Here is a 111,880-nt window from a genome sequence, read left to right as displayed (position 1 = left end):
AGAGCCAAATATGTGGGCCCAACATGGGACCACTGTGTGTTGTTCTGGGCAATATCATGAGTCACTTAAAGAAGTCCTTAACAGATGCCTGTTCAAGTCAGTACAAAGTCTCTTTTCGTGATAATAAAAACTGCTATGATTTTTTGTTATTCCTATTTATATAATACAGGAGGCCTACATGAAATGCCAAAAAATTGATCTCACGCCCTGTGCTCGCAATATTGATGGAGATTTTATGATTACGTTTGTAGGAATAAAACTGAAATGTACTCAAAACTTAAGTCTTTAGTTTAGGAGTTATTAGGACTACCCCTGAAAAAAATTTAGCTTTAAGTTGAAGAGCGGGGAAAATGTGGATAAAATGTTTTTTTCCCTGCATACCCACCCCCATTTGCACCCGCCAATGCATAGTTTGCTTGGGGCCCAGATGGTTTACATTTGGGTTCCATATTCATTGATGTGGACTTCACTCGTGAATATTCATTACAACAATAAATGTCCAAAATCTTAGGTAATATAGCTATAATAATTAATATGTTTTATGTGTATGCAATTACTCCACCATGAAAGGTTTCATAAAAAATATGTACTTTATATATTATATTATTCATTATCAGGTCATTGAATTTTATAAGAATTTTTTAGGGTAAAGCAATACTGTTAACCATAATTTTTCAAGTTTTGTAAACTCGCTCATTATATAGTAGTCAATGACGAGACCTGTTGAATAGGTGTAGGATAGGATTAGGATTTAGGATAGGATAAGATGATATGGGTTAGTGTAATGAGTTGCCAAAATGTGCTTCAATGACCTAATGACACTAATTATTTTTAATTAACCCAAGTGGAGCCCACATGGGGCCCAGATGGGACCCAGAATGAAACGAGACCTCGAACCCATGCAGAACCCATTTTGGAACCCGGATGCAAACGTTACATAGATCCCATGTAGGAACCCACATGGGCTATGTGGGTTACTATCGGCCATACTTGAAACCCTCTGGGGTCTATCTGGGTACCATGTGGGCAAATTATCCCATACATGTATGATTCCCAGATAGGTCTTTATGGGGCCCAGATGGTTTATTTAGGATCTGTATGGGTTCTATGTTCTACGATCCACATGTAACCCGCATTAAACCCACATGCCCATATGGGGCCCGAATGGGGACCACGATGCAAACAGAACATGGGCCCCAGATGGGGCATCTCGGCCCAGATAGTTCCCAAATAGACCTTTGGACCTTTGGGGGTCCAGATGGTTTATCCGGGCTCTATCTGGGCCCTATGTCCCACAGCCCACATAAAGCCCACTTACCCATGTGGGGCCCAGACAAGGCCCAGATGAATTGATAAAATAAATGCCATCTGGGTCCCAGATGTTGCACCTGGTCCCAGATAGACTTTCTGGGGCCCAGATGGTTTATCTTGGCTACACATTGGCTCTGTGTTCCTACATGTATCCTGCATAAAACGCATATGCTCCGAACAGAATTGCGACCACAGGATAACCAGATGGCACCATATTTTTGCTACCTGGAAAGGGTTATGGCGTATCACTGAGTTTCAGGTCACAAAGAGATCAAAGGTTATTCAGGGTCAATTAACTTGGGGTCAATGTTAGGGTATGTTTTAAATTGCCGTCATAGAAGATTTATTAAGTATCACTATACATCCTGTGCAAGTTTCAGGTCACATGTATATCTCATAGTTCAATTAGGGTAAATTATATTTAGCCATGTTAGGGGTAAACTTTGAATTGCCGTCATAAATTTGAGAGTCTATGGATCTAGTACATGAAACTTGCACACAAGAGTAATGAAGTATAACTATGGTTAAATGTCATTTAAGTTCATTGAACTTTGTTTGTTTATTATCACACTGATGATGTTTTTGTGAATACATATTCAATTCTTGTTTTCAATTCAGCTGCTATATTTAGTTGCGTAATTCAGGCGATACATCAAGAGACATTTCACTTGTTTAAACGTTATTGTGTATTTGATACGTTTGTGAAACCTATGTTTACTATAGTTGCTTCTGCTTTGGTGTGTTGCTCAAAAGTTAGGATTTATTACAAAGTTTGATTTTCAAGAACATGTATACATTTATTTTCATAATAATATCACTTTGTTTAATGAAAGCACCAGTTAGAAGAGCCACCAATGACAATTTGAATACTTTGGGCAATCTCCACACAGCAAAAACTGTGGTGTTAACCGGTGTACATAGAGGACCACACCAGTTATTTTACACCGGTGTTAAATTGGTGGTGTTAGTTTTACACCTATAGGTGTTATTACAACACCTATGGTTGTTACATTTACACTCTTTGGTGTTATGTTCAATCTCTAGGGTGTTATTTTAACACCTCAGGGTGGGTCCTCTATTATCACTAATTGGTGTCAGTTTTAACACTACAGTATTTACAGTGCATCCATTACCTTCTCCTTAATTTAGTTTTAATCGTATTTTGAAACATGTGATGATTCCATTGGAGGCCTACCCTACGTTCTGTTTTTTTCCTTAAAATACTATAAGATAAATACTAAATGTAAACTTTTTTCTTATTCAGAAAGAAAATATTTGTGCATTGATTACTCGAACATTAAAACTCGAAACTGTGCAATTAAATGTTAAAGATGGGGACACGGTAGCTGTATGCCTATAATTACTAGTAGTTGATTTCCATGTTTAGTACAGGTTTCAAATCTGTTAATTTCCGTATCACGTATCTATTCAAGGTTTTCTCTCTCTCTCTCTTGTGCTTTACTCCAACTAAATAATGTCGCGAATATTACGCCATTTAATGTCTATTGACGCACATGAGTAACTTTATTCAGTGATGGGCTTCGCTGAATGCTAGGCTATCATTCACATTACTCTATTGTTATCCAAATATATTACGGTGGTTGAGTTCAGAAAATCAAACAAAACGATGAACAGAGGCACATAAATGCCTTGCCACAGTTGAGTTAGTTTAGTGTTATTATGTTCATTTCTATTGCATTAGGGAAATATTGATATCGTGACATCCCCTTCATTCAGCTTGAAAACTAAAGGTGTAGGGAGCTGACCTGGTAATATTACCTGCTGGTACTAACTGGGAACTATCGGTTTAAAGTGTAATGTAAAAAAAAAATCCTCTTTGATAATGTGAGTTAAAGTTAGCTAGTGATTTTTTCCCTTAAATTATAAATTAGTTCATAGTTGGCCAACCTGGACATGTGAATTTGTGTGGTGGGTGGGTTCGGGCACGTGCGTGCTTGGGCATTTATTATTATTATTATTTAATGTGCATAATATCGAGAAATCCCTCACCAATTCAAACAGAAATGTCCGTATTATCATTTAGTTTACTCCTTTTTTTTCATTAATTCAGTGATTTTTTTCAAATATTTCACCCTTTAATTTTTGCCCCTCTCAATTTCAAGATCTCATAAACTAAATTTTATGACTGGTTTCTCTTTTATTATATGAAGAGTTTAGTTGCAAAAGGGCTTAGGTCCACTTTGGACCATTCTGAGAAAAAAAGCGTGTTTTTCATTCTCACTTATTGCATTATTCTTATGAGAAACTAAATTTGTCATGATGTACTACCCTATCATGTGATAATAAAATTAGGTATAACAGAAATCTACCTGTCTTCATTTTTTCTATAAATTCTTTTAAAAATTATCATTATGGACCTAAGCCCTTTTGCAACTAAACTGAAATGAGTCCAATCTATTTTGATTAAAAAAATGATTTTGGTTTGCCACTTTTTTCACGTTTTCATGTAAATTTCAAATTTTCTTTGTTTTCATCAAAGCGACTAAAAATTTAAAGGTTTTGAGACAGAAAACAATTAAAAAAAAATTAATAAAACTTTTTGACAAATGAGCTCTTTAGAAGAGTTTGTTTGCAAAAGGGGTTAGGTCCACTCCAAGAAAATCATTTTTTTAAATCTCCTATATTGCGTATTCTTATGCGAAACTAAATTTTTGAGGGTTCCCTACCATGACAACATAAAATTGCGTATAAAAGAAATCAACCTTTATTCATATTTTTTGAAATATTATTTTCCAAAAAAAAAATCGGTGCGGACCTAATCCCTTTTGCAACTTAACTGAAATGGACCTAACCCCTTTTGAAAAAAAGTTATTTTTCATTGCCATTTTTATAACTTTTCTATAGCTATTTCAGCTTTTCTTTGGTATCATCTTATAGAGCTACTAAAAATCTATACATTGAGACCAAAAAATCAAATTTGATGAAAAATGGACCTAACCCCTTTTGCAAGGGAGCTCTTCATATGCATATTGAGTTCATGACATTTGCATAACCCCCTTACTTAGTGAAAGTTTGCCAATTATTAATAGCTGCCAAACACCTAGTAAGAAATATTACAATAAAACACAAATTAAGTATGTTATCCCGGCGTTAGGGGATGTGAGGGTAAGTCAACCGTTCAGGTAGAATATGATTAATCCCTTTACTACTGGAAAAAAGCGGACCCAGTGCAAACTACACATACTCTTTTAAACTCGTAATCAACAGGTTAAATTTTTGTGTGTTTGTCACCCACTTTGTGTGTTTGTCACCCACGTCCGCATATGTGGATGTCATGTGACTTATCCAGCCAATCAGAGACATGTACCCTGCGAGATACCGTGCATACGGCATTTCGACATAGTGTATAAGGCCTGCTTTTACAAACTTTGCTCATTCTCCTGAGGACGACAAGAACACACTTGTCGAAACGTCGAGTTTGGGTGGTCCTTTTCAGGACCAATATCTGCCCAAGAAAGATACATGGTGTACCATGAAACCTACTACACTATTCTTCTTCGCCATGGAAACCTTCAGAAGTTACAACAGGTTAAGTGTTTGTCTCATCTAACATCAACTCACTTCCTTCGCTGTCGTTACCCGTGCCCTCTCTGCAGCGTCATTTTCTCACGCATTTCCTCTCGTACTTGCTTTTAGGCTTACTCCTTGATGGCGCTCTGCTTTCTCTGTCTACACACTATAAGAAATAGAGATTTAAATTTGAACTACTGAGGTTGTATAGCAGCAAGCCAAAAGGTGCCAATGATTGCAATTACGCTTTATTCTGCATCTTTAAAGGTGCGGTTAGCCTAGATATAAGCAAACTATGATTCTTAGTTGAACCGTGTAAGAAAGATAAAAAGTTGAACTTTTTTAAGCTCAAGTACCATGCATCTGAAGGGTTAAAATTTGCACCTTTAAGGGTGCAGACGAAATTTTATTGTTGCAAATAAAAATAAAAAAGCATAATGTTCACCCTTTTCAACTTAAAGGAGAATGAAACCCTTGAAACCAGCTGAATCAATATCAAAGAGAAAAACCAAAGAAACATATTGTTGAAAGTTTGAGGAAGATTGAATGAATAATAAGAAAGTTATGAGCATTTGAATATTGAGATCACTAGTGCCATGTAGATCCTCCCATCGGCAATGCGACCAAGATCTGTGATGTCACACACGTACAACTCCCTCATTACTTTAGTACTTATTTCACTTATATTCTCACTTTTATAGAGTCTATCACAAGGTGAGGTGTTCTCTTTATGAGATGACAAGTACAGAGGTTTCACAACATTATATCATTGATGAATCATTTGTCATATGATTAGAATGAGCAAAAAGAGATGTTTTGGGGTATATTTTCAGTGTCCAAATGGGAGAGTTGTACGTGTGTGACATCACAGATCTTGGTCGCATTGCCAATGGGAGGATCTCCATAGCATTAGTGATATCGACATTCAAATGCTCATAACTCGTTTATTGCTAGTCCTATTTTACTCAACCTTTTGTTGATCTTATTCTTTGATTTTTCTGCTTTCACAAAAGCTAACTTGCTCCAAGAGTTTCATTCTCCTTTAATGAGCAAGATTACACTTCCAAAAAGTTGGTTAAGTGTTCCCTTAAAGGTGCACAAATTTCTTAGTGTTGCTTTCTACCCCACCCCCTCTTATCTCCCCTGATTTGTCTCTCTTGCTGTGTCTTTCATCCTCTATTTCTAGGACAACATGAACAAAAACACATTTATACCCCCACAATAAACACATACAAAACACATAAACAGTCATTCACGTTTATGGTGGGAGTCAAGGACTTTGTTTGAATAAAGATTTGTCACCCTACATTTCACACAGAGACCTACTTTTGTGCATTGTATACATGTCATATCAACAACCTTTAAGTCAGTAGGAATCTCAGATATTAAAGATCATTATGAAACTTAACTAATAAACCGATCACATTCTCGTGTTTATCTTTCGAATCGACCACAACTCTGCTCTTCTGCAAAAGAGCGTATAATTTTGGACGGTTAGAAATGGGATTGCGTGCAGGTGACGTACTGGTACGGTCTTCTTTGTTATTCCGTGTGTCCTCGTGTCAGTTGAGGAATTCATAAGGGTGTACTCGTTTTCACATGCTCACTCACACACACATTTACCCGCAGTATCATACACCCTCGCACACACCTGTTATACCCATTTTTATTACATTTTTCAATTTAATATTCACTCAACGTTCAATCTCTTTGTTTATTTCTATTGATGATAATAAAATTTGATAAATCAGCATCTTTACCATATAGATTATATTCAAATCATTGCCTTTTTAATAATCACCACGTTAGTAATGAGGTTGCTCAATGTAATTGTGCACTAGATGAAAATGGTAAAAGTATGTCTCTTAAAATATAAACGATAATTATTATTTGTTAAACAATGATTGTTTCTGGGGAAACCTTTTTTTTTCTTTATCTGCCATGTTGAGTTTAGTTCCGTACAATATCCAGATATAAATTTGAAGTCATATAGAGCCTGTTTCATTGGCCATAATAGACTCTTATCTGTTTATTAAAAAAAATCCACGTTTTGATAATGTGTTTAAGATAATCTAAGTTAGACAAGGGGTGTCTAGACCACAATCCATGCGAAGATATAAGCATGATAAGGTTTGTTATAATATATACACTCCGTCGTGCTGCATCGGCTACATGCATAACGCAAGCTACGAGAAAGCCTTACCAAAAACATGTAAATTTTTGCGATTGTGTGAAAAATAATGATTAATCATATAGACACATTTATCTTAAGACATTCATATATAATTCATTGACTCGAACATACATCATTAAGGATATTTACAATAAAAATATACAAATCTTAAATTCTGATTTATTAAAGTATTGACTCATGTTCACCTTACCATGTTATCACTCTGCGTTAGCAATACTCCCCATTTTCATTTTCTCATCCGTTAAAAGAGAGAACGATGATCATTTTAAGACCTGCATAATACAACCAATTGACTCGAACATACACCATTACGGACATCTACAACTTAATATACAGATCTTAGATTCTGGAATATTATCGTATTAAATTATATTTACCATGTAATTACTCCTTGTTTCTAATACTACTCATTTTCATATTTCAGTCTGTAAGAAAGAGAGAGCGCTACAGGATACATGCAGTTACACCAATACATATCAAAAATATGATTTTTCTATATAAAACATGTTATGATACACCAACTTTTTTTCACCATCAAATTCAATAGTTAATGATGCAAACAATTATAGGGTTAACTGGTACGAAAATCTTAATTTGAAGAATTTGATCCATTTGGGATTTACAAATGATATATAAAATATACACGCACTCTATTTAAGGCGTTATGGATCTAAGTTCAAGTTTGATTAATTGTCAGAATCAAGTTGCATAAACATATCTATATTATACAGATTAAAAAGTATGTACACAGATCGGATGTTAGATACAGGGGATTGATGGAATATACGTTTTGCATTATGCATTGTGCAATATCACGCTATCAAAGTACATTTTCTTTATTTCCATGGTTTTCATTGGTATGGAATGTGATATATCGTATTTACTGTACTCTTGAACAAGTAACTGTTTATGCAAGTGAATTGTTTGCAGATTTTATGAGAATCCACAAACACAATCTACCCTGGTCAAACAACAAATGGCATGAATGAATATTATCAAATGTCTTGCTCGGCACTAGTCATTTTACAATAAATAAACAAAACCAATCGTTTATCTTGTAATCATTTAAGCTACCCCCTATTCCGAAATAATTTCATGCCATGGAGAAGTTCTCAATACTTAGATGTTTGATGACATTAGAAGAAAGAAAAAATGAATTTCATTGTTAATCCCGAGGCGGAAACTGGAAGAATACACACTTGTTGTTAACGGTACGTATTAATCTAAATCGTATGGCCTATAAGGGTTATTTTATTTGTCAAGCAGTGAACTAAAATGTTGGTAACTAACACCACGGAAAGCTTGAACATGGAAAATACATAAGGTATGATTGGGTCGTCCTAGGGTGCGTTTATCCGCCACTTTTTCACCCTAGAATCATGATCTGAATCATGATTCAAATCATGATTCTGCAGAATCACGATTGCGTTTAGTCGAAATTGAATATAATCATGATTAGAATCACAAACATGAAACACGAAAAAAGGGGCGTTTGGAAAGACGTTTCTGCAGAATCACGTACGAAAATGTTCGAATAAACGATATCGTGATTTGAATCATGATTATATGACCTCACTGTGTCGGCCTACTTTCGGTGCTCATTGTATGTACATGGTTACTCTGCATGCATTTCTTGTCATGTTCAAGTTCTGTGTTGGTCATCGCATCGTCCACTACTTTTCATTTTTGGTCATGTCTTCAACTTCAAGTTCTAGTAAATGAATTAACTGGACAGACAATGATCTCAGTTGTTGTTGAGTATAGAGTGTCAATATTAAATTGGATCTACGCTGAAATTCACTTCCGAACACCATTTTGGATAAACTAACAAGATGAATAGAAGCATATGGACCCTATATGATAGAAGTAAACAAAATTAGGTATAGACTGAATTCTGGAAGCAAAAGATTTTTCGAAAGCCGAAACACGTGCGAAAAACTTCCTCTGTCAAACTGCGCACTAGTGATGCGCACTGGATAGGCCCAAATCTGAGGAGAATCAGCATTGGGATGAAGGTCGTCTAAACGCTGATTCTGTGATATCGTGATTCATGTTTGTGTTTTGAATCATGATTCAAATCATGATTCAAATCATGATTCTGGCTTGAGGTCGCATAAACGCAGCCCTAGTTATAATACACCTATTTCGCAACGGAGACATTCTTAAAATCTTCCCATTACCAACATCCACATAGTGGCGCCGATCACGGATGTTAATTTAATCGGCGTCTTTTGTGAGATGATATTCATGTATTACTTCAAGCGTGGCATTAATGTTTTTCCAAACACTTTATTTCAAGAGGCCCTCTACGTCATCCTTGGTGAGGTTGTAAAGGTGCAGCAAATTCGAAAGGTGACTAAAATGACCTTTGAACTCCTAAAGGGAACAATATTAAATGAAAGAAAAAAAATGGAAAAAATGAAATAGGAAAATTGTAGTAATCAACTCCAAATGCGACATGAATCTTAATCCAAACATGTAATGCCAGAAACTATTGATTTAATCCTACTTCTTCCATATTCATCCGTATTACATCACTCGCTTTTTGGATAAAATTTATCAAAAAGGTAATGTACCGAATGATCCATTGAAATTGTTGTATTCTCATATCATTTTCGGTAACCTTAAACAAAATAGTTACTTTTTAAACATTTTTACCCCATGATTAAACTATTTATTCATAATGAATAAGGTTGCAAATGTCACTACTTGCATGTGCAGTATAAACAAGGGCCTAATGTAGGCATGTTTATGGTTGACCAAATCGCCCTAAACATGTTTTTTTTTTCTCAATATAGAAATGTTTTACCGGTGATGCACTGTGTTGTCAATGAAGAGGTCATTTAAAAGATGGGATGGCAGAACGGACAAAATAATTTGAATTAAGACTAATTTTGAAAAGTGGTTCTAAAAACCTGAATATGCAGGTGACTGTGTGAAACAAATTTGTTGAGGCCCCACCCCCACCTGGCTCCTCCTTTTCTGGTTGGGCAAGTTAAAACAATCAGAGTATAAAGAGTAAAAAGGGAAGTATTCTTTAATCAACTTACCTTTGTGATGGAGGAAAAATCTCTTGTTAACTTGAGTCTTGACTTGACCTTTGATTGGCTTGATATCAGGGAGCAGTAGTCAGACATCACCTGTCGCTGTAGCGGATGTTCATTGTAGTAGGGAAGATGGTTTGATTCACTCTGATGATAGCCCACCATACATAAAAAATAATGAACGTATAAGATATTGGTTTGAGTTCAGACCTTTTCTAATTAACCCCTTTGCTGACATTTGAAGTGTTTCTTTCGATCGTTTCCAGTGATCACATCTTTGATAGCCACACCTTAATAGTCATCAAGGAGAAATCCCAACGCAAGAGCAAGTGGATTTTTGATAACTACTCAGAGGTAACACAAGTTCAACGCTGAACGTTTCGTCAAAAGCGGATGTTGAGTACAGAAAAAAGTTGTAACATCATAAAGATTCGTTTATTCTTACATGAACAGTGCAGATCACTTGGAATTAACTGAGAGTGCAGATATTGATTTTTTTCTCTCTAGATTGATTGAATAAAGGAGAAAACGAAATGAATGGACAACTTGTTATCAAACATACTTTCTGGAAGATAAATAGCGTGATGGGTATATTACCTGTGACAGCGTGGTGGTCCTAGCTGCATCTGTAATGGCTTCAGCAACAGCGATGACACATCGATCAGCCGTTTCTGATTTTGGCATATCAAACAAAGATGGTAGGTTGGTGAGTACTTGACACCAGAAGCGAGACAAACTACGCAAGAGAGTAGATGAGGGATACGACGAGATGTAAAACAAAAATATATTTTGGCACTTTTGGGGAAAAGCTGCCTCCGTATAACAAAATGCACAGTATGTTACCTTTTGACAGGGTTTTCGCGTCAAGGTATACTTCATATTTTTCTCCAACGTTGGAAAATGATCAGGAGAAAACACTCTTACAAATCTGATGTAAAGGATGTAAATGAACACAAATAATTGTTAGTGACGTAGATCCTGGATAGACAACCGACAAAACGCTTGGACTTGATGGACTAAACAAGACCAAAAAAATGCCATTTAAGCTCATCAAGTCCAACTCTAGTGCACAATGAGTCCTTTTGATTACGGATGGGCCTGCATTACAAGTGCGTTTAAAGCACAATTCGTGGTTAGATTTAAAACCCTTAACTTCAATAATATGGTGGTATGATAAGTGTGTCTGAAATCCCTGATACTGATGCATTTTGATGTTATGTTTTATTTCAAAATTATACCTAACTTAATAAAAAATAATAATACTAGAACTTGGCTCACCAATTCATCTTCCAATTTTGCGCGCATTCCTCAGACGATTCCCCATCGGTGTACTTGACGGCAAGGTCATCAAACGTGTCAAAGAGATGCTTTACAGGTAGAGGGATCCGGGATGGTTTCTTAAACATAACCTCAAAGACTCCATCTACGTATGGACCTATTGATGCCTACAAATCAACGATATTGATCCGACATCACAACATTCAAACGCGATTTTATGATGATCAAAAATGATTATCATAGTTAAAAAATAATGAGGATCGTTATGAAAATGGTGATACTGATGAGAATGCAAATGATACAATGTTCATAAATACAATAATAGTAATGCTTTAGAATCCTAAAGATAATGAGGGCATCTGATGGTAATAATTAAACCAGAGTCATAAATGCTTCTTTGAACCGGTGCCCACATAAGAAATTTAATGTCTCCAAAGACTGTGGGCATTTCATTATCACACATAATCATACTGAGCAACTACTTATTCGAATTTGAAAATTAATGTGAATATTAGCAATAGGCAATTCTATCATTTTAAGAATTACTCCCTTCATGGCCTCAATTACTACTGGAAAGAACAGTGTCGTACAGATCACAGTACGCTCACATAGTGGACTATGTAAAATTATTATTCCCACTGTTAAAACACCCAAATTTAACAATGCAGGAACATTTATGTTCACACTGTGGACATTTCGACAGGGTGACTGTGTTCACAGCGTGCTCACATGGTCGACTATGTGAATATGTGATTCACACTGTTTCAGAAATCAAGTTTAGCAGTGTGAAGATGATTTCTCATTGTGTTCCACACTGTGAACACACTGTGTTCTTTCCAGTAGGAGATGCTGACTCCACTACCATTACATCGGAGATACAATAACTTACTTTCATTTTAAGCATGTGTAGGATAGCAAGATTCCGATCAAGCTCTGCTCTCTTTCTTTTAATGTTATCAGGCAGGTTGACTGCTTTCCTTGTTTGCTCTTCAGCATCAATCTGGGTAATTTAAACAGTAAATTGAAAACATACTTTATCTACGCATTCAATAAATTGTAGTCTATATACACATTTTGTAGAAAAGGGGGGAATGTCGATTTGCCCTTCCCCAAAAGAAAATTGTTTACAGCTTGAAAATTATAGTAAGCAATGCAAAATACATTATAGCCTTGGAATCATTGGAAAACATGATCAGGCAATTATACTTGGAAAAATATGCCTTCTAACAAACTTTTCATTTTTTGTGGCAAGCTTTATCCGTAAAATGTGGTAATTTTTTTAATTTCTGATCTACTTTTGCCCACCCTCCCACCTCCCATCCCAAGCGTGGACTGACGCTCGTGTGATCAAACATGATATAACTCTTGATATACGTACGATGTAAAAAAAAAAGACGAATTTTATCAACCACACGATAAAACAACGCAAAACCATACGAATGTCACAATTCTAGCTAAAAACCTTCAAATGGACAGCATTCAAAGTCAGTTGAGATGGTCCTGATGTAAGATTCGTCTCATCTGATACAGGTATCAAGGATTCATCTGAGGGAGGGGAAGGAAACATTTATTAAAATTTATATGAATTCAAAGGGTTTTTTTCAGCAGATGACGATAACATACAAGGCAAGGATAAAAACAAGTCAAACTCTCTGTACTTGAAATTATTCATACTGAGTTCGTCATTTACAGACAATGAGTACTGTCATTTGTCATGTTTTACAATCTTTTCGATATATTGATAAAGATATCATTCTAGAATAGAAACTTGAAGGTCTGTTTCTTCACTGTGGGAAGATTTACAGGTGATTAACGAAGGCATTTCCTTTTTTGAGCACATGATGGCTACATTTTGAAATATTCAGATGAATTTACTTACATGTGTTCGAAGATAATTCTTTGACATCAAGAGCTTGGTAGCCATTGACAGGTGCTTTCGGTAGCTGGTTCTTACCTACCAGTGCAACACGAGATCCGTTCCTAATCTAAGAAATGAAATGCACAGTTGAAATTCGATGTATCAATATTCAACCTATCTTTCATTAGATCGTACTTACCCCCAACGGATATCAATCTAATGCATCCAAACTGAAAGCAAAATAGCAACATTACGCATCTTCCTCTGGACACTGAAGTTGTATTACAGGAATACAGCAGAAACCAGTAGGGGGTAAAGTAAAAGTAAAACAAGACTAGTAACTGGAACATGTTGGTAAACAAGTACACGTCGTGAGGAGATGTGGCTTCGAAAAAGAATCTACAAACTGTTGCCCCTATTGGCTTTGGAAATTAATTAGCGGATCCTTATCAAGCCAATGTGAATTATTTTAAATTGACAACCATGTACCACGTCAAAATATTTACATGTACATAACGCTTTTGCGTGTGAGGGTGTGTGTGTGATTATAACACCCCTGCGTCGGTAGATGTGGATAATCCAATTATTCCGTCAGAATGCCTCATAATCACAGTTTACTTACCATTTCTTACTCCATACTTACTTTATTGCCTAATTAAAATGATTATAGTCTTATAATTGATTAAATGAGTGAGCGTATCTATTATGATGTGAGTATAAACATCTGGCAATCTGAATTTATAATAATTGACACAAAATAAGGTAAAATAAACCATTACGAACCCCATAGCTCTTCAGTGTATTGAACATGACCTTGCTCTGTGTCTCAGACATGTCGTCAACATCCTGAAGCAACGTGTAGCTTTCAGGGGATTCGATCCAAACTGTAAAAAAAAATGTAAACGAGCAAAAATGCACTTTGGATAATTGAATATGAAACGTGAAGTATCGATAATCCATTTCGTCGTGTACCGGGCATTTTAGTTAAAGTGATTATACTAGTGTCATTTAAATACTGACAGTCAAAACGCCTACATGAAATACCCAACATCCCTATCAAAGTTAATTTAATGAACATTACGGCCCTACAGGTACCATGAAATTTGTGTCATGAGACCCAACACCTCTCCCATTAAACACATCAAGAATAGAGTACCGAAGCGATGGCGTCAGTTGCCATGGTGTCATGGCGGCCTGGTTCTAAACAAATGAACCCGCCCAATGAAAGCGTGTGTTACTCATAGGAGAAAATGGCTGCTATCGGAATTTAATCACTTGCAACAATATTTTTCAGACGAGCCAAAGTCATGTACAGACGATCGTCAGCTGCGACTCTGATTAGAACCAGCCCGTCATGACACCATGGCAACTGGCGTCACACTTTCGCACTCTATTGCTTCAGCTGCGCCTGACCCATTGTTATGGTAGTCCGTTCATTGCGCCTTTTTTCGAGTTGATCAATCCAGTCCTCTAAAGCTAGGCTCCACCACATACATGACATACTTTGCTGATCTTTCAAGCTATCGTGTATCACCATTGTGAGCTTTCTTCTCTTCTGTAAATGGTACATACATATTCATTTTCGGCGTCACGGAAGAATTTACCTAAGCGTCAGAATTACATTAGTATCAGAAGAAGTCTTTCTAGAATTTATGGAGCTTTAATTCAACACCTATTCTGATTGCCCTACATTATAACTGCTCTCACCGAGGTCAACTGCATCAATGTCCCTCGGTAGAAGGCAGAAACTCTTCATCCAAAGGCAATCTAGGATCTTCTGTTTGGCTTGCTTCACGGTATCAACATTTAAAACGTTTACTCGAACATAGGCATGGCCGTCTTCATCAACAACATCGATGTTCTACATCAAGAGGAATGCAAAACGAAAGTATAAGAGATGTTTTAGAAGTACTGCATTTTCATTGCAAAGGTATAACCTGAGTATTTCGGAGTTTCCTGTATTTGTATGCAAAATAATTCTCTTTTTGACTCTCTAGAAAGAAACGCCCCCTCCCCCCCCCCAAAAAAAAAAAACGAAAAAAAAAATGATATTACTGTTCGCTCATAGAGTTTATGATTTATTTTAAATTACATGTACGTATAGACTTTGTTAACCTACGATGAGATCAAAGTTTTATTTCAGACGAGGACCTCCATCAAAAAAAAAGTCCATACTATAAAATGACACCCTTCATGATCTACAAATACGGTCCGAAGTGTATTATATGATTAAATTGGTTTCATTTTAGCGGGAACTTTGCGACCAGTCCTATCTTCTAGTATCATAATTTCCGTGAACGTACAAGAGAATGAAAGTCGATCTCTTCATCAATTAGTTTACCAGCCTCCAGCGTGTAGTACGCAGCCCCTGTCACGGCATCTATAGGACCTTTCTCTGCTTGGGTCTTTATTGCTTGGTACAGCATGAATAATGAATAGAGTCCATATACCTGAAGTAGTAAATGAAACGAGAAAGTAAATAGAAAGAACTGTGCGCGAGCGAGTTCAGTATTAAAAATGTAATGGTGTACAATATACACTACCTTCTAATTACGTTCTAAGCTATTGATTAATTCCATTTTATAGCCATGACACGTATTTTCCAACGATATTTTTAGTTTCAAGTTCTCTTAAAGGAATTTAATAAAAACCCAAACATTACATAATGCTACATTTAATATACCACGAGCGAAATTCGACAGTGACCTATGTACGTAGAGCATGTTTACCTAAATGGAAAAAAAATATCTAATCCATGATCATTTAATACGAAAACTAGTGCATTTTGGGTGCAGGAGCATATACAAGTTGCATGCTAAATTGGTAACTACAAAAATCTGGTTTTCTCCATTAACTATGATTTTCAGTTAAACTGAAAGTTAATACTACAATTTGATACTGAAGAAGTTGGGTATATACCTTTATATATTTTTTTTTCTTTTTGAGTTGGGAATAACAGGCCTCACCTTTAGGTACTCGAACATGCAGATTGAAAACCAATTGCTGATCAGTTTCTCGGTGACCGATTCAGTTCTTAAATGAGAGGATATACAATCGTAATGATGCAGAGTTTAGATGTATGTCCAAGATAATTGCATAACAACGATATGCTAGACTTTACTAATGGAATTGGTTTAGTATCCGAAGTTGACGTCTCTTCCTAAAGCTTAATATAAGACTTTATGATTCTGGCATAATGACGTTCGATTTATTGTTTTCTCTAAACGTTAATTAATAATCACTGTACATTACGTTCATGCATGACAATGATAACCCCAACCCAACCCAAGGATTGATTTATTACTTTGTGAATAGTTTGTCCAGAGGTCTTCTGGATTCAGATGCCCCCATGATTTCATCTTCAACAAGAGCGGTCATCACTCTGAAAATTGAATAAAGGGGATAAATGAAACATGAAGATAAGAATCAATAGACATTAAGTTAATTATGCCAAGAGCCCTAGCCCACGCTTCTAGATTGGTGATTGGTGGGGATTTTTTACCTGATTGCTAAGAAAGCATGAATGCTTGTAAGCAAACAACCAGAGGACCTACGGCTTAAGGTCCTCTCCGAAGGACCTGGTAATGAGGATTAATGCCTTACCAAAGGGCACTTGCGCACCAAGTGGGAATCGAACCCGGGTCACCGGAATACGAATCCCCCGCTCTACCGACTGAGCTATCGCGCTTCTAGATCATCACACTGGCAATGCAACCAAGCTGTGTGTTGTCACATATGTACAACTTCCCCAGTACTGTATGTATTTAACTTATTTTTTCTCGTTCATCTAGTCCATCGCAATATCAGGTGCTCTTTCAATATCAGCACATATAATACAGGTTTTCAAATATTGTCATGATTATATCATGGATAAGATATTTGTCCTATGAGACCTCAAAAGAGATGTTATGTTGGATTTCAGTGTCGAATGGGCAGGAAAAAGGGGGTGTTGTACAATATTTGGGGGTCATATCAAATTTTGTTCGCAGTAGACAGTCAAATACTCTCAGCTTTCTTATTGTTCGTCCAACTTTTCTCAAAATTTCATTGATCATATTCTTTCAGTTCAATTCTTCGACGCAAGCGTGCCAGTTTTATAGATTTCATTTTCTTTAAAATGTGCTGCACAAGAATATTGAACATTTTGGTTGTAATGCTGAATTTGGTTTGTCAGTATCCTTTTGATTCTGGAGATTACAGATCTTCATCAATGACTGTACATGTAGTCGTAGATGTGGACACAACGGAATGGGTATAAACGTATATGAATTATTTTGATTTGTTAATTACTTTCGATTTAGAATACACTTTATATAACTCTGTAATTCTTTACAAAATTACTTTTTAGGGGCGTTTTTCAAATGCAGCTTGCTTCAATTTTTGTCTCGCCTTCGTAGCGGAGCGAGACATAGGTATCACTATTTCCGGCGTCGGCGTCGTCGTCAACAATTGTGTTGTACACCCAATTACTTTATATAGCTTCGAGGTGGGATCACCAAATTCATACCAGAGGTCCATCTCCTGAAGGCACAGGTCAAGTTCGAATATGAGTCGAATTTGAATAAGGTCAAAGGTCAAAGGTCAATGAACTTTCCATGACTGGCACTGTGCTGTGTTGTACACACAATAACTTTCTATAGCTTCGAGGTGAGATCGCCATATTCATATCAGAGGTCCATCTCTTGAAGGTGCAGGTCAAGTTCAAATGTGAGCCGAATTTGAATAAGGTCAGAGGTCAATGAACTTTCCATGACTGACACTGTGCTGTGTTGTACACATAATAACTTTTTATATCTTCGAGGTAGGATTGTCAAATTCATACAAGAGGTCCATCTCTTGAAGGTGCAGGTCAAGTTCAAATGTGAGTTGAATTTGATTAAGGTCAAAGGTCAATGAAATTTCCATGACTGGCACTGTGTTATTTTGTACACACAATAACTTTCTATAGCTTCGAGGTGGGATCGCCAGACTCGTAACAGAGGTCCATCTCTTGAAGATGCAGGTCAGGTTCGAATGTGAGTTGAATTTGATTAAGGTCAAAGGTCAATGAACTTTCACACTACTTTGTTCCTCTAGTGACATGAACTTTATAATTTTATACTTTTTAACACTAACATTTTACTTTAGAACTCAGTACTCTCTATACCTGAACCAGATTTTGTATTTTACTTGTTTATTCTTTAAAAACTGTTGTTATTTATTTAATAAGCTATAGTTCTTGGCACCATTTATAATATTCACACAAATTTGCCAATGGTACAATAGAAAAGCTGTCAAAGTTGTTTAAATGTTACCCTTCAGATTTGACATGCAGTCTCTTCATGACTGCAATATGCAGGCGAGACAACGCTTGGCGTTTGCCTTGTTTTTCTGGTATTTCTGTAAAATTTAAATTGTATGTGGTGTTTTTGTTATTTGTCTCACCACTTATCTAATGAGGGACACATCTTGTTAAAAAGTGTACATAGCCCGAGTTGAAATTTATGTCAAACTTTGACAACATTAATTGTTCCTTTATTTATAACTAGGATGGTTCAAATGACCATGGAATATAGAACGAGGGCAAAATATGTTGTGGCACTGTAGTCTGTAACAGTGCAACCACGGAAGAAAATTATATAGTACATGCTTAAATGTAAAGAAAGGTGAGAAAAAATGAACTTACTCTGTAAAGACAATTGAATTCCATTCACTGACGAACGTGACTGCTAACAGGGATGCAATTAATTCCCTACAAAAAGAAAGTAAAAAAAAAACCGTAGGTCTTAATGTTAGTAATTGTTGTGCGCTCTACCCGATTAATGGTGAACATTATTTGAGCATGCAGTACTTTTTATTGAGCTATTTAAAATAATCTTTCATACAAGTGAAAAATTGCACATCCGGAAACTACAGTGTAGGTAGTGACAGAAAAACGTTTTTTTTATTTTATTTCTTCTGATTTATTTATTCATATTTTTTTTATTTACTTATTTATTAATTTATTCATTTCATTTTTTTTTTTTTTTTTTTTTTGGGGGGGGGGTCATGCAGCACCACAAACGCACACTCCAGAAAACAAAACATGCATGCTTTCACTTATAATTATCCGAGACATTCTGGTTTCTAGACTGAAGTACAGAACTGGGAGACTGGGGCGTGCCTCAATGATCAGTAATCGGTCCGAATCTCTTTATCTGCTAAACTACGCCAGTTCAGGACATTATTCGAGCACATGCTTTATCTACACAAGGCTTAGCCTCTCCTTAAAGTCTTCAGAAAGGGAGAATGTTGTACAGGGAGTCTTGGAATCTGCCTCCAGGAAGTACGGAACTGGATGGTAAGCAATTATCTGAAACTTAATGACAGCAAATTGAGGTGCTTTATGTCTCATCGTCTTCAGACGAGTTCAGGAGGCTCTGACTTTGATGTCAATAGTCAGGATCTGCCATCCCCTTCAGTATGTCATCTAGTGTCATTTTTTACAAGAATATAAACATGCGCCAACACGTCAACATGGTTTTGTCGCAAGGCCTCAGTTGCTCTGAGACGTATTGGAATTATTCGGTCATACCTTAGTAAGAATGTGACTGAGACCCTCATTCATGCCTTCGTGTCTTCCCTTCTCGATAACCGTAAAAGTCTATTGTCTAGAATCCCGGACAAAGATATAGCAAAGCTCCAAAGAATCCAATATTCAGCCGCAAGACTTGTCACCAGATCAAAAAAACACAACCACATCATACCAATACTCAAAGAACTTCACTGGCTACCCATTTAATCACGAATTCGTTTCAAAGTCCTTGTAATAACATTTAATGCTGTCCACGGTCTTGCCTCGAAATATCTCTGAACTCATTTCTCCATACACGCCCTCAAGGACACTATGATCATCAACCCAACAGCTCCTTTAAGTACATAGACAAAGAAATAAGACGCAGGGTGAAAGGTCCTTCTCCTATAGCGCCCTTTGGAATTCCCTACCCAGTGATCTCCGATCACAAAATCCTGGACTTTTCAAATCCCAACTTAAAACATTTATCTTCAATGAAGCATTCAATTAGATAATTCCTTATACTTGTGCCATATATGTATTTGATTAATGTTGATGTTCAGTTTAAGTGTAATTTTAAGTAATTTATTATATTGTATAATATTATTTATGTAAAGTCCTGCAGGTCTGAAATGCGCTATAGACCTACAGTATTACTATTATTAGTTTAAAAGTAAACGTTATAATCGCGGAGTTCACGAATGGGGTCTGACTACCGCGTTGCTTTTGTTTTCTCTTCTTTTTTTCTTCTTATTTTTCATGACAAATTACTGAAAAACATAAACATGATAAACAACCTCTTAATTCAACGGGACATCATACTGCTGTCAATTCATTAATTATGGTTATTAATTTTCATAACGTACTTTCAGAAAAAAAAATCCGTCGTACCTTTCTTGACCTTGTCCAGTCTTCTTCGTTTCCAATTGCCTGACGAACTCTATCATTCTCTCCTTCTTTTTTAGCATTCGGTAGAATACGATAACTGAATGCTCCATAAAGTCTTCCATGTACTGGGACATAAAGTGAGCATATTGAATATATCAATTTTTGTAGGATTCAAAGGGATTTTAAACCAGTTGGTTTCATAGGAAAGAGAGAAAAAATCTCTTAAAAAACTAGACCAATGAATGGAGGAAGAATGAGTGAATAATAATGAGTGAAAGTCAGGAGCATTTGGATATCCAGATCACTAAAGCTATTACGATCCTATCATTGGCAATGAGACCTACATCGGTGATTTCATATTTGAATAAACATATTTCACATAAATTATATTGTTTTGCTATGGAGTATGCCGCAAGATCATGTACTTGTATTCGATGAATGGGCAATACGGTTTACACTGTATTATATTGGATGAATTGTTTGATTTATAATTGTTATTATTATTTTTATTATTATTAATGATATTATTATTGTTGTACTATTAATTTGAATCCCTTTAAACAAACAAAACAAAAAAGAGAGACAAGATAACCAGAATTTAAAGAAAATAATAGATTGATACCTCTGGATCTGATGTTTCTGGGTGAACACCTAGCCCGGCAAACATCATCAGTGTCACATACTGGACATTCCCCACAAAACGAACTCCTTGATACTGAACTCTGTTATCAGCATCCGTCATATCTAAACTTGTACTAGAGACTGATCATAAGACAAAGGAATTAGTCGATCGAAGGTGAACATATATTTCAAACGAGTCTCATTATATTGCTGTCAATTTGAACTGTAAGACATGCCCGATTCTATAAATGAAATAAGCGTATTCCATTCGAATTGTTGTTCTAAATAAATTTTATATTGGTCAAAAAGTAAAGTATTATATAAACTTGATGGATCGAAATACTTCAAGAGAGATAAGAATGTATATCAATGAATATCATAATAAAATGAATTTACCTCCCCTATTTTTCTTACATCCCATGCATCAGGTACTTATTTTTGTTTTAAATTCATATGCAATACATTGTTCCCTCCGTGGACTAGTCAAACGGGAAAATGCAACATATTGACTGAAAGTGAAAACGCCCTAAATACCTTCGCGAACTCTTTTCAGGATGTTCATTCGAACCATGGCTACTTCTTCCTTGGCACGTTTCACTTCAAGCCGTTTCTTCCTATACCAACAGGCTAGAATAATTGTAGGTATGGTGATGAAGATGAGCAATACAATAACAGTGGGTATTACGGTAGCTATCAACGGGTTTCCTTCCGTAGGCCACGCTGAAACAAATCCCGGATAGAACTTCAGGTTTCCGTGTAATACCTATAGAACATAATTGAAATAATTGACCATGCCAAGTAAGCCACAAGTTTCGTGCGATAAAACCGATTCAAAGCTTCCAAACTTTGTCTATCCAGAGTAAGTACTCTGACGGTGTTTTGCCCACTAGCACACACCTACAAACGCAACGACACATCAGCACACATAACACCCACAGCCACAAACACACGCAAAACCATATTACTCACACGTATATACCCAGCCCAAACAACACACAAACACTCACACCTACACCCTATTGCTGATGCGCGTAAGCTCACGCATTCTAATTTTCACCTTTACCCATATAGCCTTTACACTTTCTCGTGCGCGTCATACACCGTACACACCCTTGTACATAACAATCGAGACACTCAAATGTTAATATAACATTCGGGATGGTTTCGTTCATATTGTGACTAAAGAAATTGAAATCTAAATGCATATACATGTAATCAGCCACCCCTAGACCATGAAGTCGCCTGAAGTGATGTACAAATGGTTTTTTATCTTGAAAAGGTAGTAGATCCAAGCTCGAACAAGGTGCATAACTTGTCAAGCTTTATCAGGAATAACCATCACAATAACGAGTTGAAAAAAATATAAGAGAAAACAAGGTCTGAAGTTTGTAATCACTCAAGCATGAGATTTGCTTACTGTGCAATTTAGTAAAAAAAAAATCGAGCAGTCTGCAAAGACTGGTGTCAAATGAAACCTTTTTTTTTCATTCAACTTTACAACTTATATAGAATGATGACAGTCTGAAGGAAGATCAATTATTCTTTCTGATAAAGATATTTTTGTAGCTAAAAAAGGGAAAATTAGTATTTTGGTTATTTACCCAGAAATCTCTCCTTGGTGAATTATTGTTGGTTTGGGAGTGACTGGTCACAAATGGATGAAGATCCACCATGTGCTCGTTTTGTGTAGAGCACTGTCCCCAAACAAACAAATGTTAAGACTTGAATTACCGTCACTGCTGGTAAGTTCCTCGTGGTTCCTTCACTGCGTGTTCCATTCTCATCACCTGCGAGGGGTCTCTCTTCGGGTAGCTGGCATCCAACAACATCGGTTTAAAGATAATCCACATCACATACACTGCTTGGTCCAAGTAGAATCTGAATATCATCCTTTCTACTTCCCAGATCTAAATTAAATCCCTGGATAAAGAGAAAAAACTGCATATTCGTCAATATTCATGCAATTATGATAAAAAATTTAATTCCTTTTTTTACATTGAAGATACAGTAGCTGTAAAAATACATTCAGTTGTATTCAGATCGGCACAATGTACCGTGCTGACCGGCATGATTGCATCTTTGAAAGGGCAGGGCAAGCACAACTAGTTGGAACTAAGCTGAAGATAGCGGTTTGTTTTTGGTGAAGATTTGTTTATATGCCATTTTGACAAGAGTTACGGCAAACTTTTGTACATACCATAATTATCCTTTTTCATATTAAAAGGATACACAAGAAAAATATTTCATATATGTATACATCATATTGGTAATAATATCATTATGTGAGAAGTGAGATTTTTTATTAATAGAGTCAATGGCGACAATAGTCAAATATGACTAATCGCCACTCAAACCAACATAAGAAGAAGAAGAAGTTAATCTCATCATGGACCTACTACTCAGAGTAGTCCATGGTCTTATCAAGGCATGTCATGGAAAGGATGATGTACAAAACAATAAACGGGTTTCGAAATTTCAGAGAGAGAACTATTCGCTCAGTTGTCAGTCATGAGCATCATTTCATATTAAAGATGATTTTTTTTTTCAAATAAAAGTTATAAGAAATAAATGCATGAATAATTTGATAAATATAATGAATAAATAATTAAAACTGAAAGTTAAAGATGCTTTTTAATTCAATTATTCTTTAGTTTTTCGGTTCAATTATTGAGGTATCACTGGTACAGACCATTCACTCATGACAATTAACAAAGTACTCATATGCATTTAAATCGAAAACTGAAATGTAAAACTGGTAAAAGGACAAGGTTTTTGATAATTATTCTTTGTATGCATTTATTCTTATCCAGGAGATAAAACAAGATAGCGGAACGAGTGAGGCAAACGGGAATATAATTACTGTTATTTCGAGCCGTCCGTTACTGCTTTCATAGAGTCTGTTTGGTCCACCGAAGCTTTCATAAATTGGGTCTGGGTAGTATTCTATCAAGCCGCCATTGATTATGTAACCATCGAAGTCAAATGTCAGATTTGCGACAAACGTGATTACGTCAGGTGCTCTTTTCCTTACGGTAGAGGCGACATCGTCAGGAAATTTTGGCGATGGGCATATCAGCAGAGTGTCTGTTCCGTTGCAAAGCTGATATATATTTTTAGAAATGATGCAAGGTTAATCATAATGCCCTATAATCTTTACTTTATGCAGGATTACTACCTGGAATAAATGCGTGCACTGAAAAAAACCGGGGTATAAATGTAACACCAGTCCGGAATCTATATTTGACCATACCAGAGAAGTTTTAAATCAACACCAGTTTGATTTTGGACTAATTCCAAATAGGCGTTTATACAACACCAATTAGTGTTAAAACAACATCTATTTAATTTCAAACAAGTGTTGTTTCAACACCTCTCTGGTGTGGTCATATACAGATTCCGGCCTGGTGTTAAATTAACACTGCAGTGTCTTCTATTTCTATCGAATTCAGCTGCATCTGATTTGATATGAAAATGAAGTGCATGAACAGGAGAGATAGAATAAACTGACACTTGTCAAAAATCAAACCTCTAAGTACTGATTTTCATTTGCCTGTTTTGCACGATTATTATGATTACAGATTAGTGTTGAACCTCAGTTATGCCTTTCTCATCTGACTAGTGCACCGGAAACAAAATAATTTAAGAAATAATATTGATTCAAAATTGATAAATTCGATTATGGAAAACAACACCAACCTTTAACGCTCCTTCGCCTAAATACACGCACACTCCCAAACGCGCATATACCCATACCAACCAAAACACACATAATGTTAAGGCCACTGCAAAACTTATGATTTGTCTGCGACACAATTTTGTAATAAAAGGAAGTAGGATTTGATGCTAATATTGAGACATGAAATATCTTTACTGCGCAATTTTCCAAATTATCGTACGAGTACATATGTTCAAATCTTTGACTATGCTAACATCCTTATTAGAATACAAAGATAAAACATAGTCGTAATGGCATCACAGCAATCGTACGACTGGTTAGATTTGGAACTAATTTGGCCTTTACTCCAAAGTAAAGGTTGACAATCATTCGACGTTCTTAAAATTCTTTCAGTTCAAATTATACATCACTTTCACTCGCATTCTCAGAAAATGAGCAAACTGCGACTTTAGAAATTGTATCTTACCTCAAATGCGCAAGTTGTTGGTGACGTAACAATGATCCTGGGGATTTGGACCAGATCAAAACGTTCTCCTGTTATTTCAATATTAAGACCTCCTCTATGTCATACAAACATTAAAAAAGATCGAAAGTGGAATAGTCATTTGGCGGTTCTACACGAGAATAATATCCCTAAATGCTTTATCGTTCATACAGATATATTTGCATTCAGCCTGTGCCACAATTCCTTCAGAGAACAAGAATATTCTCTAAAAAATTTATTTAATCCAAGTGGATATCTTTTATAAAACAAATATGCAAGTTTTTCAGATAATATACGTATACAAAATCAAAACATTCATAATATATACATTTCAGCATACAATATACCATGCTTTGCGATGACAGACTATATTAGGTTCTACGTTGGCCCAATCGTGTAGGCCTACTTGGCGCCTAATCTGTGGAAAGCCAATCTGTTAATACGCGCGTGAACGAATTCATGACGTATCAAATGACAAAATAGACCAGTTACGATCATGGGCGTCGGAGCAGAGCAATCCTAAGTTTTGTATTTGAAGAGTTTAGTTGCAAAAGGGATTAGGTCCACTTTTACCATTCCCAGAAAAACCATGTTTTTTAATTCTCACTTACTGCAATACTCATATGAGAAACTAAATTGTCATGATATACTACCCTATCATGTGAACATAAAATTTGGTATATATAAAAGAAATCTACCTGTCTCATTTTTTTCTATATATTCTTTTAAAAATCACAATTGTGGTCCTGACCCCTTTTGCAACTAAACAACATGAAACCAATCTATTACGACTAAAAAGGTAATTTTTTTTGCCACTTTTATTTATATTTTCATGTGAATTTCCAATGTCTTTTGTTTTCATTAGAACGACTAAAAATTTAGAGGATTTGGGACAGAAAACAATAAAAATTTATGAACAATGGACCTAACCCCTTTTGACAAATGAGCTCTTCAGAATAGTTTGTTTGCAAAAGGGGTTAGGTCCACTCCAAGAATTTTTTTTTTTTTTTATTCTCCCATATTGCAATATTCTTATGCGAAACTAAATTTTCGTGATACTCTACCAAGAGAACGTAAAATTGGGTATAACAGAAGTCCACCTGTCTTCATATTTTTGTAAATATTCTTTTCCAAAAAAAAATCTGTGTGGACCTAACCCCTTTTGCAACTAAAATGAAATGGACCTAACCCCTTTTGAAAAAAAATAATTTTTCTTTGCCATTTTAGATCACTTTCTAATGGGAATTTCAACTTTTATTTGGTATCATCTTACAGAGCTACTAAAAATCTATACATTGAGAAAAAAATATATAATTTGATGAAAAATGGACCTAACCCCTTTTGCAAGTGAGCTCTTCATTTGGAGGGACGCCACAATAGATCCCCCCAAGAACAAAGGATAATCCTCTGCGCCGACGCCAAAGATCACACTACAATAAGAATACAACGTTACGTATCAAATGAATATTTGCACTAGGTATAACGTATCAGAAAATAAAAAAGTGACGTATTAATATAAATGGCATACCGATACCTCGTCTTAAAATCGTGACGCGCGTCTGTAATCAAATTGGCTTTCCATACCAGTTTCATTGTCGAAAAAGACGAATGAGTCAGCATCAAATTGTTGGAAAAAAAGATGAAAAGTGGACTTACGACATAATTGCTTCGGATCTGTCAATATCAATAATTACTGGGTTTAACTTGTAAGTGAAGCTGTATTCACTAAACATTCTTTCCACTCCATCAAACGACATGATGAATATCAATGAAGTCTCTTCATTAATTGTTATACTGCTTGTAATGCAGGTCGCTCTCATATCACGAACGGTCCTGAAAAAAATGATACATTCATGAATTGTTGCCTTGGAAGTAGCAGGTATTTAGTGAGCTCGATCACCATATTTCGTTACCATCTATATAATATGTCCTTAATAAATGTGTATTATTGTTTTCTGAGAGAAATTGATTTTATGAAGGCAAAAATATAAAGATCACTATTACTTAGTCGAATATCATTTGATATAGTATCGTGTTTTTTCTTTGTTTCGTGAGTGATCGAACTCATCATCGCAAAATTGCGAAGAGGCACAGTTTCACCTATTAATGATCAGCCCCCCCCCCCCAAAAAAAAAAATCAGTGTTTGACCTTCATAATATGATTGTATTTATTAGCCTTATCAATAATATACTGCTAGTGATGCAAATGCAATATCATTTCATGCAATATGATGTACTTGATTAATTGCTGTATGTCCGTGATGAAACAATTTGCGTTGCATCATGCCAATTTCTCGCGTGCAATCTACCTACAAGTTGAACGGATGCTCCGGCCTGAATATGTATATATCTTAATAAATAGAGTACACTTCACAGAGCAAATTCCGAAAATTTGATCAAAGTTGAACAACTAATAAAGAAAAAGATTTTATTTTTTTCTGGTGAAACAGTTCTAAACATGTTTTCATGAATATTCATTAGGTGGGCGGATGATGTCACATCCCCACTTTCCTTTCTTAATGATATTAAACGAAATCATGATTGTTAATTATATATATATATTTTTATAAATGTGTAAATGACGTGGCTCCATTAAGACGTAATAAGTTGCACAAGAAATGAATAAGGCACTTAATTACTTTACTTGTCAATCCAATTGTTTGAGTTCTTGGTAGACAAATTTTGAATAAACCTAATTTCATATACTAAAATACAAAAGAACAAGTGGGGATATGACATCATCAGGGTCCCGTAACATATAGTTTGGCGATTGGTCGTACGCTTGATTTCAACGATTGATTGCACATTTTTGTCAATGCAATCAATCGTAGAAAAATGTTTTACGATCATTACTAAGCTTTGTGTTTAATACGGGCCCCTGCCTATCTAAAGAGGTCATGCTCCTTACAATCCAATTGTTACATGTATTATGTACGCGTGCACATCAATTGAATACCCATTTTTTTAACACATGTTTTTCTCTTTTTTGTCAAAAGATACAAATCCTATTATAATTCACAATTCCAAGCATAGTATTAGAAATTAAAATGTATATGTATTATGTTACACTAAAAATAAGAACAGAGATGAAGGTTATTTACAAATCATTGCAATGTGCTTCTCCAAATCTAGCTTCGATGATTCTTCCTGTGTTGAGGTACATTCCTGTAATTGTGATTCGGGTTCCTCCCGCTGCCTGTCCCTCATTAGGGCTAAACCCTGAGATCATGGGATCCTATAAAAACACAAGTGGAGGTTTATTTATCAATCGGTTGAGAACAATTCTGTTTCGACGAAGTTCGGAAGAACTGGAAACAAACAAAACAAAATGGGCGTCAACAACTGTGTTGGAGCAGTAGGAGGTGACCGACGTGATGTTGCATCTTTATGCACAGTTAAATAAGTTAGTAGATATTATTCCCTAGTGGCGTCCCATAATATTATACCTTATTAATTTGGATTTTTTTTTTTTTTTTTTTTTTTTTTTTGGGGGGGGAGGGGGGTGAGCATGTATGGCATTCCCTTAATTCATTGAGGAGTTTTGCACGGCACCTTAGATAAAAAATTGTAGATATTGGGCAATAAAGAAAATGCACATATTAACCTTGTTCTAAAGTATTGTGTGATTGAAAACAAAAACCTTTATCATCAAATTGAAATTCTATGAATCTAGTTGATTTAATGTTTCATTTTTAGCTCCATCGAATTGTTTTTAATAACTGCCCAATATGTGAATTCGTAAAACAAAATGAAAAGTTTACTTACAAAATTTATCAAAGCGTTCAGTATGATTAGTGTACTGAACAAATTATTATAGTGTCTTTAAATGCACTAACCCTATAGTGGAACTTTTCAATACTGTTTCCGGTCCTAGTCTCACTACCAGACCATATCTTAATCGCGATGTGTCCTGATGTTACCGCGTGAGATAACCCAGTTAGGCAACTTACACTGAAAAGAGAGGCGGTGTGTCATTTGATAACTTATTTACAAATGAAACTGATATATGTTCTAAGACAAATAGTATTGTATAATTCTTTTATACTATGTTTAATAAATCATGAATCAGTAAAAGAATTAGAGATGAAAAGCACAATGGCAATTAACCAATTACGTGCACACATTGAGGAAGAATGATATTTAATGCATACTAAAAAAATGCCACATGTACCAGGAAGACTGTAGGAATACGCAAGACAAATTTAAGTTAAATACGTCCATAGCTGGTATCTTCAACAAATAATCCTTATCTATGTTCTTGGAGTATGATGTAATAAAGATATCACAAAATAATTATGATTATGCAATTTTATAAATTGATGTAAACAATCATGTCTTCTTGGACCATTTGCTAGTGGTATGATAGCACCGGAGGTGAGCTCTAAAATCACAAATTGCAGACCTTTTAACTTCTGAAGATGACGGCGAGCGCTTTTTATTTGTCTACAATATTAAATGTATTATCCATGGCCCTGCAGGGGCCTTGCCCCCCCCCTCTTCCCGATACGACACCATTACCTCTGCCCTGGTTGATAGTAGGAATCCATGTCAGCTAGGCTACACGCCAAGTCTCCTATTGTAACATTTAGTACATCATTAAATGCCACTCCTAGGTCGGTTCCGATGATTTCCAATCTTGTATTGCCATTAATTGGACCTGATATGGGATAAAACTATAGAGAAAAAAAATATTTGTTTTTGTCTTTTGGCCTTTCACATGTGTTACAAAGTTAATTGATAATTCGTAATTATAGTAAATAATAACACCACAGACCTTAACCATATTAGACAGAAGGTAATGCTTATCACTTGACTATGTATCATTAAAAAAAAATTTTGCTCTGGAAAGCAATTTTTTGCCACTAGTGAGAAACTTGAAGGAATATTAACTGGTATGAAGAAGGTTTCTGATGTACCAACCAGCTGAGGACAGTAACCCTGACCTTTATCTCCAGAACCTGTGGGATTCTAAAAGTAAGAAATTCAACGGGTATCATCAGTTATGTGATTCTTATGACATTTCTTAACCAAATTTAGATGGAGAGCTTTATATGATTTCAAATATGAAATGTTAAATCATAAGGGTAATGCTGGTAATGATAATATTCATGATGAGATTGGGCATAATGACCACAATATAATAAATGTATTGGTAGTAGTCGTAGTAGTAGCCAAGTATTATGATTGCAAACGGATAATATTACTACTAATAACAGCAACAAAGCAAACATAGTATAAATAATTATCATAACGAACTACGATACAATGATGATCAATTACAATAATGAATATGATAATGCCAATAAAATCATGATGAGTGTAACTAATATATCAAAGATGGTAAACATGATACTTACTATTACAATTCTGAAAAGCATGAATCAAATAGGGTACATCTACGTTCTAAGTTTTAAAATCAATTTGTTTGAAGTAACTTGAATGAAACCAACAGTTAAAAGATAAATCTTAAAGTATTTCTGATTATTAAAACTATTAAAATTCTCATTAAAAATGAAGTAAATTTTAGGAAGGAGAAGAAAAAAATTAAGATTAATTTTATTCAGCGTTTTTTTTGTAATAAGTTTTATTGATTTTCAATGGTTTCAAACATCGTATTTCATTCAGCGACTCGCTAAAGTATTACATTAAACCTCTTTCGATACAACATATCCCGGGGTCAAATGTGAAAAGCTACCAGGTAGCCTTATGTTTTCATAAAATGCTTACATTTTCTCCAATCACCACTGTTTCACCGTCCTGGCATGAGCTGCTCTCATGCGTACACATGTTGTCATAAACACACCAGTCACATGGCCATGCACTCGAGACACAAGACGAACAACTAAAAGAGAAAACTCAATTGTATTCCTTTTAAAACTACAGTAAAATTGACATCTTTTTTCAAAAGGCATTTTAATACTTCAAACTGGTCCAGATCAATTGGCGGATCCAGCTTTCTTCAATTGGGGTGTAGCGATTTTTTTCCACCCACATTTCGCCGATCGGCCGCTCAAAGTTGATTTTTGTTTGTTTCTTTGAAGGGGTAGTCCTAACAGTCACTTCTTACCTGTATTCTTATGAATATGTAATAATCTCATACTCCCCATTTAAATAGTGCGAAAGTGAAGGGCGAGCATTTTTTTTTTTTTTTTTTCATTTTTTTTTGTCCTGAAAATTGAACTTTATAGGCAATGTTTGTAATCCTGATGATGATGCGTATGTAACTAGATAATTACTGCGAGCGCGAAACGCAAGCATAAATTTTTAATATACGTTCTTGCCTGATCGAAAAGGAACCTTGAAGGGCTGTTTGCAGTTAGCCATGAAAACGATACATATTTCAACAATTCAATGATGCGAGCACGAATTGCGAGCTGAAAATATTTGACATGCCGACCTAAAATATGGAGATTCTGAGCACTTTTTTAAATGGCAAAAAGAAGCTGCTGAAAACTGCTTATCTAATAAAAGAGAGCCAATGGAGTAAATTAGAAAGTCAAAAAGGGGCCTAAGCTTTCGATCCTAGCAGAATCTTCGTCGGAGGCAAAAAAAAAATAAATAAATAAAATTAAAAATTTAAATCATGAAGGAAATGTAACTAATTGATGCGAGCACGAAGTGCGAGCGAAAAAAAAAAGAGATTTCATATCTAAAAAATTATTTATTTATGTTTTGTAAATCATAAAAAAGGATGGTTATCTACCTACATTAAAGGGGAATGAAACCTTTGGAACAAGTAGGCTTGTGTCAAAACAGAAAAATCAAAGAAAAGATCAACGAAAATTTGAGAAAAATCGGACAAATAATAATAAAGTTATCAGCATTTGAATATTGTAATCACTAATGCTATGGAGATCCTCCCATTGGCAATGCAACAAGGATGTGTGAAAGTGGATCATTTAAGCACGTTTTTAATAAGGTACAAGCTACGTATCTCAATAAACATGGTTGCGCGTATTTTAGATTTAGACCTAGATTCTGGGCATTCTGAATAATTTTGTTTTATCATGAAAATCCAAAATGTGAACGCGAAGCGCGAGCTGAAACTATTTGATCAATGTAAAAATTATTTCAAGCACTTTGTAGGAAAATTATGGAGCGGATGTGGATTGCACTTAATGAAGTATGCGAGCGCGAAACACGAGCTGATATTTTTGAATTATTATTATAACCTAGGACCGGGACATGCTAAGGGCATTTTGTCATCATATGGAAATGATGACCATCTTCCTATCCCTCTTCCTAGGTGTGAGATGAAACTTGTCGATATTCCATTCTGAAAAAGTGGACAATTGCATTATTATGAATTCATGGAAAAATAATGTTATTAATATAATAAGCATAATGAGAGCGTGACATTTGTTAATATTAAGGCCTGAAACTGGGTATTTGAAGCACTTTTGTAATTATGTATATGATGCATTGGTTAATATACTTTTAACAATTAATGCGAGCGCAAATCGGGAGCCAGAATTTTAGATAACTTTAATAAAAAGTCGATTTCAAGTAGTTTTGTTATAGAATTAATATAGAGGGATACACTACTGGCCAATAAAAATGCGAGCGCGCAGCGCTAGCTGATATGCCTACGTTTTGACAATCACACCAGAAATGGGATATTTTGCGAACTTTATGGAATGCATGAAGACAGTAAGTATTTGACAAATGAAATAATTCTAGCGCGCAGCGCAAGTTCAAAATGCTTAGATTCTGACCATAAAACGGACATTTTACCGAACACTTAAAACAAAAACCAATTTGTAATCAAACGAAAGAAAGTTCGATTTTCGAGCTGAAATATATTGTGTATATTGACTCCAAAACTTCATATATTAAGCCCCATATCAGCCTATTGAGCAAGATATGCAATGTGAGCGCGAAGCGCGAGCGAAAATTGTATAGTTACATGAAAGATTAAAAAATATATATATGTATTCCGAGTCTTTCCGTCAACTTATTTCATTTACTCGTCTTCTTCCTCTTATTTTTCTTCTCCTTTTTTCCCTTCTCTCTTCCTCCATCTTTTTTTCTTTCTCCACCTTTTTTTGCTCCAGCAACGGGGGGGGGGGGGGGGGGGGGCTCAAGCCCCTGGATCCGCCAATGCAGATCTAGAAAATTCCCAAATTCATACACATGTTCATAGATAAACTTTGGTTTGATATTATTGTACCTTTAACATACATAATAATACCACTGACTGGCCGATACATTTTGGATAAGACAAGTTTTAGTCAAAAGTAATCATAACGTACAGTGTAATTAGGAGAGCCATTGTAATTGCAAGAATGAAATACTAATATATATAGTGTGGATCTAAGTGGGTGTGCGTGTGGGTGTTCCGATGGGTCTGTTTAAGCATTAGAAGCATTATGCTAGATATGATCAGGCCTGGATATAATAATAAATCTACGTTCAATAGTTAAGATATTTTTGGGGGACTGGCAAGAGTCTCACAAAATTACTATCCTACATATCAATAAAAAATTTTTTTTTGTAATTATTGACCCCCAAACAGGAAGATTTTAAGGACTATATTTTAGGAATCCATTAAGATTATACACATCTCACCATAGTCATATAATGCGAGTGCCAATAAGCGCTTGCTGATTTGGTTAGAATTACATCTAAACATGCACATAACTAACACTTGTAATCATGACTAACATACCCATCTCACTAATCAAATCTTGCGAGCGCGAAGCGCGAGCTGAAAATTTAGGATATTCAGACCTGAAGAGGGGCATTTTAAGGCTTGTTTGTAGGAATTCACGAAGACCATACGTAGTTTACTAATAACCAAATGATGCGAACGCGAAGCGCGAGCTGAAAATTTTTGATATTCAGATTAGGAAAAGGGACATTCTAAGGACTGATTCTAGGAATTCATGGAGAGCAGACATATTTCACCAATCCACTACTGCGAACGTAAGCCCGAACAGGAAATGTTTTATATATTTAAAATGGGGCAATCACTTTAAGTAGTCATGAAAAAGAAGCATACTATTGTACATAAAACAATAATAACTCGAAGTGCGAGGAAATATATTTGGCAGTTTGGTGTATATTGACTTGAAAACGGGAGGTTTTAGTATAACAGGATTATATATCTCGGTAAACAGACAATGCAAGCACCAGGAACAATGAATACATAGGCCCTGATCAAATTATGTTTCATAAAGTTATGAAAAAAAATGTTTCTTATGTAATATAACATAACATAACATAATTATGATATAATATAATATTTTAATGAACAATGATGTCTTCTTTCCCACTACGTTTCTCTTCCTTTCTCCCTCTTTTTCTCCTTTTCCCCGTTTTTTTTTTTTTTTTTGGTCAGCCGATGGGGGGGGGCACGTGCCCCCCCCCAATGCCCCCCCGTAGTTACGCCACTGGCATAGGGCCAGAGTAACACTTTTTTACTGCAAATTAAGTGAGTTACTTGCAAGTTCTTATTCGTAACGAAGTGGCAGATTCTTTAAGGAAATACACGTATATGCCATACCTTATTAGTACGTATTTCCAAGATGCTCCTTAAATTTCTCTAAGCAAATGGGGCATGGCAAAATTTATCACATAGAGGGAAAACAACATTATATATAGACAATAAATGTGCAATCATTACATTCATACAAAATCATAAACCGCGGTGTTAAATAACCTGTGAAACTTGTTACTTACGATTTATGATGGCAGTCAAACAGGATTAAATATGTGCTTATGAAGTAAACTGTGGTCTCCATTGAGACAATGGAAAGAGTCAAATTATTATGGTCATCTGGCGGTTGAAACAAAATGAAAGCAAACAAAAATAATAAAAAATATCTTCCAAGGAACGTCAGCGACATGGTTAATGAAAAAAAAATCGCTTCTAGTATATTGCCAATGGCTCCTCCTTCGTAAAATGCAAAAGAATGGGTGATTTTCAAATGCTTAAAATTCGTATGTTCAATGAAAGTTCCAGTCATTAATCTGCGGGAAAAGACTGAGGTTTTCAAGTTCTTAAAGATAAAGAAAATAACTTTACATCTAATAGTGGTAAAGCCATAAGAGCCTCGATGAGACTAAAAGTTTTCGCCTCACCTTCTTCAGGGATTGTGGGCAATTCGTCCACAGGAGGCGTTGTACACACTACTGTATCAGACGTTGTCAAAGCATTGACCACGGAAGAGTCGAAGGCACACTGGTATTGGTGGTTGTCTTTCAGGATTGGAAGCTGCTGTACAGTAATGGTGATCTAGAGTCGGTAAAGAGAAAGGATAACATTTGATAGCAAATTGTTTTAAATAACTGAATGGCCTCTTGTTACATATTGAACGACATAAAAATATGTTTCGATTTTGTTGTAAGAGCGGACTTTTCAATGGTTCATAATTAAACATAGACATGCTCGATGACTATAAAATGCACTTAAAATAAAAACAAAATTCCTTCATTTTATTGATAACACATGAATTATTCATTACTATTTTGTTTTATCAAATACATTGAGAATGCTAATGATCAGTAGGCCCAGACGTTAGTCACTCGTCTTATAAGTTGAGAAAAGTGGATTTAGCTCAATACAGCTAAAGTTTATACTACAGGATCTAAACAGGTTTCAAAGATTTCTGGTAACGTGCCGTGTGTCTATCCACTGTTACGTTTTTGGTAAACCTTGGTATTTTAATGATTTAGCAGTATTTTCACGGTTTAATCGGGCCTCCCGTTTAACGTTATTTTCGATGTAAAATCGGGCTGGGTTTATTTTCCTTATCTATCTTTTTCACTGTAAAGTCCAAGTGAAAAAATTGAATACAAAAACTTTCTGATGAAAAAAGTGGCCTTACCCTGGCTAGGAAACTATAGGGCCATGGCCGAACTTTAAATCACCAGAAACATTCGACTTCTGATAAAAAACTTTTCGTCTAAGAACACCACAAACCTCTTGTTCTGTAACTTTATATGGTAGTCTATGATCGGGCTGAATATCTGAGATGGATACACATTGGATGGCATTGTAAGACAGCCACCGAGTAGATTCATCAGGGAAAGTACATTCTTCGTATCGGGTACACCTTTCGGTGAAAAGGATACAGGTGAAAGTGAATTAGGAATCACATGTATATGAATGTTATGAAGGAAAAAAACATGACAAGTTGGGGACTATTTTATTTGCAGACCTAAAAAGTCCTTTGATTAGGCTATTGTATATTGTCTTTACAGAGCCTTTGAAAATATGTAATTTTGGTTTGAAAAAAATAGTTTAAAAAACTTTATATTCTGATGCAGAAATATCTATATCCCTCTAACTAGAGGAGTGAGACAAGCTTGTCCACTGTATGCCCGGTTATTATTAGTAGTTGTAGAATCTTGATCAATTGATTTGAATAAGAATGATAACATTACAAATAATAGTTTAACGGATTATGTAAATTATTAAGTTGAGGTCACTTTGCTAATGACAGCCCAGTATTTGTAGCATTAAAAATGTAAAGGAAAGAGTCTAAATGCTTTTTAGTGGTGCGGGACCATCGTTAAATTTTTCGAAAAGTTCGGATTTAAGTTTAGGAAATTTAAATATTAATATTTTTCAAAAGATCGATTGGAAAAGTATACTTAAAAATACGCCATTTGGTGTATTTTATTAAAAATATAATTGATGCTTACACAAAACTTGGAATTAAGAAGTAAAAAAAAAGTATTATTATTGAAATGCCGATATTCAACCTTTTTAGGAAACAAATACTTCCAAATACAACTTATTTGATTATTGCATTTCTTTTGATAACACTGGTGAAGATATTAGGCAGCAGTTGTTATCGGGTAATAAAAGATTCTATATAAGAAAAAGGAGTTTGTTTTGGAAGCAATGGGCATGCTTAGACATTCTTAATATTGGAGGTATTATTAACAACAATGGGTTATTGGATACACTTTGTATTCATGCAAAGTTAAATTGAAAAAAAAATATTTATGTGAATCGAAATTATTCTGGAGTTGTATACCTAAAAGCTGAAAAACATTTTGGGTAAAAATAAACAACGCTCAAAATATTCAACTTATAGCTATTTCCTATTGAATGACCTTGATCCAGCTTTACATATAAAACAAGATAAACTTTAATCTGTTAACCTTTCTAAAAGGTTATTATCCTGTGGATAAACAGTTCATAGTCCAAAGTGTTGAACAATATTAGTCACTTGTATGTGAAAGAAATTTTGATTTTCAACAATATCTGGAAAGGAAAAGTTGCTTTCATTGAAATAATTTGTTCAGCTGAATTCAACTTTAGATGTTTGCATATAAACTTTTAATGTCAATGAATATCTGTTTAAAATGGCAGAATCCTCAATTTGTTTAGCGTAAAACTATTATTATCACTTATTTTATCATCCTCGACTCTTTTGGACAAGATTCTGTAAATTATGTGCGAACATTAAATCTGAATACATGTATTAGAAATGTTGATATAAGTTATAAATACATTGTGATTGGTAGACACGGTGGTAATGGGCACAATATTACATCTTTTTATTGAATTAACTAACTTAGCTTCTTGTAAAACTTTCCCATTTTTTTTTTTTTAAGAAATGGCTGAAATATTCTCTCTCTCAAACCTACACAAGTTGTCATTTTTCATCATGTTAAATTATGTTGTATATCATGCTGTTCTTTGTTCAATATACCGCGACGATGTAAATTAGAACATTCAATAAAAAGAGATACTGAAAAAAGAAAGGTGATTAGCATTTTACTTAAGTTCACCGATTATCATGTGGGCCTATATCAATTATGGGGAGGGGGGGGGGGGATAAATATACTGCAAACTTACCTTGCCTCTAGAGTACACCATCCACAGTAAGGATCTCCATCATTTCCACCATCCTCACCAATGCACTCCGCGCAGGTCTGGTACTGTCCACAGTTGATTAAATCGATTGTAACAACCCGATTCTTCACATTTATGTAGAAGAGGGAAACAGATATTATATTGGGGTTCTCGTTTATGAATTACAATAAGGGCTTATTCCAGAACTCATAATGGTATACAAAAGTCTGTTCCATGTTGATAACACGCATTGTCCGTTTCCATATCAGAAAAAAAATCTTCTCAAAGCTTTAGGAAACAAAGATTACCATTTTCGCGTGATGCCAACGCTAACATTTACCACGTTATAAGCTTTTCCTCATATAATTTACTTAAATTTTACCAAGTGCATTTCAATGCTAAATATAACTTCTCTCACACGTGTACTATTTGGTTATTAAATTCTTATTTCAATTTATTTCCAATAACTTCCATTAATTTCAAATGAAGCTTGTACAAGAAAATTCTCACATGAGTCGAGTCTCGGTCTGAACTTGTAGCAAGTGTAAGTTGCTCTTTCGATACATCAAGGAACATCTCTTGTAAGACAGATCCACCGCCAAGAGAGACATCTTCATACACGTACCCGAACGAACTGTTCACTATGTTAATCTATTTTGACAAACACACCAAGTGATAATCAGCCTTTTAACATATCGAATATATAAGGCCTACGTTGAAATACATGTATCCAACAATTAACAGTTTATAGAAGAAATTACGAAGTAAGAAAACGACAACATAACCGAGATGTGTCGATGGCTCTAGTATATTCATGGATAAGAGGCTTTACAACTACTTCCAAGTGATATTGTGAAACCATTTTTAACGCATTATCTGTCTATCTTGTTGTTGCAATATACAGTATTTACACGATATGCTGAACGAATTTGTGTTTAAACGTTTGATGAATCGTTGGACAATTTATTTTAGAGAATTATTTTGTCAGAGCAAATTAAATATGACACGGTGCTGGTAAATTTGAGATGACAAAAACGACCTCAATTAAACAGTCTTCTTTTCATTTTCAGGCCAAGTCAAAAGCAAGGGATAAGAAGAAAATGAAGAATTTCTTGAAAATATTACAGAGCATTCATAAAGATTAACCGTCTTGGCTCATTCCTCAATAAATATTATCATCAATATTGGCGACACTAATCAGATTAAATAGTAAAATCCAATATTGCACAACAATTCAATTTGTGAAAATAATGTTGCGGTCACTTCATGTCCGTAAATTTCAAAAAAACGAAAAGATAATCCGTAACGAAAACTACATGTATACGAACTAATATATTTAAACAATATAAAATAGGCCTATTCAGTGCGTATCAAAAATACATGAGGCAGTTTTGAAAAATCTATAAAAAATTGTTTCAAATCATGATATCTATATTTGTATGTTAATATATGCTCTGATATCTTTGAAATGTCATTTAAAAAATATAAATTTTGTTCATGCTTGAGCGAACACAGGACGTTTTTGTCGGGGGTTCAAAAAGAGGCTTGCGACAAAATGGCAGAAATTAGAAATTTTATGATCAACCTTCTTGCTAATTAGCAAACTTCCTTTTTTATCTTTGCCATAATTTTAGAATTATGCTGTCAAATTTCATTTATAATTTTATCTATTCACTTGATTTTTTTATTATTTAAACTTCATTTACCTTTCAATTTTGATTTGATTTTTTTTGATTTGATTTTATTTCACATATTTCACAAGTACAAACAAAATTATGAAACAATATCAGAAAACTTATGAGAATACAAATCAGACAAGGCATAACAATTAATTCAAATTAGACAAAATAGCGATTTTGAATTAAAGACAATTTAAAAGAGTGAAATATGAGGGAACCTGCATAAAAAAGCAAAGCTTGTTAAGTCTGCAGGATCCAGAAAAAAATCGGTCTTAATGAGGAGAGGACAGGTAAGTAAATTGATTATAACAAAGTAATGCCAAAAATGTGACGATTGTGTAAAGAATACCAAAAAAAATAAAATAAAATAAATAAAAAAGAGTCCGCCACTCTATGACAATTATTTATTACTCATTACTCGGCCAGAGCGTATTAACAAAGTGCATGAATATAAAAGTTTACAAAGGGAAATTATAAGAATTGATAAGCATCGCTTTCAATTTACGTTTGAATATATTAAGTGAGGCACTATGTACCATATCATCGGGAAGATCGTTCCAAAACCTGGGCCCTTCAAATGCGATAGTTCTTTGAGCAAGGAGAGTGCGAGTACGCGGAAGGTGATAGGAGTCACTTAGCCGGGTGGGATATGTGTGGATTAGATTGTTCCTTTGAAACATAGAAACAAATGTATCAGGCAATTCACCTCTTGAAAGCTGAAACATAAATATACCAACTTTAAATGCATATATATCAGAAATTTTGAGTACTTTATTTTGGAAAAATAATGGGTTTGTATGGGAATAAAAACCAACTTGATTGACCACCCTAATTGCTCGTTTTTGTATCGTGAATATTTTATTAATTAAGGTTGTATTGCAATTACCCCAGGCCAATATTCCATAATTCATATGGGATAAAACAAGTGTAGAATATAATGTTTTTAAAATGTGATCAGGAAAAAAATATTTAAGTTTATTCAAAATGCCAGTGTTACGAGAAGATAACTTACATATATAATCAATTTGACATTTCCATGATAATTCATGATCAATGTAAAGACCAAGAAATTTGGTGGAATTAACTTGTTGCAAATTAACATTGTTTATAATTACATGGTCCGGCAAAGAATTCACAGAGTTACTAAAAAGCATAAAATTTGTTTTGTTTACATTGAGTGACAACTTATTTGCTTGAATCCATGTCTGAACAGACCGCAATTCCCTATTCAAAATGGTAAGTAGTAAATTAGGGTTACGGTGTGACAAAAAAAGGTTCGAGTCATCCGCGAAAAGAATAAATGATAGGTCATTTGATGAATGATTAAAATCATTAATATACAACAAGAAAAGCAGTGGGCCTAGGAGTGATCCTTGCGGTACACCGCAAGAAATAGTTTTCATTTGAGATTTATGGTCTTCTATTGAAACAAATTGTTTTCTGTTAGTTAGGTAACTCGTGAACCATTCCAAGGCCTTTCCACGCACACCATAATGTGATAACTTGTAAAGCAAAATATCATGATTAATCGTGTCAAAGGCCTTGGAAAGGTCCAGGAATACACCAACTGTGTGCAGAGAATTATCAATAGCATTTGCCACTTTGTGAATAAAAGAAAGTAAGGCGTGTACAGTGGAATGTTTTTTTCTAAAACCGAATTGGGAGTCGCATAAAATATGATTATCAGATAAGAAATTTGTCAAACGAGAATAGATTAATCTTTCAAGAATTTTAGACAGGGAAGTAAGGAGTGAAATTGGACGATAGTTGCTGACAATCCGTCTATCGCCTTTTTTAAACACTGGAACAACCTTGGCTACTTTCATATTTTGAGGAACCAGACCAGTTACCAAAGATTGGTTGAATATAAAAGTCAAGGGAGTTAAAATTTCATTAATGACACGTTTTATGACACAATTCGTAAGTTCGTCGCATCCAGGACTTTTCTTAGGTTTTAAATTATTTACAATATTTTTAATTTCAAATTCAGTGATCGGAGTAAGGAAAATGGTTTTAGGGTTGGGATTTTTTAGAAAGTATTGGAATCTTTTGTCAGGTTCAGGAATATTATGGCAAAGAGTCGCACCAATATCAACAAAATAGTTGTTAAACACGTCAGCCATATCTGCAGGATTAACAACCGTTACATTATTATTTATAATTTCTTTAGTGAACTCCTTCGATTTCTTTGTTTGTAAAACATTATTTATCACCTTCCATGTACTCGATGCATCATTTTTATACTTATTAAATTGATTAGCAAAATACTGTTTTTTAGCTAAACGTAACAGGGATGTAAGAACGTTCCGATAACGAACATATTTACGTTTTAAACGACTATTTTCAGGATTCTTTTTGTATTTACAATATAAATTGTTTTTACGATTTATTGACTTCAGGAGCGATTTAGAAACCCACGGAAGTCTGGGTATTTTTGTATAATTAGATCGGGAAAATTTTCTTAGTGGTATAGTTTCTTGATAAATCGACATAAATATGTCCATAAACTTGTCAAAACAAACATTAACGTCGTGAATATTGTATATTTCACTCCAGTCAACCAATTCCAGTCTCTCTCGAAGTCTAATAATATTGTCATCCGATAAGTCACGAAATGTATGTTTAATATTGTTATCTTTAGAGACTCTATCAAATACAATTTCAACAAATATTGGGAAATGGTCGGATATATCCGATACCAAGATGCCAGATGATATATGGGAAAAATCGTTAACAAAAATATTATCAATTAAGGTTGATGACGTATCTGTAATCCGTGTGGGTTTTGTTACTAATGGAATGAAAAAGTTGGATAACATCATATCTATAAATTCTTGATTACAGGGGGTATTACGATCTAACAAGTTCAAATTAAAATCTCCCATTATAAAAACCTTTTTATTATTCAAAACATGCATTGACAAAAGACTTTGAGCACAGTGTAAAAAATCATGGACACTACCTTTAGGGGGTCTGTATATTTCTCCAACAACTATTTGTTTTTTATCAGGTAATTCTATTTGGATAAATATGCATTCAATAACCTCAGACATCACATAAAGCTCGGTAAGTTCATTGACTTTCAAGTTATTTGATACATAAAACCCAACCCCGCCTCCTCTTTTGTGTTCCCGATTGTTTGTATAAAAAGTAAAGCCGTCAATGGTTACGAAGGATCGCTGCTGGTCATTCAACCACGTTTCAGAAAATCCGATAACGTAATATCCATAACAAAGTTGCTCAATGAATGTCTGAAATTGGTCGATCTTTTTATTAATGCTTCTTATATTATGATGGAGGAGAAAGAGTTTATTTTTTGAATTGCGGGAATTTACAACAGTATCGTACTCAGAGAAGTATTTGGTACATATGGAGTGCATAGAACGATCTTCAGGATGGAAATCAAATTGGAGTTCTGGCATTTCCAGGTTTAAGTAACGCTGGAAGTGGCCATTATCATTTAAATCAATATTATGTTCATCCATAAGGAATTACGAGATAACTGTAGAAAATAGAGTGAGGATTCCTGTTATGTATAAAAGTAGAAAAGGATGCATTGCTTACTATTGATAAAACGCACTGGCTGAGCAAATTATAGAGTGGCAAATGATGTACAAGAATGTAAAACAAGTCAATTACAGAATTAATTAAAGTAAGGTGATATTCGAATATCACAAAAAGTAACCAAGCAAACATAAACGATTTGCTTCTATAATCATTGGCTATTTGCAACCACCAAAGTATAAAGAGATAACAAGTCATTACAATGAGGTAATTAAAAGAATTGCATAACAATCATTGAAAATATTCAGAAGGTCAACAAAATGAGATAACTACTTTTGCACACTATGGCGACAGTATCTTCAATTTAACCTGAGAATGCATGTGAGCAAAATAGTAAAGGAGTATGAAATGCAGTAAAATATTGTGAAGACCATAGAGCAATAATTCAAAGCAAATTACATACAATTTCCAAGAAAACCCAGTCATTTTAAATCGAAACCATCACTTATGTTATAAATAATGATACTTCTATCTTGGTTAGGTTTTGGATTAAACAATGAAAATTGGCCGAGCAAGGCTGACAAAATGAAATAAAATATCAAACTGTCGTGCTCTTTGAATGTCATATAGCAGAAAATTGAAGACTAAAAGGAAAACCGAGTTTCTCCTCGAGGTTGATTTTTAGTGATATAAATGAATTGATTGATTAAATGCAGTTTCATGGACTAAAATGAAATAGTCAAATCAGATCCTAAAATGCTTTTAAGGAAAAAACCCATGAGGGCAAAAACATCAGTGTGAAAAGTAGCACTCATTTGGTATATATTTGAAATGCAAATAAAAACCAAATGCAAATAAAAAATTTTCCTTCATAAGTAAGAAAAAAAGACTTTAATCAACCCAAGCAAGAGGATTCACATTATCATTTGGGGGAACTTGTAATTATTCAAATCCTTTTATTATGTGAAAATAATTATGTTATGGTACTTTGAAAAGACATGAATCCTATTCTCAAGGGTTATTGATTCCTTGACCAAGTTTAATTATGTGCTTGACAGGACAAAGAGAAAAGGATTCATGTCTTTCAATGGCAATGGTGTATTAAGTCAATTTTGAAGGAGCAAGATATGGCAGATCGGGTAAAATGTATTAAAAAGTTGTGAGCGAGCGAAACGAGCAAGTTATATGCTTTTCACACTGCATTTCCTTAACCCCATACTATCCTTAACCCCGGACTATCCTTTACCCCATACTATCTTTTTTCGATTCACACTGTCTTTCTTAACCCCATAGTATCTGCTCAGCCGGGGTTAATGCCTTAACCCCGGACTATCCCTCAGCTCATGAATATTGATGATTTTACCATACAGAGTGTGATTAACGTGCAATTCGACTTCTGTGATTGGCTAATGCTTAGCCCCACTTTCCTTAGCCCTGTTTCGTTTTCACACTGCATCTCTTAGCACCGTAATTGTGGTGCTAGCACCACAATAAGCCGGTTAACCCTGCTTTTTTGCAGGGCCAGATAGTACCGTACTATTTACCGTGCTAGCCCACTTTGCTAAAACGTAGTGTGAAAATGAAGTGGGCTAAGCATAACCCCGGGAAATTGGTGGGGCTAAGACTCCCCCCATAGCACCACCAATTTCCCGGGGTTAAGGAAAAAGTGCAGTGTGAAAAGCATATTAGAATTTCCACTTTTTAATTAAAATATCAAATTTTGTGACAGATTTTGACATAATATTCCGAAAATAAATCATATTTTATTTTCTATCTTTCCTTTTATTTCATTTCCACTTTTTTTGTTGGTCATGATTTTTTTTATGGGGGGGGGGGGCACCCCTAGCCCCTGCCTATCTGTAGCCCCTGCCTATCTGCCACTGTTCAAATGCACCATAACCTTTGTAGCAAACATTGATAGGATTTGCAAAAAAAATACACGCTCTCCCATACTTCGGTTGAAATGTTTTTTTTTCTTTTTGCTTAAAGAAGGAATTTTAAAAGCTAAAGGAGAACATATTAAAAAGAAACAACAAAAAATTTCAAGCAAAATAAACAGATTTGAAAATTAATTTTTACCACATAATTTGTAAATTATGGCAGAGATAATGAAAAGGTTAAGAGAAAACATGCTGATTAGTAAGAAGTCTCATCATTATGTTTAGCATTTTATTTTTTAAAACCCAGACAAAAACATTCGTGTTCGCTCAAGCATGACATAAACTATTTTTTTAAATGGCATTTGAAAGATTATACCTCAGAGCACTGTCATATTAAACACCATATATAGACATCATAATTTGAAACCAAAAAACTGTAGACTTTTCAAATCTGTCCTGTTTTTTATACGCTCTGTATAGGTCTCCAGAAATTGCAACCTAGGACAATTTAGTCAGACAGCATATGTCATCCACTTCGACAAATTGGCTAAGGCTGATTTTCACTTTTATGTGATTGGTGACATCACAATGAACAACTTTCAACTTGGTGACAAATTTCTAATGGTCATCTTGACCATGTTACGGGTCAATATGGGTCAATTTTTGGAATCGCCCTGATTGTGTCGAGTCATACATCAAAGTGTTTCTTTTGTTATACTGAACAATGAATACATGAGCCATGAACAGCCTATATAGCAGCGACTATAAAAAATAGATCCGTTATCTACTATGTATTTCATCATATGAATCGTTAGTTTAAAAAAAAATCAACAATTAATTTCGCAAAACCATACCGGGTCTGATATTTAAAGACTAAGCATCAATCTAAATATTGTAAACAAAGACCACAAAGAGTATGCTTGTGTAAATAATTACAAATTCCATCATTAGGTGAATAAAACAAGTCGTATATACTAAATGCAAAGTGATAAAATATCGTCACCGTCAATCAAGTAAGCTGCATGAAATATCATGCAGTTTATTTCGTGGTACATATGTGTGTTCCAAGATTCAAAAGTTATGAACTTGATACATAACGACACACTCCAAAGTGTAAAACAGTGTGTTTTCTAACACTACTTTGTTCGGCTAGAAATGAACAATTCCATACAGCAAGATCCTTCCTATAAATTCCAGCAAAGTAAAATATACATCAGATAAAATTTAATTAACATAGCTGGGCAATAATAACTGCAAACCTACGGTCAAATGCTAATGTGCGGCTTCAAAAAAAGTCAACAAGCCACGACGACTTCGTTTTGTGTTGTGCGCGGGATAATGTGATTGCCCAGCTACCGGGCCTTGCCTAATACATCTCCGCATTTAAATATTAATGACGTCACATTTTAATGAATCAAAATGTTATATGCTAGTGAATATAAAGTTAAATCAACATTAATGTGTAATATACACACACACACACATATATATATGTATATATATATATATATATATATATATATATATATATATATATATATATATATATATATATATAAATGTGTAAAGTTATACATGTACAACAGCTTTGGCAACTCTTTTATTTAAAGATAAATTCCAGTTTTGGTAACGATCTCAAAATGACTTTTTACAGAATTTAATATAATGACCACTCAAGTGTCTGTTTGTATGAATAAAAAATATGTGCCAAAGGACTCTGGAAGAAATTGTGTAATTGCTGAGAAATAAGCAAAATAAGCGCGGATTCAGTCACTTCCGTCGGGTCTTTATTCCAGCAATAATAATACACTGTCCCACGTGTGCCTATCTGTGTTGGTGATCTTCAGTCTGAACATTTTGCAGCGTAGATTTCAAGATTTCACGAAGTTCAGTTTATGTAACTGTACCAGATCTAGATCCTCGATGATATACTGACAATTAAGCCTGGTTTTACAGACTTTCTCATGAAATCAGTGTTTACTGCAACTACAGGCATTTCTCTTTAAATATTGTAAAGAAATTATCTCTTCATCCATTTATTTACAATATATATATATATATATATTTATATATATATATACATATATTCTATGGTATGAATATCCTTAAAGAGGAAATAACTAAATAAATGAATGTAATTGCTTTCACAATTCTTCTTATATATAACAATATATATATATATATATATATATATATATATATATATGTAATAAAAATGCACGGGAGCGGAGAGCGATTTCGCTCTCGTAAGCTTTGAGATCGCACTTGCAAACCCAATAGAGAGAGCGATCGGGAAAAAAATCGCTCCCGTGATCTTGCGTACAGAAACTAGCTCGGTCATACGTCCGCTGTCTTCCCTGGTGCCACGAGCCTAATTACATCAGGCGGGCTAAAGATATTCGTTCGACCCAACCCATTCGAATTTTTGTCAAATTGATATTGCTGACTGACAAAAATGTATGAATGTGATTCAAAATCTAACACTGATTCTAGAAATGGTAACTACTGAACTTACTTCGCCCAAATCGGGAAGATAAATAAGTGACTTGGAACTATTTTTTGACTGGCGTAATAATTAGGGCTATTTTACTGTTTCAGTTGATGAATTCGATCGATTCATAGTTATCTTCATAAATGGCGATTTATTTTTAAAATGAGCTGGCTACGGTACCCTTTCCTGGTCAGATTTGGAATGTCAGATATATATCCTATCCATTGGTAGTAAACATTCCACCCTCTAATTTCACATTTATTTTTTATGATTTTTTCAAAAGTGCCATTTTAACACACAAGTCTATGGGGAATGTTTTACGCGCGTGACACCTGTAAGTAATATGGGAAATCCCTAGTAGTGGATGGAATACCTGGCCAAACTATTCAATGGCAAACAATTTCTCACTGATATCAATATTTTTAGTCATCAAGTGGTGCAAAAAAAATGGATTTAATGGCTAGCAGGGCTACATCAGGTAAAGTTAGTAGGTCTGTGTAGCCTAGGAATGTATGTAGATTGGTCAATGTATAGAGTCAAGGCCTCTTTATGTTCTGATTTGTTTTGTGTTAGTGTACATCACCTACTTAGCATTAGAAAGACCTTTAGAATTGCTCATGTTAAAAGTGTTCTTAGGAAGGGGGTAGGTAGAGAGGAGATGGAACTTTGAGAACTTTACTAAAGAGAACTAGAGTGGTACCTTCAAGAAGTTATTTAGAAAAGGGCACAGAGTAAGGTAAGGTATCTAATAGTGCTCAACTAAGGAGGGAGGGGGGTGGCTGGGTGGGTGGCTGTGTGCTGCAATCTTAGTATAGTCACCCCCCCCCCCTCTTTATTAAGCCATGCCATCTATCTCTCTCTCTCTCTCTCTCTCTATGTATCTCTTCCTTCTTACATCTGAGAGGCAACAGCCCTAGGAAGATTTTGAATAGGTCAAATGCAAATATACTAAAGCAGTATCTCATTCTTTTATTGTTTCCTCATCCAATCTCATGTATATTTGGTAATTATGTTTGGGACAGTTCTGGTATCCTGATATCTACACAGAATTTACATACACTTTTATATTACAATTGATAGGGACCTATATTGTCATTGCATTCACTGTTGGGCTATATGCAGGAAGGATTTGTATACATCCATATATAGTGAAAATAACATGTATGGGTAACACATTAAAATGGGTCATTGCATAGAAAATAGGCATTTTCAATGCATTTCTTTGTGCTAGTGTGAGTGTACAGATATAAAAGAATAGAAAAGTAGCTATTCAAAAAAATAAAATACATAAGTCACATAATATAGGTGCCACGAGCCTAATTACATCAGGCGGGCTAAAGATATTCGTTCGACCCAACCCATTCGAATTTTTGTCAAATTGATATTGCTGACTGACAAAAATGTATGAATGTGATTCAAAATCTAACACTGATTCTAGAAATGGTAACTACTGAACTTACTTCGCCCAAATTGGGAAGATAAATAAGTGACTTGGAACTATTTTTTGACTGGCGTAATAATTAGGGCTATTTTACTGTTTCAGTTGATGAATTCGATCGATTCATAGTTATCTTCATAAATGGCGATTTATTTTTAAAATGAGCTGGCTACGGTACCCTTTCCTGGTCAGATTTGGAATGTCAGATATATATCCTATCCATTGGTAGTAAACATTCCACCCTCTAATTTCACATTTATTTTTTATGATTTTTTCAAAAGTGCCATTTTAACACACAAGTCTATGGGGAATGTTTTACGCGCGTGACACCTGTAAGTAATATGGGAAATCCCTAGTAGTGGATGGAATACCTGGCCAAACTATTCAATGGCAAACAATTTCTCACTGATATCAATATTTTTAGTCATCAAGTGGTGCAAAAAAAATGGATTTAATGGCTAGCAGGGCTACATCAGGTAAAGTTAGTAGGTCTGTGTAGCCTAGGAATGTATGTAGATTGGTCAATGTATAGAGTCAAGGCCTCTTTATGTTCTGATTTGTTTTGTGTTAGTGTACATCACCTACTTAGCATTAGAAAGACCTTTAGAATTGCTCATGTTAAAAGTGTTCTTAGGAAGGGGGTAGGTAGAGAGGAGATGGAACTTTGAGAACTTTACTAAAGAGAACTAGAGTGGTACCTTCAAGAAGTTATTTAGAAAAGGGCACAGAGTAAGGTAAGGTATCTAATAGTGCTCAACTAAGGAGGGAGGGGGGTGGCTGGGTGGGTGGCTGTGTGCTGCAATCTTAGTATAGTCACCCCCCCCCCCCCTCTTTATTAAGCCATGCCATCTATCTCTCTCTCTCTCTCTCTCTCTCTATGTATCCCTTCCTTCTTACATCTGAGAGGCAACAGCCCTAGGAAGATTTTGAATAGGTCAAATGCAAATATACTAAAGCAGTATCTCATTCTTTTATTGTTTCCTCATCCAATCTCATGTATATTTGGTAATTATGTTTGGGACAGTTCTGGTATCCTGATATCTACACAGAATTTACATACACTTTTATATTACAATTGATAGGGACCTATATTGTCATTGCATTCACTGTTGGGCTATATGCAGGAAGGATTTGTATACATCCATATATAGTGAAAATAACATGTATGGGTAACACATTAAAATGGGTCATTGCATAGAAAATAGGCATTTTCAATGCATTTCTTTGTGCTAGTGTGAGTGTACAGATATAAAAGAATAGAAAAGTAGCTATTCAAAAAAATAAAATACATAAGTCACATAATATAGGTGCCACGAGCCTAATTACATCAGGCGGGCTAAAGATATTCGTTCGACCCAACCCATTCGAATTTTTGTCAAATTGATATTGCTGACTGACAAAAATGTATGAATGTGATTCAAAATCTAACACTGATTCTAGAAATGGTAACTACTGAACTTACTTCGCCCAAATTGGGAAGATAAATAAGTGACTTGGAACTATTTTTTGACTGGCGTAATAATTAGGGCTATTTTACTGTTTCAGTTGATGAATTCGATCGATTCATAGTTATCTTCATAAATGGCGATTTATTTTTAAAATGAGCTGGCTACGGTACCCTTTCCTGGTCAGATTTGGAATGTCAGATGTATATCCTATCCATTGGTAGTAAACATTCCACCCTCTAATTTCACATTTATTTTTTATGATTTTTTCAAAAGTGCCATTTTAACACACAAGTCTATGGGGAATGTTTTACGCGCGTGACACCTGTAAGTAATATGGGAAATCCCTAGTAGTGGATGGAATACCTGGCCAAACTATTCAATGGCAAACAATTTCTCACTGATATCAATATTTTTAGTCATCAAGTGGTGCAAAAAAAATGGATTTAATGGCTAGCAGGGCTACATCAGGTAAAGTTAGTAGGTCTGTGTAGCCTAGGAATGTATGTAGATTGGTCAATATATAGAGTCAAGGCCTCTTTATGTTCTGATTTGTTTTGTGTTAGTGTACATCACCTACTTAGCATTAGAAAGACCTTTAGAATTGCTCATGTTAAAAGTGTTCTTAGGAAGGGGGTAGGTAGAGAGGAGATAGAACTTTGAGAACTTTACTAAAGAGAACTAGAGTGGTACCTTCAAGAAGTTATTTAGAAAAGGGCACAGAGTAAGGTAAGGTATCTAATAGTGCTCAACTAAGGAGGGAGGGGGGTGGCTGGGTGGGTGGCTGTGTGCTGCAATCTTAGTATAGTCACCCCCCCCCCCTCTTTATTAAGCCATGCCATCTATCTCTCTCTCTCTCTCTCTCTCTATGTATCTCTTCCTTCTTACATCTGAGAGGCAACAGCCCTAGGAAGATTTTGAATAGGTCAAATGCAAATATACTAAAGCAGTATCTCATTCTTTTATTGTTTCCTCATCCAATCTCATGTATATTTGGTAATTATGTTTGGGACAGTTCTGGTATCCTGATATCTACACATAATTTACATACACTTTTATATTACAATTGATAGGGACCTATATTGTCATTGCATTCACTGTTGGGCTATATGCAGGAAGGATTTGTATACATCCATATATAGTGAAAATAACATGTATGGGTAACACATTAAAATGGGTCATTGCATAGAAAATAGGCATTTTCAATGCATTTCTTTGTGCTAGTGTGAGTGTACAGATATAAAAGAATAGAAAAGTAGCTATTCAAAAAAATAAAATACATAAGTCACATAATATAGGTGCCACGAGCCTAATTACATCAGGCGGGCTAAAGATATTCGTTCGACCCAACCCATTCGAATTTTTGTCAAATTGATATTGCTGACTGACAAAAATGTATGAATGTGATTCAAAATCTAACACTGATTCTAGAAATGGTAACTACTGAACTTACTTCGCCCAAATTGGGAAGATAAATAAGTGACTTGGAACTATTTTTTGACTGGCGTAATAATTAGGGCTATTTTACTGTTTCAGTTGATGAATTCGATCGATTCATAGTTATCTTCATAAATGGCGATTTATTTTTAAAATGAGCTGGCTACGGTACCCTTTCCTGGTCAGATTTGGAATGTCAGATATATATCCTATCCATTGGTAGTAAACATTCCACCCTCTAATTTCACATTTATTTTTCATGATTTTTTCAAAAGTGCCATTTTAACACACAAGTCTATGGGGAATGTTTTACGCGCGTGACACCTGTAAGTAATATGGGAAATCCCTAGTAGTGGATGGAATACCTGGCCAAACTATTCAATGGCAAACAATTTCTCACTGATATCAATATTTTTAGTCATCAAGTGGTGCAAAAAAAATGGATTTAATGGCTAGCAGGGCTACATCAGGTAAAGTTAGTAGGTCTGTGTAGCCTAGGAATGTATGTAGATTGGTCAATGTATAGAGTCAAGGCCTCTTTATGTTCTGATTTGTTTTGTGTTAGTGTACATCACCTACTTAGCATTAGAAAGACCTTTAGAATTGCTCATGTTAAAAGTGTTCTTAGGAAGGGGGTAGGTAGAGATGAGATAGAACTTTGAGAACTTTACTGAAGAGAACTAGAGTGGTACCTTCAAGAAGTTATTTAGAAAAGGGCACAGAGTAAGGTAAGGTATCTAATAGTGCTCAACTAAGGAGGGAGGGGGGTGGGTGGGTGGGTGGCTGTGTGCTGCAATCTTAGTATAGTCACCCCCCCTCTTTATTAAGCCATGCCATCTATCTCTCTCTCTCTCTCTCTCTCTCTCTATGTATCTCTTCCTTCTTACATCTGAGAGGCAACAGCCCTAGGAAGATTTTGAATAGGTCAAATGCAAATATACTAAAGCAGTATCTCATTCTTTTATTGTTTCCTCATCCAATCTCATGTATATTTGGTAATTATGTTTGGGACAGTTCTGGTATCCTGATATCTACACAGAATTTACATACACTTTTATATTACAATTGATAGGGACCTATATTGTCATTGCATTCACTGTTGGGCTATATGCAGGAAGGATTTGTATACATCCATATATAGTGAAAATAACATGTATGGGTAACACATTAAAATGGGTCATTGCATAGAAAATAGGCATTTTCAATGCATTTCTTTGTGCTAGTGTGAGTGTACAGATATAAAAGAATAGAAAAGTAGCTATTCAAAAAAATAAAATACATAAGTCACATAATATAGGTGCCACGAGCCTAATTACATCAGGCGGGCTAAAGATATTCGTTCGACCCAACCCATTCGAATTTTTGTCAAATTGATATTGCTGACTGACAAAAATGTATGAATGTGATTCAAAATCTAACACTGATTCTAGAAATGGTAACTACTGAACTTACTTCGCCCAAATCGGGAAGATAAATAAGTGACTTGGAACTATTTTTTGACTGGCGTAATAATTAGGGCTATTTTACTGTTTCAGTTGATGAATTCGATCGATTCATAGTTATCTTCATAAATGGCGATTTATTTTTAAAATGAGCTGGCTACGGTACCCTTTCCTGGTCAGATTTGGAATGTCAGATATATATCCTATCCATTGGTAGTAAACATTCCACCCTCTAATTTCACATTTATTTTTTATGATTTTTTCAAAAGTGCCATTTTAACACACAAGTCTATGGGGAATGTTTTACGCGCGTGACACCTGTAAGTAATATGGGAAATCCCTAGTAGTGGATGGAATACCTGGCCAAACTATTCAATGGCAAACAATTTCTCACTGATATCAATATTTTTAGTCATCAAGTGGTGCAAAAAAAATGGATTTAATGGCTAGCAGGGCTACATCAGGTAAAGTTAGTAGGTCTGTGTAGCCTAGGAATGTATGTAGATTGGTCAATGTATAGAGTCAAGGCCTCTTTATGTTCTGATTTGTTTTGTGTTAGTGTACATCACCTACTTAGCATTAGAAAGACCTTTAGAATTGCTCATGTTAAAAGTGTTCTTAGGAAGGGGGTAGGTAGAGAGGAGATAGAACTTTGAGAACTTTACTAAAGAGAACTAGAGTGGTACCTTCAAGAAGTTATTTAGAAAAGGGCACAGAGTAAGGTAAGGTATCTAATAGTGCTCAACTAAGGAGGGAGGGGGGTGGCTGGGTGGGTGGCTGTGTGCTGCAATCTTAGTATAGTCACCCCCCCCCCCTCTTTATTAAGCCATGCCATCTATCTCTCTCTCTCTCTCTCTCTCTATGTATCTCTTCCTTCTTACATCTGAGAGGCAACAGCCCTAGGAAGATTTTGAATAGGTCAAATGCAAATATACTAAAGCAGTATCTCATTCTTTTATTGTTTCCTCATCCAATCTCATGTATATTTGGTAATTATGTTTGGGACAGTTCTGGTATCCTGATATCTACACATAATTTACATACACTTTTATATTACAATTGATAGGGACCTATATTGTCATTGCATTCACTGTTGGGCTATATGCAGGAAGGATTTGTATACATCCATATATAGTGAAAATAACATGTATGGGTAACACATTAAAATGGGTCATTGCATAGAAAATAGGCATTTTCAATGCATTTCTTTGTGCTAGTGTGAGTGTACAGATATAAAAGAATAGAAAAGTAGCTATTCAAAAAAATAAAATACATAAGTCACATAATATAGGTGCCACGAGCCTAATTACATCAGGCGGGCTAAAGATATTCGTTCGACCCAACCCATTCGAATTTTTGTCAAATTGATATTGCTGACTGACAAAAATGTATGAATGTGATTCAAAATCTAACACTGATTCTAGAAATGGTAACTACTGAACTTACTTCGCCCAAATTGGGAAGATAAATAAGTGACTTGGAACTATTTTTTGACTGGCGTAATAATTAGGGCTATTTTACTGTTTCAGTTGATGAATTCGATCGATTCATAGTTATCTTCATAAATGGCGATTTATTTTTAAAATGAGCTGGCTACGGTACCCTTTCCTGGTCAGATTTGGAATGTCAGATATATATCCTATCCATTGGTAGTAAACATTCCACCCTCTAATTTCACATTTATTTTTTATGATTTTTTCAAAAGTGCCATTTTAACACACAAGTCTATGGGGAATGTTTTACGCGCGTGACACCTGTAAGTAATATGGGAAATCCCTAGTAGTGGATGGAATACCTGGCCAAACTATTCAATGGCAAACAATTTCTCACTGATATCAATATTTTTAGTCATCAAGTGGTGCAAAAAAAATGGATTTAATGGCTAGCAGGGCTACATCAGGTAAAGTTAGTAGGTCTGTGTAGCCTAGGAATGTATGTAGATTGGTCAATGTATAGAGTCAAGGCCTCTTTATGTTCTGATTTGTTTTGTGTTAGTGTACATCACCTACTTAGCATTAGAAAGACCTTTAGAATTGCTCATGTTAAAAGTGTTCTTAGGAAGGGGGTAGGTAGAGATGAGATAGAACTTTGAGAACTTTACTGAAGAGAACTAGAGTGGTACCTTCAAGAAGTTATTTAGAAAAGGGCACAGAGTAAGGTAAGGTATCTAATAGTGCTCAATTAAGGAGGGAGGGGGGTGGCTGGGTGGGTGGCTGTGTGCTGCAATCTTAGTATAGTCACCCCCCCTCTTTATTAAGCCATGCCATCTATCTCTCTCTCTCTCTCTCTCTCTCTCTATGTATCTCTTCCTTCTTACATCTGAGAGGCAACAGCCCTAGGAAGATTTTGAATAGGTCAAATGCAAATATACTAAAGCAGTATCTCATTCTTTTATTGTTTCCTCATCCAATCTCATGTATATTTGGTAATTATGTTTGGGACAGTTCTGGTATCCTGATATCTACACAGAATTTACATACACTTTTATATTACAATTGATAGGGACCTATATTGTCATTGCATTCACTGTTGGGCTATATGCAGGAAGGATTTGTATACATCCATATATAGTGAAAATAACATGTATGGGTAACACATTAAAATGGGTCATTGCATAGAAAATAGGCATTTTCAATGCATTTCTTTGTGCTAGTGTGAGTGTACAGATATAAAAGAATAGAAAAGTAGCTATTCAAAAAAATAAAATACATAAGTCACATAATATAGGTGCCACTATCCTAATTACATCAGGCGGGCTAAAGATATTCGTTCGACCCAACCCATTCGAATTTTTGTCAAATTGATATTGCTGACTGACAAAAATGTATGAATGTGATTCAAAATCTAACACTGATTCTAGAAATGGTAACTACTGAACTTACTTCGCCCAAATCGGGAAGATAAATAAGTGACTTGGAACTATTTTTTGACTGGCGTAATAATTAGGGCTATTTTACTGTTTCAGTTGATGAATTCGATCGATTCATAGTTATCTTCATAAATGGCGATTTATTTTTAAAATGAGCTGGCTACGGTACCCTTTCCTGGTCAGATTTGGAATGTCAGATATATATCCTATCCATTGGTAGTAAACATTCCACCCTCTAATTTCACATTTATTTTTTATGATTTTTTCAAAAGTGCCATTTTAACACACAAGTCTATGGGGAATGTTTTACGCGCGTGACACCTGTAAGTAATATGGGAAATCCCTAGTAGTGGACGGAATACCTGGCCAAACTATTCAATGGCAAACAATTTCTCACTGATATCAATATTTTTAGTCATCAAGTGGTGCAAAAAAAATGGATTTAATGGCTAGCAGGGCTACATCAGGTAAAGTTAGTAGGTCTGTGTAGCCTAGGAATGTATGTAGATTGGTCAATGTATAGAGTCAAGGCCTCTTTATGTTCTGATTTGTTTTGTGTTAGTGTACATCACCTACTTAGCATTAGAAAGACCTTTAGAATTGCTCATGTTAAAAGTGTTCTTAGGAAGGGGGTAGGTAGAGAGGAGATAGAACTTTGAGAACTTTACTAAAGAGAACTAGAGTGGTACCTTCAAGAAGTTATTTAGAAAAGGGCACAGAGTAAGGTAAGGTATCTAATAGTGCTCAACTAAGGAGGGAGGGGGGTGGCTGGGTGGGTGGCTGTGTGCTGCAATCTTAGTATAGTCACCCCCCCCCCCCTCTTTATTAAGCCATGCCATCTATCTCTCTCTCTCTCTCTCTCTCTCTCTCTCTCTCTATGTATCTCTTCCTTCTTACATCTGAGAGGCAACAGCCCTAGGAAGATTTTGAATAGGTCAAATGCAAATATACTAAAGCAGTATCTCATTCTTTTATTGTTTCCTCATCCAATCTCATGTATATTTGGTAATTATGTTTGGGACAGTTCTGGTATCCTGATATCTACACATAATTTACATACACTTTTATATTACAATTGATAGGGACCTATATTGTCATTGCATTCACTGTTGGGCTATATGCAGGAAGGATTTGTATACATCCATATATAGTGAAAATAACATGTATGGGTAACACATTAAAATGGGTCATTGCATAGAAAATAGGCATTTTCAATGCATTTCTTTGTGCTAGTGTGAGTGTACAGATATAAAAGAATAGAAAAGTAGCTATTCAAAAAAATTAAATACATAAGTCACATAATATAGGTGCCACGAGCCTAATTACATCAGGCGGGCTAAAGATATTCGTTCGACCCAACCCATTCGAATTTTTGTCAAATTGATATTGCTGACTGACAAAAATGTATGAATGTGATTCAAAATCTAACACTGATTCTAGAAATGGTAACTACTGAACTTACTTCGCCCAAATCGGGAAGATAAATAAGTGACTTGGAACTATTTTTTGACTGGCGTAATAATTAGGGCTATTTTACTGTTTCAGTTGATGAATTCGATCGATTCATAGTTATCTTCATAAATGGCGATTTATTTTTAAAATGAGCTGGCTACGGTACCCTTTCCTGGTCAGATTTGGAATGTCAGATATATATCCTATCCATTGGTAGTAAACATTCCACCCTCTAATTTCACATTTATTTTTTATGATTTTTTCAAAAGTGCCATTTTAACACACAAGTCTATGGGGAATGTTTTACGCGCGTGACACCTGTAAGTAATATGGGAAATCCCTATTAGTGGATGGAATACCTGGCCAAACTATTCAATGGCAAACAATTTCTCACTGATATCAATATTTTTAGTCATCAAGTGGTGCAAAAAAAATGGATTTAATGGCTAGCAGGGCTACATCAGGTAAAGTTAGTAGGTCTGTGTAGCCTAGGAATGTATGTAGATTGGTCAATGTATAGAGTCAAGGCCTCTTTATGTTCTGATTTGTTTTGTGTTAGTGTACATCACCTACTTAGCATTAGAAAGACCTTTAGAATTGCTCATGTTAAAAGTGTTCTTAGGAAGGGGGTAGGTAGAGAGGAGATAGAACTTTGAGAACTTTACTGAAGAGAACTAGAGTGGTACCTTCAAGAAGTTATTTAGAAAAGGGCACAGAGTAAGGTAAGGTATCTAATAGTGCTCAACTAAGGAGGGAGGGGGGTGGCTGGGTGGGTGGCTGTGTGCTGCAATCTTAGTATAGTCACCCCCCCCCCTCTTTATTAAGCCATGCCATCTATCTCTCTCTCTCTCTCTCTCTCTCTCTATGTATCTCTTCCTTCTTACATCTGAGAGGCAACAGCCCTAGGAAGATTTTGAATAGGTCAAATGCAAATATACTAAAGCAGTATCTCATTCTTTTATTGTTTCCTCATCCAATCTCATGTATATTTGGTAATTATGTTTGGGACAGTTCTGGTATCCTGATATCTACACAGAATTTACATACACTTTTATATTACAATTGATAGGGACCTATATTGTCATTGCATTCACTGTTGGGCTATATGCAGGAAGGATTTGTATACATCCATATATAGTGAAAATAACATGTATGGGTAACACATTAAAATGGGTCATTGCATAGAAAATAGGCATTTTCAATGCATTTTCTTTGTGCTAGTGTGAGTGTACAGATATAAAAGAATAGAAAAGTAGCTATTCAAAAAAATAAAATACATAAGTCACATAATATAGGTGCCACGAGCCTAATTACATCAGGCGGGCTAAAGATATTCGTTCGACCCAACCCATTCGAATTTTTGTCAAATTGATATTGCTGACTGACAAAAATGTATGAATGTGATTCAAAATCTAACACTGATTCTAGAAATGGTAACTGCTGAACTTACTTCGCCCAAATTGGGAAGATAAATAAGTGACTTGGAACTATTTTTTGACTGGCGTAATAATTAGGGCTATTTTACTGTTTCAGTTGATGAATTCGATCGATTCATAGTTATCTTCATAAATGGCGATTTATTTTTAAAATGAGCTGACACCCCCTTTGTGCGTGGGTTATAACGTGCACGTAATGTACCATTCACATTCACAAAGCTCAGCGCAGTGAGCGCACTAGTACGGTACGCGATAGATTGCTCATGAAGATCGCGAATGTAATTGAATGTCTTGTCTTGCCAAGCAAGCACGCGGTATCGGTAGGCCGCTAGCGCTAGCCGTGCCCGCATGCAGGCTTAGCTAGCTCGCTAGGAACAGCCCCTGCATGCCGCATATATGCAAGTACCGGTACATACGTACGCAAATGTGCGTATGACCGAGCCGACTGAGCTGAGCCAAATTCAGGTACCGTACTGTATATTTTATGATTCTGGAGGCAGCATTCACGATATGACCGACCAATCTTCATAAAAAAAATCATCGCAGGTTCTAAAAGAAAGCCATTGCAAAAAGAGTCCACTATCAAATCCTGGAAATTGAACTGGCTGGGCATCGAACGTTCTCCGGGATTCAAGAACATCTACCCCCTGGACATCCACCCCCGGACATATACCACCCGGACATCCACCCCCTTAGGACAAGTACCCCCTAGGACAAGTACCCCCTAGGACATCTACCCCCCGGACATCTACCCCCCGGACATTTGACTGTCCGTCCTGAAGACGGACAGTCAACCTGCCCGAAACGTCGAGTCTCTCTACTACTCATCATCTCTACTCGCCGACTCAAGCCAGCATCTCCTCACTAGCTCTACTACTCAAGCTGTTCTCAACTCATCAATCTTTCCTGGTTTACAGTCCTTTTCAGGACTACTTTCAAGAAAGAATACTCTACTCTCAAATCTCCACTTTCTCGCCTATCCATTTCTTCTCTTCTTCTATCCACTGTTTCTATAACACTTCACATGGTGTACCGTAAACCACATCAGCGATTACTTTTGTTGGTAAAAAAAAAACACGAAATAGTACGGATGGCACATTAAAATACAACAAACAATACTTCAATTTAACATGTCTAAAATGATAATAATTACAAATGATATGTTTCCTTTTTTATTTTGAAAATTAAAAAATGGCTCTTGGAAATTGAAAAATGGCTCCCATAAATTTGTGACCATTGAGAAAAATGGCTCCTGTAAAAGAAAGTATTTTTCCCTATATATATATATATATATATATATATATATATATATATATATATATATATGCATATATATATATATATATAATTGTTATATATAAGAATAATTATAAAAGCAATTACATTCATTTATTTAGTTATTTCCTCTTTAAGGATATTTATAGCATAGAATGATCAAGAATGTTCCAGTACAGCTTTGTTGGACACTAATCTTTGAATAATCTTTGCTATCCCTGAAATGTCCTAAGAGAGACAATCCAGACTGCTAAACAATAGAGATTGCTTTACAATAGACTTGTATTGGTAGTGGAAATGAACAATAGGCTTAGCTATTTTGTTGACATTGTTAATTTCACTGAGGTCATTCAAGAATGTTTTAGAATTTAGACTGCTCTAGAAATGGGCAGAATGTTCTTTTTTGCAGACATAACAATACTAGAATAGTGAATACTAGAGGTTTCTGGAATAATTGAAATGTGTATATATATATATATATATATAAGGTGGCAGTTTCTTCAAGGATCATAATATCAGATCAGATCAAAACTCAGAGTTTCACGCCAGACTTTATGTCAGAGCAGAGTTTATTTCCACCTGGAATATTTATCTTCTGTGGAATTATTTGCACGCCATTAATGAACTGTTTGCAGTTATTTTGAGAGAGGAATTCTCAGTTCTTATCGAGATCATCAACCTGTCTTAATGAACACTTTTCAACCCACGGATTGCTGAAATTGACTGTTAATCATCAACACCGTCTTCACAGACATTTCAACTCGTTACAGTGACTCTTATTCATCGTGCTTCAACATCGGTTTCATCGTCGCCATCATTGTGAACTTTAATTTACAGTATCTTCGCCAACCAACTCGAAATTTTATTTGGATATATAGGATTTCATTTCGGATATATTGCACATCTGTCACCTCAAGAGATGTAAGATCAATATTTATTTATGTTTTGTATAATATGGTTAATTATTTCCTGTAATAAAAATGGAAAAATCAAATTTCAAATTATTTAATTGTTATTTGTTGCAGTATCGTAACAATATATATATGTGTGTGTGTGTGTACATGTGTATTCATGCATGCACATGTATGTCCAACAATTGTATAGTAATTAAAAAATGATAAAGGGAGGACTATTTTTCCTCAGTGGGATGACACTAGACCCACGCGACCCCAAAACGATTAGGTTTCGCGGTCTGTGATGAAATTTTACCACACCCGAATTGGTCGTATGGTGGTAAAAAATAGAAAATCAAACAGAAAAATTAAGAAATTATTTTTGGTCACTACAATATGATAAGTGTGGCTCCAATTGCTCCTTAATTAATTATAATGTGTGACGGTTATATAATTTCCGACAAAGAGGCAATTACATCGTGCAGGCATGCTCATTGTAGTCAGTCATGGGTGTCCATCATGCTGATATGATATATTCTGAAAATTACTCGATATCTGGAGCCAATAAGGACTACACATTTATGATTATGTGATGTCATTAACGCGGTTTGTACTATTTGATCAAGCGTGTTTTTTTTCCAGAGCATACGACGTGAAACTAAACTACCAGTTCTCACGATAGTGATGTGCGTAGATGTTGATTTTTTTGTCGTTCTTGGTTTTTTCCTACTTGCTGAACTGCCTGGATGTTGCCAGAAAGAATAATGTCATATGTAATTGAAGTAAACCGCACCGCAGCCAGTGGGGGGACAGCTGTCACCAGAAATTGTGAAAACTCGCATTTTCTTACTGAAAATTATAATTGACCAAAGGATGCACGACATCCTTAAATTTCACTTTACAAAATGTAAAAGGGCCCCAATAATAAGCTCAGAACAGAATAGCACCAAAATTGTGTAGTCCTTCTTGGCTCAAGAGATCGAGTAATGGTCAGAATTGTTTGTTTGTATTTATTTCCATATAAAAAGATAAAATATATACATGCTCAATTTAACATAACATACAGATCATATGGAGGATGGCCCATTTCAGCGGTATTAATCTAATACCGCTGTTCTTCCATGGGGTCCTTTAAAACATGAATACATGCATATAAAGCAAAGATACAAACATATACACAAAACTTCAACAACAAAAACAAAACAAAAAAAACAGCAACAACAGGCAAAATGATTATGGAAAACCGAGATACAATTGAAGATTTGATTTAAAGGACTGAATCGTTGAACTAGACGATAAATTAATTAGTAATGTGTTATAAAGTGTAGCCCCCCTATACAAAAATGTCCGTTTACAGCTGTTTGAATTTGGTTTTGGGAGACTGAGATTATTTTCAGTACGCAGAGAGTAAGGGTATGATTTACGAGAAAATTGTGTTTTCATATAATCAGGTGCAAAATTATTCAAAACTTTAAACATCATTACGTACATATGTTCCTTTTGCCGGGTATTTAAAGTCTTCCATTTCAAGATATCATGGATGTTTGAGGATGAAGTATGCAAATATGGATCGATTTTTAGAATAATTCTTCCTGCACGATTTTGTAGCTTTTGCAATTAATCCAAATACTTTTTAGATGCAGATTGCCAAACAATATCAGCATAATCAAAGTGTGGAAGGATAACCGAAGAATATATTAAATTTAAACTAGATTCATTAACAAATATATCACATCAGCATAATGAACACCCATGACTACAATGAGCATGCCTGCACGATACCTCTTTGTCAGAAATAATAACTGTCAAACATTATAATTAATTAAGGAGCAATTGGAGCCCAACTTGACTCCTATATATATATATATCATGTCTTCTTAAATAGAGACTTTTCAAAATAAAGAACCCACAAAAATAAGACTTATAAGATTCTTACCGCCTTTAGTGTTTTTTATAATAATAATAATAGCGGTATGTTTACCCAGGGTAGCCACTTCAGTTCCGAAAACTGTTCGCCCAGCCGGCCCTGCTATTATTAGCCCGACTTTAGCTGGACTGCGTAGGTGCTCAAGCATTCAAGGAATGAATCCTGCCGGGAACCCATTCACATCACCTGGGTCGAGTGCAGCACAGTGTGCATAAATTTATTGCAGAAGGAAAACACGCCATGGCTAGGATTCAAACCCACGACCCTCTGTCTGAAAGGCGAGAGCCAAAACTACTAGACCACGACGCGCCCACATTTGGCTCCTTTAAATATAATGTCTTCTCAGAGACTTTTGGCTAACAATGAAAGTTTGTTGACCTTTTGACCTTTCCCTGACCTAGTCTTGACCCTTTATATCTTCTGGATAAGTACTCCTGACGAAGAGTTATCAAAATCGAAAATAAAAACTACACACATGCATAAAAACACGAAATATGAGCTTTCTTAACACCTTCAGTATAATTTACCATTTACCGAAAGTTTGTTGACCTTTTGACATTTCCGGTCATAGCTTTTTAACGGGAGGTCATGAGTATATGGTTTTGCAAACTTTCTTGTTCAGTATAAAAAGACAAACAACTTGATGTGTCACTCGACAGAATTGGGACAATTTGAAAAATTGACCCCTATTGACCCAATTTTGACCCCTTACATAATCAAGATGACCATTACAAATTTGTCACCAAGTTGAAACTTGTTCCTTGTGATATAACCAATCACATTAAAGTGAAAATCATACTTTGCCAATTTGTCGAAGTAGCTGGTAAACCATGACATATGCTGCCTGACTTTACACTTAAAACAAACGAAATAAAACTCCGCTACCAAATAACTTGTACTCATGAATAAACAATTTATGTAACCACGCATATCCATCATTGTATATAAACTTGAGGATATTTCTTCAAACAACCCCTTCCCCCCCCCCCCCCCTGAGGGGGGTTAAAGGGGTGTTTTTTTAGTTTTGGACACGGGCTGCGCGTGCACTTTTTAAGGGTATCAAAAACACAGATTTTCTATAAAAAAAAGAGGTTGTTTTGAAAAACTGGTCAATGGTCAATCACATGGTTAAATGTATTTAGGATATGTTTTTTTTCCGAAGCTTTTTTTGTATAAGACTAGCCAAACGTGTTTAGGGTATGTTTTTTCCCCCAAGCTTTTTCCCCTGGGTCATATTCTGGCGACAACTTGTTTAGGGGCCAAAATGTGTAAATAAAGCCCGCGAAAAACTGTGCACACAGAGAAAAACTAGTTTAGGGGGTGTTTGGAAATAATTTGGCCACGCGTGTGTACAGGAATACATTTGACTGCCCCCCCCCCCACCACGGACAAAACCTTTCTGCAGTTTTCTTCTGTAAAAAAAAGTGGCAATAGAGAGTATGATCATTTTGCATGTACAATATTTCATTCCCTAAAATGTTCATCAGACTTTTCCTAAAATTAATCAAACATTTTGGCTTTATGGATGCGCAGGTTGGTGTGTGGGTGTAAAATGTTTGGATGAGTGTGGAAGGGGGCGGGAAGGTAGTCCTGGTGCATGTTCATACCTTATGTAGGCTTCCTTCTGTATCTCCTATGAATGCCATTGTGTGATGTCTTTCTATGGTGGTCACAATGGAGGTTGAAATCACATCAGGGATGATGATGATGGGTGAGGCAGAGAGGGGATTCGTTGCACTGACATACCTATACAATATGTAGCCATCTTGAAATATACCTCTACACTGGTACCAATCCGGGGGTGTGGCAGGATACTGTCAGGTAAAAGTGGAAATTCACTTAATGCGTTTGGTGGGCAGGAAAAGACAATTTAGACTATAATAGTGAATATATTCAGCAAAATCGATTTATGTCGTGTTGACGTGTAGGTAGAAAACAAAAATTAATCTTTTGTCAGGATCAAGGGAGGAAGAATGCACGACTACTTGCGTTCTTTTGGGGGCATGGACAGACACTTTTCAAATTTTACTATTGTTTGCATTGCTTTATCAGTGAAATGTATATTTTAAACATGAGTGTTAACGCGGAGGATTGTCCATTGTTCATGGGGGAGGGAGACTTATATTGTTGCGCCCCCCCCCCCCGCCATCAAAAGAGACAATTATCTGCGATGACGTACCTTTATACCTCACAAAGTAATGTTAAAACAAGGCAAACGCCAAGCGTTGTCTCGCCTGCATATTGCAGTCATGAAGAGACTGCATGTCAAAACTATGCTAAATAACTTCTGAGGCTGTCAGCAGTTTTGGGGGTGAATTGTGGTTCTGACAGTTAACATATATGCATTAATGGTATAGGCCTACTTTATCCCTAGAAAATCAGATAACACTAAGAATGCTGTTAATACTATGAAGCTATAATTATTTCCATGCAAGTAAGGAAATGAATGTTAGTGAAAAAGAATGTAATTTATAATAATGTGAGTAAAATTGTAAAATTAAATTAATTATTAAGGTGTAATGAAATGCCAATCTTTAGCAGTATGTTGGATGATGGTAGGAGCATAACTTTTCTCAATTTGTTTTGTACAGTCTACAGTATTACCAGAACATGGACATACAGCAAATGTGAAGGGTAACATTTAAGAAACTTTGACAGCTTTTCTATTGTACCATTGGCAAATTTGTGTGAACATTATAAATGGTGCCAAGAACTATAGCTCATTAAATAAATAACAACAACAGTTTTAAGGAATAAACAGGTAAAATACAAAATCTGGTTCAGGTATAGAGAGTACTGAGTTCTGAAGTAAAATGTTAGTGTTAAAAAGTATAAAATTATAAAGTTCATGTCATTAGAGGAACAAAGTAGTGTGAAAGTTAATTGACCTTTGACCTTAATCAAATTCAACTCTCATTCGAACCTGACGTACACCTTCAAGAGATGGACCTCTGTTACGAGTTTGGCGATCCCACCTTGAAGCTATAGAAAGTTATTTTGTGTACAACACAGCTCAGTACCAGTCATGGAAAGTTCATTGACCTTTGGCCTTAATCAAATTCAACCCACATTCGAACTTGACCTGCACCTTCAAGAGATGGACCTCTTGTATGAATTTGGCAATCTCACCTCGAAGCTATAGAAAGTTATTGTGTGTACAACACAGCACAGTGCCAGTCATGGAAAGTTCATTGACCTTTGACCTTATTCAAATTCAACTCATATTCGAACTTGACCTGTGCCTTTAGGAGATGGACCTCTGGTATGAATTTGGTGATCCCACCTCATAGCACAGTGCCAGTCATGGAAAGTTCATTGACCTTTGACCTTTGACCTTATTCAAATTCGACTCATATTCGAACTTGACCTGTGCCTTCAGGAGATGGACCTCTGGTATGAATTTGGTGATCCCACCTCGAAGCTATAGAAAATTATTATGTGTACAACATAGCAAAGTGCCAGTCATGGAAAGTTCATTGACCTTTGACCTTATTCAAATACGACTCATATTCGAACTTACCTGTGCCTTCAGGAGATGAACCTCTGGTATGAATTTGGTGATCCCACCTCGAAGCTATAGAAAGTTATTGGGTGTACAACACAATTGTTGACTACGACGACGCCGGAAATAGTGATACCTATGTCTCGCTCCGCTACGCAGGCGAGACAAAAACTGATACATTTGATTGTTCAAACTTTATTCTTTGCCGAGCCAGAGCTCCGGATCGAATTGCAAAAGCTATTGCAATCATTTTGCAGACTATCTCCTACCTGGTTCGAAATTTTGTCTTTACTTAAGGCCCCGGCTAATGTGAATAAAGACCAACGTGAAATTTTGTTTGAAAAAATAAAACAAAAAACATCTGACATTTTCCCTTCTCAGGCTTTCTATATATCATGGTCTCTTCCATCTCTTATTTTCTTGTCTAGTTTCCCCCCTTCTTTTCACTTATTTCTCTTTCCGGTTTACTTTCTTTATATAATCCTTTATGCTTTCTGATGCTCGGGGGGGGGGGAGGGGTGAGCATGATGGATCCTACATGGAGCGGGGCAACAACTTTTGAGAGCTGCTGTTTACTGTCAGGGTCTTTTGTCACATTTTCCCTCATTTCTGGCGCGTGTGTGTGTGTCTATGTTGATGTGAGAGGCGGGGATGCATGTCAATTCGTCACGGCGCGTCCCTTGCACTATATTCCCGACCTTTCGTTAGAGAACGCGAACGCTTATTTACGACGCACAGTGGCCCGGGGCGAAACAAAAGTGCGCCAAAAGTTATTTTGGGCAATTTTAGATTTTTAATTTTTGTTATGCCCAGCTGAAAGACAATACTTTGAAGAATACTTTAGCAAAATATTTCATTCCGGAATTTGCATAAAGGCTGTTAATCCTACCTCAAATCGTAAAATGTGACATTTTGCGAAATGTCGCGTATATGACAACCAAGTTGAAAAACAGGCCATTTCACAGGAGGTTTTTCATGTAGGAATCTGAAATGGCTCCCACATAATCCTGATATATTTTTTTTTCGTGTGAAAGGGTTCAAAGTAGATAAAAGACACCTTTCAGGAGGTTTATAGGATGATTATTCCTCGAAATAGGCTGGAAATTCATGTTTTTTTGCATTTACATTACAAACATTTAGATTTCCGTCTAAATTCTATAAGGATCATTTTTCCCGATGTCCAAGCTTTAAGTCGATACCAAATTTAGCTGCCCGTTTTTGCCCGTTGTCATGTTAGAGCCGATTTTACTTGACACAAGACCCCAAAATCCTGTTAAAAAACGGTCATTTTTATACCGCGCAGTTATCGTAGCGCACCGTATGGGTGAACATTGCCGTTCGCTTTTGCACGGAGAGGACGATTCCCCTTCCATTCCATGAACATGACATGAATTCCGGGCATAATGTAAACAAAATAAAGGTTGCTGATGCAAATAAGGGCTCTACGGCTACAGCTCTTCCAGAGTTAAAACTTACTTGAAAAATAATTTCAGTCAAAAACCCTCATAGTGATACATTCGTGGTGTTATATACTCTGCGTTTTACACAAGTCAACACAGCTTGGTAAAGCACGGTTAATATTTTTTTTCAGATTTTAACGTTTTTTTTTAAATAAATCTAATTAATGATCATTTTGATGCCATAAAATTATTTTCGGCATCTCATACACACTTTTTAGGCATGTGAGAAGCATAAACCAACATTCACTCTGGTCAATCTTAAAGTAGCACATAACACAACATTTATATACTACACATTGTTTAGCGTAATTTGTCTTTTCACAGATATGTTTTAAGTAGCCAATCAAAATTTGGTATCAAGGTGACGTCATATCGGCTTTAGATTATGTTCAGTCGATTCTACGCCCAAAATCATCCATAATCAACATGTTAAAGTAAAATACTAACACGGAATATAATTTTGGCGCACTTTCAACTCATTCTGGCCCACTGTGCGACGGTAGTTGATTTTGGGAGAGACTTTTGGGCCCGTCGTAAAAGGCTGTCCTGCAATTTAAAGTATGTGACATGAGGATTTTGTTTAGCTTCCGCATCTGCAACGGAAACATCAATCTGCAGTTCGTGTGCAAAATACTATGGTAACAGCGACATATCCGATTTAGGACGACTTTCCAGAGCAACATGCAGTTCCTCCCAGAGCTCGAGAGGCCGCCCATTACATGGTAGGGGCATATCGTGTGTGTATGAGGAGCAGGGAAAGGGGAAAAACGCAAAGTTGGGTGAGTTTCAGACGAATAAGCCTATTGCATAATGCTGTGTACATATCAGCGCATGCGAAATGGTTCAGCTGGAGAGGTGATCTGACCCATGGAATCAATTGCCAGTGATCCACCAATAATCCACATTAGATGCAACATCGATTCGATGGACTATAATGATTTATATCTCAGTCTGAATTCAGTAATTTTTCCTCACTCAATATGTACTCGATTTGTTTGAAAATCCACCTTCTTATCCATGTCACAATCTACAGTTCGGATGTCTCCAGCCAGCTGGAGTCATGATAGTCATGGTAGTACAGTCCCGCCGCGAGCTCAGGCAGGCAAATGGCATGGCATGACATGCTGGTATCGTATGAAAGAATTTTGCACACGAAAAGCAAGATCTATAGGGCCTGTAACACAAAGCTTAGCAATGATTGTAGAACATTTTTCTACGTTCGATTGTATTGACTATAATGTACAATCGATCTTCAAAATCGAGTCTATGATTAATCGTTAACTTTTGTGTTACCGGGCTCTAATGTCGCGTTGTAGAGGTTTGCGAAAGGTGGCTATTTATCATTACTTGGGGGATATTTTTGTCTGTTGTACTTGTATATCCGTACATCTCCTAGTTCCCTTTCCCCTGTTTTCTTTTTCTCCCCTGTTTTGTTTGCACTGGGCTAGCCCCATTCCCTTGGGTCATCGCATGGTTTATAACTTCACGTACACAGAGTTATGAAACCAACATCTCAAATTTTGACACCCCAGAGGCCCGTTGCAGAAAGAGTTGCAATCAATCGCAACTCTAAAAATAACGCGCAACTTGATTTTCAACCAATGAACAGCGCGCATTTGGGACTTGCAATTGATTTTTTGACTTGCGTCTAAACGCAACTCTTTCTGCAACGGGCCCCAGGTCTCGTAGGAATGGAGCTACATTTATCTTGAATCCTTCCCTGATGTCAAATTTCACAAGTTACAGAATCTCGTCAGATTTCAATGTTGCAATGATTTTTTAAGATAACGTCTGTACGATTTTTGTTTTAAATCATTCATATTTGTTAAGGTTAGAGTGCAAGGAAACCGAGGGCACGAATGCTTGGTTCTGGTTCCATTCATTAATAAATCGTTGTCGGGATGCATGTGGGGGCAAAGCAAACCTACCAGTCTGCTATAATCGCGAGAAGGAAAACCTTGACAAACCTGTGCTGATTTAGATACCATTTTAATTTGACTATATAAATATATTGATTTACTCCAAAAAGTAAAAAAGAACAATCATTCATGGTCATCGAATTAAAACAACTTACTTTTCTACATTCACTTCCCTCTATGAACATATTCTCGGTGCCGGTGTCCGTTCCTAAAATACACCCTAAGATGGCATCTTCGAACCTCTGCTGGACATCGATCATCTTATACACACAAAGAGAAGACGAAGGTGAAGATGAAAATACCGCGTACAATAAGTCATCCGTGGTGTTGATATTCATCGATTCAGCTAACTGGGATCCTGCTGGTCCAATGTAAGCTGATTGAATAACATTTTGAGACCCATCCAGTCCGCACTGCAGCTTTATCTCCGTGTACGATGCAAAGTCTTGGTCGGGTGAATCAGAACAAATACGTCCTAAATAAGTTTCCTCGTTTCTTGATATAAAAACGTATATAAAGTCCTCGTAAGAGATCATATGTTTGGACCGTGTTGAATCGTCAGTAAAGACATACGCTGGTATGTATTGTTGTAATTGAAGGTCTGTAAGACTGTACTTTGAAATGCTACTAAATTCAGAAACTGCTCCCCCGCCACTTATCGCAATGAATAAGTAAAACGATTCACCATGTTTAGGAATTATATATGTTTCATAGTCCGCACCAAGAGCAACGACTCCCACAGTTGGTAGGTCTCCTGGTGCCACTACTTTCCGAGAATTATATAAATCTCTCGTGACCGATACATCATCCAAATTCCTTGTCTGGCAATTATCACCACAGCCTCCACAAGTAATCAGCGTATAGTTCTGAGGTGTTATAACAGTTATTAAGAGTTTGTTATCATTAAAACGGTCGTAATTCGGAAAAGAACACATGCCAGTGTCCACAGTCTGTTTGAGGTTCAGGTGTGCGTCGAGTTGGTAAAGCCTCTCTCGTGCTCCTATATAGATGTCGCCAGTGATGTTGTTCAAGGCGATGTGGTTGAATGGTAGATTGGAGTCAGAATCAGGAGGTGTAAATGAAGATACCAAGTAGGAGGACAGAGGAGCTGATTGGATTGATTTGGAGTGAAATATTATGAGACCCAGATAGAGCATATATGCTCTCTTCATATTATGTGGTCTATTTTGCGCCATGTCTTATTTTTCCAGCATCCATGCTTCCTTGTTTATTCACAACCTGCATAAAAAAAAGTGAGTGAAATAACATTTTATGAAAAAAAATGAAAAATGATGTTGAAAATTTGATTGTTCGAAATAGACATGAAATGAAATATTCCGAAATTTTGCTTTGCCCAATTGATCACGGGCCTGGCAGCCGCTGTGCAGCGCCAGATCGACGAGACTCTATCCCTTTAATCGTTGGAACACCAAACAGAGTGACGTTTCCTATTGTTGGTTACGTGCTTTGCATTCCAAGTATGCAAATCAGTTGGAGAGGCGGGAAATTTATTTAAACTGTGTGCAGTCATGGAAGAGTCGTTTGAATCATTGACCGTTTTCAGCACGCAGCGGACAAGTCACGCTTCTAAATCCTCCTCGTTGGACCTATGTTTTATTGTAACTTTTTCTAGCTTAGTGACGTCGTATAGCTATAATTGTACACTAGGTAAGAGCCATATTATGGCGGAATCCTCAGACAAATTTGTTTTGGGACCATTACCATCCTATGTTAGAAAGCCAGATAATAACTTATCGCCTAATGTGGACTCAGTCCCAGTAACTAACAATTCGGTAAATCCTAACCCACAAGGGCAACAGTTTCAAATCATCAGCGCCGATGATATATCGGCCATTATAAAAGAGGCTGTGGGTGGAATTAAGGATTACGTTGATCAAGCCATAGCTTCTCAAAAAGAAGCTACATCTAAAGTGATCGAATCAGTTAAAGTGAATTTCAAATTCAAAGGTAATAAGCTTCAATTTGAATTTAACAATTCCCAACTTGAGCGTGTCCAAACCGCGACGAATGCGATCAAGAAGGGAGATACTGCTTCCGCGATTTTAGAGCTCCAGAAAGTAGAAGATGATATCCTCAAACGCAACAAGCTCATTAGGATTGCAGACAAGTCTGAAGATGGTTGGAAGGTGGTTGATGAGTACTTATCGGAGGAACTCGCAAGTGATTCCGATGACGACAAGAAAATCAGAGCTGCTCAAAACAGAGCAGCTTCAAAACGTAAGAAGGCTAAGAGTAACAGGTCCAAGGCTACACCCTACAAATCCCAACGTCGGCCTCAGGAAACTTTCCCTAATCCTGATGCTACTTTTCGTAGCTATATGTAACAAGGTCGACCTCAATTTAACCAGGTTCATACTTTAAGATCATTTGACTTATGCTTCGGTTGCGGCAAGTCGGGACATTGGAGGAGGAATTGCCCGAATACCAAACCCACCAAAGAAGGCACAGGCCTCTAAAGATAGCGGATTTGGTAAGCATAATTTTGACAATTATAGACATGTTTGAAGCATTCCTCTGGATATAATCCCATAGCATGAGTGTGAGTACGTGGTACCAATGGTGTGAAGTTAATTGTTTGAAGGTCGTGGTTCGAGTCGGAATTTCACAGATAATCATAATTATGGTAAAACATATCTTTCACTTTAAAATGATTATTGAATAGACCTTAAGAAGGCAAATTCTACTGAGAAATACTGTCATGTTGTACGGGTCTTATATAAATCCTAAAAATTGTCATTCTTATAAGAATCAAACACATGCATGCAATGAGCACAATATCTTTACTTTCATTGGATATCAGTATGTTTGCTCGGATTCTTATTTTTCAGCATTACCTGAATTAAGCGAAAGAGTCGAAAGAGATCTGGAATCGGACAGGGGAGAGATGAATCGGTATGAAATAGAAGATTACAGAATCAACTATTTTGAATACGAACAAGGTAGAGCTGAACCCATTGTTAGAGGAAGAATGAAAGCCAACGTTGACTTCTGGAAATTAATAGGAGCCACAGAAGAAGTAGTGAAAATGATTCAATTTGGTTATAAGATAGCCTTTCTTGAGACACCCCCTCCAAAAGTGTTTCATAATAACAAATCAGCCCTTGAGCATACAGACTTCGTTTCTGAAGCTGTTCTTGAACTATTGAATAAAGATTTGATTTCCAAAGTGAGTTCCGTACCAGAATACGTCAATCCTCTTACAGTTTCTGTTCAAAATTCTGGCAAGAAGCACCTTATCTTAGATTTAAGATATATTAATCAATACGTTTGGAAACAAAAGGTATGCTTTGAAAATTGGAATATAGCACTGGAATACTTTCAAAAGGGTGACTACATGGTTTCCTTTGACCTTAAGTCGGGTTATCACCATATTGATATATTTGAAGAACATTGTAAGTATTATGTTTCAGTTGGAACTTCAACGGAGTTATTAGATATTTCTCTTTTAAGGTACTTCCTTTTGGATTGTCGTCTGCTCCATATATTTTCACTAAAACAATCAGACCTCTTGTCAAGCATTGGAGGAATAAACATGTTTTTGTAGTTATATTTCTAGATGATGGTTGGATTAGAGCATCCTCTTTTCAAGAATGTAAAGAAATTGCCACAGCAGTCAGAAATGACTTGTTGAATGCGGGTTTAGTGCCTAACGTAGAGAAGTCAGTATGGATACCTACTCAGAAAATTGATTGGCTTGGTTTAACGTGGGATTCTAAAAGTGGCACTTTACATGCATCAGATCGTAGAATTGTTAATATTTTGGATTTCATACACGATATGATCACAGAATTACCACACACTACCGCTAGAAAATTAGCGGCCTTTATAGGTAAAATTATTTCCTTGCTACCTGTAACTGGACAGATCGTACAGTTGAGAACTAGATTTTCATCAATTGCTGTTGCCTCATGCAAACACTGGGACAAAGAAATTAATCTATCCACACGAAATGATATCATAAAAGAACTGTTCTTCTGGAGAGATAACGTGAAGTCTTTAAATGTACGAAATATTTTGCATTATTCTATACCACAGATACTTGTCTTTTCAGACGCCAGCCATATCGGGTGTGGAGCTTGGTCAGCAGAGTGTGGCGGACTCAAATTCCAACACATCTGGTCAGAAGAAGAGCAAGGTAAAAGTTGTCCCAGTGTTTGCATGAGGCAACAGCAATTGATGAAAATCTAGTTCTCAACTGTACGATCTGTCCAGTTACAGGTAGCAAGGAAATAATTTTACCTATAAAGGCCGCTAATTTTCCAGCGGTATAGTGTGGTAATTCTGTGATCATATCGTGTATGAAATCCAAAATATTAACAATTCTACGATCTGATGCATGTAAAGTGCCACTTTTAGAATCCCACGTTAAACCAAGCCAATCAATTTTCTGAGTAGGTATCCATACTGACTTCTCTACGAAAACATTGCAAGGTACTTTATATTTTCGTTCAATGGAGGATCCCCATATAGCAAAATAGAGACAGCCTTTTATGCTTTAAAATGGCAATTCGATTGTTCATTTAATACAAGGAACAGAAGTAACCCTTGCGAATCTAAGTTCTTGAAATTGATTTTAGAAGGGATCAAGAGGATCCGAGCAAGACCGGTGAATAGGAAAGAACCTATTACCCCTGACATGCTTTTGAGTATCGTTCATAAGTTTGACTCGGGATCTGTGAAAGATCTTCGTAATTGTTCTATGTTATTGTTAGCATATGCAGGATTTTTAAGATTCGATGAACTTTCCAACATTAAGCTTAGTGACATTGAATTATTTGACACTCATATGAAAGTTTTCCTTGAGAAAAGTAAAACTGACCAATTTCGAGAAGGAGCCTGGGTAATCGTTTCTACCACTGGAAAAGCGACATGTCCAGTAAATATGATGCGCAGATATTAAGAGAGTACACAATCTATATCTAGAGATGAAAATGATTTTGTGTTCAGGCCTCTCACCTTTTGTAAATCTCAGAATTGTTACAAACTCGGAAAAGGAAAGATGTCCTATTCGAGATGCAGGGAGATTTTCAAAGAAGCTCTGGAAGCTATCGGGGTGAACTCGAAACAGTTTGGGTTACATAGCCTGAGGGCGGGCGGTGCTACGGCAGCAGCCCAAATCGGAGTACCAGATCGCCTATTTAAAAGGCACGGCAGATGGGCATCAGATTCTTCCGAAGACAGATATATAAAATAATCTCTTAAAAATAAGATGTTTGTGTCATTGAATTTGGGTATTTGAACTTTATGCAAATCATTGTAATATGGTTTTAATGTTGATCTCAGCATATCATTCCAGTATTGATACCCCAGTAATCATTGCTAGATAATTATCTATATGAATTAAAAATGAATAACTAGCAATATTGATATCCTTTATACAACATACCCGTTCTTTAGTCTTGACTTAGAGAGAGCAGAGAAAATGTCTTGTCCCTGCAGCCGAAGTACGGTGCCTCTCAAGGTAATATAATTCTAGTTTATTAATTATATAATATATATGTTTCTTTTGCAAAGAAAAAGGCTCAATAGGAAAATATTTATTTCCGGTTGAGCTAGCGAATTAGGAAATAATGACGTTTCCTATTGTTGGTTTATACGTGTTTTGCATTCCAAGTATGCAAATCAGTTGGAGAGGCGGGAAAGTTAAACTGTGTGCAGTCATGTAAGAGTCGTTTGAATCATTGACCGTTTTCAGCACGCAGCGGACAAGTCACGCTTCTAAAAACTCATTTACAATTTCCCTTCAGTTTTACACGAACTTCATAACGTTTAAGTGAGCATTGATGAATTGCACTTACGGTGCTTTTTATTGCTGCTGAGATCAACTTTAAACGTATTTTGCCACAAAATAGTGGATAAATGAATGAGCCTTCCCTTACAAAAAATTCCTGTAGTACTCTGTGATATGTACTGCAGGAAGTATCGCAGGAAAGTACTGCAGGAATTACGTGCACGTAATTTGGGACGGTACTACAGAAATGTACAACAGGAGTACAACAGGTCCGTGTCCTGTGATACTTCCTGTGGTAATAACCGCATAAGTATGGCAGGAAGTATGACAGGACACGATCACCACAACCGCTACAACCGCTGCAACCACTACCACACTACTACTAGTACTACAGGACAGTATCACAGGAATATCACAGGATAGTATCACATGATAGTATGACAGGACAGTATGACAGGACAGTACTACAGGAATTCCGCAGACCAGTATCACAGGGAAGTACTACAGGACAGTATCGCAGGACAGTACTACAGGAGTACCGCAGGCTTCTGGTACTGTGTCCTGTAGTACTGGTCTGGTATTCCTGTAGTACTGTCCTGTGATACTGGTCTGGTATTCCTGTAGTACTGTCCTGTGATACTATCCTGTGGTGATAAATAGTATCACAGGACAGTATGACAGGACAGTACTTTAGGAATTCCGCAGACCAGTATCACAGGAAAGTACTACAGAACAGTACTACAGGACAGTACTGCAGGAATACCGCAGGCTTCTGGTACTGTGTCCTGTCCTGTGATACTGGTCTGGTATGCCTGTAGTACTGTCCTGTGATACTGGTCTGGTATTCCTGTAGTACTGTCCTGTGATACTGGTCTGGTATTCCTGTAGTACTGTCCTGTGATACTATCCTGTGGTGATAAATAGTATCACAGGACAGTATGACAGGACAGTACTTTAGGAATTCCGCAGACCAGTATCACAGGAAAGTACTACAGGACAGTACTGCAGGAATACAAAGAGACCTTACCGCAGGACAATTCCTGCAGTACTGTCCTGTGGTATTCCTGTGATACTGTTCTTTGATATCTTCTGTGGCATTATTGGTCTCATCCTGCAGCCTTCTTGTGATACTTTACTGTGGTAATCCTGCAGGGGTATTCTTGTTGATTTCCTGTGACAATCCTATGGTATTGTCCTGTAGTAGTCTGTGCGATTTTCTCACGACACCGTCCTGCACTGGTTTGTTAGGCGTAATGACTAATTGACTAATGAAAAGAGGGGTGAAAAAACCCACAAATTTGAAAAGACGTTAAAAGCATATTCACATACCTTTATTATGTATGAGTTGTACTATGCACAGTATAGAACATCTTTGATATCATAAATGACTGCTAGAATAATGCAGTAACATTTCATCTTTAGGATAATACATGTACAAAGATTTATATCCACCAACATTGAGATGCCACATGAACTACTTTCACTATTCATACATTGCTGCCATTTTGAGATCACATAAAGAAAGCTAGATTCGACCCAGAATCCTTCCCTCTAACACAACATTAAGCGATTATTATTAATACCTTGGTCACATTCCTTGACCGGTTGCCTTACGGCGAGACAAAATCAGCAGTTTTAGGTATTCCTGTACAAACCACCCACGTGTAGCTGGTAGTAGCTGGTACAAGGATGATTAAAACTGCTAATTTTGACTTGACGTAAGGCCACGAGCCGGCGAATGTAACCAAGGCTTAACCAGTATTATGGTTGCAAAAAAAACCTGTAATAGCTGAGCAATTGCATTTTCCCCTTCTTGTCAACACCCGATTGGCTTAATACTAAAATCAGAACATCCTTCACTCAACCATGTTATGAAACAATGGATAACCACTTCTGCATGTACAGATAATGCATGGTGCACATACAGTAAGGGATGAAATTATGATGTGTTGATCACCAGTATAAACTTAAAGTACATGAACGTAATCATAATCACTTCATTTTGCTCAGAATTCACTTAAGTCCATAAATACTGAAAGATATTTTTGAATGAATTTCACATGATTTAGAATGTTCACCATACAGTGCCGGCCGCGGGAAACGTCACAGTGCCCCCTAGGGCGAACGCGGTAGCCCGTAGCGGACATTTGAGGGGAGCGGACGAGGGAAGATGCCCGCGTCCGCTCCCCTAGGACATGAGTGCCCTAGGGGAGCACCCGAGGGTAGTCCCGCGTCTATCCTAGGGTGTTTCTGTAGGATGCTCGGCCGTGCATTCTTGGTCGAAAGAAGAGGACTGATTTGACACATTCAAGACTGCATGTGATTTTTATCTCATATCAAGCATAAGTTTTCGAATATTTATCGTGGATAAAATATGTTATGAAAATTACAAAGTTTTGGGTTGATAACTAGGATTTTAGGCTTTTTCACCGAATTACTTATTGTGTTCGATTACACACTGGGACCAGTATAAAGGGTCCTTTCCTATATATTAATATTCTTTCCGTGGTGTCCGTTATTTCATTCACTCACATGGTTAGTCGTGATTGTAAATGAGTTTCTGACAAAGGAGCAGGTATTTGTCGATGTTGACCCTACATTCCGGAGGTCGTCCTATAACTATTTACTCTATTGTTTCCCTGCATGGTCATCCTTTTTATATACCCTGACATGCCTTTCAGGCGCGGATCTACGAGATGCAGATAAAAGGGAGAAGAAGAAACCAAAAATGAAAGAAAAGGCGAATATGAAGGGATGGATTGAAGACGAGAAGGAAAGAGATAAGAGAAATAGAAAAAAGTGAGAGAAGGGGAAAGGGGAGAAAGAGAAAATAGGGGGGGGGCGAAGAGGAGAAAGAGGGAGAGGGGGTAAAGAAAAGAAATAAGGAAAAGGTGAAAATCGAGAAGAAAACAGAGGGGATAAAAAAAGGGAAGGTGAGACAGAAAGAAAATAGGGAAAAGAAAAATAGATTGAAATTCGAAGGGGAGAAGAGTCAAAGGAAGAAAAGGAAGGACAGAATGAGAAAGAGAGAATGATAAGGAGGGGGATATTAAATGAAATGAAGAAGGGAGACATAATAAAATTGTCCAGTTTTTCATATCAGAAAATACGTTAGTAACTCGCATCTGCCCATTTTTACGCTGATGACAAGTATTAAACATTCTTGCGCTCAATCTTGTAATTATTTTCTCTCACCTTGCTCACAATTTCCTGCTCTCGTTGCATCAATTAACATCCGCTCATTCAAGAAAGAAAAATTAAAGAAAAAGGCAAATAGGAAGGGATGGAGGAAAAATGAGAAGGAAAATAGACAAAGTGAGAGAAGCAGAAGGGAGCGAAGAAAAGAAGGGGAAAGGGGAGAAAGAGAAAATAGAGGGGGCTTATTGTTTCATGGTAATATGGATACCATATAGTTCTGCGGTACTTAGATATGAAACTTGTTTTACTCAGTAATGCTCATACGTGATGATTAAAAGGATTTTCGACTATATAGAGGTGAACCGGGACGGGGCTTTCATTCTTTAACTTGGCTTGACTAATTCCGTTGTTCCCCGAAAAGAATTGTTAGATTTGATAGTTAGCGTTTGCGTGAGCACCCACCAAAACTCTTAACAAAAGAATGGTTTGTATAGCTCCATTCTTGCTTTGTCGGCAAGTGATAATTAACTCGTTAAGTACCCATTCCACACACTACGTCATAGTAGCTTTCGAAAACATACTTTTACTTGGGTATGTGTTTAAACATTGAAGCTAAATGTGCTAGAATTTGTTTAAATAGTTACATTATGTAAATAGCTTTTGCTGCTTTGCTCTGGAGCGCATTGAGCATCCAATCAAGATGGAAAGTGCGCTTTACAAATGTCATGTATTATTATTTTTAGCTGCCATATAACACTGAATTCTGTATTATACCAAGTTGTGACTTGGTTTTATCATTTCCAATTCATATAACAAAATATATTTCGAAGGAAAAATCTTGCTTTACTGAAATAAAATTAATAAATAAACAATGTTTATAACTTTAATTGATGTCCGACAAATCTAACAATATAAAACCGCAGTTCGTAAATATGATAGTTTAATCTTTACTTCGACGTCAATTATTCGTGTTATTATCATCATGTAGGTGTATCAGGGATATTAATATTCGTTTTAATCCCATCTATAATTTTATATAAAATTGCGCGAAATATATGTGGTTGTTCTCACTATGAAGCTGCAACCCCTCTTCATTTTTCTCATCCTCCTCTTCCTTCTTCTCCTTTATTATTTCCACCACTTTCATCTCTTCCCAATTCGAATATCTACCAATGTAACTTAAAAACCGCAATAGAGAGCTGGTAATGTAATCAGATGTTTTAGCAAAAAGATAAATCTGTTACATCTATTGCATTTAGGTAAATTTATATTTTTTATAGGGTGAGGGTTTTAGAGACCCGATTTGAACCGAAATGAAAAGAACATCCTCATTTATTGTTGTTAGCGTATCAACAAATTAATCCCCCCTCCTCATTTCTATGAACATCCTGTCATAAATTGGGAAGCGGATGTGATCAAAGGAGATCAAATGTGTGGGCGGGGAGCAAGACTCTACCAGACTGTTGACAATAACAAAAGAACCAAATAAAAAATCGATGAGCACAACCAATTTTGCTGGTGTTTGCTTTTTGCACGTATACTTTGTATGATCTTGGTCATACTAGTATTCGTTTTCACCTTTCATTCCCTTCATTAGGGTTGTATCAACCATGTCAACGAATTGACGATCCCAATATTGACCGCACGTTTGTTTTAACATAATGAGAATTCGCAAATGCCCTTGATATTCATAATTCTGTTTTATTTTAAGTTTGTCATTAATGTTTGTTAACATTCACTCTGTTAGTAACTTGTCAATTTTGATTTACAAAAAAAAATCAAGTCTGCTTATTAATGCCTTTTATCTATTTTAATTATTTTTTTGTTGATATCCCTTTCTTTCTTCTTTCCGGATTCCACCCTGTGCACCCCGTTAAACTCAGGGAAGAATGTTTCAAATGTTTTCTAGTTCTTACACTGTTCACAATAAGGAGATGGGATTAGGTATATTGTTTACGCTGAAGGGAGAGGAATGGGTGCGTATGGAAAAAAAATATCCCAAAAGATAGAGAATTGATCTCCATGACATTAAATCACAATTGTGTCCTATTTTTTAAAAACAAGTTTGTATGATACATGTATGCCTCCCACGTAAGGCGTAAGGAAAAAAGTTTACCTAATGCATCAAATTAGATTAATTGATTAGATTCATTGCGGTAAATGAAATACAATAAATTCGATGTTCCAGCCAGGGTGACCAGATTTCACAAAATTAAATACGGGACAATCGACAAAGCACTATGTACCATCGGATCGACCGAGCCAGGCCAGAAAATCAACAAAAAGGCTACACTATGTTAGACTTGTTAACAAAATATATTAAGAAAGGGGAAGGGAGGGTGAGCGGAAGAAGGAAAAGAGAAAATAATGAGGAAACAAGAAATGAATTGAGACGAAAGAAAAAAATAAGGAAAAATTAAAAGGAAAAAAGTTTGAATAAAAGAGAGAATGGTTTCCGTCATTACTTGTAATGAATAAAGAAAGAAAGAATTAAAATAAAGGAACGGAAGATGAATAAATGTGTGAAAGAAAAAACATAAGGAGAGAAAAGAGAAAAGTAAGAAAAATGGAGGAAAATAGACAGAAATAAAAAGAATTCCTTCATTATTTGAAAGAAACAAAGACAGAATAAACATGAAGGAAGAAAGGGAAAGAGGGAATAAGGGAAAACAGAATAAAAAAAAAAAAAAATAAATAACATCTACAAAAAAAATAATAATCTACAATAGATTCCGATCACGCTAGTTTAAAAACATAATGGTCTATCACAAGATAACCAAAGTACATGCACATGTAAACATAATGCAATGTACGTACCCTAGGGCACCCGAGGATAAGTGCGGGCACGGCCAATATTATATAGCACGCAGGAAACTGCGGGCCCGGGAAAACGCCCTCGTCTGCTCCCCTTGAATACCCTCGGTTAGACGCAAAAGCCCCCTAGGGTGTTTGCGTGCTCGGGCGTGACGTTTCCTGCGGCCGGCACTGTAGGTTAGAAAAAATATGAACATAAGATTACTTTGCCAAAACGTAGATCAAATCTATTGAGACATTAACCTTTTTGACATTGAATAGGCATATCATTGTTTTACACAGTCTTCTTGTCTAAGAATTGCTCCAACTACGTATTGAAGGGTTATATATGAATGTAAGCATGAGCCCATCATAAACACGAAATTGCGGCATGTAATTTGATTTGCTACATGTCATAATTGATAACTAAATGACGTTCAATACTTGATGTTGCTACATAAAATAATTAAGGTCATGTGGCAACGTGAATTCATACCTACTCGAGTCATTTAGTAATTTCAATTAGTATATGACCTAATTAATTATGACATATAGCTCAAAATTGACTTGAATAATTATGACCAATTTGATTGACCTCAATTATTTGAAGTAGCAACATCAATTATTTAACATAAGCACTCTCAATCGACGTGGAGTAACTCTTCTTTAGGTCATGTTACTATTCGAATTGGAACATGTCATTGTTTAGGTCATGCAGCAATTCAAATTACTTGCTCAAGTAAACAATTACAATTGTAATATCACGCAAAATGAATTAGCTGTACATGACAAAATTCTGTTTTTTTTGATGGGCTTATGCTTCCATATATTAAGTAAATAGCTTTAATTCTTAATGATTATCCAAAAATTAATATACATAAAATAAACCAATATGAAGAGCATCATATCCAAAGTGATCACCAGTTCACCCAATGTTACAGTACAAAAATAAAAAGCTGATTTTCTTATGTACTTTCACACACGTTATACATGTGCACTGTATGTCACTTGACCCTGGCAGACAATAGAATTGACAAGCAGTGAGTCCTACATGTACATGTAGCTGCCTGGTTTGCATACTTTAATGTTATATGAATTTCAATCATGGCCATGTGCTGTTTATACACTAAATGGAGGGATCTTGTCATAATGCATAATGTTATGTCAATTAAAAATTGAATAAAATCCCAATTATCCTGAATAGACTAGCCCCCTTGCAATGGACATTGTAATCTTGTTTTCTTTTACCTTTCATTATTTTTGAAAATTTTCATACAACTAGGGCTGGGACTAAAACCGGGGTACCCGGGTCCCGCCCGGAAGCCTCGGGTACCCGGGTAGAAAAATCAATACCCGATACCCGAAAATTGCTCACCAGTATAATGTACATGTATTTGATTTGTATTGCGTAGTGTAAGACATGATTGTAACTCATCACAAAAGTACACAAGCCTCATTTTGAATTTCACCAATTACCCTCTAAATATCCATAAATATACAAGTTTTCAAGTGATGATGATGTGACCGAGATCGTTCAATCATCGCCATGTTTCTTTTGCAGCGCGGTGACGTCATCCAGCCACTGCGACGCAAACCAATTTATGAATGAAAATATAGTAAACATGCGCATTGCAAGCCTCAGCCCCACGCAGTATTCCGTCAAAACAAGTCTGCAATACTCTGTCACCTCATACCAAAATCAACCTACGAAGCGCCAGCCAATCACGTTCTTGTTACCATTTTTAGTTCATCATAAACCGAAAATGGGAACACGATCATGATTGGCTGGCACATTTGACGCTCCGAAACCCGGAAATCAATTGACTTTGTTCACGTAGCGATACAAACTCACGAACACGATGTAATATCGACGCTACTTCGTAAGATTTTGACGGAAAAGCAAGAAGTAATAAAAATTTGCTTACCTGTGCAGTATCGGTGAGAAAACCTTTTATAATTCATATGAAATATAGGAAAGTGGAATTCTAGGTCGATTTTGGTACGAGGTGACAGAGTATTGAAACTTGTTTCGATGGAATACTGCGTGGGGCACTGGAGGCTTGCAATGCGCATGCTTACTATATTTTCATTCATAAATTGGCTTGCATCGCATTGGCTTGATGACGTCACCTATGGGGTTTTTCCACCAGTCATATTTCAAGTGACATGATTTTCGGGTACCCGCCCGAAAATTACCACGGGTACCCGAAGAGAAAAAACCCGAAAGTCCCAGGCCTACATACAACTCTTTGTTTTTTTTTATACTTTATCAAAGCTTTTATGATTATAAATGTAATTAAATAATTTGACTTTAATCTTGATAAATGTATATTACTGGTATACTAATTGTGAATTTTTAGCAAGAAACAGTATTTGTGTTGGATTAATACATCAAAATGTTGCGAAATTTTGGAACAGCGTACCCAGGCATCACAAATTTGGTCTCAAAAGATGTGCAAGACTTGAAAGTAAAAAGGCAGCTAACAGCCTCCCAGTTATTAACCCTTAGTTAAATTGGACCAATTTGACCCCCCCCCCTTCCAAAAATTTTGCGACCATGCTGTCGCACAATTTTTTTAAAACATGCCTCTTTCTAGTCTTGTGCATCTTTTGAGACCAATCTTGTGTCACCCGGTACGTGGTTCTGTAATAACGTGACATTATGTAAGTACATGTCATACCAAAAATTGCTCAAAAACGTGATTTTGTGTACAAAGTCAATGCAATAGAGGAAAAAGTATGATTTTGTATTCTAATTACGCATAAATTAGTATTATCACTTAATAACAATTTGCGTGAAATAATTTACAATTTAATTTTGTAAATTATGCCCTAGACAACCCATGTGCCAATGTTAGACGCGATTGTGCGGTCGAGATCTCAAGGGAGGGGGGCCCTGGAAACCCCCCCCCCCTCCCCCCCCTTCCCCGGCCATATCAACTCCCAAAATACCCTGGCCTTAGTTGACTTTCTGGCTCCTCTTGAGTAGTCACCATTCATTGGACAGCTTGTTTTTATCCACGTCTGTATAGCACGAGGCAGCTTAATCTGTAGAAAAAAAACACACGTACCATTACGATAACATGAACAACATAAAAATACAAGAAATAAGGTGTTTTGCCACCATCTAGATCTCTTTTCACAAGTACATACCTATCGGATCATGAGGTCCTTGCGGCTATCTCTCTTAGCATATTCTTGCTTATAAAGCAAACTAAGCCGAAGAGTGACAAACAATTTATAATGCAAACAAATTGTCATAAGCACATATTGAAACTCTTTAATAAAAAAATGAAGAATAAATCTACATCTTCTAACAAGGATTACACTGTATGCCACTGCATGAATACAATCTGCTTAATTTTGCAATTATAATATCTACTGAAGTGAATGCCTACATAATCACCTTTTCTGAACTCCAACCGTGTCTTGTACATGAACATGGCCTTTTCTGTGTACACCTGTAGTATCTTTCCCACATAATGCTGGACTTGCTGCTCGATCATCCAGAGATCCCTCTTTGAATCTTTAATGAAATGAAATGAATTTGAGTGACAAAGTAAAATTTTATTTGCAGATTAATAAAAATACATGATGATAAAACTTCTTCATTTCCATATTTCAGTGTTACAATTCAGGTGCAAAGAGTCATATTCTTTAATAATATTCAACATAAAATCAATGAAAACTAGTGCTGTTGTCGATAGGCCTCATATCGACATTGATGTCGACATACGAAGGATTTTCAAAATTCCGACATGTCGACATGCACGCACCCACATCGACATGTAAACATAAAATAAAAAGGGGTCTAGCCTACAGTCAAAAGTGTAAAGATTAGCTGAAAAGTTAGAAGCATTTATCCACAGTAATTGGCACGATTAAAAGGTTTATTCAGCTTAGCAGCGCATTAAATGAAAAAAGAATACCTGCGAGCTGTGCGGCAGTAGAAATACGTCAGTGCAGGCCGGCCTGCCCGATCGAGCCGCCCTCGATATCCCGCTATAGCGAGCGTAGCGAGAGTAGCATTCACCGTGCTTGATAATACGTTGCTCCTCAATGCATTACTTTTCACATAAACGTGAGCAGCAGCGAACACGTGTTTTTGTCAAAGTTGTGACCGCCGCAATTGAGCGCTTACTTCATATCACGAAGTCACAGAAAACTTCCCTTCATTCGTTTGGAGATCGTTGCACGGATCGCCGCGGAAGTGATACTGAAATTATCGGTCGATTTTCATTATTTTTCATTGTCAAATTGAGGAGCTTGCGTTTGCAGCACATGGTACCAGCGTATACTACGCAATGATCACTGTTGTAATTGGTGATTCTCAAATTGGCTACGAGTGTCATTGCGCAATGCTTTCGAGACCGGATCGTGGTACAAAAACTTGATTCTCCAGAAAAAAAATGTGGATTAAATCAGTGATTTTGGAAGTGAATTCACTCCAGCTTGGTAAAAAATATGTTTTCCCTAACTGAGCCTGTATTATATAGATCTAGTGTGGGGATATCACTCGTGTCAAGGTGAATATATTTGATTGAGAGTGTTGTTCCACGATCGAATGCTTTTTTTATGTTAGGGAGCCCAGGCTAAATTACGGTCCCTTTTTCATGTCGACATTGTCGATGTCGGGATTAATTTTTAAGCGACATGTAGACATGGATTTTTGTTCCCGACAACAGCACTAATGAAAACATTCAAAGTAGAGGAGCATTTTAACCTTACTCACAGTCTGTTATTGTCGCTAAAGTCTTTACAATAAGAAGATTGGACACTTTGCCGACATCGCGTAATGCTTTGCATCGATTTACATGTATAATAGTCTTTGTGCCTGATCTTTTCTATGTATTGTCTTTAATATGTAGATAAAACATGCGTCCTTTAGCTAATTAGACGAACAATTTTGGAAATTAAAGACGGATCCATATTTTATCAACCGGAAGAGAAATTAGAGCTTAAATGAAGCTATTTGAGGGATATTGATGATATTTAGGGTGAATTGACTTCACATCTTTTCGTAAGTTTGTCATGTTCATAGAAGGCCGGACTTGATTTTATAGAAACCTCTTTTAAATTTGTGGGATTGCCTACCTCGAGTGAAGTTCGTGCAGGCTCCACTCCACTTCACTATTGCTACACTACGCTCCACCTACCCAAACTTTGAGACCGTGAACTGGATCTGATATTCCGAGTGACAAAAAGTGGGATTTTATGGGGGGGGGATATAAAATTCATGCAACATCACGCTCTTTAAAAAAATTAAAACTAATATTCTTCCTGACCACAAAGTTTCACTTCTTCCCCATGCCTCTATCCGTCTCAAAATTGATGATTTAGAGCCAACATGAAGTTTCTCACACGTATCAATATTCAATACATCGCATGCGCGTGAGGTCGGTCGGGTCAGACCAGACCCGGTATCTCGCGCATATTGCATCCGCATGCAATGTTTTGAAATTGGCAGCGAATTATAAATATGTGTGAGGAACTTCATGTTGGCTCTAAATCACCAATTTTGAGACTGATAAAAGCATGGAACTAAATGAAACTTTGTGTAAAGTAAGAATATTAGTTTTAATTCTTTTTAAAAATCAAGATGTTGCATGAATTTTATATTCCCCACCCCCATAAAATCCCACCTCTGTCACTCAGAATATCAGATCGAGTTCATGGTCTCGAAGTTCGAGTAGGTGGAGCGTAGTGTTGTGTAGACGTAGTTAAGTGGAGTGGAGCATGCACAAACTTTGCTCGAGGTAGGGATTGCCATGCAACTGTTGACATTGTACACAGCGGCACGTAATACACCCATCGGTGCTCTCTTGGCTTTCCATGTGATGCCACTACCGTCTATCATTAAGAAAGAAGTTGACAGGTTGAAGGTTTGGAGGTGTCATAAATATTTACTATTTAGTTAGGTTGTTGTCCCCAATCTGGCGCTAATGCAGTTTCGCACCGGCCGATTACCAGCAAACCTCATCACCAATACTTGTTCCCAAATGTCATGACAAGTCTCTCAGTCACATTTCAATGTCAATATACCCAATACTTTACAAAATATCGTAATCGAGAACGGCTGTATTTCGGCTTTGATCTCAACGTCGTTGAACTAATCCGTAGACATCGCTTCGCGGATCACTCGGATTCGCCGTGCGCAGTATGTTGCGCAGTATGTTGGACTGAATTTAGCAACCAAATCATGTGAACATGTGGCAAACGAACTGCCAGCATGCCGCATGTGAATCTTTTGGTTGCATAACTTCAGTCCATATCAACATGACGGCGAGCGGTGAAGCCAAGCGAAGCGATGTTTGACTGAGGATTCGAACGATCGATGCCTTCAAGATCACAGTCAAAATACAGGTGTTACCGCTCGCAATATTTGGAAAAGCGGCGCTAATGCAGTTTCGCACCGGCCGATTACCAGCATACCTCATCACCAATATCTGTTCCAAATGTCATGACAAGTCTCGCAGTCATATTTCGATGTCAATATACCTACTGCTTTTCAAAATATCCTGATCGGGAACGGCTGTATTTCGGCTTCGATCTTGACCTCGTTGATCTAAGCCGTAGACATCGCTTCACAGATCGCTTGGATTTGCCATCGCTGTAATGTTAATATGGACTGAGTATGGGTATATTGATATCGAAATGTGAACCAAGAGACTTGTCATGACATCTGGGAACAAGTATTGGTGATGAGGTATGCTGGTAATCGGCAGATGCGAAACTGCATTAGCGCCGGAAAAGCAGTGGGTATATTGACGACGAAATGTGACTGAGAGACTTGTCATGACTAGCCTGGAGGCATCTGGGGAGTAAAATTATTTCTACTATACGTAGGCTTAGCACATAAATATTTATTGGCTAATGCAAGTATTTTATAATTCACGATTATCATCGGCCGAAGTTTTTTTTTTTAATTGGCACTGCTCATGATATCGTCGCCCTCTCTTATACGCGTCTTTTAACTAGGCTACGAACAAAGAAGGAAATATGGCGACAAGATCATCGGTGAGTATCTGCTCATCTTCTCACATGATTTTTCTTAATATTTGTATTATTTTTCGTGTAAAAAACTTTATAAGTGCCTAATGGGGGGAAATGAACTACTTCTTTTCCATTTACAAAATTGTGTGATAAGCAAGTTAAATAAATCAAATATTTTGGAGCAACATTGTTTTTTCAAAAAACTCTCCTTCGTGTGGCCCAATGCCTTGCCAGGCATCATGGGGAGTAAGCCTACATATACATGTAGTAGAAATAATTTTACTCCCAGACACCTCCAGGCTAGTCATGACAAGACATGATTTGGGACCAAGTATTGCTAGCCTATTGGTGATGAGGTATGCTAGCACTGTGATCGGCGGGTGCGAAACTGCATTAGCGCCCCCGATCTTGCCTTTCTTGAAATGGTTAGCGGACAAGTAGCTTACTATCTTTGATTTAGTCAAGAAGTTAGACTTACGACGGTGTTGAAAAACGGGCCCCTGACTAGCCTGGAGGCGTTTGGGGAGTGAAAGTAATATACTGTACGTATGGTCACTCCCCTAACGCCTGGCATTTGTACTTATAGGCTCCCACACACCAAAGAAAAATGCAACTATAAAAATGCGCCAAACTGCTAGTTATGTTTAGATTCTAGTTTTAACACTTCTGTACATGGGTAAAAATATTGGTTGGCAACGTTTGGCAAAAAATGGATAGTTATGGTTACAAAATGATGCCAGAATTATATGAATTAATAAAAGTAGAAGAGAGTTTACTTACACTTGTTGACATCGCCATCTTTGTAAATGCAACCTAGTTACGTGATGCGTATAGAGGGCGGCAAAATCATGAGCGGTGCTAGATTAAAAAGTGCTAAAATGTCCCGCTTCTAGTGCTGTTGTCGGAAACAAAAATCAATGTCGACATGTCGCTTAAAAATTAATCCCGACATCGACAATGTCGACATGAAAAGGGGACCGTAATTTAGCCTAGGCTCCCTAACATAAAAAAAGCATTCGATCGTGGAACAACACTCTCAATCAAATGTATTCACCTTGACACGAGTGATATCCCCACACTAGATCTATATAATACAGGCTCAGTTCGGGAAAACATATTTTTTACCAAGCTGGAGTGAATTCACTTCCAAAATAACCGATTTAATCCACATTTTTTGTACCACGATCCGGTCTCGAAAACATTGCGCAATAACACTCTGAGTCAATTTGAGAATCACCAATTACAACAGTGATCATTGCGTATTATACGCTGGTACACATGTGCTGCAAACGCAAGCTCCTCAAATTGACAATAAAAAATAATGAAAATCGACCGATAATTTCAGTATCACTTCCGCGGCGATCCGTGCAACGATCTCCAAACAAATGAAGGGAAGTTTTCTGTGACTTCGTGATATGAAGTAAGCGCTGAATTGCGGCGGTCACAACTTTGACAAAAACACGTGTTTGCTGCTGCTCACGTTTATGTGAAAAGTAATGCATTTAGGAGCAACGTATTATCAAGCACGGTGAATAGCGCGCGATGGATGGGTACGGTGAATGCTACTACGCTACGCTCAGCTCGCTATAGCGCTAGATTATAGATCTAGAGCGAGTCGGGATCGAGGGCGGCCGGCTCGATCGGGCAGGCCGGCCCCACACTGACGTATCTCTGCTGCTGCACAGCTCGCAGGTATTCTTTTTTCGTTTAATGCGCTGCTAAGCTGAATAAACCTTTTAATCGCGCCAATTACTGTGGACAAATGCTTCTAACTTCTCAGCTAAGCTTTACACTCGTGACTTTAGGCTAGACCCCTTTTTATTTTATATTTACATGTCGATGTGGGTGCGTGCATGTCGACATGTCGGAATTTTGAAAATCCTTCGTATGTCGACATCAATGACTTTGATCCTTTGTAAATGCAACCTAGTTACGTAACGCGTATAGAGGGCGGCAAAATCATGAGCGGTGCTAGATTAAAAAGTGCTAAAATGTCCAACCACTGAAGACAAAGATGGCGATGTCAACCAGTGGAAGTAAACTAAACTCTCTTCTAGGCCTACTTTGATTAATTCATTATAATTCTGGCATCATTTTGTAACCATAACTATCCTTTTTTGCCAAACGTTGCCAACCAATATTTTTACCCATGTACAGAAGTGTTAAAACTGGAATCTAAAGTTTTTAACTAGCAGTTTGGCGAATTTTTATACATAAATCATAATCATATAGGCCTATATATAAAGTACAAACGCCAGGCGTTAGGGGAGTGACCATACGTACAGTATATTACTTTCACTCCCCAAACGCCTCCAGGCCACCCCTGACCTGGCTACAATCATGACGATACAAACATCCTCACCGCCGCCATCAATACTACTAGCCAGCCGTTGGCCGTCCCCGGCCCGGCCGCGCACACCGCAGATCAGCCCCCACCCGTTAAGCGATCGGGAACAACGGCAGTGCAGTGGCCGTACGGTAATGATTAAAAAGTCGAAGAAATTTAAGTGCATGCCGCGCCAAACTACGAAAAATGGATCTAACTTACTGTTTAGCCTGTTGTGTGAATGTCTTAAGAAGTCGTTGTCCGAATCTGATCCATATTCTGTTAGTTTTTGTTGAAATATTGACGGCCTTCAGGTTCAGGTGAGCAGTTACGAACGTTTTTTTTTCAAATGGCGGAACCGGAAACACGTATACGCGTGCAAATTACTAGTTAGCCGCAGTCCGTGCGTTTGTACGGGGAGGGGGGGGGGGGGGAGGTCTTACTTTTTACTTGGCAACCAGACAATTTGACTATTTTCGCCATCATATCATATTATTAACGTAAAGTAATTGAATAAAGTAAAATTCAAATATCTATTTATTCTTCCTTTCTTTTTCTTTTCTATGTCTTTTAATTTTTTCTTTCTCTTTATTAATTCTTTTTTTTTTAAATATAAGGATAGGATTTAAAAACATGTCTCACAATTTAAAACCAGGGCTTTTACTGAAAATATGTTATATAGGCCTACTAGTATGCAAGTAGGATGACAAAGAAAGCAATGAGGAAAATCACAGCTCCAATCCTATGTATTTTTCATTTTATTTATTTTCAAAAACACACATTTTATCCTTTCTTGCGATCGAAGGAAAGATCCCTTTATAAGGTTCAAGTAGTAAAAGAAAATAATCTTAGATCAAGTGCCGGCAGGGTATTTTGATAAGGGGTGGAGGAGCAAGACAAGCAAATATAAAGATACCATTTTGAAGCGAAACATAAGAAAAGATAATAACTTTGCCAACGAGGTAAAAAAATAATATGACATCGGTCGTGACACTTTAAGGATGGAAAATAGTTTGAAAATATATAGATACAAACTTCATACAAATTAGAAAAAAGAAGCAAAATAAACTGCCATCATATGTGAACAGAGATACAAGATTGTTCTTGCAATTAAAAAACATATATACAAACTATATATAGCCTCGCATCATAAAAATAGATTGAAAATATACAAATTTATTTGATTTAAAAAGAAATAGATATAAACCAGCCTGGCTAACATATTGCAAGGTTGCAAAGATATAAACCGGGGATATAAAGCAAAAAAAAAAAAAAATAGGCCTTAAAATGGAAATTAAATATCCTATTTTTAGTTTATCCTAATCCACCTGTAAAATAGAAAAAAATATTGTGAAAAGGAGAACAAATATTGAAGTAATTTTATTTGTAAAAATATATTTGTAAGAAAATAGGTCCTTTTTACAAAAAAAAAATAAATAAAAAAAAATAGATGGGAAACTTGGGAAAATGTATTTTCTCGCAATAAAAACTTCAAGGGGCCAGTATCGCATTAAAACTTGGTTATCAAACATTTAAAACAAAATCTTAGATAGCATTTTAACTGAGATTTATTTTTTAATCAACATTCAACGCTGAACTTTCTTATGTTAATTGTTTATCAATATTTTGTGAAAACAGATAGTGTGCACATCGTCATGAATATTCATTTGGTGGGCTGATGATGTGACATTCCCATTTTCCTTTTTTAATGTTAGATATGAAATTATGATTATCTAATTTTTTTCAATACATGTGTAAATAATGTGTCTCCATTGTAATGAAGTTGCTGCATTAAATAACTAATGCGGTTAATCAGTTGTCATTCCAATTGTTTAAGTTCTTGGTAGAAATATGTTGAATAAACCTAATTTCATATAATGTACAAAATAACATGGGATATGACATCATCAGCCCTCCTATTGAATATTCATGAGACATGCCTAAATAAAACTGTTTCATGGGAATATTGCAAACCCTTAAAATTCAACTTAACTTCGTTATTTGTCATCCGATTTTGAATAAATTTTAAGCATTTTGCTCTGTGAATTTTACTTTATTTATTGATTATCTCTAGCCTTGACCTCCCCTTCAATTATTTTCTTGTATTGTTAGAAAGAGATGGATGAAGTAGAATAATACGTTCATGCTTATGTTTTTATTCATTACAATATCTCTTTGAAATTCAACCCGGCTTCCTCACAACCATTAAGCTCTAAGGGTGTTAGGTGTGTCCTGTATATTTCAACACGTAACCTTTTAAATGTAGTCAATTTTTTTATTATTCATCCTGTTTTTTATGAAAAATAAGTGGCGAACAAACAAAACAAATGATAATTGAAATTTAAAAGAGCGCATGAAAAAGAAATAACCCTGAAAACGAACAAGAGTCCTCAAAATATAAGTTGCCCATTTTGGGGTCAATAATTTTTTGCATTTTTCAGTTCGCGCTTTGCTCCTAGTTTTGATCTAGTACGTATAGTACCCTTTCTCGTAGAAATAGAAGCTATCAAACTTAAAACCTCCGAGTCTCAGTAGGCATAACCCCCCCCCCCCCTCGCTGATATAGACCTATATACACAATGGGACAGGGTGAAATATAATTTTCAAATAGGGCCTATATGTCACAATCTAGCTATCACAAAATTAAATTTTCATATAAAAAATTTTACTTTTTAAAATGAATGGTGCCCTTTTAAGCCATATGGCCTTCTAAAAATATAAGACTCAATACGCTACTGACCTCTCCCGAAACTGAAGAAAAAAGATAAATCCCTCACTGGAAATAAAAAAAATTTAGTCTGTGGTACAAACAGGGCTTCCATGCAAGTACTGAAGGAAACTAAATTTTTCATGTACCACAGAAAATACACCATAACGTCTGTGATACAGTTTCAGTCATATTTCTGGGGTGGCTGCATGAGAAGTACCGCAGGAAATTTTGAAAGTATAGCACTGGGGTTGCCATAGAATTTTAGAAGTGCCTATATTGAGTCCTGCAGGAAATTCCAAAATTTTCATTTACCACAGAAGTATCACAGGGTTTCCGTAGAAGTGCCTTTAATAGGATCGAGTACTGCAGGAAATTTCAAAATGTTCATGTACCACAGAAGTATCACAGGGTTTCCATAGAAGTGCGTAGTAATAGGAGTACTGCAGGAAATTTAAAAAATGTTCATATACAACAGAAGTATCGCAGGGTTGTCATAGAAGTACTGCAGGATATTTTAGAATTTTCATGTACAACAGAAGTACGACATAACTATCACAGAGTGATATTGTATACAGTTATGTACAACAGAAGTATCACACAGGTACGACAGAGTACCATTAAGGTATTGCATGAAATTTTCATATTTTCATGTACCACAGAAGTATGACAGAACTATCACAGAGTGATACCGCAGAAGTCCTGTCGTAATTCTGTATACAGTTTTGTACAACAGAAGTATCACACAGGTACGACAGAGTACCATTAAGGTATTGCAGGAAATTTTCATATTTTCATGTACCACAGAAGTATGACAGAACTATCACAGAGTGATACCACAGAAGTCCTGTGGTAATTCTGCGGTACCGTCGTGTATGACAGAAGTATCACACAGGTACAACAGAGTACCACTAAAGTACTGCAGGAATTTTTTGTAAGGGTTAATACTGTGTAGAATGACGTCTTTAAGGTAATTGGAGATATAAATTTTATGTCAAGAACATTAATTAACTTATGTCTATCAATTAACCATTTTTGACAATCCAGGTATATAACTTCCTTTTTTCTGACTCCTGTTTTATCACAAATGTAAGTCAAAGGAAAGAAAGAGAGAGAGCAGAGAAAATGTCTTGTCCCTGCAGCCGAAGTACGGTGCCTCTCAAGGTAATATAATTCTAGTTTATTAATTATATAATATATATGTTTCTTTTGCAAAGAAAGAGGCTCAATAGGAAAATATTTATTTCCGGTTGAGCTAGCGAATTAGGAAATAATAGCAGCAACTCCCATCTTTTAACGTCTTTTTGGTTTGACGTAGCCACGGTTTGACCTCCCGGTTGTGAGACGGACGATCTACCAACTGAGCCAACACACAATGAACCACAATTGTTCTTATACGTACGTTTGTTTCTTTGCTTTTTGTTTGACATCTGAGACTATACAATGCGCATAAGTTTCAGACAACTATAGTATTTCATAATATCTCCGAAACTTGTTTAACGTTGACATGTTTTAGAATAGGAAATTTACGAGCATTTTTAATAAAAGCGTCACCTAGAATATCACATTGGATCGATCGTTTTGCCTTGGCGTAAAAGACATTTAGGGCATCACACAGTGATACACCCCAGTCGGATGACTGAAGCCTGTGTTGCGTGTAAACGTCTCTCCTCTGTCCCATAGACGGATGCATGCTATGTTACAGTGGAAAACAGTTCGTCCCTCGGATAGGACTTAAAATTGAGGCCCCGTGTAAAGGAGAGTCGCCCCCTTTGCACGAGAACCCACTGCACTATTCGTACAAGAGTAAGGGGAAACCGCGGTGTAGTGGTCCACCTGCACTCCCCAATCTGTTATATCGGGATGAGAGACATGCGGGTCATAGTGATTCAGTTCGCTTTACGCCTCCCAGGCACTGGTGATGCCAAAATAACAATAATAATAATAATAATAATAATTAAAATAATGACCAAAGTGTCCACGGGTTACAAGCTATAGCAAATTATATGATCGGGCATAATACACTACTTAGCCGAAAAAAAAAAGAAGAAAGATGGAAAATACTTAATTGTGACTGTTATATTTTCTTACAACTGTACAATCAATGATATGACCTACCTCATTGGTTTAAGTTTAAAAAAGGAGCTCTAAAGCAAAGCCTACGTTGCGTCACCCATTTTGTGGAAACAAATGTTGATTCAATTTTAGTCAATTCTATACTTTGTTTTCTACTTTTGTGCAACTCTCTCTTAGGATCTAAAATTGTCTAAAAAAGGAGACGTGCTTTATACATAAACCTACATATCACTACTAGGATAAATGATCTGATATAAATTTTCTACAAACAATTTAAAATATGCGCTGGCGAAAGAAATTCTATGTATATATCAAGACTTACCATCCCAAACTGGATAAAAAAAAGATATAGAGTGAACATTCACGAGGACCACAAAAAATATAGTTATTGTATTTGTCAGCTTTGATTAAACTGAATACTGCTTCCTCTTTTAGAACGTTCCATTATAGCGAAATGTGAGTGTGTACAGTCTATGTGTTTCAACCATCGTTATTTTTGTTTATAGTTTAGACAGGTCAAGACAAAGTCTAGTATTTAATACATGTTTCACCTGCAATGTCTTTAAAATATGGAAAGACACCTGGTATTTTAATAAAAAAAGAGCAATGAATAAACAACACATACCTATTTCACCCCCTTGATCACAGTGGAACGAGCTCAAAGGTAGATCCTCCTAAAAAAGAAACACTATAGTTATTGCCTCTATAATACTATACGGGTATTGTATAAACAATCACGTTTACAGTGGCGGTTCCAAAATTTTGAAATATAGAGGTTGCAAATAACACATGTTTAAATAGAAAAGTCGTCGACGTAATTTTTCGTAGATGTTGCTTTATTAATGTGAATGATTAATGGGGAAATTCTTAACAAATAGCGAAAGATATTTCTCCTGCGCCCAGCCCTGATCCGCTACCGTGCTCATGTTTTCCAGACTTTTTTCTTGTACCGTTATGTCACAGGCTGATGAACATACTGGTATAATGTGACACTGCTTTATAAGAACACGTTGTAAAGAAATTGTCATGCTATTCCAATCTCTGAGTGTTGATTTTTACAAGAGCTCTGGCGACAGGATATCTAATCATCCATGTCATCAGTATTCGTTGAATAGATGTGCAACAATACTTTGGCTCTAGCCTTTGAACAAGGTCCTTTCTAAAAATAACATGAACATAATTTGTATCGGGATCTTTATTATACATGTACATGTATCAATTTACCGATTATTTCACAAACGCTCCTGAAGGGGGAATAGTCATCATAATTCGCTAAACAAATGAAATTGTATGCATTTAATACTTAACTACATATGGGGCAGCTGCTCGGTTCTTACCATTACATCACAAATAAAAAGTACACATTCTAAAAAGTTCTTAATCCTTGATGGATTGCCCTGAAACGTTCACCAGTACTTTTTTATGGCAATTTTACCACAACCATTTCTTTGAGGATGAACTTCCCTCTTAAATAACTGTATTTTTTATGGAAATGGCACAACTGGGGGTGGAAATTATGCGTAATTGGTCGACGTCCTGCCTGGTAAAGGGGCTAAAGAGGGTTTCTTCCCACCCTTTAAAATATACAAGTTTAGTTGCAAAAGGGGTTAGGTCCACTTTGGACCATTCCGAGAAAAACCACGTTTTTTATTCTCACTTACTGCAATATTCTTATGAGAAACTAAATTGTCATGATGTACTACCCTATCATGTGAACATAAAATTGGATATAACAGAAATCTCCCTGTCTTCATTTTTTTCTATATATTCTTTTAAAAATTGTCATTGTGGACCTAACCTCTTTTGCAAGTAAACTTAAATGAATCCAATATATTTTGATTAAAAAAGTGATTTTTCTTTGCCACTTTTATTCATGTTTTCATGTGGATTTCAAAATTTTCTTTGTTTTCATCAGAGTGATTTAAAATTTGAGACAGAAAACAATAACATTTATTATACAATGGACCTAACCCCTTTTGACAAATGAGCTCTTCAGAAGAGTTTGTTTGGAAAAGGGGTTAGGTCCACTCCAAGAATATATTTTTTTATTCTCCCATATTGCAATATTCTTATGCGAAATTAAATGTTCATGATACCCTACTATGAGAACATAACATTGGGTATGAAAGAAATCTACCTGTCTTCATATTTTTGTAAATATTCTTTTCCAAACAAATTATGTGTGGACCTCACCCCTTTGCAACTAAACTGAAATGGACCTAACCCCTTTTGAAAAAAAGGTTATTTTTCTTTGCCATTTTAGACCACTGTTTAATGGGAATTTCAACTTTTCTTTGGTATCATCTTATAGAGCTACTAAAAATCTATACATTAAGACAATAACAAATCAAATTTGATGAAAATGGACCTAACCCCTTTTGCAAGTGAGCTCTTCATATACGTATATATATATATAGAGAGAGAGAGAGAAAGAGAGAGCATTAAATGTGCCTTGGACGCTTTGCCACTCGGGGTTTCACGAGAAGATGCGGCCTAAATAGATCTCTTTTTTTCTCATGTGGCGTGCAATGGTCCGTTTTACACGAATGAAAAAGGATCGAATGAAATTGAGTGTCTGCATTTTGTGATTAGCTCCGTTTTCTTTTTTATTTTGTTTTGTGTTTTGCTGAGGGTGTGTTTTTTCATAAAAAGAATGAATTTCTCTTAATGCAAAGGTTACATATTCCGCTATTCCCTTTTTTAATTTTTTTTATTACTACTTCCCATTTCGTTTCATAGTCGATGTTTTCAGTTTGGGTTTTCTACAGGGACGTCGCGACGGCCTTGCTACCCTAATTCCCCTTTCATAAACCTATCCTCCAACTAGCCGCCTAATAGTAATGCGGATAATTCGAAAAAAAATTGCGTTCACAAACTCCGAAAATTATCCGCATTATTTTTACGAGCGCCCGTCCTGAAAAAGGCGGATAACCGTCATGACAACTGGACACGCCCCCTCCGATGCGGTTGTGTTGGAAAAGGGTGACCTTGTGACCGCACCATGGCAATTATCCGCATTATTTGGAAATACGTTCATAAACTCAAAATCTTGTCCCGATGCTGCTATAATGCGGATAATTGCAGCATCAAAATAATGCGGATAACTCTGGTCCTCCACCGGTTTTACGACCAAATTATGCTGCTATTAGCCGCATAATTGGGTTTATGAAAGGGGTATTAGAGGGTCGTCGGGTAGCAGATTAGATACGGCCAGAACAGACTTCAAGAAATGGGGCTTAAAAGTACTGTCCAAAAGACCCCAAAGTATGTGGACTATTTAGATGGAACAATATATTTAAGACATATAAGACATATATCAGCCGTACAGAAAATAGCATGATAACCCATCTACGTCAACCGCGTTTCCAACCACCCCCCCCCCCGCCCTGCCATCATCAAACAAATCCCCGTCGCTTTTTTAACGAGGACGCATACCGAAATGCTTCAACGATGCTCTAAAGAATAGGGGGCATGGCAATGATATAAAATAGAAGGAAATAAGACACCAAGAGCAAGAGAGGAGTGGAAAGGAAAAAAAAAAGAAATCGCAGTGGAATATCACATGGTTCAGTCAGCCATTCAGTGTAAATGTGAAAAGAAATATGGGGGGAAAATGTTGACCCTTGTCTCCAAACCTTTCCTGAGGGGTACAAACTGCACCCGATTTTCAATGAAAACGCAATCAACTACAGTTGCATGTGAAACATCAATACTGTTATATAAATTGCAAAAACAGAATCATTAAAACAATGAAGGAAAGTAGTTAGCTGGCGGGAAAATCTAACAGGCTTGTTGCGATCGTCTGCGTTCGCGTAGCAGGGGTGGCCGCATCCTTTCGAGAAACCCGGGGGAGGTTTTCTCGAAAGGGTGGGTTGAGGGAGGGGAGTCAAAATAACGTACCTTTTCGAGACAACCGGGGACCATTTGGTCCAATTATCTCTACGTTTAATCACCATTTTGTCTATGACCATTTCGTCTCATAACCAGTTGGTCTAATAGCCATTTCATTTTGCACAATTAAACTCTTAGTCCAATTAGACCGAATTGTAAATGGACCAAATGGCTATTGGACCAGCTGATTATTAGACGAAATGGCATTATACTATTAATGGAAATATACCATGTAATGAGTAGACGAACTGATGGTAGACCAATGATAGTAGACGAGTTGCAATTGGACGAATTGGAAATAAACCATATCGAACCATAGCTTTAATCGTCTAAACACTTAGTTACAACTATTTGGACATTTCCACAATGCCTGTCAGCGCTATTCAACGTACACCAGTTCATTTAATAAGTCTTTAAAATATCACCGCTTTTCACAAAGAAATACTTAATTTCATTAATTTCTAATCTATTTCTCATCATAATTTGTGAAAAGTTTTCTAAAGTGACTGGTGTTCGAAAGCTGTGTGTTTGAGCTTGTTTTTATGTGGTCCGCAATTGATAAAAAAGTTTTAAAAGGAACTTAAAATTTAGCTCATAGACTCTCATTTTGATAAAAATAAAACAAATATTCAATCGAGTTATGGACCAATAGCTGTGTTAGAATCAGATTGTGTAAGATATCAAGCATTCATCCACCAGATAGGTTACTAAAAGTGGGGCAGTGATATATGTATCATGATTCAATAAGTGATTATTTCCAGTCAGTAACTTCTTTATTGTGACATATTTTGTACGAAATCATTGAGTCACCTCATTTGACCAATTTGCGATTTGTTTTAATCAATCACGCATGGATATTGGAACACCCACGGAAAATATTTTTTCGTGCAAAAAAAAGGGGGGTTTTATGACATTGCTCCACTAAAAAAAATCCTTAATCCAATGGCCTACTTCTGAACTAGGCCATTGAATCAACCCTGAGTTTAACACTATTCCCTAACCTAAACCCATGGGCGGGGAAACGTAGTTTCGTTTTGGGGTGGGCTAAAACCAAAAAAATGGCACTTATATCGATTGGCTTTACGATGCAAACGGATATCTTCACTTATCATTTGCGTGAAGTGGTTGCGCGCTTTGATGTCATTAAGTTTCTTAGTGCTACATGTACATATCCTTCGAAGAGGAGTCTCCGTCCGGGATACGCTCATACTTTCTAAGTGATTTCTGATTAATAATATTTAAATTTAGGCTTTCTTTTTTTTTGCGAGGGAGCGTAGGAGTACAAAATTCGATACTGAAATGATAAAACTCCCTTTCTGGTTTATTATGGTGCTAATGACTGTTAAAATTGCATCCTTGCGAAATGTTGCGAGCGCGAATCGCGAGCTCAATATTTCAGACATGTCATGCAATAAGACATAAAAATTATACTTTTTCGCAAGCAGTTTTTTGTAATCATGAGAAAAGATGTTTATCTACTTAAAGAGTTAACCCGAGCGCGAAGCGCAAGCTGAAATTTTTGATAAACTGACCATAAAAGGAATATGAATATAAAAGACCGTATTTAGTCACTCATGAATAAGTTACGTATCTCACCAATCGAATAATTCGAGTGCGAAGCGCAATTTTTTTTATATTCCATCCGAAAAAAAGGGTTAAGAACTTTTTTAAACAGGAACAAAATTAGTGCGTTAGCCTATTTTAGGTCTAGACCTGGGGAAGTTCTGTCCATTCCTCCTGCAGAGCTTGGATCAATGCATGCTCTCCTGACCTCAATACCATTGAGCATCTGTGGGATGAACTTGGCAGACGGGTGAGATCAAGGGAACAGCCTCCTACCAATCGGCAAACATCGATCCAAGCTCTGCAGGAGGAATGGACAGAACTTCCCCAGGACTACGCCAGACAACTTGTCCAAAGCATGCGTCTGAGATGCCTGGAATGTGTCCAGGCACGAGGAGGACATACACATTATTGAACATTGTTGTTTGTGTCTGGTTTATTTCATCATTTGACATTGACTTTTTAATTAGTGTAAAACCTGGACGGCTCATTCTCTTACATTTTGTGACTTTTGATTTAGTGACCACGATGCTGTACATGTCATTTTATTTCTTTGTAATAAAGATAATCACTTCCTGTTGGGTATGTGATTACTAATGGATATTGCACCATACCTGTGTACAAAATTGTTTATTTCTATGGGGTGAATTTTTGTGTGCAGCCTTTGAAAGAAGTGGGTACTTTCTTTTGCTGGCCAGATTTATATATATATATATATATATATATATATATACATGTATTATAATTGGCGGATCCAGGCTTGGGGCGCCCCAGGTATATTTTGAAAATTGCTCATAGACTTACATTTATATATATTTTTTTTTATTATTAAATTTTTTCATCTATTAATTAATTCATTCGTTTATCATGTATCATGTTTCATTTACCAAGGGTAAGAGAGTCTTGCACAATAGAGCTAAATGTTCGAAAATTGCCATTATGGGCAGTCTGTTTGCTATTTCCACCACTTTTTATTTCAAAATCCACAATGATACATTTTCTATTTTTCCACGTTCATTTTCCACGTTCCAATAACGAAAAAAATCTTACTTGACATCTGACACGAAACGAGTGACCATTTTCGAACTTTCTTCACAACGTAAATTTTGTATAAGAATCTGTCTACCATAATTGGCGTGCTTGCCTGACACATTCATTCCAATTCGATATTGACAGAACATTGCCATAAACATGATAAACTATAGGCCTACTGATAAATCGTTCTTGTACCATGATTGCTAAGAAAAAAAAGATGTTCACCTATACCCTGGCCAAATGGCATTTGATGGATGCTCAGTTTCAAGTTTCCAATTTGCACCTTTCTAATGAGTCTATTAAAAGTAGAAACACAAGTAAAGAACTATATATATAGCTCTTGAGGCCTGTTTACAAATAATATGTTGGTTACATGGGCAGCCTGCTCTCCTTCCAATCATGCACCTTTCATCTGGGTCCCTTCCAAGTTTGCACCTCCCTTCTGGCTCCCTTCAGTCACTTCCATGGTACCTCCATGATCTGACGTTCTACGAGGTAATCTGTCTCGTCTTTCGGCCTTTTCCGACTCCAAGAATTTCGTCTGATCCTCTCTGCTTATATATTTCCCCTCAATGTACATTTTCAAAGGCTCCGCTCTCGAAAAGAAGGCTAGCCGTCCCTCATTTCTCGCTGCCCTCTACGCTGGCATTTGCAATTGTCGTTCATCTCTCACTCTTTTCGGCAGATCGTCTGCAATATAGAGAGAGCTCCCCTTCAACTTGTTGGCATTGCCAATAACTAACATCTTGTCACTGTAACGAAGGTATTTGGCTTTAATAGGCCCCCGGGGGGGCACTCAGTATATAATGCATAGTGGGTATGTGCCGCGGAGGGGACCCCCATTTTTACACTCAAATTTCCGTTCCAGGGCATAGCATTTTCATCTTATTAAGAAAAAGAACTAAGAAAGCCGCTCCGAAGCATAGCATTTTCTTCTTATCGAGAGAAAAGAAGAAAGAAATCTGCTCCAAAGCTTCGCATATTTCTCGTTACGCCGTTCCGGTCGCATTGATCCGCCGATCCGCCACAATGAGCTGCAATTTTGGTGAAAAGCGGCCGCTGAGCGCTCTCCGACCATCGCCTCTGCGCGAGCGCACCCGGCGCCCGTGCCGCTGGGCTAGCTGCATATACACGTATGCCCGTTCCATAGGGATGCACACGCAAGCGACCCGTTCCAAGGACCCCCGTTTTCACAAACATTTGTCGTTCCGAAGCCCGTTCCGAGGACCCTCCTTTTTTACAATAAGCCCGCTCCAAGGCCCCCGTTTTTTGTCTCGCCTGCGGCACATACCCACTACTTTTTTGGTCGAGTGCCCCCCCCCCGGGAATAGGCCTTCGATATGTTCAACCTGTTCATTTGTCAGCCCCAAGTTAACCCTCAGTGTAGAAATCTCTCACTTTACCGTATCTTCCTTTTCCGACTTCTCAGGGATTCCCATAATCACAGCATTTTCACGGCAAATATAAGCCGCGAGTCTGTCCATTTCCTTGTGTCTATCTGACTGTTCTCCTTTAATTTCCTTTTCCAAACGCGGAATCTCCTTCTTCAAATCCTCTGTTTGATAATTCTGAAATCTTATCGCTTCAGAGAACTCCTTCAAACGCTTGTCAAAGCTCTCCACGTGCTGAGAAAAGTAATTTCTAGCTTAATAAAACGTTCATTCATCTTTTCCATATGAGAATCCAATAACTTCTCAATCGATGGTAATAACTGGGGGCTTTCCGTGCTATAAATCGGGCTTGTCGGCGTTAGCGGTCGACGCAGCTTCGATCCGGCGTTTCCAGCGGTCACCTTGCTCATTTTGTGTCCGATGTATCACCAACTTAAAAACTGTCAAATCATGTATAAACGAATGGCGAAGGGGAGGGGCGGCTCACACACGTCTTTACGCTACGGAACTCATCGATCCCCGGGCTAGAAATACAATGCTGATTTTCGATTCCGATAGCCGAAACCGATACCAAATGAGGCCCATCGGCGTAGCTTTTACGATATGACTTTTGTTTAAATACATTAGTTGTTGAAATGTTATTTTTGCATGATTTCGGATTATGTCTCTGTTCTGATACAATCATATGTATGTGCTATGTTTATTACAGTGTAATTTGATTTGTGTATTCACAGCTGCAATTATCATTTTTTTATATATATGAATTTTATTTGAATGAATAATAAAGATAACTACAAAACAAAAAGGTAACTATTCACCATTTAAGATAAAATAGACAAATGAGGCACTGAAAACATGTACTTTGCCAGTCTCTGGATATAATGAACAGTTTATTATTCTACACCATTTTTACCTGAAAAAAACAAACAAACAATTCAAATCGCTAGAATAAACATGTCATTTGATTTCAAATTATGTCCCAAAATTATGCAAAACAAATAATATAAAAATTAAGGGGACCGCACACCTTACGATTGGTCTGCGACCCGATTTTGGAATAAAGCGTAGTAGAATTTATGCTATTATTGAAACATGGAATATTTTACAGTATACATGTAATGTTAGTAAATCTTCGCACGAATACATATGTTCAAATCTGTGACAATGATATCATCCTTCTTAGAATAAAAAGCGTATTTAATATCTAGTCGTACGATTGGCTACGATTTGAAACTAATTTGGCCTTTACTCCAAAATAAAGGCTTGCAATCTTTTATAATGGTTATATTAGTATTCTTTAAATTAATTTTGACTTCCAATAAATGATATTTTTAATTCACATTTTCAGAAAATGAGCAAAATGCGATCTGTTCCGAAATCGGATTGCGAACAGTCGTAAGGTGTGCGGTGGCCTTAAAATGTTATAGGTAGACAACAAGGATTACGGTGGTTATATATCGACAAATCATGGTCTTACATCAACAAGGCTGGATGGTTTTACATATTTTGGGGTGGACGTTTAAATACTAAATTCACGTATATCAATATGAAAGCTATTTTAAACATTAACCAGATGCTAGTTTTATTCTAACACTTGTCAATATATTGGCCTCTAAAATATGTAATTATGTTAAAAGTCATGCGGAAGTACAAAATAAGCAACATTCCACTTAGAAACAACGAATCAGATTGTACGTTAAACCCCCAAACGTCATTAATGATACCATTTATAAAGTAAAGTAATTCATAATCCCTACAGTCAAAATGACAGAGGCTGAGTAAACAGGTGTAAACAATTAAAACTAATATCATGTATTTGAATACTTTTCTCGATCAATAAGTAAGCGTTTTCTAATTAAAGACATAAGTAGTATCTCTGAATACACATCACTCAATTATTGTTTCTGAATAATACATAATAGCTTTTCTGAGTATAAAGCGATCCATACAAGTCATCCTTATTATATTGAAATACGCAACAAACACAAGCCAGACATGAATGAAAGTAAAAAAAAAAGGTGACAAATCAATACAAGTAACAAGTTATTCATTAAATGATTTTCGCAGAAATTATAATCTCGAAATCAGTAAAATAATACAAAAAACATACTCGTATACGCATTCGAGGGTTCGAGGGAAGCTCGGAGAAGAAATCACATTCGGAAATATCAACATGTAGTTCATTTGCTTGGAACATATATTGTAGTAAAAATTGCATTCATGTTTTTTTTTCTTCTTTTTTTGCAGTTGCGAATAGGTTTAGGTTGCAAAATTACTGTCGTCAATGAATGCATAAAACCACAAAGCGTAATAGTGTATTTGCTACCGACCAAGGTAAATTTAATTGATATTCGATAGTTGTATATGCATTTTTATTTTTTTTATCCTCACGTCCGGTATTGGGGCACTACATAATGCAGGGTATTTTGTGTACAACCTGCAATGTAAAAAAAAACCTGTGATTTTAGAGAAAAAAAAAGATTTTGCAGAAAGCAATAACAGAATCATTCTGTAAATTAATAAAACATTACTTTTTCTGCAATTTAACAGAACTGGGGCCCGTTGCAGAAAGAGTTGCAATCAATCGTAACTCTAAAAATCATGCGCAACTTGATTTTCAACCAATCAACAGCGCGCATTTGGGACTTGCGATCGATTTTTTGCCTTGCGTTTAAACGCAACTCTTTCTGCAACGGGCCCCAGGTCTGTTTAAAAAGGGGGAAAGGCTGTTTTATTCAAGGAAATGTGTAAGATTCCATACACCAAATACCAATTTTCTGTAAGATTACGCAATCTGGTAAGATTACAGGTGTTTTCGAGACTCTGCTAACAGTGTGTGTAAAAAATGGGAAACATGTGCCTCTATATAGGTCTGAAAAGGGGCGCAATAAAAATATACACCATTGCTAATTGCTATACTATTATGCGAGATTTTGGTAGGATAGAATATGATGAGCAACTTGTAGATAGTAAGATTGATTATAGTGGGGCAAAACCATTATACCATTTAGATAAAAATTAACTTGTAATAAAGATGGCTTATGTGGAGCTGAATTAGCAGGTTGCCTGTTAGTCCGGGTTATAATTGAGCAAGGTGCCACACGGAAAAGGAGAAATTTTCATATAGTGCTTCTAGACCAGTTTTTTACGCTGAATATGAATATATGAAGTAACCAGGCTGTATCCTGAAAATTAACCCATGAGGGCGCTTTTTTCAAAATGGCCGCCAAATTTTCAGAACATTTGAATTTTCGTACATAGATTTTGACATAAACATTCCATTGTCACAAAATTAGTGTCATATGAAAGACAAATAAATTTTCTACAATTTGGTATCATTTATAGGGGGTAAGTAGGTCATTTGACTGAGATTTTAAGTAGAAAACTGCATTTTTTGTCATTTTTTTTACAAAAATTGAACATTTTGCAAAAACACGATTTTACATAATTCTAAGAAAAATGAATCAATTACCTTGAAATGTTCCAGAAAACTTTATTGATATACTATTATAATGTGGATGAAATTCCAACTCTGTATCATTTTTCTTAGCAAATATAAAAGGTATCAAACTTGAATACTTCAATTTCAGAAATGTCGCTTTTTGTATGCATTTCCATAGACTAATACGTATAACATGTATAATGTATAGTTACAAATTAAATGCAATTATCTCTGCTCGTTAATTACTTGGATAGTTAAGAGTAGGCTTTTCTCTATCAGCTACATAAAACAAAATGTTGACACATCAAGGCCTAACACTCTCATGGGTTGGGGTGTCGAAGCCCCCCCCCCCCCCCCTTGGCTATATCATGTTGTTGTATATTGCCTATTTGTTGGAAAAAATCACTGTTTTTTGGAGCACCCATTGAGGCAAAAGGCATTTCTGCTATACAGTGCGTCCCACAAAAAACGAAATCGAGATTTATCGATGATTTATCATAACTTAATCGCAAATACAATAGACAAATGACCTACCATCTTAAAACTTAGAATCTCCTCTTTCATCTGAAATTACTTAGAATATTTCTCATTCACGCATGAGTGAACAAAAACAATTTGAAAAGGGGATACCAAAAAGTAACTTGGCGGGCCGTATCTGGGTTTTAAAAAGAAAACCACATTTTAAAAAATTTCAATATCTGTTCTTTAATTTGATACCTCAATTACAGAAAATGGTCAATAAAAAAACAAAGTTCTGGTTATTCGAAATAAGGCTTGAATTTCAAAAGTTTCATAAAATGAAGAGGTTTTACAGGCAAGCGTTCAAACTCACTCGACACTCCGTTTTGTTGACGCTCAGCCATGCATTAAATCTTTTGTTACCGTGCGATAGCTTCAGTGGGAAACCGGTGAAAACACGTTTATTTAATGAAATTATGGAAATACAAGCATTGTTTCGAGGATCATAACTTTTTTACTACTTGACCATTTTCTGTGATTTAGGTATCAAAGAAAAGATAAGATATTGAACTTTTTAGTCATGTGATTTTCTTTTTGAAATTCAGATACCCCCCGCCAAATGAGTTTTTGGCATCCTTTCTTCGAATTGTTTTTGCTCAACCATGCGTGAATGAGGAATAATCTAAGTAATACCAGATGAAAGCGGAGATTCTAAGCTTTACATTGGTAGGTCATTTGTCTATTTTATTTATGATTAAGTTATGATAAATCAACGCTAAATCTCGGTTTCGTTTTTTCTGGGACGCACTGTACAGTACAGCCACTTTAATTACTTTGAAACCACTTGGAGAGGAAAAGAGTAAGCTTTGTTCTACCAGCTACATCAAAATAAGTGGCACGTACATCGTAGCCAACCCCTCGGGGGGGGGGGGGGCGCTGGGGAAGTAACCCCTTTCCCCTTTTGCTTATTGCCAATTTATTTGGAAATTCACCATTTTGGACCCAACATTGTGGCAAAAAAGCGTTTGTGCTTTATAGTCTTGTATTGCTTTGAGAGGGTAGAGTTCGTCCTACCAGCTGCATAAATAAGCGCTAGCACATCGAACTCTAGCCCTCTCAGGGGCTGTCTAAGTCACCCCCTCCTCTATATCATGTATTTTGCCTATTTATTGAAAATTTCACCATTTTGGATCACCCATTGAGGCATAAGGGCGTTTCTATATCATACAGCCAATTTTATTTTCTTGCAATTACTTGGAGAGAAAAGCTTAGACTTTGCTCTATCAGCTACATATTATTAAGAAGCGCTGGCACATCGAAACCTGTCCCTCTCAGGGGCTGTCTAAGTCAACCCCTCCCCCTCTTTATCATGTATATTGCATATTTATTGGAAATTACACCATTTTGAATCGCCCATTGAGGCAAAAGTGTGTTTCTACTATATAGTACAGCCATTTTCATTTTCTTGCAATGACTTGGAGAGGAAAGAGTAGGCTTTGCTCTATCAGCTACATATAAACAAGTGCTGGCAAAGAAAAACCTATCCCCTCCGGGAAGCTGTTGAAATCACCCCATCGCTTTTGCATTATAGCATATTTATTTTAAAATTCACAATTTTGAAGCCCCCATTCACGTAAAAAAGGCGTTTCTGATATATAGTTCTGCCACTTTTACTGCCTTGAAACCACTTAGGGAGGACAGAATAGGTTTTGCTTTATCAGCCACAATAAAGGAGTGCAGGCAAATAAAAGCCTACCCCCTCCAGGAGGCTGTCGAAATCACCCATCCCTTTTGCATTATTGCCTATTTATTGAAAAAATCACAACTTTTGAGCCCCCATTGAGGCAGAAAGTCATTTCTGATTATGTTTTTGCCATTTTTCACCCTTGAAAACACTTGGATAGAAAAATAATAGGCTTTGCTTTAACAGCTACATATAAAGACATGCTCGCAAACAGGCCTATCCCCATCAGAGGGCTGTTGAATTCACCCCACCCTTTTTCATTATTGCTTATTTATTGGAAAATTTACCATTTTGGAGCCCCAGTTTAGGCAAAAAGACAGTTCTGATATATAGTTATGCCACTATTACTGACTTCAAACTACTTGGAGAGGAAAGAGTAGGCTTTCCTCTAACAGCTACATAATAAAGAAGTGGCTCTACTATATACCAGAAACACGTTTTTTGCCTCAATGGGGGCTACAAAATGGCGAGTTTTCCAATGAATTGGCAAACATCGTAAAAAAAGGTGGGGTAACATCTATAGTCCCCTGAAGTGGGTCAGGCTTCGATATGGCAGCGATTCGTTATATATAGCTGAAAGAGGGGAACCTACTCTTTCCTCTCCAAGTGGTTTCAAGACAGAGAAATTGGGTGTTTTATACAGCAGACGTGCATATCACCTCAATGGGGGCTCAACAATTGTTAATTTTCAAATAATTAGGCAATAATGCAAGAGGGGTGGGGTGATTTGACAGCCGCCCAGATGGGCAAGCTTCAATGTGCCAGCACTTCTTTTTAGTGCAAATCATATTCTTTCCTCCTTAATTGGTTTCAAGGCAGTAAAAGTGGCAGAACAATATATTAGAGATGCCTTTTTACCTCAATGGGGGCTCAAAATTGGTGAATTTCCAATAAATAGGCAATAACGCAAAGGGGTGAGGGGGCTGATTTTGACAGCCCCCAGGAAGGGTAGGCTTTTATTTGCCAGCACAAAATTATGTAGCTGATAGAGCAAAACCTATTCTTTCCTCTCTAAGTGGTTTCAAGGCAATAAAAGTGGCGAAACTATATATCAGAGACACCTTTTTGCTTCAATGGGGGCTTCGACACCCCCACCCCATGAGAGTGTTAGGCCTTGATGTGCCAACATTTTGTTTTATGTAGCTGATAGAGAAAAGCCTACTCTTAACTATCCAAGTGATTAACGAGCAGAGATAATTGCATTTAATTTGTAACTATACATTATACATATTATACATGTTATACGTATTAGTCTATAGAAATACATACAAAAAGCGACATTTCTGAAATTGAAGTATTCAAGTTTGATACCTTATAAATTTGCTAAGAAAAATGATACAGAGTTGGAATTTCATCCACATTATAATAGTATATCAATAAAGTTTTCTGGAACATTTCAAGGTAATTGATTCATTTTTCTTAGAATTATGTAAAATCATGTATTTGCAAAATTTACAATTTTTGTAAAAAAATGACAAAAAATGCAGTTTTCTACTTGAAATCTCAGCCAAATGACCTACATATTCCCTATAAATGGTACCAAATTGTAGGAAATTTATTTGTTATTTATATGATACTAATTTTGTGGCAATGGAATGTTTATGTCAAAATCTATGTACAGGTGTACGAAAAGTCAAATGTTCTAAAAATTTGGCGGCCATTTTGAAAAAAGCGCCCTCATGGGTTAATTTTCAGGATACAGCCTGGTTACTTCATATATTCATATTCAGCGTAAAAAACTGGTCTAGAAGCACTATATGAAAATTTCTCCTTTTCCGTGTGGCACCTTGCTCAATTATAACCCGGACTATGTGTTATTTTCCAGATCATCAACTTTCCATCGGGTCAGTTTCTTACCATAGGCATGAAAATACTGAGTTCCTCCAGGTTATTGAAAGGTAAATAAACGCATGAATGCAGTACATGTCATCTAATTCAACCGAAATGTAAAGGAACCAGTTGCAATTTCAATTGAATCGCGACAATATCAAATAATAACATATTCCTTGGTTATTAAGACGTAGAACATGACGTATGCAAAATAAACAATGTAAAAGCTCTTTGAAATAGGGCCTATATATATATATATATAGTAGTAATAAATTATAATACTCTCTGATAATACCATAATTCACAAAATATCAAGTAATTTACAATCCCTATACGCTTCGGATTTGTTTTTATATCAACACACTATAAAGTTTACTCATACTACGAATGGAGAGTGAGAGAAAGAGAGAGAGAGAATGAAATTTAGACGTGAAGCTACGAATATCTTTAGCAAAACAATTAC

General features: G+C 36.3%; 2 protein-coding genes and 1 pseudogene across 2 annotated transcripts; all 3 read right to left on the bottom strand.

The window, feature by feature from the left end:
- Positions 1-6,634: 6,634 nt before the first annotated feature.
- Positions 6,635-32,775, bottom strand: LOC129279856 (plexin-A4-like; annotated as a pseudogene).
- A 1,976-nt stretch (positions 32,776-34,751) lies between these two features.
- On the bottom strand, positions 34,752-38,875 carry LOC129280188 (plexin-B2-like). The gene is made up of 5 exons (XM_054916241.2): positions 38,739-38,875; positions 38,232-38,353; positions 36,342-36,474; positions 35,501-35,654; positions 34,752-35,195 (listed from the first exon to the last, which is right to left on the bottom strand). Exons 1-5 carry the CDS (start codon positions 38,802-38,804, stop codon positions 35,095-35,097), a joined length of 576 nt encoding a protein of 191 aa, XP_054772216.2. The 5' UTR covers positions 38,805-38,875; the 3' UTR covers positions 34,752-35,094.
- A 27,434-nt stretch (positions 38,876-66,309) lies between these two features.
- LOC135157349 (plexin-A4-like) lies at positions 66,310-71,480 on the bottom strand. Its single transcript, XM_064112581.1, has 2 exons — positions 70,433-71,480; positions 66,310-66,378 (listed from the first exon to the last, which is right to left on the bottom strand). The coding sequence occupies exons 1-2, from the start codon at positions 71,471-71,473 to the stop codon at positions 66,310-66,312; spliced, it is 1,110 nt and encodes a 369-aa protein (XP_063968651.1). The 5' UTR covers positions 71,474-71,480.
- Between the last annotated feature and the right edge of the window lie 40,400 nt (positions 71,481-111,880).

Source organism: Lytechinus pictus, chromosome 17 (assembly GCF_037042905.1).
Source record: "Lytechinus pictus isolate F3 Inbred chromosome 17, Lp3.0, whole genome shotgun sequence".
NCBI lineage: Eukaryota > Metazoa > Echinodermata > Echinoidea > Temnopleuroida > Toxopneustidae > Lytechinus > Lytechinus pictus.
The sequence above is the reverse complement of the archived record's forward strand: the minus strand, read 5'-3'. Positions and strand labels throughout refer to the sequence as shown.

Excerpts from the sequence above, each read along its gene's own strand:
- LOC129280188 (XM_054916241.2), bottom strand. The coding sequence starts at position 38,804 with ATGTTCCTTGATGTATCGAAAGAGCAACTTACACTTGCTACAAGTTCA. Across the intron at positions 36,475-38,231 it reads TGGTGTACTCTAGAGGCAAG|GTGTACCCGATACGAAGAAT; the intron begins GTAAGTTTGCAG and ends TTTCACCGAAAG. Across the intron at positions 35,655-36,341 it reads ATAAAGTTACAGAACAAGAG|ATCACCATTACTGTACAGCA; the intron begins GTTTGTGGTGTT and ends TACCGACTCTAG.
- LOC135157349 (XM_064112581.1), bottom strand. The coding sequence starts at position 71,473 with ATGGCGCAAAATAGACCACATAATATGAAGAGAGCATATATGCTCTAT. Across the intron at positions 66,379-70,432 it reads AGGGAAGTGAATGTAGAAAA|CTTCAAGGTGGGATCGCCAA; the intron begins GTAAGTTGTTTT and ends AACTTTCTATAG.